Source organism: Colossoma macropomum, unplaced genomic scaffold, assembly GCF_904425465.1.
Source record: "Colossoma macropomum unplaced genomic scaffold, Colossoma_macropomum, whole genome shotgun sequence".
Taxonomy (NCBI): Eukaryota; Metazoa; Chordata; class Actinopteri; order Characiformes; family Serrasalmidae; genus Colossoma; species Colossoma macropomum.
In genome coordinates, this window is record NW_023494794.1 from 13,395,328 (window position 1) to 13,539,506 (window position 144,179).

General features: G+C 38.6%; 7 protein-coding genes across 13 annotated transcripts; 3 read left to right on the plus strand and 4 right to left on the minus strand.

Moving 5' to 3' along the window:
* Window positions 1-8,969: 8,969 nt before the first annotated feature.
* On the minus strand, window positions 8,970-45,019 carry camk4 (calcium/calmodulin-dependent protein kinase IV). Of its 2 annotated transcripts, XM_036580267.1 has the most exons (12): window positions 44,870-45,019; window positions 44,556-44,764; window positions 25,380-25,458; window positions 23,606-23,668; window positions 22,908-22,990; window positions 21,683-21,755; window positions 14,499-14,589; window positions 14,268-14,342; window positions 14,053-14,128; window positions 10,514-10,640; window positions 10,157-10,309; window positions 8,970-9,488 (listed from the first exon to the last, which is right to left on the minus strand). In XM_036580267.1, exons 2-12 carry the CDS (start codon window positions 44,669-44,671, stop codon window positions 9,327-9,329), a joined length of 1,098 nt encoding a protein of 365 aa, XP_036436160.1. In that variant the 5' UTR covers window positions 44,672-44,764; window positions 44,870-45,019; the 3' UTR covers window positions 8,970-9,326. The 2 variants fall into 2 exon arrangements, with proteins under 2 accessions (XP_036436160.1, XP_036436161.1); XM_036580268.1 differs by having other exon boundaries at window positions 25,380-25,519; window positions 44,556-45,017.
* A 2,000-nt stretch (window positions 45,020-47,019) lies between these two features.
* wdr36 (WD repeat domain 36) lies at window positions 47,020-68,305 on the minus strand. Its single transcript, XM_036580269.1, has 23 exons — window positions 68,027-68,305; window positions 63,618-63,645; window positions 63,058-63,158; window positions 62,610-62,727; window positions 62,312-62,444; window positions 62,088-62,142; window positions 61,860-61,992; window positions 60,798-60,973; window positions 60,416-60,536; window positions 60,237-60,309; window positions 59,959-60,035; window positions 59,619-59,773; window positions 59,412-59,526; window positions 53,329-53,494; window positions 52,219-52,327; window positions 51,518-51,597; window positions 50,964-51,071; window positions 49,410-49,507; window positions 49,145-49,287; window positions 48,909-49,025; window positions 48,686-48,767; window positions 48,363-48,550; window positions 47,020-47,337 (listed from the first exon to the last, which is right to left on the minus strand). The coding sequence occupies exons 1-23, from the start codon at window positions 68,180-68,182 to the stop codon at window positions 47,188-47,190; spliced, it is 2,682 nt and encodes an 893-aa protein (XP_036436162.1). The 5' UTR covers window positions 68,183-68,305; the 3' UTR covers window positions 47,020-47,187.
* Window positions 68,306-73,769: 5,464 nt separating this feature from the next.
* slc25a46 (solute carrier family 25 member 46) lies at window positions 73,770-94,848 on the minus strand. The gene is made up of 8 exons (XM_036580270.1): window positions 94,406-94,848; window positions 79,583-79,625; window positions 79,440-79,497; window positions 78,817-78,894; window positions 77,404-77,504; window positions 76,757-76,813; window positions 75,652-75,709; window positions 73,770-75,056 (listed from the first exon to the last, which is right to left on the minus strand). Exons 1-8 carry the CDS (start codon window positions 94,650-94,652, stop codon window positions 74,463-74,465), a joined length of 1,236 nt encoding a protein of 411 aa, XP_036436163.1. The 5' UTR covers window positions 94,653-94,848; the 3' UTR covers window positions 73,770-74,462.
* Window positions 94,849-95,056: 208 nt separating this feature from the next.
* tmem150ab (transmembrane protein 150Ab) lies at window positions 95,057-106,759 on the plus strand. Of its 4 annotated transcripts, none has more exons than XM_036580271.1 (8): window positions 95,057-95,178; window positions 96,023-96,106; window positions 96,444-96,491; window positions 96,590-96,676; window positions 96,890-96,957; window positions 97,294-97,421; window positions 98,673-98,850; window positions 103,704-106,759. In XM_036580271.1, exons 2-8 carry the CDS (start codon window positions 96,042-96,044, stop codon window positions 104,012-104,014), a joined length of 885 nt encoding a protein of 294 aa, XP_036436164.1. In that variant the 5' UTR covers window positions 95,057-95,178; window positions 96,023-96,041; the 3' UTR covers window positions 104,015-106,759. The 4 variants fall into 4 exon arrangements, with proteins under 4 accessions (XP_036436164.1, XP_036436166.1, XP_036436165.1 ...); XM_036580272.1 differs by having other exon boundaries at window positions 95,122-95,178; window positions 95,875-96,106; XM_036580274.1 differs by having other exon boundaries at window positions 95,154-95,178; window positions 96,425-96,491.
* A 20,493-nt stretch (window positions 106,760-127,252) lies between these two features.
* Window positions 127,253-128,576, plus strand: LOC118815033 (protein ANTAGONIST OF LIKE HETEROCHROMATIN PROTEIN 1-like). The gene is made up of 3 exons (XM_036580964.1): window positions 127,253-127,484; window positions 127,942-128,057; window positions 128,222-128,576. Exons 1-3 carry the CDS (start codon window positions 127,346-127,348, stop codon window positions 128,552-128,554), a joined length of 588 nt encoding a protein of 195 aa, XP_036436857.1. The 5' UTR covers window positions 127,253-127,345; the 3' UTR covers window positions 128,555-128,576.
* An 818-nt stretch (window positions 128,577-129,394) lies between these two features.
* On the minus strand, window positions 129,395-132,584 carry LOC118815073. Its single transcript, XM_036581006.1, has 4 exons — window positions 132,577-132,584; window positions 131,339-131,531; window positions 130,818-131,000; window positions 129,395-130,651 (listed from the first exon to the last, which is right to left on the minus strand). Exons 1-4 carry the CDS (start codon window positions 132,582-132,584, stop codon window positions 130,385-130,387), a joined length of 651 nt encoding a protein of 216 aa, XP_036436899.1. The 3' UTR covers window positions 129,395-130,384.
* Window positions 131,920-143,527, plus strand: wu:fi75a02. Of its 3 annotated transcripts, none has more exons than XM_036580276.1 (9): window positions 131,921-132,489; window positions 133,295-133,615; window positions 135,127-135,459; window positions 136,187-138,098; window positions 138,434-138,490; window positions 138,822-139,035; window positions 139,273-139,406; window positions 139,503-139,574; window positions 139,778-143,527. In XM_036580276.1, exons 2-9 carry the CDS (start codon window positions 133,303-133,305, stop codon window positions 140,046-140,048), a joined length of 3,306 nt encoding a protein of 1,101 aa, XP_036436169.1. In that variant the 5' UTR covers window positions 131,921-132,489; window positions 133,295-133,302; the 3' UTR covers window positions 140,049-143,527. The 3 variants fall into 3 exon arrangements, with proteins under 3 accessions (XP_036436170.1, XP_036436169.1, XP_036436168.1); XM_036580275.1 differs by having other exon boundaries at window positions 132,116-132,489; window positions 133,292-133,615; XM_036580277.1 differs by lacking the exon at window positions 138,434-138,490 and having other exon boundaries at window positions 131,920-132,489; window positions 133,292-133,615.
* The last annotated feature ends 652 nt before the right edge of the window (window positions 143,528-144,179 follow it).

Here is a 144,179-nt window from a genome sequence, read left to right on the forward strand (position 1 = left end):
TTCTACATTCTGACGTGGAGGCACGTCAACCAATAGAAACATGCAAGCAGAAGACGGATGAAAATCCAAGATGGAGGACAGTAGCGACGCTAAGTACTCTTTTCCTTTTCTGTATGACTTCACATTTACATTTACAGCTACAGCATTTAGAAGACGCTCTTATCCAGAGCGACTTACAAGAAGTGCTTTGTCTATCTAGAGAAAGTATCTTTGATAGTTACCAATAGGTTAGAGAGAAAGCTGGTCCTGAGCTCAGGTACTGCTAGAAACAAAAAGTCGCTGTTGATACCTAGAGAAAAAGGAACACAGTTCAACACAGAACCGTGCAATACAATACAATACATAAGTGCAGTACAATACATTAATCAATACTTAATTCAGTGCTCATTTAAGTGCTGTATAAAGAGATGTGTCTACAGTCTGCGTTTGAAGACAGCGAGAGACCCTGCTGTACAGACGGCTAGTGGGAGTTCGTTCCACCACCTGGGTGCCAGTACAGAGAAGAGTCTTGATGCTTGTCTTCCACGCGCCTGGAAGTATGGCGGGTCAAGCAGAGCTGTACTCAAAGCTCGAAGGGATCATGGTAACGATAACTGGCCATCCAGAATCACACCAAGACTTCTTGCCTCTACAGACGGAACAATCAGAGAGTTCTCATGACGTTGTTGCCTTTGTGGCTGTTGTCTGCTTGGTTCTGTATATGGCCATTGCCAAAATCTTTTTTTGATGGTCTATATTTCTTTGTTTCAGGTCAAAATGTTTTGTTTCCTGCTGGATTTCGAACTGTACAAACTGTGCATCTACCGCTCCGTCCTTGCGTTGTCAAGTGTGTAGACACAAACGCCCACTGCTCCGTCCTGCAGCTACTCACGTCTCCCTGCTGCTGCGAACCGATTTCATCCTGCAACTTTTGGAAGAAACCAATACCGTAGGGAAAGGGGGGTGACTTTTTGAGGCATGTGTGTGACTTTTAAGGCATGATCTATGGCATAATTAGAAGGATACCTTTAACTCATAATGAAGCAGAAGTACGGTGTGGTGCAGTGCGTAGCCCTGTCAAGAAGGACCTGAGTTCGGTACCCTGGCAGGGTCCTTTCTGTGTGGAGTTTGCATGTTCTCCCCATGTCTGCATGGGTTTCCTCCCCCATGTAAAGACATGCAGTCAGGCCAATTGGACATGCTAACTTGCCTCTAGGTGTGATTGTGGATGTATATGTCTGTCTGTTTGTCTGCCCTGTGACCTGTCCAGGGTGTATCCTGCCTTCTGCCCAATGTTTGCTGGGATAGCACCCCCCTGAGACCGAGGATAAGCAGTTAAGAAAGTGTGTGTGTGTGTGTATATATGTGTGTGTGTATATATGTGTGTGTGTGTGTGTGTGTGTGTGTGTGTGTGTGTGTGTGTGTGTGTGTATATATACACACAGATTTAAAAAACCTAGTGGAGCACGTGCCCCCCACTTTATCGCGCCTGATCCTGCGTTCACACCGGCAGCAACTTTTCGCCTCTCATTGCCCAAATCGCTGATCGCTCATAGCCTGTGGGTGTTTCTGAAATCAAGCGGACCGTTGGTTGCCATGGTTTCACTGACGCCAAGCACAAAGCAGATGCATTCCCGCTAAAATTAAAAATTCTGATGAGAAATCGCTTGTGTGCTTATTTTTATTTAATCCCCGAGTCTATGCAGTCAGTTTGTGAGGAAAACGCTATTTGGTCTTTGTGATTACTGTCTATTTGCGGCGAAAGCACCGCCGCCATTATTCCATCTCTAGTAGGAACAATTATATAGGAACCAAAAAAAGAGCGTACCGTTTCACAGCGGCGGAGAGTTCGCCAACGTTCGTGCCGCCTCCTGTCGCCGGAAATCGCCAGCTCTCGTTGAAAATGAGTGACCTCCGACCGCTTTGTCCCATCGCGTCGCTGCCGGTGTGAATGCAGGGTAACCCAACTGTTCCACTAAGCTGAAAGCCACCTAGAAATAAGTCATATCATCTTCCAAGGCAACCTAAAATCAAAATTGACCTTTTTTCCTTTTTACCTTGTTAGTTGGCCATGTCTCTGGTTATATTAAAGTAAAATTCCACTGATTTTTCTAAATTTTTGCATAATTCAGGGGTTTAGATGTAAACAGTTATTTAATGATTAATTGTATGTGGAGAATTGTATTGTGGAGAAACATACTGACTCTTTTACAGGGGTCACAATAACTGCAACACAAATGTAGCCGTTTTATTTACCATCCAAACCACTAGTGAGCCAACATGTCTTCTGAGTTTATATATGGAACTTTGTTATTGTCACTTTTTTCTTTTAGTACTACAAACCGGATTCCAAAAAAGTTGGGACACTAAACAAATTGTGAATAAAAACTGAATGCAATGATGTGGAGGTGCCAACATCAAATATTTTATTCAGAATAGAACACAAATCACAGATCAAAAGTTTAAACTGAGAGAATGTATCATTTTAAGGGAAAAATATGTTGTTTCAAAATTTCATGGCGTCAACAAATCCCAAAAAAGTTGGGACAAGTAGCAATAAGTGGCTGGAAAAAGGAAATTGAGCATATAACGAACAGCTGGAAGACCAGTTAACACTAATTAGGTCAATTGACAACATGATTGGGTATAAAAAGAGCTTCTCAGAGTGTCAGTGTCTCTCTGAAGCCAGGATGGTAAGAGGATCACCAATTCCACCATTGTTGCGCAGAAAGATAGTGCAGCAATACCAGAATGGTGTTACCCGGCGTAAAATAGCAAAGACTTTTAAGTTATCATCATCAACCGTGCATAACATCATCAAAAGATTCAAAGAATCTGGAACAATCGCTGTGCGTAAGGGTCAAGGCCGTAAAACTCTACTGGATGCTCGTGATCTCCGGGCCCTTAAACGTCACTGCACCTCAAACAGGAATGCCACTGTCAAGGAAATAACAGAATGGGCTCAGGAATACTTCCAGAAAGCATTGTCAGTGAACACAATCCACCGTGCCATCCGCCGTTGCCAGCTGAAACTCTACAGTGCAAAGAGGAAGCCATTTCTAAGCAAGCGCCACAAGCTCAGATGTTTGCACTGGGCCAGGGGTCTTTTAAAATGGAGTGTGGCAAAATGGAAGACTGTTCTGTGGTCAGATGAGTCACGATTTTGAAGTTCTTTATGGAACACTGGGACGCCATGTCATCCGGACCAGAGAGGACAAGGATAACCCAAGTTGTTATCAACGCTCCGTTCAGAAGCCTGCATCACTGATGGTATGGGGTTGCATGAGTGCTTGTGGCATGGGCAGCTTGCATGTCTGGAAAGGCACCATTAATGCAGAGAACTATGTTCAGGTTCTAGAACAACATATGCTCCCATCTAGACGTCATCTCTTTCAGGGAAGACCCTGCATTTTTCAACAAGATAATGCCAGACCACATTCTGCAGCAATCACAACATCATGGCTATGTAGGAGAAGGATCCGGGTACTGAAATGGCCAGTCTGCAGTCCAGATCTTTCACCTATAGAGAACATTTGGCGCATCATAAAGAGGAAGGTGCGACAAAGAAGGCCCAAGACGATTGAACAGTTAGAGGCCTGTATTAGACATGAATGGGAGAGCATTCCTATTTCTAAACTTGAGAAACTGGTCTCCTCTGTCCCCAGACGTCTGTTGAGTGTTGTAAGAAGAAGGGGGGATGCCACACAGTGGTAAAAATGGCCTTGTCCCAACTTTTTTGGGATTTGTTGACGCCATGAAATTTTGAAACAACATGTGTTTCCCTTAAAATGATACATTCTCTCAGTTCAAACTTTTGATCTGTGATTTGTGTTCTATTCTGAATAAAATATTAGATGTTGGCACCTCCACATCATTGCATTCAGTTTTTATTCACAATTTGTTTAGTGTCCCAACTTTTTTGGAATCCGGTTTGTATTTTTTTTCATATGGTGCTCTGCATGTACACTTGAATATATTCAGTATATATGTTTTAGGGCAAAACTATTGTAAAACAATGTCTCAAGTTTCAGGCAGCATAACTATTTCATGTAATAACTTTCTGTGAAGTAACTTTTAGAGGCATTTTAACCATTCGGATGTCTGGTTCCTATCACTAACACTGAAAAAATCTGTAAATTTCTGTAGATAGGAGCATTTCATATGAAACCTGCCTGAATGATCTTGTTTGCATCTGAACCTTTTAACCATGCAGAAAAGTTTTAAAAATTGGTGTAATTCCCCTATAGCATGATTCATCATATTAGTTCAAACACACAATTCTTGTTTTCCTGTGTTTTTCCATTGAAACTTTTGTTTGTCTCTAAAATGTCTTCTGATTTTTGATTATATCATAGCGCACTAGCTTAACATGTTTTATCTTTTACTACAACCATCTTCACCTATCATCAAGTGAAACGGTCAGCCTGCTCAGAGACCCTCCCTAATAGCCTATTTGAAAATATGTCACAGGACAGAAGGAAAATGTGTTATGAGTTCAGATTCACATCTTTTAGCAGATGCAGTATTCAGGGGGAAAATGAATATTAGCAAACATGTAGGTAGAAAACAAAGAAAAGTAAGTAGAAAAAAAATTTCAGTCACAGCCCAGGCATTCTCAAGGTTTGCTAAGTGACTGTAAACACAAGAGACATTATCGGTCATTAACCAGTATTGTAGCCCTTCTGAATTCCTCAAACAAGATATTTAAGCAAGGTTAAAAATTCATCATGACCTCTGTAACTGTCATTCAAATGACTTTAAAGTCAACACTGACTGGAAGATTATCCCAAAGCTGGGGGGCTTTGTATGAACCTCCCCCCTAATTTAACTTTATTAGTTCTAGGTACTAATAGTAGGCCAGCACCTTGTGATCTAAGTAGGTGTGATGGTTCATAGTATAAGAGAAGTTCACTCAGGTACTGAGGGGTGAGTCCGTTTAGAGCTTTTTATGTCAGTAAAAGAATTTTGTAATCGATGAAGAATTTAACTGGCAACCAGTGTAGGTTTGATAAAACTGGACTGATATGATCAAACTTTCTGGTTCTTGTGAGGACTCTGGCTGAAGCTTTCTGGACTAACTGAAGCTTGTTAAGGCTTTTGCTGGAACATCCAGAGAGCAGGGCATTACAGTAATCTAGCCTTGAGGTAATAAATGCATGAACTAGCTTTTCTGCATCCTGTAGAGATAATGCATTTCTTAATTTAGCACTATTGCGGAGATGCAGGAAGGCTATTCTAATAATATTTGCTATGTGCATCGAAGGACAGATCGGGATCTATCGGGATACCAAGATTTTTTTTACAGATGAACCCGACGCAACTGAGAAACTATTAAGTTTAAGTGTCAAATTACACAGTTTGCTTCTAGCAGCTTTTGGACCAAGAAGCAGAACCTCTGTTTTATCTGAGGTAAGTAGGAGAGAGTTATTCGACATCCAGTCTTTTATGTCTCTTATACAGTCCTCAATCTTGCTAAGTTGAAACGTATCATCTGGTTTGCTTGCTGTTTATAACTGTGTGTCATCAGCACAGCAGTGGAAATTGATACCATGTTTACTGATAATGATACCCAGTGGTAGTATATATAATGTGAATAACATAGGTCCTAAAACAGAGCCTTGTGGAACACTATTTTTGCAAGAACAGATTATTCACCGTTTACATTTACAAACTGATAGCGATCAGTGAGGTAAGATCTGAACCAGGAAAGAGCTATTTCTGTTACCCCTACAAAGTTTTCTAGTCTATCTAGTAGTATAGAGTGGTCTGTCATGTCAAATGCCACACTAAGATCGAGGAGGACTAGCAAAGACACTTTTCCTTGGTCAGAGAATAATAAAAGATTGTTTACAATTTTCACTAGTGCTGTCTCTGTACGATGATGTGGCCTAAAACCAGTCTAAAATTTTTCATGTACATGATTCCTATGCAATTAGGAATCATATACATAATGTATACTGTGATGTATTGCTGAGGGAAACACAGTATTAGAAAGCTAGCTGAGCTTGATGATAGGTGAGGGTGGGCATTGAAGCATGTTTTTATTGGTTAATATTATTTTCTCCTGCCCATTAGTCCATGGTGATATTTTCAGAGGTTGGGCAAATGTCATTATGTGGTGATCAAAGATTACAAGAAAGCAAGAATATTGCTTTTTGAATTATATGATGAATCATGCTCAATATGACCAAGTACATGAACTAAGGTAGATTGTTTTGATTTCAGCTTGACTTTATAGCTTTTATTGGATAACATGACCTGCATCTTTTTTTGCAAACCGCAAAAGTTTGAATATCCCCAGTCAAATGACGTGGTTTTGAGCTTCTGTAACGTGCCAACCAGAATCAGACGCTCGTGCATGGGAAACACAAATGAGGCTTTACTGTGAGATTCAGAATCCAGAGTCGTAGCCACAAAAAAGGCAGGTGTCAAACAGGCATAGCAAGTATAAACAGATGAACAACACAAGGCGAACAGTCCAAAACGGAGAGGCAAAAAGGCGTTGTGAAAAACAGGCAAAAAGGTCAAAAACAGGAATCGGTCGATATGTGCAAACAATCCAAGGGGCAGAGCAAAAGTCAGAATCGAGAGAACAAAAGGCAATGGTCAAGATGCAAACAAATACATAGGACGCTCAATGGATCACAAATGGATACAACGCCTCACAACTGTCTAATGCTAAAGCCCGGGCTTATATACTAAACGAAGTAAGTCATATGACTAATGACACAGGGGACAAATATTAGTACTTCGGCGATCCAGAGCGCTGATTGGAGCGCGAGGACCTGTTATAAGTCAGGTGATCTCCCAGAGAGTTCTGGGAGATGGAGTCCGTATGAGTATCTGAGCGTGAGCGGAGAACTTGTAGAGAGGAGAATTACCACTCTGCAATGTCTTCCGGTTTTGTCAAACGCTAGAGGGAGCTCCCAAGTGAGCCCAAAATGAATGGGTTGATATGGAGCATTCAAACAAATCATAGTTTATAAATGCTGACATTTTTAATGTAAAAGAATGCGATGACTGCCTGAAAACAGAACAACATAAAACATTTTAACACTGCTGTTATATTTTTAAGAGCTTTTAAACTCGAGTGATAGGAGTTTAAAACTGCACCTCATGTAGGTCCATGACGTCAGTGAGCGCGAACAGCCAATAAGCTGCTCCGCTCGCCAATCAATCATCACGCTCTAGCAGTAATGCCCGCCTCCTGCTGCCCAAAACCCGTTTTAACGTAATGGAAAAAAATAAAACAAAATATTTTTTTTAATTTGTCAAACTCAGCAAGTAAACATAGTAACCATGCATTAACATGTACAGGAGTGTGTTCTCTGTTAGAATGTGTGCTTATTTTGACTTAGACAATCAACAAAACATGTAATTTGACCAGGGGCACCCAAACTTGCTTATGACTGTAGATTAAATTTAGTCTAGAACTTAAAAATAAAAGAAAGAAAGTAAAAATATTGAAAGTTTGTCCAAGGCTAAGCAAATATGTTTCTGAAAATCTGCCCCTTTCTGTTATGCTCTATCCCACGTTTCTAAACATGCTCCACACATCAGTGTTTTTGATTTATTTGCATTTATTTCTGCAACTAATGTAGAGTATCACTGTTCATTTTAAAATGCATCCCTCGACGTAGAAACAGGCAGATAAACAAATTTGACACTTTCATGTCTTATATGAGGTGGCCCTCAAACAGCCTTTAAAATCATACTGTTTTAACACAGAGTATAATTCACATCAGTAAAATACAGTGCTTTTTAAAAATACAATTGCAGCAGTTAGGTTAAACACTCTACATGCAGAGCATCCCTTATACAGGATATCCAAATTACATTCCTTGCACATCTTTATCAAATAATTCTTAGACAGCATTCCCTGATACTTTACATAAAAAGCATGCTATAAAGTACATTACATTCAAACATTTTCAAACTATTTTTTGCCTGTAAACTTATTAGTCATTAAAACTTTGTGTCAGTTTTGCTAAACTATAATAGGCCATTTAGCCTAACAGTTTTTAAATACAAAAGGAAAACTTTTGAGCATGGCAGATACTGGGCATTGTGAATATAACTTAGGAAGTTTGTTTTTGGTACTGGGGACAGGACTATGAATTTGAGCATATGAATTCCCTTGCAGTTTTGTTGTATTACCCATACAGACATGTTGATTTATACAAAAGTAAAAAACAAAAACTTGCTGCTAATACAGAACAAACTTTGCTTTAAGTCCTGTTGATGCTGTTCGACTATTCCAATGCAAACCACACCATCTAATCTAATCCTTATAATACGAAATACTTCTGTCCAATAAAGAGTAAAAACCTGGTTGATAATAAGGCATTCTCCTTTGAAGCTCTGGTAAATGTTCAGTCAAGTGATCATATGGAAACTGTGCTATTTATATCCCAAACAGAATGTACTGTATATTGCATATAGAACTAATCCAATTTAAAAATGTTTGTGACAAAGCAGCTTACTGTTACTTCAACCTAAAATTAGAATTAAAAATTTGATGGTTCTGTTGGTCTATAGTCTAATCATGAGAATACTAATAAACTGAAGTGTAATAATCAGCTTTTCAAGGAAAAGCATTCACTTCACCCAGTGGTGCAACTACCCATGGTGCAGGAGGCCTGTAGCGCAGGAGGCCTATGGTGACCAGGTCCCCAGTGTTTTTGCTGGACCACTTTTATCACTTCTTACACAGTTTTTAAATGAGCCATGGTGCAAGGTACAATAACTTTCATACACTTGGTTATGACATGGCTAAAATGCATAAAGAAATTGTACAGTCATTTTTTATTGAGTCCTTCAAGGTATTTATTTATTTATTTATTGATTGGTTGGGGTGGGGTGGGGTGTTGGGGTGGGGTGGGGTGGGGTGTTGGGGTGGGGTGGGGTGGTGGGTGGGGTGTTGGGGTGGGGTGTTGGGGTGGGGTGGGGTGTTGGGGTGGGGTGTTGGGGTGGGGTTGGGTTGGGGTGGGGTGTTGCTCATAAGATCTTAGTTGAACCACTGAGTTCACCTAACAAACTGCACTTGGTTTATTAACTTGCACATACATGATAAGAGATTTTGAGACGAGTTTGTATTTTAAATGGTGTAGCTTTGTTTTTGTTTGCTTGTTTGTTTGTTTGTTTGTTTGGTTTTTTTGCAGAGTCTGCTTGGGACTTTTCTAAAGAAAATCAGCCATCCACATGCAATGCGAACCAAGAACAAAGTCCATCCTTTCAGTCCTTTAATGAGGTGGACCACATTGTCTCAGTTCAAACCCACTGTTAAAAGCAACATTTTCCTTTCTTTGAAGGATGACTTCCCTGTTCCAGTGTGGCTCCATGCGCATCTATATATCTTCATTGTGGAGCTCAGGCTGCTCTTTCTCAGGCTGCTCGCCTCCCCCCCCCTGCTGGACGGAATGGTTGCAGTTGGTCTTGTTGCCATCTGTGTTGCCATGGCCCCCGGCACTGCCCAGCCGTGAGGAGGCCACCACTGCTTTGACGGCAGCCTGACAAGAGACCAAAGCAAGATGTTTATCTGCATATAGAACCAGAAATTTGTAATTTTTTTTATTCTTGACATCTCAGAACATGCTACAGTATGCTTCAGGTGGAAAGAATATGTGCTGAGTATACCTGAGTATCCCCATGAGTAAAAAGGAGGTGACAATTTCAGTACAGTACCAGAAATTCAGATAAAATAAACATTTGAAGTGTATCGGAATTTAAAAACCTCATTCAAGAAGCTTTTAGTTAATAAGAGTAAAAATTATAATAAAATTGAACCTGTAACTTAATGCTTAATGTCAGACTCAGCATACATTCTGCAAATATTTTAATTGTGTTTTTGTGTGATATTTCAATTTCAGGGGGTTGAAAATGAGGACATGCTATAAAAGGTTACTATTTAAGATTACTATTTTGCACAAGGTTATGCTGCTTTGCATCTTTTGTTTTGAAATAAAGTTTGGATTTTTCTGAGCCAACCCAATCTGTGTAATATTCAGTTAAAGCTCTAGAAAGTCAAAATATTTTAAACGCATAAAATATCAGAAAATCAAATCTCATCCTCATAAAATCTCAAAAAATACTGAAACTCAAGTTTAAACCTAAAAATATGTAATATCATTATATACCCTTAATGAGTACGTGAGCCACTGAGTATAAATCTCCCAACCTTGAGCTTTCTCCGGGCATTGAACTCCTGGAGCTTCTTCTGAGCTGTGTCCATATGGGTGAAGTTAGCAGCCTTCCCAGTCACCCAGGGGTGCTGCAGAGCCTGCAGCGTTGTCAGACGCTTCTTTGGATCCTGGACAATCAGTTTCGTCACCTGAGGACAGGGGAAATGCTGTTGATATGAGCAATGCAAGAGTAATACAGAAAAATGCTCCACTTCCATATTTTTTTTCCTTAAATTCACATTTCTGATCCTTATCTGTGACATCCCATTCTTTCAGATCTAAAGAGCATATGGAATGAAGGTCCTTGTGCTCTTGGAATTGTCTCACAGTGAGGAAGAAACATGTTCACTCACCAGGTCCTTGGCATTGAGAGACACGTTATCCCACCAGGGGGAGACAAATTCATATTCACAGTTAAGGATGCGCTTAAACATGTACTGGTCCCCTCTGTCATCAAAGAACGGCTCAAAGCCACACAGTCTGTGAGAAGAGAAACATTCAGCGTTAAACAATCATGAATGATAAACCTCTCTCTACATTACTAAGCTGTAAGTGACAGAATATTCATGTTTAAATTGTAATACCTGTCCAATAGATAAGGCAGAAGTTAATTAACTGCACATTGTATAATTCTATTGTTTTACAAAATAAACACTTTTGACAAGCTTTCAGAACTGTATAATTTTTGCTGTAAATTAGATTTATATCATTTGTAAAATCAGATAACCAATATCCCAGAAATCAGATACTTGAGATACCTATTTACCATTTGACATACTAAATGCCATAAATGTAAAAGTAAATTTTAAGTAGAGAGTGAAATTTACCCATTTCCTAAACTAATAATACAAGATGAGAGCAAAATATTGTGGAAAACCAGATTACCAAATAAACTGGTAAAATCACATGTCTACTTAGAGGTATGTGGCTAAGTATAGCTAACTAAGCAAGCCTGGCTAACTTACGAAGTCTTCCTTCTTTCATTCCTTATTGACAACTGAGTAGAATTGTGAAACCAAAACAAACAATGGAATGAAATTAACATGAACACAACTAGAGAGCAATTGCAATCTAATATTTGTGTTTCCAGCTAAAAGTAACAAGACCCAATAAGGTACACACTAGAGATTATCCTTAAAATGTATATAATACTACACTGCAGTACAGGAGCAATGCTGTTCTTTTATTTCTGTGTCATTTATAGCAGTGTTTCTCAATGTTTTTTTTTTTCTTCTCAAGTTTATGTACTAATCTGATGACAGACATTTAATTTGGAGAAAGGACTTTTAAGTAAGAGCAGGAATCATGGGTGAATATATGTAAATTATAACTTTTTTCATTATCATACACTTTTGTGACTTTTAAAAGTGCAAATTCTCTCAATCATGACCGTTATCAAACAAAAAACTAGTTAAACATTCTGTGCTTGACTGATTAGACTGTTTATCTGTAACGCTGAACAAGCACAGAAAGACGCTTGTGGATCTTAAAAACAAAAGTTGGTTTAATGAGAGAACGAAGTCAGGGCAAATCCAAAAACAGTATTCAAAAACAGGCAAAAGTCAAAAACCAGAAAATACAAAAACACAGGCAACCAGAGCAGAAAGGGCAGATCCAAAAACAGTATCCAAAAACAGACAAAAGTCAAAAACCAGAAAATACAAAAACACAGGCAACCAGAGCAATAAGGGCAAATCCAAAAGAGAAACAATCGAGAAACAGGCAATGGGTTCAGTACACAGGTCATGAAAATAGAAGATAAACACTCAGTAACCAGTAGTGTGGCAATACCTCACAAAGAGGAGAACAAACCAGGAACCTTCCAAGGTCTAAGGCAAACGGGTACAGTGTGTTGAATTAGTGTTCAGGTGACTGAGAACGAGGCAGAGGTCTGTGATTGGTGGAAGGGATGATGTCATGAGGATTGGGATTCTGGGAAATGAAGTCCTGGAGCATGTTAGGCAGGGGAGGAGGACCTGGAGGCATGACATTATCCAAAGGATATTTGTAGAACTTTCTTGCTGCTCCACTCAGCAGTGCAAACGTGGCCCAAAACTGACCCAAAATGTGTCCAAATATAGCCTAAATATCTAAAACAGGGTTTAGTTATAGCACATTTATTAAAATAATCTCTGCATCTAACAAATCTTCTAAAAACACATACCACTTGTGAATACTGTTATCGCCCTTGTAAAATTAATCTTTTAATTGATAGTTTTGATTTACAGACATCGTTTTTTCTTGTGATATTACATGCACACTTGTCCTCCTTTAGGTTTAGAATGGACAGCGTCACTACCAGACAAGCCGTGCTCTTCTGCTGCTTCCCTTAAGGCCTGAGTACATCGATTGTATAAATATAAACAAACATGAACAAACACAAACATTTCGTTGGTGTAAGAGTTTAGAATGTTTTGTTCCCATTCACTCTAGTTCATTTTAGTTCTTTTTCAGAACATTCTATGGACAAATGCAAACATTAGAAGGTTCATGTTTGTCCTGTCAGTGTGTTCTGGCCTTTAACTATACGTACCTGTGTGTCTTTGAGTTACCAGCTATTCAACACTAGGATCGATATAAATTCATAAGATGATACATTCATAAGACAAATTCATTTTCAAACCTTTATCAGAACCTGTGAGTGAAATAAGCGCATTTGAAAACAGCAGTTTTGCTGGTTGCCATAGTGACCCCACTTAAAATCACTACTTTTAAATGCACTTTCACTGTAGCAATCAAACTCTTTTCAGACTTTTCTACACAGTTTTACCACTACTGTTTTTCTTGAGCTTTGTGCGAGGATTGGGGTGATGCTGCCCCTTTTCTTTCGTTTTGGGAAGAGACGAATGACCTAGTGGCCCACCTTTAGTTTAATAAGATATTCCCTCAGTTGTTGTTTTTATGATGGTGGTGGAGTCCACTGTCTAACATGTAAGTCCAAAATCTCAGGTGTTCAACTGAGTTAAGATCTGATAACTATGATTTACATAATTTTTGTACTCATCAAACCATTTAGTGACCCCTTGTGCCCTGTGGATAGGGGCATTTTTATCCTGGAAAAGACAGTCACATCAGGATAGAAATATTTCATCACAGGATAAAGTTGATCAGTCAGTACAATGTTGAACTGATTTGCCACCAGACCTACTGTAGGGGTCAAGCATTCAAGTCCATACTGTTCTTTTGGTGCATGCCACACATGCACTCACCCATGGCTCATCTGACTATATCACTATTTTCCACATATATGTAGACCAGTGCCTATTATTTTTGCACCACTGAGCTCTCAAATGTGCATTCTTCTTTGTAAATGAGGGGTTTATGAGTTGGCACGGAACCCTACTTCAATATCTCTCTCTATGTTGTTGTCATTGGACTGGTCTTGCTTGTCACAAATTATGTTCTGTCCATCAGCAGAATGCAGAAGAAACCTGGATTCATCTGACCAGGCAACTTTTTTCCACTATTCAACATGCTTTCTTGTTCTTCACTAACAACATTGCCATCTGACATCGTCTTCCACTGTTGCAGCCCATTCAAGACAAAGTGGTGCATTTTGAGAAAAGCTGTGGCTTGGAATTAATTGCTTGACAAACAAACAACTCAGTCTACAATTCTTATGTTATTAACACAATTGCTAATCTATCTATAAATAAGAGAGTTTACAGAGATGGTCACATGATTTTCTTTATCTCTCCAGCTTGTCCGTGGTATGTAACATGGAATTCATGCTAGTCACACAAGTGTCTCTCTGTCTTGTCAAAGTTACATTACACAGACTTTTTCATTCAAACATCTGAGGCTGTTCAGAGCAGTCTTGTTAACAGAGAGAGTCCTGACCGAGCACATCACTTATGGAAGAATAGCTTAAAATGGGGAAGTTGTCACTTACAAGATGTATGTGATAACTCCCACAGACCACATGTCAACTTCAGGCCCATAAGCACATCCCCGGAGGATCTCTGGAGCTGGAAGAGACAAACAGAACCAGAGGAGAAAGGCTGGAGAAAAGGAAAGGGAGTTGTCCATGTTTTGCTTTCTACTCTTTTGGGAGTTTGTGGAAACCAGATGGCCTACAATGAATGGGGGCCTTATTAACAAGCTCACCACAATATCCAGGGGTTCCACACACTGTCTTCATTGTCGCCTGATCATCCATGATTTTAGATAGACCAAAGTCAGCTGAAATCAAAACCACATCAGAAATGTTTACGAAAAAATGACCCTCTGCAGTCCAAGTAGGAATTCCTCAGGTTGCATCCCCACAGCCTACTTTGCTAACAAGGAATATCCCATCAAGACACAGTTCCTTGGTGAAACAGAGAGGCATATGCATACCTATTTTCAGAGGAGCATCTGGCGCTGAGGTGGAATACAGGAGATTCTCGGGTTTCAGATCCCGGTGAACAACACCGTTTTCATGCAGGTACTGAAAAAAGAGATTCGGGCGGGTGGCCTGCTGTTAATCTCCAGTACCTTGCGCTGTTTTTACAGGCACCTGCGTGACTCCAAACAACAAATTCTCACACATTTATGTGAACTAATGTGTACATCAATCTGAAGGATCAATTAAAAGAAGAATATTTGTGAACATGTGCAGTGAATAGATTTATAATAGCTGAGAGTGATACCCAACACATTTACAAAGAGAATGTTGTTCTTCTTGTTGTTTTTCTTTTGCCCACATCCTATTTTTGTTTCTAAATTTTCCTACAAGGTTCAAAATTTCTGTGGTGTTAGGTAGTCATAATTCATTTTTACATGAGCATTTTCCGACCTCTCTTCACCGCTTAGAATTAAATACTCACACAGTGCTTAAAGTAGTCTTGGGACACTCTCCGAATAGAATTTTCAAACTTGTTTATTTTTTACTTTTCAAGGTAAGGTTATTATTTAGTCTTTTGTATCCGTCAGAAAAGTTTTGACAACCTGTAAAAACAATTAGGTTTATGAAGTGAAACTCAAAATGATTCAAACATTACTCAAACTCAAACATTAGTGGGATAAACATTAGAGTCCCTTTTGTTTATGTAGGGTACTATTTAGTATTTGTCTGCATGTCCCTTCTTTATGATGACAGATTAAAGTCTTCTAGGCACAGAGTGCATGAGTTTGCACAACTGATACTCAGTCAAGCTTATTGGGTTTTCTCTTTTGAATGGCCAAAACTTGAGAACTTTTGAACACTTCTTGTCTCTTTTCAAGACTGCTTTCATGCTTGATTTTGGAATTCATATATTTGTACTCAGACATCATGTAACCAAAAAACAATGTTTTTGACAGATTCAGATATTTTATCATTTTTTAGTTGGCTTTCGTGTAGTTTGACCCAAAACATTGATTGATATGTTGTAATATAGCTGAAATTATGTACTTTTAAAAAAAGGCAAAGCACAAATTTCCGTATACATTACCGAACATTATAATTCTAAAAAAACAAGTGATAATAGAGGTGTCCCAAGACTACTTCTGAGTATGTGTAAACAACCTCTGTTGTGATTTGCTGAACTGTATTGTGCCTCATTCAAAAATAGTCCAGGCTGAAACACGCCTGGGCAAAACTGCTATAGGATATATAAGAGGTTATATGTAAGTATTTAATGGCAAAGACGATTAATTCAAAACTGACTGTTTTTTTTTCAGCTTAGTTTACATATCTGCACTGTGTGGACTGGGCAGTGAATGGTATGAATAGAATTAAAATAAAGGAATTTGAAGTAATACGTAAACATTGTTAACCCCTTAATATCCCAGGCATATTACATACTAAGGCTTATTATTCAGTTACTACAGGGACTTCAAAGCAAACTGGCTGAGCTACTTTTAGGTTATAGAAGTTTGTAATAAAACTTTGGGCCTGCTAGTGTGCCCTGGTCATTTAAGGGGTTAAAGTTTCAAAACTTATCATTCACTCCCCAGTCCATACAGTCTATGTATGGAAACTAAGTTGCTAAGACAGCCCATTTTGAATTCACTGTTTTCTTGATGTCATGAGAACCAACTCCATATATGTGCCTTTTCAACCTCTAGCAGTTTAGCCCTGTCCATTCATGCTTAAGTTACAAGGAATGGTTCAGCTCCAAGTGCTTTTGAACAAGGCACAGTTTTGAAGGATAAACAGAGGTTGGAAAGTGGTCATGTAAAAATTTAACAGGACAATTTTGGTAAATAAAGCCACACAAATATTGAAAGATGACCTCAAGGGGAAATTAAAATAAAAAAGTAGGCTATGGGCTGTTTAAACTTTCTGACTGTATTAAAGATTACACAGGCACCTTAAGATCTGATGTTTGTAAGTTCTTAAATTTTTTCAGATGTCATTGGGGTCATACTGAAGGGAGAATGCATTTGAACTAAATGTAGTATACAGTTTCTGCAAATGACTTTTAGCCACATATTAAAAGGAAACACCTAATTTTTAAAATGTTTTTGTTCCAACCATATACCTGAACAGTTAGATCTCATTACTGAAATAAGGTGGTAATATGCCTGCCTATGCATTCCTACAGATAGTGCAGCCCTTGATATTCCAAGCCCTACTACTGTAAACATAAATGAACACTCTTAAAAATAAAGATGCCAAAAAAGTTTTTTGGAGCTATGCTATAGAACCACTTTTGGTTCACTAAGGAGCTCAGTTAAAACATCTGATTAAACTCAACTCAACCATAGTTAATTACTAGGTTTTGTAGGTTTGTTAGAGCAGAGGAATCACCAGAATCTCTCTTTGCTGATCTCTGAATCTTTCCTTGCTCAGATAGCGGTCACTTCAACCTCTCTACAGCCTCATTTCCTGCTTTATATATAACCAATTTTATCTACCCACCTTGTGGTCATCCTCCTGCAAAGAGAGTCATGCACTGAATTCAAGTGCTACCTTAAACTAATGAGAATTTTATTCTCCAAAACAGTGGGTCAGAGCATTATTAAGCTGCAAATTCAAATGAAACCCATCACAGTGTTTAGTTGAGCTGTTGCACTTCTTTGAGAGCAAATCTCTAATTGTGGAAGCTGGTTTTTATTTGATGTAGCAGAAAGCCTAGGTAGATAATTGATAACGTGTCGCAATAATTTAAATAAGTACCGAAATTAAGCAAATTGTTGTTGTTTTGGTCTCTTTCACATTTTTTTCTTGCTTCACCTTAATTTATCCATTCCTTTTGTATAACCACTCTAATCCATGGTTAGTTCAAAACATATTTACAATACAAAAGACTACACTTAATTATAGGTCAAAACAAACACAGCACCAACTTATTTACTACAGACATACACACATACATACTTTGAATGCTACTTGGAAAGATTTAAATGTAGATTTCAGGTCTGGCAAAAATACTAGGGAACATGCAAATGAAACAAAGAAACCCTAGTGCATGAAATCTGCTCTCTGTTAGAGAAGAAGTGTAACAATGCTCCAGTTTGGCAATATTTTAGTTTTATATTTGGTTTTTCCAACCAACATGGAGAACCACAGGATATTAGCAGCATCGTATGACATCTTTTGTCATCAATTTTGACATCAATTGTGTTATTTTAATTAATTTGAGTTGGCAGATTTACTTCTTAAGTGTTTGTTTGATCAATGTATGCTTGTTAAGTAAAACTCGAACTCTTTCCCATTGCCTCCAGGCATCACCTATTTATATATTCTTTTACTTGTTTTACTCACCCTTATCGTGTTGTTTATTAATTTCTTCGTCTACATTATTGTTGGCTATAAGGGCAAGTTACCATGCACCCTGCTGCTGAGTGTAATTCTACATCAGCTCAGTAGCACAGTAACAGCTTAATGAATTATGCAAATCTAACTTAAACCTCACATTTTGTTTTTATTCTACTTTTATTAAAAACATATTATTCAACTAAGCATCCTAAAAGCTACTTAACACACTTTTGTGGAACCACTAAAGATGACATTTTTAAGTAAATCTGACCTTTCATTTTTGGGTAATACAAAAAATAATCAGTCCACTTAACTAGAACTTACTCAAATCACTACTGTGATTTGCTTGAGTTCATCAAATACATATTACTCAATGAAGTATCTTAAAACTACTAAAGCTAAACTAAATCTACTTAACACAGTTGTGAGGAACCACTTGGCATAACATTTTTGAGAAAATCCAACGCTTCATTTTTTTGAGTGTAAGGCTTCATAACTTCATAACTTTCATACCTTTAGATCATGATGATATTGTACAAGCTTAGTTACAGGCAAATTTTCCCAATGTTTTCTCTAATAGGACAAACAGCTTTACTGAACACTGTAATGTATTTAAAAAGTTTTACAGAAAAGTTTTAATACATAACCATTTGCATTAACACTGTAATAGTGGGAAAATTCTGAGGAAGTAGCCTAAGCGTAAACTCAACCACTCTTTTTCACAAATAAGCTCCCTGGACAATGGAAATAAATCTGCTTTCGGAAAACAATGTTATAGCGTGCTGCTTCCATACCATAAGACAAAGCATAAGGTATTAAAGGAACAATGACTAGGAGGGCCTTCATTGTGTTAACAGCAAAGGAGTACAGCAGCGACATGGTTTTATAGGGCTCTTGCCAATGTCTTGGATAAGAGTGTTACCACGGAAACTTCTTAAACACAGAAGCACGAACCAGAAGAAGTCTGCCTGTTTACAGTGGAACTGCATATGGCTGCCTACATGCTATCTGCAAGAGTTAGTGACTGAGGTATCAGGGTGCAAGGAGAATTTCAACAAAATACTTCAGTAAGAAATACTGACTGAACATAATGGAAATTATTTATGAATTACATTATTATTGCATACAACAATTATAGGTATATATTATAAATCATAAGTTCTATGAATTAATTAACTTTAATGTTTAAATCTGTGTCTGTTAAAGGAGATCAACACAGCCTGTTACTGGAGAAACATTTTTCTGGTATGAATTTTCAGGTTTATCTTAATATCTGTAAGTATAGAACACTATCCATAAAATAACCAAAAGCACACATATCCAACATACAGCCTACACCAGCTTCTGGGTATGTTAGCAGTCCAGCCACAAGCTGGGACTTTTCTGGAAATAAACAGTTCAGTGTGAGAATTACAGTATTCACACCAATTATGATGACATGCAGGAGTGTTATCTTTTTGTGCCATCCAATGGGAATTCTTCCTTCCTATGTAAAACTCAGTGGAGCTGACACACATAAGGTAACTTATTCTTTCTCTCTGTCTCTCTGTCTCTCTCTCTCTCTTTCCATCTTTTTTCCACTCTCTCTCTCTCTCTCTCTCTCTCTCTCTCTCTCTCTCAAGAGGGTCATCATATAAACTCCCCATAAGCTCCCCCTATTGTCAGGGTATGGTTCTACATTTTGCCCAAACTGCAACACTTTTTTGACTTTAAATGACAGCCTTGGGTCAATGAATGCACAGTTCACCAATACAGAGGCCTAAGAGCTGCATCTATAATGAAAAACAACTGTAAAGCGGTTTACCAAAATGAAAAATAATGACAATCTAGTTCAGTTATGATCCGACATTACAATTATTGATTCTTATAATAACTCTGTATCTCAGTATGGTTAAGTCATTTATCAGAGAAAATGTGAAAAAGCACAACCTTTTTTCATAACAACAAACATCTCAAAGCTAGAAATAAGAAACCCAGCATGTCTCTGACTTCAAACAGCGACTGTAAAGAATTTCCACTCCAAAGGTGTGGGTTTCCTATTATTCCAAGCCAACCAGATTGGCAAAATCTACACTGGGACCTCCAGATGGCTGTGGTGTAAGGATATAATGATTCTGATATCAAGAAATAAAAAAAATGTTTGCAACACTGCATCTTAATTAAAAACTGTATCACTGATATGGATCTCTAATTTTCTGTCTTTCTAGGAAACCACTGTCAGTGGTCAAAACTAGGCATCTGACTGCATTCTATTTAAGTAAAGTGGGGAGAGAGTGAGGGGGGGCTTATGCTTATGGGGCCTGTTTTGTTAAAGGGCTGGCACAGCAGGCATCAAGCAAGTTCTATTTGAGAACTGTTCAATCAAGACATTCATAAAACTGTTGAAAATCAAATCAAATCTTGACCTCAGAATCAAAAATTGAATCTATTTTGAAAATATGTGTATCATTACATCCTTACTGTGATGTAATGTGTGCAAGTACACACTCAAATACAAAGCAGAGCCAGAACCTGTGAAAAATCCCAGCACAACTACACCAGACAAAATGCAGCAAGAAATAAAAAAGATGTGTCACTTCTAAAGGGGGCGGCAGCATTAACGCCACTGTTCTGTTGCTTAGTTCTGTGTGACCCAGTAGGAGCCAGAAAGGCATTTGCTTTATTGCAGGCTGCCAACTCTCCTAGCTGAAAGCCATGCATGAGAAATATGCCCACTGTCTTACTATCTCATCTCCCTGGCAACAGAGATCCTCAGCAAAATCAGGGCCATCAAGCGAGAACGCATTTGGAAAAGGTAACATATGAAACTGTGTAAGCTATTGTACATACACGTACACACGGATATTGTTTCTGTGACCTGACATCTGTCTCTGTACGTAGGTACTTAGTATGTATGTATGTAGTCCAGCAGAAAAAGTCTTGCATGGCTATGAAGTGAAAGTGATACAACAGCATGTTGTGCAATGGAGATGAAAAGGACTATAAGGAGCCTCATTATAGTTCTGCTAGTAAACAAAAATGGGGGAGAGAGAAGGCGAGGGAGACAGACAGAGAGAGAGAGAGAGAGAGAGAGAGAGAAAGAGAAGAAAGTGTGGTAGAGGAATAAGAGATAATAGCCATCTGAGCCATCTGATCACCTCTCAGTGGGGAGTGAGTAACAGCACTTGCATTACCAACTGCTGAATTAACTCATTTTGAATCTTCATCTGAGACGCTTCAGAACAGTCCTAAAGGACTGAGTTCTTTTCAACCATCTAACAATGTAAACCTCAAAATTTACAACCCTTGAGAATTTAAAAGCATCTTCAGAGAAATCCAGTCATTTGAGTGGGTGCATATAGAGCACAAGCCACTCCCACCCCCCATTTCACTCTGCTATGACACATCCAGATGCCTAGTTTCAATCAATAGCAGTTTCCACAAAAGACAGCAAATGAGAAACTCAGAAGAGAGGCATATCGGCAATACAGTCATAAATGTATAAAGTTTCGAACATTCATTTTGTAAATTTTCAATACCCTATTAAAATCACTACACCTTTATCCAGGACTTAATTTAATACTGTAAAAGTTAAGTCAACTCATATTTTACTGTTGACAGAAGATCTAGAGACAAGCAGAAACAGCATGTCCTCTGATGGTTAACCATTATCCATTTAAAAAATATACTATACATTTTATGTAAACAACCTAAATGGAAAATAGTTATCTCATCTGACATTCATCTTAAGCTCTGGCATTTCTAATTCTTATCAGCCTTAAAGTTCTTTTGATACATTTTAGTGGTTTTAACCAAATGAGTCCATCAGAAGAGTGAACCAACTACAAAGTGCTTTAGATACACTGATGTCACTCACCGCCACGGCCTCCAGGACTTGTTTGATAGCATCTGCTGCATCTCGCTCACTGTAGTAGCCCTTCTCCACCACCCTGCAAGAAGAAAAGCCTAATTTTTTAGGCTAAAAATTATTCTATATTGAACAAGGAGTGTTAAAAAGCTGGCTGAGCCCTTTTTCCAATTTTCACGTCACCATTTTCCAGCCTCAGTGTGAGCTGGTGAGTCAGCCACGCCTCAGCATACCATGAGAAATGAACGGAGACACTTATATCAATTGTTCCTGAGAAAAAGCCTTTTGAAAAGTGACCCATGTTTGATAGATATGCATTAGCTGTGGTTTATGGATTTAGATTTGGAAAATGAAAGTAAGCTTGTGTGCAGTAGTACAGTTCAGGCGTCTGTAATCTGTGTGGCATATATTATGATGTAGGCATACAGTAAGACACAGAGCCATAATTCTGCTGAGAGAAGTGCTCTTTTATTAAACACCAGCAGAAAGGCACATACAAACGTCACCACCAGCCATAGGCATCCACCCCATTGTTGCCAAAACCCAAAACAAACTATCCATACCCTGCGGCACAAAACAACACAATGAACACATACACATACCTTCAAACCAAAAAACAGCGACATTAGCAACGTAAATGTCCCCTTTTACAGGGAACATGTGCTTCCCATAGGCCTCCTCATGTGCCCCACAGACATGCCTCCCTAGCCTCTCACTGCGACACACGGCAAGTAGCGGTACACTACAATATATGACATATTTAAGGCTTTCATAATGTCATATAGTGGATGTTGGAGAGAGAATTGCTGTGTAACTGTTCACTTGCAAGTATTTATACTGTAAATTAGTGTAAACCAGGGGTTCTCAATCTCAGTCCTGCTGACCCCATGTTCTGCACATTTTTGTGTTTTCCCTACTCTACAGATGGGACCCAGCCCACAAGGAACCTGTTAATTAGTTGATGGGCTGAATCACGTATGAGGTCAAGTGTGGGGTTGCCAGGATTAGGATTGGGAACCCTGGGGTAAATCAAGGCACTTGTATTTTATGGATAAAATCTATTTCTTAGAAAAATGATGAGAAAATGTTTGCATATTATCTATGTTATGTCAAGTGTCAAGATAAACAGCACATAATCAGACTTAGAATCGAATTAGAAGGGTTGTCAGGATATGTTTGGATATGTTATGTGGTGAGGCTCCAATGATAAATACAATGCCCTAAGAGAACTAACCTGTCAAACAACTCTCCTCCAGTGACAAGCTCCAGGACAAGATTGATCTCTGAAGGTGTCTCAAAGATCTCCTTTAGCTTGATCTGACATAAAATAAAATGAGAGAGAGTAAGTGAGTGAGTAAGAGAGAGAGAGAGAGAGAGAGAGAGAGAGAGAGAGAGAGTTAGTTTTAATAACTAAACGCCCCAAAGTAAGTGGGGAGCAGTCCATTTACCCTTCTTACAAAATCAAAACTATTAATTTTTAGTAACTTTTTATTCAGAGTCATCAAAATTGTTCTATAAATGTCATGTAAATAAAATATTTTCAGTGGAAAGTGTTTGAAACAAGGTTTACCTTTCAATGCATATGCTGTTTTTATAAAAATTGATTAATCTGGCTCAAATTTTTAAAAACAATAAAATATTTAGAAACAATAAAAAACAACCATACGTCCCCCCTATAAAACTCCGAGGTGGATAGTAGAGACCGGCTTTAACTCTGCAGATGTAATTTAATACAAGTGAGTATATAACATTTAAGAGTCTGACATTTAATCTTACTTCTTACTGTATATTTTTATGAAACTGAGACTAATACAGTTTCTATAATTCTAAATGTCATTATAGTTGCTATGATGGTGTGTGAATTCAAACAGCAAAGAACATTAGAGAACCACACAGGAGTAAGGTTAAGATGTACTTTACATTTAGACTCACTATATTTGGATGAGAAAGGCGAAGTAGCACTCCAATTTCTGTTCGTACAATCTTCTTGTCAACCTGGGAGGAGAGCAGGTGGAGTAAATTGGTTTATTGGCTGAGACATCATTTATGAGTAACAACCCCAGTTACAGCAACATTATAACAACTTTATAAACAATGAATAGTATTCCGATGACGCCATAATCACGCTACCACTATTTTGGTAGGCAAGTTTATTCAGCAGTGCTGTGGTGGTTTGTAATGAGATAACAAGCCATGACAGATCCAGCAAAGGCAGTAAAACATGTTTTTAAAAAACACTAAATATCATTTTATATAGTATTTACCAATATATTAAGTGTATTGACTAGATGTCATTTGATTTGTTTTTGTAGTGACAACAAATGAAAGCTAAAATCTAAACAGCTGAGATTTCCCCCTGCATTATTATTTCCGTGTGCCAAACCACAGACTAGCATGCAAAATAGTATACAAAAAATAGAGAGTCAAGAGTTACAGCTTGCCTAGCAGCATGGCAACGAGGTCTTCTTAATGACGTAATAGAATACTATGATTTGAGCTATGGAAATTCAGTACAGTTGAAAGATTTGCTTTCATGACGGAGGTGAGTAAATTAAATTTCATTTGCATTGCATAATTAATTTACTTAATTAACAGTAATTTCAAAAAAAATGAATCCCGGCCTCTTCTTGCTACAAGTGTTATAATGCAAATGTAATGCATTATGAATGCGAATGTTTAGGCACCCCTGGCCAAATTACAATCTTTTTGATTTTTGAAGTGAAAAAAAAAGACAATTTCTGCAGCAAACTTGTTTAAATTCAGATTTTCTATGATTTTCACATCAGGGTGAAAATTGTGTGATTGTGTTTACTGCTTTTTTTTCACTTCAAATCAACAAATGAACAAAACTTGTAATTTGGCCATGGGTGCCCAAGTTTGTGCATATAACTCTTCTTTTTACAATGTTTTCTTCGCAACAGATATTTTCTTAACCTTTGTCATAAAAATCAATTAATTAATCATTTATCTTTTCTTTCATAAAAAAGAATGTGATTGGAAAGGTGGGAGCCCTCAGGTAGGATGTCATTTATTTTCCCCTAATGTTCGGAAATGGCTCTGAATATAACTCTTTAATCCAATACTGTTATTTTTTGTTTTATTTTTTCTAATATGTTAAAGTCAGCAAATAAATAGAAATTGTGCAATAAAATAAGCAGAAAAATGTCATATTTAAGTGTGTTTTCTGTAGAGGATGTGTTTTCACTTAGAATATCAACAAAAACTTTGGATATGGCTATATGTATTTCTGAAATTTAAATACCTGACACAAAACACACTTATAAATGAAGCCAATGGGCAGGTGATTTAGCGCCTGCCCACTTCTTTATATTATTCTGTAAGTGTAAGGCAATGTTTTTTCTATTCTTTTAAGTACAGGGAAATGTATAAAATGATTGTCTGTAGTAATTGCTTATTTGATTCAAATGTGGCAGATTAGTTTGAAAAACACAGGAATATATTGTGACATGTTAAGTGTGGGAATGTATGCATACAAGCAAACTGTTCTCCAGCCATCACTGATTGACAGCAATTACCTACAAGCCATCACATGGGAGAGAAAAGCGGCAAGGTTCTTCAAGTTCTCTGCAGCTAAAGGGGGAAAACTGATGAACTGTGAGCCCTCTTTCCCGCTGGGAAGTGAGAACAAAGGCAAGGAGAAGAAAGCATTCGTGTATCATGTAGAAAAATCTGTCAGCATACTCACAGTTTTCTTCAGCATTTTCACAGCATAGGGTTTCTGCGTGCCTTTCTGCCGACATTGGAACACCACGGACGTGGCTCCCCTGGAGGTGGTAGAACATCAGCATCAGGAAAGAACAGCACAGCAGCTTTTGAATCTTCAAGCTGATTCACAAAAGACAAATGTTCAGTTGAACACAGTAGTTGTCAAGAAGGAAATAATACTATAGATCCTGTACTACAGGCATTCCCAACCCAGACCTCTGGGCCCCTCAGACAGTCCACATTTTTGCTCCAACCCAAGTCGCAACAGGAATATGGACCTTCTGGGGGTCCTGAGGACCAAGTTGGGAACCACGGGATTAGGATATCTGCTGTAGGCCACACATTAGGTTTTGTTTATAAATCAGTTCAACACATCTAGGAGCCACATGTAGTTAGGAGGCACGTTGGCCTAATTGTTGGCCAATTAGGTCTAACCGCAAGACCCTTGTAGACCCCAATTGGCCTCTTATATGTAAGTATTTTTACCAACAGCCTGGCTGTGCTAGATTTTTCATTTCTTTAGACTGAAGTCTGGGAGCACAGTTTCTTTCATTATGAAAAAAGGCCAGTATTTGGTACCCTTTCGGCCTGCTTTAATTAGGGTCCAAGCACATAGTGCTTGGGACCATATTGTTTTTGTTTGAGTTTTTCTTATTATTCTTTTCCTCCGATAAAATGAATCGCCCAGATCAATTCGTAAGTCCTAGAGACATGAAACTTGGTCAATAGGTAGTAGTCCCTCCTGCTACCGCTATTACGCAACACAATGCGTTTGGTCCTATAACTAATAATAATTACAGGCAAAATGCATTTTTTCCTGATTCCTTGGGTCCAACAAAACAACTTTGTAATTTGGACCATTTAGCTCCGCCTAATTAGATTTTGAGCTAATTTGCATAATATGCAAAAACTACGTTTGCGAACTAGTCCTACAGGTTACACCCTATCCTGGTGTCAAAAAATTCAGCATAGCAAAACAGATTTTTAATTTTCTAAACAATATGGCTGCCATATGCTAATTAATCCTTCTGGAAAAATCAAAATAATTCTTATTTAATTGAAAAATCTATAACTCAAGAATCCTTCATCCAAAAAACGTAAACTTGACAGGCTTATTCCTAAGAAGACTCCGAGGAAGCTTATCAATTTTTGTGCGCATATGTCATTAGGGGGTGTTGTAAATGCTACATAGCTGTTTCTCAGCATCCGCATATCCGATCAAGTTGAAACTTTGCAAGTACCATCTATGACAAAGACTATAAGTGAATCTTTAAGGACACTTCGATATATTGAAATTTATGGCCGTCATTGGCCAATAAGCTTTCCGCAGACATTTGACAGGCTTACCATTGGCCAAACATCATGATACTTGACACCTGTCTCTATCTCACCGCCTTCTAACAACCTGTGAAGTTTCACAATATATGGCCACTGGGGGGCGCTATTAATGACAATCAAGTATATCTTGTACAGATTTTCATTTTTGGTCAAACAACTTAGATGACCTCATGCAGTACAGTGTTCCAAACAATTTTGTCATTATAAGTGTATTTAAAAAGTGCATAGTTTTTTTTTCAATCATTAATTGTTTGAAAATAGCACTTTTCGAACTAGTCCGTGAAATTTGAAGCTAACTTCTCAAAACTGGTCTAGAAATACTCTGTAGCCTCTCTAAGTAAATAATTATCCAGCACATTTTCAATTTTTTACTCATTGTGGTCCCCCTCCAGCACTGAATTATTGCGGCCATGACGTTGCTAGCTTAAATTGCTATAATTCATCAGTCATTGGTCCGATCATCTCAAAATTGCAAAAGTGTCTATATATTCTGATGTGGCTTGCAAATTTGATCCTGATTGGCCCATAGGGGGCGATTTAGCACTCAAAACCACTTAAAATCTTTAAAAATGTTATTACAACGATAATACAAAGTCTACAGATAAATAAGAGGTGTCGTTTTGATTTAGTTCACTCATCTGAATAACTTTGTAATTACATGTTATGTCAGAAATTGGACTCCTTGTCTGGTATTTTGAATTATTCATTTAAAGACTACAGCTTATTATAGGTCAAAAGGTCAATCTGAACAAAACTTGGTGAACATCTTTGATGAAGGTCCCTGATCAATTTTCATAACATGTGGAGACCTTTGGACCAATTCTGACCTACTTTCACTGAGGTCCTTTATGCTAAAAGGGCCCTTATGAGTGCATTGGGTCTCTTATGTCATGCTTGTCAAAGCCTTTAACATGAAGAAACAAAATACTTTGCAAACACAGACAGAAATTTTACCATTACTCATGTATTTTTGACATCTATGTTGATAATCTTTTGCATGTTCTACAAACCTTTGTAGATCAGTAAATTGAAATGTAAACATATATTAGGTTTAAAGCCCCCTGCTCATTGTTCATGACAAATGAAGGCCTGTTGATAAACTCAGGAATCTTTTCAGCCTCTCTGCCTAGAAGGCCTAAAACTCAGGACACAACAATCTCTATCTGAACATTGAGAAGACAAAGGAGATTGTTGTGGGCTTCAGGAGAACGTGCAAGCAGCATGCTCCTCTGACCATCAACGGTGCTGCTGCGGAGAGGGTGAAAAGCACCAAGTTCCTGGGCGTGCACGTCACAGAGGACCTCTCCTGGGCCAGCAACACAGCATCACTGGCCAGAAGAGCTCATCTGCGCCTCTACTTCCTCCGCAAACTGAGAAGAGCCAGAGCCCCAGCCCCCATCATGTGCCATCGAGGTACCATCAGAGGATCCTGACCAGCTGCATCACTGTGTGGTACGGCACCTGCACCGTGTGCAGCTGCAAGAGACTCAAGCGCATCATGAGAGCAGCTGAGAAGATCGTTGGCACCTCCCTCCCCTCCCTCCAAGAGATATACAGCTCCTGTCTCACCCGAAAAGCCCTCTGCATGGCAGGTGATCCCACTCACCCACTACACAGCTTCTTCAGCCTGCTGCCATCAGGGAGGAGACTGACAGCTTCATCCACCAGGCTGTCAGGATGCTCAACTCTCTCCCTACTTTGCCCCCCCTTCTGCCACCCCCACACACAAAGTTTAGACCCAAACGCAGGTTCCTGACCCCCACTCCCCAATACTGAACTCTGACATTCCCAGGGACTGTTACGCACCCATCACTTTCTGTTACGCACTCATCACTTTAACTGCTCCATAAGCTCATTCTAATTTCACTACTGTTTATAACTGCACTATTTATACCCACAGACCTTAATCTGTATGTGCCTTTTGTCACTTATGTCATTTATGTCACTTTATTGTTAAATTCAGGGACCTCCTTATATTTATTTTATTATTATTATTTTTTTATTATTATTCTATTTTTCTACAATTAGTGTTTATTTTTACGATTAGTGTTTAGTGTTTATTTAGTGTCTATTTAATTCACACATTTCCTGTTTACTGTCTATTTAATGTTATTGCTACACCATGGGGTCTGAGAGTAACGCAATTTCAATACTCTGTATGTCCTGTACATATTGTACATACTGTACAGTATTGACAATAAAGCTGAATTGACTTGATTTGACTTGACTTGACTTGAAACTGCATAAGGCCTGATTAGGCCTATTTGGCTCAAAGTGCATGAGAGCTTCTTGGGCTTATGCGTGCTTGGACCTGCTCATTGCCGCTTGCGGCTATATTTAGTTCTGTTTTCATTCTGGATTACAGGCCCAAGGCTATACAATCACAACACAACTGTCCTGGACTGAATCACACATGGTTCTCTACTCCCTGTATAGCGCCCTATATAGTCCCTATACAGCACAGGAAGTCATGCAGCTTATATAAATGAATGTAAATGTTCAATATGTAGTGCACTGTTCGTGTGTAGGGGCTGTTATTTCATGACCTACCTAGTGCACTACACAGGGAGTAAGGAGCCATTTAAGATTTAGCCATGGATTCCCTGTACTGGCTCCAACCTCTCCAGTCCTCTCCAGATGTCTTCATTGTCATGTCCCTGATTCAATCTGTTTCCTCCTGAGCCTCCTCCCTAGTTCAGCCTTAGAATTAGTGTTTCCACTTGTGAACTGTTAGTCTCAGTGTAGAGGAGCTGGGGAAGGGTTGTAACAACCCCAGTTTTACCCACTATATTCTACATGCCTCCTGCCCTACTGAGGTTACAAGAGAAATTGGACAACTTATGCGAAACACTGACATATTTCCATTACAAAAAACAATTTTGAGGCAAGAAAGTAACATTTTGCATCTTGGTCTAAAACATTTGAATTTGATGTGTAAAATGTACACTAGTTTTTTGTCATGGCCAACCAAAATGGGTGGGTTGTAGTACATAACATAATGTCAAGAATGAATAAATCACAATAAGCTTACTCACATTTCTTTCTTCACAGTGTGAATTTACTGAAGTAAGGTAAAACAAGGAATTTTAACTGTCACTGAAACTGCACATCTGCTAGGGCTGAAAGATTAATCATTGTGATTTCACAACTACAACTTACTGGCAGTCTGGCACACAACTTCCAGGGCTCAAGCCTCAAGCCAGAAACGTTGATTTTCTGGTCTTCTTGGCCAAAAAACAGGCCTGAACCTTAATTTATAGGAAAATAATCGCAATTTAAATCGCAGTCAGAATATTAGTCAGAAAAATCACAATTAGATATTTTTAGAAAGGTAAAATAAATACAAATGTTCTTGATAAATGTTTTCTATTACTTTTAGTCTACCCTACCTTTTGTACCTTTTGGTTTTGTTCTTTTAGTGTTCTTTATTTATCTTAGTAAAAATCTAACCTGATTATGCCTCATCTACATTGTTTCAACGATTGATCTACATACAATCATGGTGCGGACCAGGAAGGGTTGTAACGTGAGGTATGTGGTAATACCCCCAGTTTACCAAACAGAAATAAGCTACAGGGGTGATACACACCCTCTACCATCTTGAGCTGACAGAAGCAGTTGTAAGACTGTTGTAAATTGAAATAGTTACATACTTCTCAAACAAAAAACAATTCTGGGGTTTGGATTATTTGGTTTGCATGCAGTTTAATGTTGTAACTGATATGGTCTAAATAAGCAGTAGGTTGTACCAACAGAAGTCCTTGTATTTGACACCATTCAATACTCATTTTGTGAGAAAGTAGTAGATTTCTACACTACTGTTATTTGTAACAGATGTGTACAACCCCATTTTCAAAAAAGTTGGGATGCTATGCAGAATGTAAATAAAAATAGAATGCAATGATGTGCAAATCAAGTAAACAATATTTTTTAAAGGAAAATACTACAAAGACAACATATCAAATGTTGAAACTGAGAAATTTTATTGGTTTTTGAAAAACATATGCCCATTTGAATTTGATGGCAACAACACATTCCAAAAAGGTTGGGACAGGGGCATGTTTACTACTGTGTTTCATCACCCCTTCTTTTAACAACACTCTGTAAGTGTTTGGGAACCGAGGAGACCAGTTGCTGTAGTTTTGAAAGTGAAATGTTTTCTCATTCTTGTGTGATATAGGATTTCAGCTCCTCAACATTTCAGGGTCTCATTTGCAGTATTTTTAATTTCATAATGCGCGAAATGTTTTCAGTGGGTGACAGGTCTGGATGGCAAGCAGGCCAGTTTAGCACCTGGACTCTTTTAATATGGAGCCATGCTGCTATAATACATGCAGAATGTGGTTTTACATTGTCTTCCTGAAATAAGCAAGGCCTTCCCTGAAAAAGACATTGTCTGGAGGGCAGCATATGTTGCCAAAACATGTAAATTTCATTCAGCATTAATGGTGCCTTCACAGATATGCACATCACCCATGCCATGTGCACTAATGCCCCCTATACCATCATGAATACTGGCTTTTGAACTGTGCACTGATAACAAGATGAGTGGTCTTTAGCCCAGAGGACACAGTGTCCATGATTTCCAAAAAAATGTCAAATGTTGATTTGTTGGACCACAGGACAATTTTCTACTTTGCCACAGTCCATTTTAAATGGGCTCAGGCCCAGAGAAGGCGGCGGGGTTTCTGGATCCTGTTTGTATATGGTTTCTTCTTTGCGTTTTAGAGTTTGAACTTGCATTTGTGGATGCAGTGATGAATTGTTTTCACAGATAGTGGTTTTCAGAAGTGTTCCTGAGCCCATGCAGTGATTTTGGCCCTGTCCCTTGCATACAGAAATTTGTCTTTTATCTTTTCTTTGCTATTTTACATTGAGAAACGTTATTCTTGAATTATTGCACTATTTGATTGTGCAGTTTTTCACAAGGTGAACCCCTCCTCATCTTTACTTCTGAAAGACTCAGCCTCTCTGGGATGCTCTTTTTGTACTCAGTCACGTTACTGACCTGTTGCCAATTAACCACCAGGTGTTTTTTTTAGTGTTACACAAATTTACCAGCATTTTTTTGCCCTGTCCCAACTTTTTTGGAATGTGTTGTTGGCATCTAATTCAAAATGGGCATATATTTTTCAAAAAACAACAAAATTTCTCAGTTCCAACATTTGATATGTTGTCTTTGTACTATTTTCAATGATATATCGGTTCTAAACGATGTGCATATCATTGCATTTTGTTTTTATTTGTATTTTGCACAGTGTCCCAACTTTTTTGGAAAAAGCCGGAAGGCGGGGCCCGAACATCCAGCGGCGACGAACGCCGGCGAGTACGGCGGGGAGAGAGGCGCAAGTGGGCGAGGGACGGAGCGCAAAACCCGAGCACCGAGTGACGCGAGTGACGGCGGGAGGAGGAGGAGAACGACGACGGTGCCGGCAACAAGAAGCACGAGGGCAAGGAGCGAGTCCCGAGCTCCGCAGAGAGGCCGCTCCACTACACCTCACGTTCGACCCGGGCGGCCGAGCTGCCAGCTGGGGGCGGTGACGAGGAGGCGGAGCAGCGAGCTCTCGTTCCCTCTCGGCTCGGGTGCTTTTTAAAAAGAGCTGAGAGGGAGCAGAGAGAGAGAGTGGACGAACAGCAGCAACAAAAGGACGGAGGATCAAGCTGAAAAGCTTCCTTTAAAAAAATAATAAAAAAAAAAGACTCCACCCCCAACACACACACACACATATTCAGAACATGTAAACAGACATCAGCAAGCATGACAGCCAGCTTACAGTCTCCAATCTGGTCCACATAATCACCATGTCCCCAAAAACTTGGATCACCCCCCTTAAAAAATCTGGACTTGAGCAAAGGGTTACATAACGGAAAAAGCATTTTTGAATCCAAAAATCTCCTAGTAAAAGCAGCCTAGTGGATTTTCTTTAGATTAGTGGTTCTCAGCTCTTTTCATGGAGGCCTCCTGGTCTGCACATTTTAGTGTTTTTCCTGCTCCAACAACTGATTCAACTTATGAACTAATTAACAAGCCCTTCCTGGGTGAAAGCAGACTCTTAAAAAACGTTCTACGGAACAATTTCATAGAAAAAAAAACACTTTTGGTTCCCCAACATTTCAATGCATGGATCTTTAAAAAAAACATTTTTGTAAATGAGATTTGCAATTGTGAAGAACTGTTTTCAAATTTAAATAACATTCATATAATGTACAGAGCCTACATTAAAAAATTGTTGTCCTATACAACTACATATCTAAGATACCAACCATTGTGTGCAGGACAGAGGTACTCCAGGACCATGATGGAGAACCTATGGTTTAGATGACTCCCCCACCCTGTCTCTCTATTTTGAGCCTTGCCCTGTAATTGCTAGAATGCTTTATTTCATTAGGTCATGAAAGGTTAATCAAAGGCCGGGCAGAAGGATCTGTATTAATGAAGATACTCTGCTTGCAGGGTGATGTATGAGAGGAAACGGGATGGCCAACTTCCTTTCCTCTCTGGCTCCTCTCTCTCACATGCACTAGAAGTTTAATGCTACACAAATCTCAGAATACACTATGCACTGTGCTTATTGCACTGTGATATATGGCATGTTCTATGTAGCACCAAAAAGGATTCTGTTTCAAGCTTGACATCATAACAATAGCAGAGCCCTGTCTGGTGCTACATAGAATCCTTTTCAAAAAGGTTTTATATTGAACCAGATACAACACATTCTCTGTTTCACCAAGCTAAAGGTTCTTTGAGTGTTCACTGCCATTACTAAAGATGATAAAATGAAAAAGTTTGCATCAAACTCACAGTTAACAAGCTTTTACGTAATGACATCGTTTCCTGCAAAGAAATTCTCTTTCCATATCATCAAACTTTTTTAATCATTAGTACATTAAAAAAAACTAACTTCTTCTGTCAGTATACATGTTTGAGAGTTAAACACTTGAGGTAAGATGATACATATCAGCTTGATTTCAAGAATTTGCAAGAACATAAACTGGGGTTCTTTTTCCATTGTATAGTATGTAAAAGTTGCTGGAGTCTTTACTGACGCAGGAGTGTGCAGGTCGTAAAAATGACTGACAAGGAGGATTCAGGCAAGACTAAAATCACTGAGAAACACCGGTCATAATGACATTGGCCCATCTCTCCATGTAAAATGAATCCCATCTTCAAGTATACTTTCACACAGCCTTCCGGTCTCGACTCAGGGACTCCATTTCCCATAATCCCTTGGGAGATCACGTGACTCCTCCACCTCAGCGCTCAACCAATCACCGTTCTAGCTCTCTGCAAGGTATTGCTTCTGTAGTAAAGCCACTGAGTGTTTCTCCTGTGCATATTTTGGTTGCCTTTATTGTGTTTTGGACTGTTTTCTGGATTCCTGATTTTTGCCTCTTGTCTTTGCCCCTCTGGTTATGTTTGCCCTGTCTTTGCCTGGTTAAACATAGGGGCAAAAATAGGATATCACAATATTTCAATACATAATATATATCTTAATATTTTGTTTTTCTGAGATTTGATGAGTTGGAACTTACAAAAAAACCCAAGTAATGGCACAAAATTTAAAATTATATATATATATAGGCGGCACGGTGGCTCAGTGGGTAGCGCTGTCGCCTCACAGTAAGGATGGCCTGGGTTCGATTTCCAGCCGGGCAGCCAAGGTCCTTTCTGTGTGGAGTTTGCCTGTTCTCCCCGTGTCTGTGTGGGTTTCCTCCGGGTACTCCGGTTTCCTCCCACAGTCCAAAAACATGCAGTCAGGCTCATTGGACATGCTAAATTGCCCCTAGGTTTGTGTATGTCTGTCTGTCTGCCCTGCGATGGACTGGCGACCTGTCCAGGGTGTATCCTGCCTTCCGCCCAATGACAGCTGGGATAGGCTCCAGCACCCCACCGCGGTGATGATGTATGTATGTATACATATATATACATATATATACACAGTGGTGTGAAAAAGTGTTTGCCCCTTCCTGATTTCTTATTCTTTTGCATGTTTGTCACACTTAAATGTTTCAGATCACCAAACAAATTTTAATATTAGACAAAGATAACACAAGTAAACACAAAATGCAGTTTATAAAAGAAGATCTTTATTATTAAGGAAAAAGGAAATCCAAACGTACAGGGCCCTGTGTGAAAAAGTGATTGCCCCCTAAACCTAATAACTGGTTGGGCCACCCTTAGCAGCAACAGCTGCAATCAAGCGTTTGCGATAACTGGCAGTGAGTCTTTTACAGCGCTGTGGAGGAATTTTGGCCACTCATCTTTGCAGATTTGTTGCAATTCAGCCACATTGGAGGGTTTTCAAGCATGAACTGCCTTTTTAAGGTCATGCCACATCATCTCAATCGGATTCAGGTCAGGACTTTGACTAGGCCACTCCAAAGTCTTAATTTTGTTTTTCTTAAGCCATTCAGAGGTGGACTTGCTGGTGTGTTTTGGATCATTGTCCTGCTGCAGAACCCAAGTGCGCTTCAGCTTGAGGTCACGAACAGATGGCCGGACATTCTCCTTCAGGATTTTTTGGTAGACAGCAGAATTGATGGTTCCATTTACCACAGCAAGTCTTCCAGGTCCTGAAGCAGCAAAACAGCCCCAAACCATCACACTACCACCATATTTTACTGTTGGTATGATGTTCCTTTTCTGAAATGCTGTGTTACTTTGACGCCAGATGTAATGGGACATACACCTTCCAAAAAGTTCAACTTTTGTCTCATCAGTCCACAGAGTATTCTCCCAAAAGTCTTGGGGATCATCAAGATGTTTTCTGGCAAAGCTGAGATGAGCCTTTATGTTCTTTTTGCTCAGCAGGTTTTCGTCTTGGAACTTTGCCATGCAGGCCATTTTTGCCCAGTCTCTTTCATATGGTGGAGTCATGAACACTGAGGCAAGTGAGGCCTGCAGTTCTTTGGATGTTGTTGTGGGGTCTTTTATGACCTCTTGGATGAGTCATCGCTGTGCTCTTGGGGTAATTTTGGTCAGCCGGCCACTCCCGGGAAGGTTCACCACTGTTCCATGTTTTCGCCATTTGTGGATAATGGTTCTCACTGTGGTCCCAAAGCTTTAGAAATGGCTTTATAACGAAGAAGCGACTTTGATTATAAAGATTACATTGTGCATCTCTCAATACAATGTCTACCGCAAACATTAAGTTTCTGAGCTGGAACGTACGAGGCATTTATGCACCAATAAAAAGAACTAAAATCATCAACCACCTTCACAAGTTACAAGCAGACATTTGTCTCCTACAAGAAACTCATCTTTTAGAAACTAAAAACATAAGAAACTATTAGGGAAATATTTTAACCGGATATATTCATCCTCATTCAATTCTAAAAAAAGAGGAGTTGCTATCTTGGTACACAAAAATGTTCAGTTGATCCACAAAAAAAACAATATCTGACACACAAGGACGCTATATGATAATACAAATCACAATCAATAACAAGGATATCACTATTGCAAATATATATGGACCAAACACAGATGATCCAACATTTTATCATGACTTATTTACAATATTATCAGACTTTTCAAATTCATCTTTGGTAATAGGAGGAGACTTTAACACAGTGTTAAATTTAGAGCAGGACAGATCAAACTCCAATGCAAAGATTTGGCACACTACTAAAATACTGCAACAATACATGGAGGACTTTGGACTAGGAGACATTTGGAGACTGCAACACCCATCAGTTAAAGAATATACTTATTTTTCCCAGGTTCATCATTCATTCTCGCGCATTGATTTATTTCTTGCCAGTAACTCCATCATACCACATATATCACAATCAACAATCCATCCGATAGTAATCTCTGATCATGCCCCTATTACTTTTAGTTTTAAGGACATAGAAAAAAAACTGCAACAAGGCCAAGATGGCAATTTAATACATTGCTCATCACAGACAAAGAATTTGATACCTACTTTAAAAGAAAGTGGACATCTTTTATGGAAACCAATGATCTACAGGAAATTTCTCCCATACTATTATGGGAAACATCAAAAGCAGTGATGAGAGGGAAAATCATATCATATTCAGTACACAAGAAAAAGAAGGATCAGGAAAAGCAAAGCAGCCTAGAACAACATTTAAAGCAACTCCAGAGCTCATATGCAGAAAATCCCACAGAAAAAAAATCTTAAAAACATTAACAAAATTAAAGCCCAGCTAGATACTCTTATAGATAAAAAAAACGCAATTTTTACTCTCACGACTTAGACAAAATCACTTTGAGCACAATGACAAATCAGGAAAATTCTTAGCAAACCAACTAAAACAAAACAAAGAAAAACACACAATAACCACTATACAAGACTCATCAGGGAACAGTACTCAAAACCCGAAAGTAATAAATGAAACTTTTAAAAATTACTACAAAAAATACAGTTACAAAACAATCTGATATTGACGCCTTTCTTGATGATATCACCCTTCCTAGGTTGAATAATGACCAAAGACATTCCATCAAGCACCATTAACCGAAGAAGAATTTAGGAAAGCAGTTCTATCAATGCCGAACAATAAATCACCAGGTATGGATGGATTCCCTGCTGAATTCTAACATTTCTGGCCAACCATCTTCCCCCTGTTTATAAAGATGGTCAATGAAATAAAAAGAACTTCGTCTATTCCATCCCAAATGAATACGGCACTAATTTCAGTATTACTCAAACCAAATAAAGATTCAACATTATGCTCAAGCTACCGTCCAATATCACTAATTAACACAGACTTAAAAATTATAAGTAAGGCACTTTCAACAAGACTGGAAAAAGTTATATCCAATCTCATCCATCCAGATCAAACAGGCTTTATAAAAGGGAGACAATCATCACATAACACATGTCGTCTTACCAACCTTATTAACTTTACAAAGAAAAGTAATAGGAAAACAATTATCTTATCCTTAGATGTGGAAAAAGCTTTTGATAAAGTAAACTGGGACTTTCTTTTTAGTACATTACATAAATGTGGCTTTGGTACATCATTTATACATTGGATCCAAATACTATATTCATCACCCATGGCCCCTGTTATAACTAATGACATCACCTCATCAAGCTATACACTTTCTCGTGGTACTTGACAAGGTCCACTTTCACCACTGTTATTCACAATATTCATAGAACCACTAGCCACAGCAATACGTCAGAATGATAAAATCACAGGCATTTCAACTCATAGTACTGCTCATAAAATAAGCCTCTATGCAAATGATGTGCTACTATTTCTCCAAGATCCCACTTCATCAATAAAAGAAACCATTAAACTGATTAATAGTTTCTCACATATATCAGATTACTCTGTTAACTGGAACAAATCAACAGCACTATAAATAGGTGACTGGAACTGGAATGCTGCACTCCAAAATTACCCTTCACAAATTACCACAGGAAGTATTACATATCTAGGTATAAAAGTAACCACCAAGCTTTCAGAGTTGTTCGACCTTAATTTTACTATTAAAAACAATAGAAGATGATCTAAATCGCTGGATGAATTTACCAATTTCTCTTATAGGCCGTATTGCAACAATCAAAATGACAGTCTTACCAAAAGTCAATTACCTGTTTGCAATGTTGCCAACTGAACCAACTAAAAAATGGTTCCACAATTTAGACATGTTAACATCAAAATTCTATTGGAGAAATAAGAAACCTAGGATAAAACTCACAATTTTACAAAAAGACAAAAATAAGGGGGACTAGGTGCATCGAATTTTCAGTTTTATTACTTAGCAAATCAGCTTCACTATTTAGTAAAATGGAGACATTCAGATGATTACTGTAATCCCTGGCTTGATGTTGAATGGTCATACTGCAACGAAATATCCATTGCAGATTTACCTTTTCTTAGCAAATCCATAAAATATCATGAATGTTTTAAAAGCATGACAATCTCAACAACATTGAAAGCATGGTGGAAAATTAATAAACTAACAAATTTTGAAATGACACCTAACATATACACACCCATATGGCACAATCCAGATTTTACAATTAACAGACAACCCCTTATATACAAGAAGTGGAAAGACAAAGGCATAACACATTTAAAACACCTCTTTACGAATAACACATTTAAAAGCTTTCAAGAACTAACTGAAACATTTGACTTAGAGGAAAATCAATATTTAAAATATTGTCAATTAAAAAGTATACTAAAAACCAAAATTAATATTTATCACAACAGTCTCAGTCCACCCCTCATTACTGAAAATTTAAACCAAATCATCAGCCCGAAGAAAGTTTTATGAAAGTTATATGCTCTCATAGGTACTTTAAATTCAACTTTATCAATACCAACTAATAAATGGGAAAAGGATTTAGATATTAGCACTGATACACAATTCTGGACACAAATCTGTAAAAATATCTTCATTATGAGTAAAAACACAAACATACAATTAATTCAATATAAAACTATTCATAGGACACACATTATGCAATACAAATAGTTTAAAATGGGATTCACCAATTCAAGCATATGTACACAATGTATAACTAACAAAACAGATGACTATTTTCATGCATTCTGGATTTGCACACCAGTTCACCGTTTTTGGGAAAATATAACCTCAAAATTATCTTTATATTTGGGGAGCAGCATTCCAATGTCACCCTCCCTATGCCTCCTAGGAGACCTCTCAGAAGTAGAATCATCAGTCAAAGATACAGTCCCATTACTTATAGCATTAACTATAGCAAAAAAAACAATACTGCTAAATTGGAAAGATAAAAAAATATTTCTGTAACACAGTGGACTAATCTATTAACAAAACACCTATCTTGTGAACAAGCATCAGCTGCAAGCCACAACAAAATAGATGCATTTAATCTAAACTTTTCAAACTTACTAAAACTATGTAACATGACATGAGTAGTAGTACCCCGATATTGAAAGATTTTTTTTTTCCCCTTTACATATTTGAGAGTGTGTGAATGTATGCATATATGTATACGTATGTACATACATATATACACATATTTTATAAGGACATCTTGTATAATGCAACACACCATCAGTGAGTGGTGCTGGGCAGGGGCATGGGATGCTGCGGGGTCCTTAGGGGGCTTCCCCTCCAGACCTGTTTGTCTGCTCTGCCCTACCGCCTTCCTGGCCCACCATTACCACCATCCGCCCCCCTCCCGTTACGGCAGAGCTCTGGTGCCTCTTCAGAGAGAGCAAAATCAGCAGCTTTCACTGACAAACACAGAACAAAAGAATCCTGTGCGTAGTGGCCATCTCAGTAAGGCCACATGGGCACTTCAAAGGAATCCCCCCAAAAAAAAAAAAAAAAGAAATGGCTTTATAACCTTTTCCAGACTGATAGATCTCAATCACTTTGTTTGGCATTTGTTCCTGAATTTCTTTGGATCGCAGCATGATGTCTAGCTTTTGAGGATGTTTTGGTCTACTTCACTTTGTCAGGCAGGTCCTATTTAAGTGATTTCTTGATTGAGAACAGGTGTGGCAATAATCAGGCCTGGGTGTGGCTAGGGAAATTGAACTCAGCTTTCCAAAGAAGTGATGAACCACAGTTAATTTTAACTGCATTTTGTGTTTACTTGTGTTATCTTTGTCTAATATTTAAATTTGTTTGGTGGTCTGAAACATTTAAGTGTGACAAACATGCAAAAGAATAAGAAATCAGGAAGGAGGCAAACACTTTTTCACACCACTATATATATACATATATATACATATATATAAATATATATATATATATATATATATATATATATCAAAAACTTAAGATTTTTGTACAGCATTTCACATACTGAACTACAGCAAATCCAATTTAACAGGCCTTTTTTGTAATGTAACATGTAACATGCAATTGGTCAGTGTTCTTTAAGTAGGCTACTGATGATATCCACAATATGCTCAGAAAAGCATATTGTGATGTAGTTTATCACAACAATAACATCATTAAAGATAGCATATTGGTATTGATATCAGACTAATATCAGCAGAAAATGCTGAATCAGAGGGAAGAAAAAAGAAATCTGATCCTATAACATATCTATTCAGAAATAGCACACAGTCACAGTGTGTTCTGTAATGATGTTTGCTGTGTATTTCTTTCTTTAGGGTAGTAGAGTGTTTAAATTGTATGCCTATTTCAAAGCTTAATTGTATTTTTAAAAAGACATACCAGATCTGTACTGTTATACTCAAAGTTTGAATATTGGTATTGGTACCAGAAAAAAGTGGTATCATGCCATCTCTAGATATTGTCATATTGCCCCCTAGTTAAATATTTCTTGTCTATGGTGAAGTACCTGTTGTAAATGGATCTCTATAGCACCAAAAAGGTCCTGGTATTTGTGCAAGTTATTATAAAGAACGCTTTTTGTTAAGAAAGGACCTCAAATCCAATCAGAGAACCAAGAATAATATCCTTAAAAGTCAACTTTGAATCACTGATCTGATGGCCACTATATCAAATCAAAATGTATGTCCATTGCACTTTTTTACAATGGACGTCATGACGAAGCAGGCCTAGACTCAAAACCCATCCTGCTCTGGTCAACATTAGACAGCAAACAATAACAATGAGATTAAACAAGTTGGGCCTAAACATTAAACAGATGCATTCAGATTAACCAATGAAAACCAGTGACTAAAGTCTATCAATGGTTTTCTAAAAAGACAGACTGGTGGACAGAATTAAATCTGGTGGAATAGCAGTTGATTTAGATAGACTGAGGCAGCTCAAACACAGACCATATCAGACGACTATAAAAGAAGGTTTAACACTCAAACTCCTGTGAATGAGCTGAACAGTAGCTGAACTGAGCCATAGTAGCTAGATGATACGAAAAAAGAACATAAACCAATATATATTGGGTTTCATAGCGAGGTACACTGGATACAGATGGGTGCATCATCAAAGCCAGACCACACAGCCCTACTCATCACAGCCCTCGTCACCAGTAATTCACCAGTAATGACCCAAATCCAATCAGTATTCATCACCCTAATAATATTATATTTCAAAGAGGGAATCACACAGACACACACATACACTCACACACATACCCCAATGGCTAAATCCCACAAAGGCAAATAAGCAATAAAAGTACACAAAATGAGACAATAATGTTCTCTAATGGCACTTAGGAGGCCTCCATTAGTGAATTTGACAATGTCCAGCTTATTGGTCTGACCACTGAAATCACATAACATAAATATGAGTTACATGAGCTGCAAAAAACGTTCTGCAAAGATAAACAGAAGATTCATCTCCCCTAAATGTGTTCCCTTATCAGAATAAAATCTTCATATGTGAAGTCAGTGTACAACAAAACTAATTTTTAACAGGAATGCATTTGCGCAACTACTTTCAATAGCAAAACTGATGACAGAGAGTGCCATGATTTGTGAGTAATGAAAATAGACCATGGTTTTTGGAAGCAATCAACAAGCCAGACTCAACAGGGAAAACTGCATACACTAATTCAATGTAATTATACATGAGGTGATATTTAAATAATGATGCCATGCAACTGCTAATGGATCAGAGCTTCACCTATTTATACATGCATATGGACAATTAGATCCAAGTAGCAAACAATGACCAGTGGCTTTAGATCTGTAGGTCTGCCTTTTAAATACATTTGATTTGATGAAGGAAATTTATGAACTGTGTAGACAAACGCAGGTAAAATACTCACAGAGAACTCTTACTGTAGTTATTCAATGGTTCATGTCAAATTGTATCAGGATTGATTCCCTTGATTTCAAAGCAGTGGTTATAGGAGATGATACAATAGATTTAAAAAAAAATTCTTATTCCCAAATTATCAATTTTGTTTGTCATTGAATTCATTCAAGTGACCTCATTTTGGGAACAGTTTGCATTATTTCCGAACACATATTCCAAACAGAAAGAGACATCTTCTCATTTGTATATTCAGTGACCTCATTACAAGAATAAGGAACCAGGATAAGAGACTTATTTAATTCATTTAGCTTTTAATCATATCCTCAAGTGATATAGGTGACACAGAGCCTTAAAGGCAAAACCTATCCCAAAACTGTTCAAAAGAAAGATCCTGCGACAATTATGAGAGAGTTATTTGCTAAACTTGTGAACATTATGGTTCTTCCTTTATCAGGTACTCAACCTCACTTTTAATGATTCTACTACATATGCGGTGGCTTAGGGCAGTTGCTAACTTAATGAGACTCTCTGAAAGCAGCCGCTCAGTGATAATGGATTTCCCAGTTTCTGTGTTTTAATGCACAGCTGACAGGGGTGTGTGCAGAAGTGTATGTTACACAAGCTGCTCCCGTTTGTATTTGTACTTGGCCAGCATTATATAAGGGGGGGCAGCTCTCCGAGGAGCGAGAGAAGTTTTATTATAGATTCAGCTTGCTTTGCCTCTTTCTTCAGGGCCCAAGTGCTTTACATTTTGGCACTGCTGGCGAAAGCTCAATGATTTATCAGCCAATGCTTGTTAATATATCAAATGTTGCTGTGTTTCTGACAAAATCTGAAAAATGGAGCCAGAACATTGGGTTGTATACAGTGTGGCTAACAACGGATATGGTATATCAGGTTAGAAACGTGCACTCCACTTTTATCTGAGATGAATGACATGAATTAATTGAAGCTCTAAATGGACTGAAGTTCCACAAAGTATAAATCGCCTCCAGCTGTACTTACTGCAAGCTCAACTTTTGCAGATTTCTGCAGCCTGTAGCTACCGGCTCCATATGGGAGCGTTTTGTTCTAATTTCTGACGATTCAGAACTCAGATCTGCCATCAGACCTCCCTAAACCATTTCAGTTTACTACAAAGCCTTAAACGTCATCTGGACGACATCAATGAATCAAAGCAGTCATGAAAACGTCTCCACCAAAAAAAAATCAATGAATTCAATTCAGCCACGTTCAACAGTGTTTTGTTGCTTTGAACACACAGTGTCTAATGATTATGGAGAGTAACAATTTCTCTCAGCAACGATTTGTTGCTGTCAGCAACAAATCATAGCCCCCTGTCAGCCTCTGATCAATATCTGTTATCCCCAGACATGCTCTGGGCAGCGCTCAGACTAGGCAGTGTGAAGGTCTCGTTGCATCTGATTATCAGCAAGACATTTGAGTCACATGCTCAACATTAGTACTTATTTGCGAAGCATGTCACCGAGAACACGTTTGGAGTGCTGACCACTGAACAATTAGGAAGACTTGTATTCTGGCAGGGAGAAGATTTAGTGCTCGTTTTGGCAGCCATTGAAGCTTCTGTTCTGGTGGTGTCTGCTCAAGTTACAGAGTTACTGCCCCGGTGAGAGATTGTTAGGTGCCAACACAAACAGTGCCTCTATTTATCACACTGATTTACTGGTGTCTGGGAGTCCCTGACAAATATCTCAACTCTCTCTGCCAGAATGATCTGAGAGAGAGAGAGAGAGAGAGAGAGAGAGAGAGAGAGAGAGAGAGAGAGAGAGAGAGAAAGAGAGAGAGAGAGAGAGCAGACTTGATAGACTGCCTTTGCTTTAAAAAAAATCAGTTAACATAGTAACTGTCAAATTTGTTTGATTTCTGATTTGCAGTTAATCAGATCAATGCAAATACATACATAAAGTAAACGATACGATAGAAAAAAATACCCCTATATTTTCTCATATTAATATAAAAGTGTTTACTGTAGAAGGACTGACGTGGACATTCTCTTCACCAAGTATATCAATAAACCTTTTTTAAAATGAATGAATGGAAAGTATGTTACTATCCATTTTATACTACACTGAAACCCCGACGTGGAGCACAACCACGAAGTGGACGATCACCAGCACTCACCGTCCCAATTCGGACTCGAGCTCGTAGAAGTCCGCCAGCGTCTCTTTCTTCGAGCCGTCGATCCAGTATTCTGGAGCTGTCCCTGGTCTAGATGTGATCATAGTGACTTTGAGCATGTCAAGCGTCTCGGCTGTATCCGATTGCTTCCTGTTGGGGCTTTGCTACACGGTTTGATTCAGATTCGAGATATGGAGCTGCGACTTGCCTGCCTAAAGATGGGGTACAGAAAACACTGGCTCTAAAGGCAGCCCCCAACCGATAAGCGCTACAGAGGTCTTTGCAGCGTGGGTTTGGTCTGACAGCGATCAAGTTACCTGTAAACGCGAGTCCCTGAGTTGAGCTGCGCTGCTACACACCTCCTAGGTGGACGTTTGTGTGTGAAGTTAGCTTCATTATTCACTGTTCGCGTCGCTCTCCCTCGGAAAGCGAATGTACGGAGCCAGATCAACTCGGCCGCGTTACCAGATTGCCTTCCACTGGGTCTTACTGTCGCCAATGTAACGCGAATTCAAGGGACGTCACATACCACAATTAAACAACTCTTTCTCCATCGCATTAACAGTAGGCTAGCACTCCCATTTTAGCGTCAATAATAATCTTACATTGTGACAAGATGCATGAGATCATTCTCGCCATGTTGCACTAGCAGACCATCCCTCGTTAACTAAATTATTTTATGAGAATTCATTCTTCAAGCATTTTTTCCTCCGAACGTCAAAGAATCAGTACCTTTACTTGACTGGAAACCACAAGGAATTGTGACGTCGCTTTTATGCTTCACTTACATGTCAAAAAGCAAGAAACCTCTTCTAATTAGCAAATTCAGCTACTTTAATTTGGACCCATTCCTGACACTGGCCTTCCACTGCCAACATATTATTTGAATATGATCCATAAAAAGGCTTTGTTAACAGAATGAGCTTTGAAGCAGTTGCACATGAGCTAAGGTCACATGTGCAATGTCAAGCGTCAGATAGAGGGGTATTAAGCTCTAGAGCAGAGGTGTCAAACTCAACCACTAAAGGGGCCACATTAAAAAATCTCAACAAATCTGTAGGCCAGAGAAAAAATGTTCTTATTTTTACTTCATGTTGTGCTGTAGGCCAAACTGGCCATTGTTTATTCAAAATATGCAAACACTTAAGCAGTAAAATACAGGCAGTTGTACACCTTAAAATATTACATGAATACTTGAAATATTCAGAATTTAAATGTCCCCTGGAGCTTGGCCTTTTAAACTTACCTATCTGCTTGAACTAGACACCTGGCATCCTTTCTTTGCTGTAAGTTCATTAAGACTTGGGTTCAGTTTCTGAGCTGATGTTAAGTGTTTATGTTGGTTGAACTGCAGCTAAAATGCAGTTAGTGTGTTTGGTAATATGACTGGTGTAGAATTGTGTAGAACTGTGGTGAAACCACTGTCCCAAAAATTGCTGTTGGGGTAGGAGAGTCAGAGTGCACGTTACATTGCAGTGCATGCTGGGGACTGTAGTGCAGTGCACTGTGAAACGGGCTAATAGTAGTACTGGGCCTTGTGTTTGACACATGGGCTCTAGAGCGTTGGGCTGTGTTGCAGTGGAATTGCGTTCTCTGGAGTGATGGAGCACCATGGAATACCTAGAATGGAGTGGCATTTGTGATCCAGAACTAATCATCCAACATTAGTATCTGACTGCACTAATGCTCTTGTGGATGTATGCCACCAAACCATAGTAACACAGTAACATTCTAACATCCAGTGTAATGCCTTCCAATTAGTGTATAGTCAATATGGAACAAACTCAAATTTACTAATTTAAAAAGAGACATGGGAAAAACAGGTGACTATGCATTTCGGTCATTTGGTCAATTCTTTTTTTCAATTGTTTGTTTTTAAAAATTCAAAATTAAAAAGTGCATCATTGCTTTCCATAGCAGTTTGAGTAAACACCACCAAAAGCAGGTTTAAAGAACAATCCCCCATTTGGAGTCCTAATCCATCCTGGCCTGCATGACTGGACATTCTTTAAGACTCAAGCAGAGCATGACTGCTCCGGAGCTCTCCCACACAGGGAGGCCCATCTGTTCCAAACCTGCTCAGCATCAAATACAAGCTTCATGTTTCCTCAAACACATACACTGCCAGTCCTGAGCTTATCCATCTACTTTCTCACACCTGAGTCAGTCACAGTGACAAGATCTTTTTAATTAAACAAAAAAATAAAAATGACAGTTTAGTTTGGAACATGCCACTGCTGTTGTAAAGACATAGATGTGTCACCTTGTGGTGTGATTTAGTATTCTGTTAAAATTTGCTCTGTGCAGAACAGATGTTTGGGGAATTGACAATACAGATTCCACTTTTGCTCATTCTGATGTGTTACTGAGGCTGGTTAGCTCCTTGAAGTTAAACCATTTATACAATCGATCAATAATTAACAGAGCTGAGAAAAAAAGAAATGTTCATAAATTTATATGACACTGGTGAATTAAGTCTTTCTTTAATAACTATAAACCACCAAAGCTTTTTGTTGTTCTATATATTTTTAGCCATTATAGGATCATGGAAGAAAAATGTAAAACACTGCATATGTAATTTAACTTCGCATATTACAAAAAAGTCAAAAAAAGGCAGTGGGTGCATAAGTGTTTTCTACAGCAAAGCACTCTTGATGTAGGAGAGAAGGCACATGCTCTGGTTGAGGATGGTCTGCATGGAAGTCCATGTCTCCTCCAACAGCTCCAAAACGCTCTCTGCCTCCTCCATGAGAAGAGGCTGCTCAGCAATTAACTGCAGGTGCACCTAAAGTGAAATAAAACAGTTGTCAATAACCACAAGATAAGAACACCTGAATGCATACATAGCTCTATAGTGTTTTAGCACAATATTTTAGAAGAGAAATCTGTTATGTGGCTTTCAAAAACCTATTTTGCCAAATCAAAATATAGGCCCAATATTTAAGGTATATGCATTTATCTATCTGTAATAACAATAAAATTGCAGCTTATTCAAATGATGTTTTGTTGCCACCTACTACCACGTATCACTTATTTTTTTACTAATTTCCTTATCATAAACAGTAGTCACATATAACAAGAACATGGTGATCAGAGGCCATATAGCCTACAAATTTAATTTTTTTGTTTTGTTTGGCAAAAAGCAAATACAGAAAAACCACATAACTTCTGCATAAAAACTCTGTATAATGAAGTTGTTAAAATCTAAATGAACAAGTTTAAATATAAACAAAGTTATTAAGAGTGTGTGGATATGAAATTATATGAAACTAGATGCCTGAAGCATTTATTGTCTCTGATATCTACATCATAAAGTTATTACATGAAACGGTAACAAATATTTTGCCTGACACTTAAAACATTGTTGTGTACAATAATTTTAGACAGGCTTTTGACCTAAAAGCTATTTTTAAACGGTATATGCAGAGTGTTGTAAGGCAAAACAGTACCCAAAAAAAATACTTTTTTTGGTTTTACCACTGTTTTACTATTATCAATACTACTAATAAAAACTCAGAGGACACCAAGTCCATTGGTCATTTTGAACAGAAAATAAAATAACTATATCTGACATCTCAACCCCTAGTTCCCATCACCACCATTGTAAAAAATATTGCTGAGTTGCTAAGTTTCTCTACAATGCACTACTGATTTCACATTAAACCACCCAAAGACTGTTTACATCTCAACAACTGAATTAAGTGAAATTTTGAAGAATTTGTGGGAGGCCTCTTTACATAATCACTAACAAATTGTGATCAATCTTATTTATTACAGGGCCACTGGACATGAAAATCTGGTAGGACTGACCTTGAGGAAGAGTGCAAGGTAGGCCTGAGCCAGGTCAAAGTCTTGCTTCAAAAGCAGCATGCTGCCAATCATCTTGAGGAAGCTCTGCATGACACAAATGTCTCCGCCCATACCTGGTGCCAGGCCTCGCAGCTCTGTGTCAATAGCAGACGGGCCCAACTCCTTCAAGAGCTGCACTGGGCCCTCATCTAGAATACAGAATTTCATCAGGTGAATAGACCATTTACAATATTACAATATTAACATTTTGTGTTTATGGCACCATATATTTTAGCAACAATGGTCCAAAATGTGCATGCAGTACTGTAATTTATACGCCTTACAGAAATTAGTATCTAGCGCTTCTTCAAGCTGGAGGTAGAAACTTGACTTCTGTGCTAATGCTCCCAGGTTAATCACTTTTGACTGTGAAAAAGAAAATAGTGAATTTAGGCTAATGGTAGTAAGTAATGATCAACCCACAAAGCAAGTTCAGACTGACTAACAGTTCTTCAAATTCATTAGAACAAATAAGTCCAAGAAAAAACTGAACAGAAGTGTGTTTACTTGCACTTCTGAGGATGTGTCAGGGAGGGCGAACTGAGGTATGAGCCCTGGAATGGTGGGGATAAAAAAGGGGGCTGCTTTAGGCACATTAGGGGCTTCCTTTGGCTTGTTTTTTGTCTGTTAAAAGAAAGTTCTGTGTTAGTAATTGTGAGAGAATCAAGGCAAGGTAATGAAGCAACAAAGTATACAAATGTTGCTTTACACACAGGAAAAAAACATTCCTTATATACACATACCCTGATGATGTCCAGGTGAAGAAGGTTTTTCCACCGAGAGTCAGACAGCAGAGACAAAGTGACCAGCTGTTCGTCAAGCTGTGCAGGAGACACATACTCTGCCATGTTCAAGGTCTCAGCATCTGTATCCTCCTCTTCATCATCTGCTCAAACATGCCATTAAAACAGATCCCAGCATGTATGATTACAACACTGACTTTGCTGTTGTGTATGAAAGTTAGAATGGAAAATTCCAAATGTAAGAATTGCTGTTGGAATTCCTTGCCTTTACTTGGGCAGGAGCCAGGCAGGATCGCCACAGAAGGTTCATAGTCTGCAGGTAGAGGGCGCAGTGACACCAAACTACACAGTGTGTTGTTGGACCTGGAACATGGAGTTCAGAATGATGCTCAGTCAAACTTGACAGCACAGCTGGTGACACTCTCATTTTCACAACCACAAAGTATCTCTCTGAATCCTAGTTAGTACAATGTTTCAAAAGCACTAAAAGACTTTGGTGACGATTGCACATGCTTAGCCCATCCAAATACCACTATAAAGCAACAAGGTTGAACTATCCATATTCTTCTCATTCATGTGCTAGTTTGCAATATTTGCAATATCATTGCTGGGATCAAGGCCACAAAAGTCAGTTTTGGCCTCAGATTTGGAGGCTTCCTGAATCCATATTAATTCATCAGCAATTTCAGAAATTAAATAGAATGACAAGTTGCAGCCTCTCATAACTGTTAAAAAGTCCCTGGTAAGATAAACACAAAATTTTCAAGCTCCCTATGTACAGTCGATGAAGGTTTTTAGTGCGTTTACTTCCATTTTCCCTTGCATACTGCACTAATGCACACCATCATGGTCACTGATGTGCGCTTTCAACCATGATTTCCAACCCTATTTACTGATGTATTCCGTTTCATAGATCAAAATGCAAAATGTCACTTTAGTCATTGTTCCTACTGAAATACTCGCCAGATGGAGCAGTCGTGTGATTAAAGCTCCTGCCCAATAGAGAACCCTCTTTCAAAGTCACATCTTGTCATTCCTCTTGCCATTTTCAGCCAAAACCCAGGCCAACTGGTCTTGCTCAGAATTTTTATACATGCCACATAGCATGGAAGACTGTGAATTGCATAATTACATCAAGCAGCACGCCTGAGTGGGAGCAAGGGAACTTGTGTTTCTCCACTCATTTACCCAGGTTTTTCCTTAAATTTTTAACTGCCTCATATTCTGCCAAGTATACTTAATTGACATGACAAACCACAAAATGTACAGCAGTAAAAGGGATGAGCAATATGACTACTTATTTTTATCATGATAAATTACAGCACATTACATCCCAATATGCTTACCTGAGCTTGTCAGTACTTCAAGAAAAGTGACTGACTGCAAGTTTCATTACAAAGAGAGCAAAATTAGGCCTGGTTATTTTAAGTGCTAGGCAGTATGCAAAAAACTGAATATAAATGTCTTTCAAGTGTATTTTTTTTTAAAGTTGTGCTACTGTGTGTGTTTTTTTTTTTAGGATATTTCTACCTCTTCATCACAAAAGTGAACACAATGAAATGTATTGTCTATCATGAAAATGTCTTGAAGTATCCTGACATTATATTTTTGCCATGTTGACCACCCCTACTTAATATGGACCACATAAGGAACTGTCGAGCCAACATAAGCAGTACAGAAACTATGGAAAACTTAAAAAGAAATCTATTTGTGTAGGAGTCACTTGCCTCCTTCTCTCCTGATTCCTATCTATACCATGTATAAATATACAAAAGTGCATTCACTGATGATGAAATTACAAACTACTAAGATATCTTACCATAAGTAAATACCCAGACAGTCAACATGGGAGGAGGCAAGGAAGTTCCCCGTGGGAGAGAAACTGACGCTGATGGCTGCTGAATCTACCAGGAAACAGTCGACCAAACTGTGCCGGCGAGACAGACAGTGAGAGTGAGAGCAAGACTAAGAAAGAGAGAGCAAGAGCAAACAGGGGAAGGCGTGCTTATCACAAGGTTTTAGAGGGGATTTAGTAGCCATAAAACACTCCACAGACAAAGATAAACCATCATATTAGGTGTCACAGTGAACCTAAACAAGATAAAGCTTTATCTCTTGCAACAGTTTCATAGGTTGCTTTTTGTCAAAAGCAACCTGGGATGACTCGACAAAAGGTCATCACACAAAATCAAGCAGAGTAAATAATTCAGAAAGCGAAACAAGTGCAAAGAAAGCCTGGTCTTCCCCTCCTACAGAGGCTGGTGAAGTGTTGTGCTAATGAGCAGTCATAAGGTCACCTACAAGCTAACCACAGGTCATCGCTCAGCTCAAGGAAATGACCAAAGCATGAGAAAGCATCCATGACGGTCTTACCTGCCAGAGGGAAGGTCCCATGTTCTAATGGTGCAGTCCATGGAGGCTATTATCAACCATCGTCCATCCGGGCTGAAAGTCTATACAAAATAAAAAAGAGGAACATATTTTCACCCAATCTTATCTAACTTCCTGTTGGTGGTACACTCAGAAACTTTAGCAAAGTCCCCTTTAACTCATTCAAATCTGCCCACAGAGTAGTGTGTGCTACCGTGTTTTTGATTGCTACAAGAAGCACAATGCTGGCTTTAATGTGGAATGCACTGCAATTGCGTTCTGAGTGAGCATTCAAAATGCGATTTTAGATCGCATACTGCTTCAGGCATTATTATTGGTTTCATCAAAGGCAATTGAAATGTAAAGTAGTTTATGACACAAAATCTACTAATTCTTAGCTTGTTACATCATGTTATTTTCATATCCAAATAAATACAATAACTACATTGAGAATTTACATTATTAACAAATAAGAGTACATTATGGGCCAGAAATACATGCTTTTGTGCCTCTACATTAAAGGGTCAAAAACATACATCAGGAGCTGCGGTTCATGAAAAAGTGCTGCCTTCTTTTCCTCAGGTGTAAATGGTACAAATAAAAGCTTTGAAAAACACTGGCAATTAAAACAAATTGTATCTTGAGCTGGGCTAACTCTTGAAATGGCAAGATCTTGCCATGGAGAACAAAATGTTCATGCTCACCATATCGTTAACCTGTCCACGCTGTCCAGAGAAACACCGTACAATCCTCTTTGTTTCCATGTCCAAGATACTGATAGTGAAGTCATCCAGAGCAATGGCAAGCATTCCACTATGGAGCAGTCAGCAAGGCAGAAAACTTTCCATATGGAGTTACACAATATTAAGCCCCTGATTACATTGACATAATATGAGCACTTTACTACATATAATAAAAAAAAATATTTGTGGATCCTTGTGGAAGCTAATGCATTTTACTAGCTGTTAAGAGAAAAGAAAGTAATTTTCATTGTATGTAGCCCCACGTTCCTGATATACTTACTAAGGATGGGCATGGTTATTCAGTATACATATATGAAAGTTTTTCGTACTGATTTACTTAAGCGCGTTAAGTGGGATAAAGGCATGTGTAGTTTGCAGTTAGAAAAAAAAATTTAAAACTGTGGGGAATGCAACCCATGTTAAGCTCTAGCTACATATGAATACTTCAAAGCAAACTTTGACAAATCTGTGCAGTGCAATCTGAGCACCGCAGAGTTATCATTCTGTAAGATAACTTTTTTTTTTTCCTAATAAAAAAAAAAAAAAATTCTCTTCAGGATATTGGATACTACTCCTTTTAAGGGCCAATGGAAAACTGAATTTCTCTCTTTTTTAATAAAACAATTTTGATATACATTGTAAACACAGTTAAACTTTCAAAATGTACTGTCAGTACCCAGTCCATATGCTCCATACATGGAAACAAAGCTGAAAAAAACCCTGTTTTGAATTCACTGTTTCTGTGTTGTCACAGACACCAGCACACTTCCATATATCTCTCTGCTCAGCCCAATACAGGACAGCCAATCAGAACAGTGATCATTAGCCTATATCAGTGCTAATTGCATAGTAAAACAGCTAGTTCATTCTGAGGGACAAAAGGTGGTTGGGAAAGTAGTCATATAAAATCAAATTATGACCTTTTTGATACATAAACTCAAATTTAGTGGAAAAAATGGTCGAATTACACTCATGGTAAAATTATGTTATGTTTTTTGATTTTTAAAGTGACAATAACTACAGACTTCGGTCATTTTATGTAATCGGCACCTGTCATCTGAGAACTCTGACCTGTCTCTGTGCAAGAGTGTGGAAGCAGGGGATGCAGCCAGGCTGACTGTGTGTAAAAGCTCTTTGGATTTGAACTTCCAGATCTTCAGCAGCCTATCAGCTCCAGTGCTGACTGTGAGCTCGTTGAGGGCATCAACAGCAACACCTCTCACTGGCCCCGAGTGCGCTGTAAAATACATAACACTAGATAAGTAGGGTGTTCTGTAGAGTAACTTCAACTGTTGAAGGATCCAAGAGTTAGTAATTGCCTATTAGGGGTGGAGGAATATATACAGCAAAAGGAAACAAGTATTCAGACACTTCAAAATTTACACAAATAGTCTTTTAACTTTGTACTTGTAAATCTGAACAAAAAAGTATGTATTCATAAGCATAAACAATTAAAAAAATAAAACTGATAGGGTGAAAAAGTATTCAGACACCACAACTTAACATTAGTTGCAATGCCATTATTGATTTTGCTTTCAGACATCTACAGTAAGAAGTAATCAGCTTTTTGAAGCGCTGTGGTTAAATTTTAGCCCATTCCTCATCGCAAACCACGTTTCATTTCTCAAGATTACAAGGATCCCTCTGATTTACTCACACAAAATCAGCATAAATTTACATAAATTTCCAATGGGATTCAAGGCAGGAGATTTGCTAGGCCACGCAAGCACCTTCACTTTCTTTTCAGAAACCAGTCTTGACTTATTTTGGCGGTGTCTTGTTTAAACATCCATCTTCTCCCCAGATTCAGTTTCTTGGACGATGAGATTGAAGTCTCATCTAGAACATCCTAGTACATCGCACCTTTCATGTTTCCTGACAAGCAATGTCCCAGTACTGTTTTCAGAGAAGCAGCATCATGATTACAAGCTTAATTATTGGCAGAGAGCTCTATTTTTATTTCATCCGACCAGAGTACACTGTTTTTAGGTATGTCTAAACGCTTGTGTGCAGATTTTATATATGCATCAGAGGATTTTTGTATGGGGTATAGCAAGTGAGTTGACTGCACTGCAGTTCACTGCTGTTTTCTGTATAAGTGTTGTTCCTGCTGCTTTTCAGGTTATCCTGCAACTTTTTAAGATGGACTACTGGCTCCTGTTTTGCCTTCATTACTTTTAGTTTAGTTTATTCAACACAGATTTACAGGTACAATGCACATTAAACATTTTTGCAAATGTGCCAGTTTAGTCAATCTGGCAAATTTTAACTGTAGTCCCTGGGCAGCAACAAAAGGACAAAGACACTCATAAAATTACATAAAACACTAAATGATATATACAATACCCAATTCTAAAAAAAAAGTTGGGACAGTATGTGAAGTGTAAAAACAGAAAGACTTGTAAGACTATTTTGACCTATATTTAAACAATAATTTCAACATACTCATTGTTTTTTATTATCATTGTTTTGAAAATGTACACTTATTTTGGAATTTATGTCTGCAATACATTACTGGGAAATATATAGAAAACATTTTAAAAGATATGATGTAATCATGTGTGGAGCATTATTAAGTGCAAAATATAATTTGTGCAACTTAAGACTTGTTTACTGAGTCATTGTTAACTGAGCAATGGTAAAAACATACTGCTCCCAAAACTGGATAAACTGGTGTCTTTAGACCCCAAACATTTAATAAATGCTGTTGAAAGAAAAGGTAATGTAACACCTGTGTTAAAGAAATGGTAAATATGCTCCTGTCCCAACGCTTCTGAAATGTGTTGCAAGCATCAATTTTGGAATAAGCATACATTTACCAAAAACAACCAAGTTTATATAGAAAAACATCAAATATCATGTTTCTGTACTGTTTTCAGTTTAACACAGGTCAAACAAAATTTACTAATGACTGCTTCCTGTTTTCATTAGCACTGCAAATAATGTCTCAACTTTGGAATCATGTTTGTACAACAATACAACATACAAAATAAAACAAAGTATGATGCCATTTGTTAAAACGATTTACATACTATGATGAAATTACTGATTGATTTTAGCTATGATTGTAAATTAGCCAAAGAAGAGCCAAATGTAATGCAATCTCTTATATGTACAGGCAGCTTATTACAAGCATAGAGCTGCTCTTGCTGAAAAAGCTGAGTGCCCAACAGACTTTTTCATAGGAACATCTCCTTTTGTCACTGCTCTGATGGACCTGTTTTCTGCTTAATAAAAGTAGTGAAGCGCACAGTGCATCTTGCATGCTAAATGTGTCTAATGAACTGTTACTTGCAACTGGAAAGTTACCTTGAACTTCCCAATTGCATATTATCAAACAAATTGTACTGACTGGGATGTTGAAGTCTTTAGGTTGTTGTTTAATAATGCTGTATGTGAGAACTTTCAGCAGATTCTTTACCTTCAACATGACTTCTATTTGCTGCATGAAAATCCAGCCAATGACTTCTCTAATGACGTGCAATTGAAGGAACAACATTTCTTTGAAGCATTTATTTATAGAATTATGTAACCTCTACTCACACACACACACACACACACACACACACACACACACACACACACACACACACACACACAGAGAGAGAGTGTGAAAATGCAAGATTTCACAGTGCTGCTTGAAAGTTTGTGCACCCTTTAGTATTAGGTAAATTTCTACATAAATGGCATCTAAAATATGACCAGACTTTCAGTTAGGTCATAACAGTAGATAAACCCAACTGAACAAAACAAAATCACACAAATCACATATATAATTTATATAGTTTTTCATTCATTTATTGAAAAAAGTGATCCAATATTAAATGTCTTTGTTGGCAAAAGTATGTAAAACTCAGATTTCAGTAACTGGTGTGACCTTCTTGAGCAGCAATGACTTCAACCAAACAGTTCCTGTAACTGTTGATCAGCCCTGTACACTTGTGACTTGGAGGAATCTTCGCCCATTCTTCTTTATAGAACTGCTTCAACTTCATACCTTAAGTTCTGCCACAACATTTCTATTGGATCGAGGTCTGGAGTTTGACACAGCCATTCCAAAATGTAACACTTCTTCTGCTTCAACTCATCTTTGTAGACTTACTGGTGTTTTAGGGTCACAGTCTTTCTGCAGGATTCAACTTCTTTTGAGGTTCAGTTCAGGGACTGATGCCCTAGCATTCTCCTGTGGAATTTCCAGAACTCAAAAGTTCATCAAATGATGACAAGCTGTCCTGGTCCAACAGCAGCGAAACAGTCCCAAGCCACAACACTGCCAACTTATTTTAAAGTTAAGATGAAGTTCTAATGCTGAAATGCAGTGTTCGGTTTTAAAGTATATTTTTGCCTTATCATCCACATAACGTAATTTCAGTAGTCTACTGGTTCATTCAGGTGATCTTTAGGAAACTTTAAACAGGCAACAATGTTCCTCCTGGACAGTATTGGCTTTGCCCACGCTATCATTCCATATGCATTACTCTTGGTCAGTGGTTTGTCTGATAGTGGACTCATAAGCAATGACATTAGCCAGTGTAAGATAGGCCTGCAGATCCTTAAATTTTACCCTGTTTTCTTTTTTTTGTTTTTTCCCCAGAATACTATACACCTTACTCTTCGAGTTATTTTTGCAGGATGGATAATCACTCCTGAGAAGGGTAACAGTGGTGTTAAACTTCTTCCAATTGTATGCTACCTGCCTGACAGTGGATTGGAAATAGCTTTGGAACATCCACCTTCCAGCCTTGAAAGCGTTGGTAAATGTTTTGTCTGAGGTTCTTAGAAATGTCATTTAACTGAGATATGGCACGTACTAACAGAAGTGTGTGGTAAAGACCAGATTGTATAACAGTTTTTTTTTTTTTAATAGGGTGTGGCCAGCCACACTTATAGCTGATTATCATCCAATCGAATGACTGATCCTGACCCTAAAGACAACTTACACGAAATAGATAATTGTAGATGTTCACATACCTTTGTTAACTAAAGTGTATAATATCAGATCACTTTTTCAATAAATGAAAGAAAAACTATATAATTGTTTGTGTTTGTTTTATTGGGTTCTCTTTTTCCTACTGTTATAACTTAAATGAAGATCAACATATTTTAAAAATTCACATAATGCTAAAGGGTTCACAAACATACATACACCGATCAGGCATAACATTATGACCACCTCCTTGTTTCTACACTCATTGTCCATTTTATCAGCTCCACTTACTATACAGGTGCATTTTGTAGTTCTACAATTACAGACTGTAGTCCATCTGTTTCTCTGCATACTTTGTTAGCCCCCTTTTACCTTGTTCTTCAGTGGTCAGGACCCCATGGACCCTCACAGAGCAGGTACTATTTGGGTGGTGGATCATTCTCAGCACTGTAGTAACATAGATGTGGTGGTGGTGTGTGTTAGTGTGTGTTGCGCTGGTCTGAGTGAATCAGACGCAGCAGTGCTGCTGCAGTTTTTAAACATCCCAGCGTCACTGCTGGACTGAGAATAGTCCACCAACCAAAAACATCCAGCTAACAGTGTCCTGTGGGCAGCGTCCTGTGACCACTGATGAAGGAATAGAGGATGACCAACACAACCTGTGCAGCAGCAGATGAGCTATCGTCTCTGACTTTACATCTACAAGGTGGACTGACAAGGTAGGAGTGTCTAATAGAGTGGACAGTGAGTGGACACAGTGTTTAAAAACTCCAGCAGCACTGCTGTATCTGATCCACTCATACCGGCACAACACACACTAACACACCACCACCACGTCAGTGTTACTGCAGTACTGAGAATGATCCACCACCCAAATAGTACCTGCTCTGTGAGGGTCCATGGGGGTCCTGACCACTGAAGAACAGGGTAAAAGGGGGCTAACAAATTATTCAGAGAAACAGATGGACTACAGTCTGTAATCGTAGAACTACAAAGTGCACCTATATAGTAAGTGGAGCTGATAAAATGGACAATGAGTGCAGAAACAAGGAGGTGGTCATAATGTTATGCCTGATCAGTGTACATACACAGACACACTTTGATATTTGTTTATTTATTTACACACACATGCATACACTATATGGACAAAAATGTTGGGACACCTACAGGAGCTTTTATGACATCCCATTTTAAATCCAAAGGCATTAATATGGAGTTGGTCCCCCTTTGCAGATATAACTGCTTCCAAATTTCTGGGAGGGCTTTCTACAAAATTTTGGAGAGTGTCTTTAGGAATTTTAGCCCATTCATCCAGAAGAGCATTTGTGAGGTCAGACACTGATGTTGGATGAGAGGGCTTGGCTTGCAATCACCATTTTAGTTCATTCCAAAGGTAGTTGATGGGGTTGAGGTCAGGGCTCTGTGCGGGCCATTTGAGTTCTTCCACACCAAACTAACCCGACCATGCCTTTATGGACTTTGCTTTGTGCACTGGGGCACAGTCATGCTGGAAAAGTGGGAAGCATATAATAGCATACAATAAAATAGTCCAAAATGTCTTAGTATGCTGAAACACTGAAATTTTCCTAAGGGAACTAAGGGGCCTAGCCCAACCCCAGAAAAACAACTTCATAGCATTACCCTCCAACACTTGCCATTGTGCATTTTGATCTTAAGCTTGTGTGTAGCTGCTTGGCCATGAAAATCCATTTCGTGAAGCTCTTAACGCACAGTTCTTTTGCTGATATTGCTTCCAAAGGCAATTTGGAATTATTTAGTGAGTGATTCAACAGAGGATAGGCACTGTACGCTTCAGCATGTGGCGGGCCCCTTGCGCGGCCTACTGCTTAGTGGCTAAGCTATTGTTGCTCCTTGGTGCTTCCATTTCACAAAAATAGCACTTACAGTTGACAAGGACAGAAATTTCACAAACTGACTTGTGGCAGAGGTGGCATTCTATGACAGTGCCATGTTTAAAGGCATGTTTGTCTATCGAGATTGCAAGGCTATGTGCATAATTTTATCCACCTGTTAGCAAAGGGTGTGGCTGAAACATCTGAGCTCAATAATTAGTAGGGGTGTCCCAATACTTTTGTCTACTTTGTCATATATATATATATATATATATATATATATATATATATATATATATAATATATATATATATAATATATATTTATACACACACACACATATATACACACACACGTTGTTTACAAGACCTCACCTTTATCTTTTCCATACTGTCCTCTGTGGAGGCCTGACTGCAAGTTGTACACATCTATGTGTCCTGAAGACAGGGCGATCACTGCAAAGTTCCCACAGGAACTGATGTCTACAGCCTGCAAGGCACAAAATTTGTAACTTGTAGCGTAGCTAACAAAAACAAGAAACTCAGAGATGTATTGTACATGTAGGAATAGTGCAACATTACCGTGGCATGAACGGTGAGGGCACGGTTCTTGTTAAAACGTTCTGGTTCCAGTTTGTATGCCCCCATGGAGCCTTTTTGATAGTTCCATGTGGTGGTGACAAGAAAACCTTGATGACAGGCCACAATGCTATCCCAGTCGCTCTGACGAGCGCTCTCTATGTAGGGTCACACACACACACACACACACACACACACACACACACACACACACACACACGTAACAATACCTACTGTATAAAACTGCAAACTCAAAAACAAAATATTACTTGACAAATTCAATATATACAAAAACATAAATATAAAATACATGAAATCAAAGTATTACTTTAAAGAGTCATACCTAATGCAAAAGTGGTGATGGGTGGCAGTTTCGCAGTGTCGCATATCACACTCTTCTTTTTGGCTTTCGCCTTGTTTTAGAGAGCCTGAACAATGAATCAGTATATCACTACTCCAAATACCGCTGAGTATGTATGGATGTCTTTAGTTACATTATTTTGAGAAGTTAATACTAAAAATTGGAAATCACAGTGATTCCAGATTTTTAATTGAAAGTTTTTGATGCTTGCTTTTCTGGTGTGCTCAATTTGAGGCAGTACTTTGATGATTCAGCAAGAAAAGTTACCATGTCCCAAACTCTTATTGAAGCGCTCATGAACAGTAGAAAATGACTGCAGGGTACCATCTTGTCCTGATAAGGTAACATATACATATCTTGTTATTTAAGTGCATTATTCTCACAATGAGTTTCAATGTATGAACAGTGAGCACAATAAGAAAGAACCAAAGAGGAATACCAGCACTTAGAATGTGCTGGCCACTCTGGTCATAGTGTTGGATCTTGGTGGGCGGTGCGCTGTGCCCCAGGCGAAATCTCAGCAGACGTCCTTCTCCTCCCGCCACATCAAAAATCCACACCTACACCATACAGCACAGCCATCAGACTATCAAAAACACCTTATATTAAGGAGCACACAGCTAAAAACTCCAGTGTTTTTCACTCCTCATAAGACATCTTACTTTTTTCAATTCTTCTTAAATGTGAGTGATAAAGATACAATAACTGCCTTACTAATATTTTCTGGAAAAAAATAAACAATAATGAGTCTGGAACAGACATATAGCATATGACATTTAACTGTACTTTTTAAGGTAAAAGATAAGATGATAAAGGCAAACCCTAATGGCATTGTCAGCCCCGTTGGTGATCAGGAGTGGCTCGCTGTGTAGAAAAGTGAGACCAGCAATGGCTGTGGTGTGTGCATCTCTCATCTGACCAACCAGTTTCTTCTCCTCCAAATCCCACAATCCTATGTGCCCAACAGGACTACCAGCAGCCATTATTGGATGACCGTCTACATAAGCACAAATAAAAATAATGTGTGTGAACTTAGTGGAAACATATTTTACTCTTTTTCTATTGCGAATTACTCTGTCACTGTCGCCTGTGAAGAAAAGGTCATTTGTATGCTAATGACCATTGATCTATTCAAAAATAGAGTGAAGCTATGCATGTTCGAATAAGACATTAGGAAAGCCAGACCTTGATCGAGGTGCTGAATCTCTCAGTGCTACTTTTGCTTTTCAAAACAGTATGTAGCCCACCCAGAATAATTCTGTGAGGATATCTTTTTAAAGACACTTTCTCCAAGAATACATCTTTGTAGACGTTGTCCGTTTTGTTTGCTCCAAGTGTCAGGAAGATTTATTCTCTTTATTCTCTGATTTCAATTTCACTGATTTAGATTAACATATCTCAATATGTTTCTTTGTTTTTTCCTGATGTCCTCTGATACACATTTGTGTGGGTTTATGTACCAACAACAGTCATAATCCATTTTCAAGCTATTTTTTCCTCAATTAAACAATTTAACAATTAAACAAATGTGTTGTTACTGTGCCTTTAAGACTGACACGGCAGGATACCATATTCCTTTCATTCCAATAACTGCTGCAGAATGTTTGCAGTAACAACAATCCTTATCACTTCACTGTGAATGACCAGGTTAAACTATCATAAGCTGAATAAGCAGTCATATGAATTTGCATTCATAGTTGTGACATTGCAATCATGAAGAACTCAAAATGGGCTGTTGTTACAACTTAGTTTACATTTGTGTACTGTATGGAGTTTAACAGGGCTTACACAGTACATCAAACTCTTTTTACAAGAAACAAAGAAACTACCACTTTAATAAGAACAAGACTGAACCACTGGAATAATTGATTTGTGAAAATTACCTGTCCGGAAGGATAAGGCAGTGATTGGACCCCAGTCTTGTTGAAACTTCATTAGAGTTTCATTAAATTTGATGTTGTGTATAATGATCTGTCCAGAAGCCAAACCTACACCAACCACACCCACAGCTGGAGTCTAGTTTATTGAGAGAAGAGAAAAGCTGTTCTAACCAACAGTTAAATAAAGAAGCCAAAAGTAAAGCATGTTTAGAGTGGAGCAACAAAACTGACCTGCTGAAGAACCGTCACTGCTGACTCCCATCCAGGAAAGATGAACAGAAGTTTGCTGAAGGGAAAAAGTTGTTTGTTGAAAAATATAGCCATACATAAACTCTAATGAGCAGCACCAATCATCAGAATAAGTTTACTAATAATAAAAATGAATAAATAATAATAATTATTATTATAATAATAATGCAGTCGGTTTGTTAAGAACGTTTCAAAGAACAACATACTTTGCCTTGATATTCCATAACTGAAGACTTCCTTGACTGCTTCCAAACAGGATTTTATTCAGGTACGTGCTTGGATGCATAACAGCACTAACCTCAAATGATGCTTTATCAAATGAAATCTGCAAGTACATATCTGGACAACACAGATGAGAAGGTCAGGAAAAAACACAAAACATTACAATAAACTGTAAATCAATAAATATGTGAATTTAGACTTCCATTTTAATCATGTTATACAACTTGTTTCTAATTCAGGAACTGTGAAAAGAGATGTTAATAACAAGACAAAAAAATTAACCTTCTGACTCCACGCCCCAAATGATGACAGCACTTTCCTTGTCTACTGTTATGAGATGGTCTCCAAATGGCAGTATCAAATGGACATCAGCTTCGTGGCCTTCATAAGTGTGGACAACCTGAAAAGCGAGATTTACTGCTATTTTAGCATACAGCTCAAACAGAGCTGTCTTTTGATCAGCAGTCAGTTTTAACCTTGTCTGTCTCAATCAATACTCTCTGGGAAGATATATAAGGAAGGTACATCACAGACCTTTCATAATTTCTTCCTTATTTATTTTTGCTGCTGCCAAGGCACTGTACTATAAAAGTTAATTTAGTTAGTGAACAAATTTACTAACTGCTCTTACAATGCTCTGTTAAACTGATATAGTAAGATGATTAGGCAATAAACCTAGCTTAACAACACATCCAACATGTCTCATAACTACGGTCAGTCTACACTTTACCTCTCTGTTCTTTGCAAAAGCTGAGATAACTTTTCCATGTGCAGCATAAACAAGCATGCGGTCAGCAGCAAGGTACGAAATGTCCGCAGGAAGGGCATTACCTGGGCAACAAACAATAGAATATGGCAAAAAAATAACATCATAATACTTGAAGACACTGTCACGATACACATCACCACAATATTTCATTTTTCTGAGGTTTGATCAACTGAAATAGGAAAAAAGCACCAGCAACATTACAAAAATACCATCCAAAACTATGAGCACAATAATACTCTTAGGTCATTTATTTCTAATATTATTTTACATACTGCACTACACTACATTCTGTTGAAAAGGACTAATTCTATTTTTAATTAACCATGCAGCTGGTCAGTGTTTTTAGCTACTGTCAACACCTATGATATTCTCAGAAAAACATAATATTACAATATTTTATCATCCTTGTGATTACAGTTGATGCTTATATTTAAATACAGGCAAAATACATTGGTGGCTAATTAAACACAGACATTGTGATCTACAGTCCAAAATGCAAAAAATACATTTGCATCACTTACTGACAGCAACAATTCCAAGTTTCTTTACCTGCAGAAACAGACAAAAAAGGTCAGAAGCACTCTATGAAAAACAATACTAACAAAAAAATTGGGTGCATCTTGAAAACAATTTTAAAAACAAGCGTGAAATAAGCATTGATTTTCTTTTTCCTATATAGTGTGTATATATATTCATTTTCCAGCTTTGCCTCATATTTAGTATTTAGCACTTAACATCCTTGTTATTCTGGTCATTTATTTCTAATTAACCTGTGCCACCATTAATGGCAGGGGTAAACCACGCTTAGCTATGAAAGTGATGAATATGATATAATCTGTCAGAGAGGTCAGATCATGATTCAGTCCTTGCTGAAGCTAGTTTTATAAGAAAGGATGACAAAAATTAGGTGGCCAACAAATCATGAGCTAATGAACAAAGCATTTTGTGTTTCTTCAGACGAAGAAATTATGAAACATTTTACACAGAGCTCCGCTCTTGCTAGCGCTAAGATCATCACCTAAAGGTGGTTCGTCTTGTGTTCACCTGAACATTGGGATAAGATCATAGAAAAGCTGATCCATCATTTCTTAGTACACCATGATATTGAAATCATACATTATTGGTAGCTGCAGGTAACTGAATAAAATTCTCACACACACACACACATATGCGTGCACACACACATCCAGATAAGCAGCATTTATGCTGCATTGGGCTACTGTACTAAAATGTCTCCATTTTATTCATTTTGTTGCATTGGTAACCCTCTGCTGTTACATTTCTCAGCTATGGTATTCCAGGTGGATCTAGTCCCAATTTCTGTGTTTTGTAAATGTCTCTGTATGGCATAAACATGTGCATCTGTAAAATGTAGATGTTCACGCTGATACATTTAAGCAATAGAACACGAGAGGGAGTGTGTCATCGCAAAATAACATCACGGCTGTGATTTGGCCGTAGATCATCAGTCGTCATGTTATTTGCGATAACACATGACCTCAAGTGTTCTATTGCTTTTATACAACAGTTTAATAAATAAAGTAAGAAATAAATAAACTGGGCAGTGAATGCTGCATTTAATATGTTTTAATGTTAGCAGTTCCTCCCGCCAAACTATAGTTCCTTAACAAGCAGCTTGATGCTACGTCAGAGTAATGGACTCCGCTCACTCGCTGCACAGCCGGCAGCTCGTTTTCCAGCTCCTTACACAGACCAAGAGATAGTTTGGGGAATTTAGTGTAGTCTCATCTTCATGACCAAATCAGCTGTAGGTCAAATGTAATCTTAAAAGTATCCATTTTCTGTTTGTGCGCAAAGTACGAAGTAAAAACGGTCAAATGGCTTGAGCGTCTCCTACAGCTGTCAAAGTCGTTGCTTAGCAACGGCGTCTCAGCAGAGTGATACAGTGTTCGTGAAAAAAACGTGATGTTATCACAGAACTTGTAGAGATGAGAATTACCACTCTGCAATGTCTTCCGGTTTTCTCAAACGCAAGAGGGCGCTCCTGAGTCCAAAATTAATGGGTTAATATGGAGCATTTGAGCAAAATCATAGTTTATTAATACTTAAACATTTTTAATGTAAAAGAATGCAATCATTTCCTGAACACTGAATATCATAAAACATTTTAACACTGCTGTTATATTTTTAAGAGCTTTTAAACTTGAGTTATAGGAGTTTAAAACGGCACCACATGTATGTTCATGACGTCTGTGAGCGCGAACAGCCAATGAGCTGCTCCGCTCGCCAATCAATCATCACCCTCTAGCACTAATGCCTGCCTTTTGCAGCCCAAAACCCATTTGCTGTAGAAAAAAGGAAATATATAGGTAAGACTTCTTTTAGTGAAATTCTTCCCCAGTACAGTTCATATATAAAAACTAACCAATTTTAAATTTGTTGCTTTTGAGATGTGATGAAAACTTTTTTTCCATATATCAACTCCTCTGGCTAGAGTAGTTTAGCCCCACCCTTTCAGGCTGATGTTATAAGCAGTGTGTCCCAATTCAGGGGCTGGATCTTTCGAAGGCTGCTTAGACTAGCATAGGTTGTACTGAAATGAGACTGTCTGCTCTGCTCGGCTGATTTCCTGTTTGTGTCACAGCACCGCTGTTCCTGCCCTTACTGTTGCGCCACAAAACACCGCTCTTGTCAAGTTATTCTTTAAAGATGAAGCCAGAAACTTTGATTTTAGTTGTTTATTTTTTCCTATGTTTTTTCATATGTTCGCGTCTCTGTTTATGCCGCCATGTTCTCGAATCCTCTCTGGCACGCAACGAACCTCGGAAAATGTTGGCTGGCGAAGGACGCACCCGATGGATCCTTCGTTGCCATAGACCACTGGAGTCGTGCGTCATTCTGTAGTCCTCGTTATGCCCATATTAGGAACTCCGGGTCTAAGCGTTATTTCTCTATGGCCAGAATGAATAGGGTTTTCGAAAAATTGCCTCTATCGCACCCTGTGTTAAATAAAAATGTTCAGAACCTGATACGTTTTGTCCTGTATAAATTTTTTTTCCAGAATACCACTGGATCCTCCGAATTACGAGGTCGTAAAGAGCTATAATACTAATATTGCTACATGCCAGCTAAAGCTACTGCGCATCAATTTGATGTCACTAAGCTACATGAAACTAAGGCAGGCTGTGCCGGTACTCAGACGAGCTGTGCTACCTTATCAAAATGTTCTACCGTAGCGCATAATTACAGATATAGCCGTAAATAAAACCTCTGGGTGGGATATATTGATAGGCTAAAACTCCTTATCAAAAATACTACCCGTGTTAAAAATACAAGGCTGAATTTAGCTTATTTTTGTCGCCAGTTTCTTGTTTGAATGTTCCCGTTCCACCTTAAATGGTGCAGCAGCTGTGACTAGCTATCACAAACGTTAGTAATCAAGACAAAATACTGACCTGTTAGTTCGGTTACAGCAAAAATAATTTAATGTTACTCAGCTGTTAAGCATAAATAGTGAAACCTCCCTATATCATGCCTTTCAACCGTCCATGAAGCTGAAGTCAGCTTCTTTTTCGCCGGCTGCTTGTTGGAATTTTCCCGTTCCACCTTAAATGGCGCAGCAGTTCAGAACGTGACTGCTGCACCATTTAAGGTGGAACAGGAAAAGTCAAACAAAAAGCTGGCGAATGTCCTGAGAAAATTCAGAAAAATGTTACCAGCATAAAAATTATAATTAGAATATTCTGATAGCCTAAATCAGTTTATCAGGGGTGAGCAGTGATATTAAGCTGAGTCTGTACGGGATTAGCCCGAGTGCAGGTACGTTTGTACTGTCTGATCTTTTCAAATCAATCTATCGTGTTTCAGTGAGCATCAGATGAAGAACAGAGAACTGCGACAAAACCTGCTGATTTTGTTCTGGCTTCTTTTCATCTGCCTTCAGTCTGTAAATGGAAATGTACGCTGCCAAAATTCACTTAAGGAGGCTGCCAATGACGTGAATTCAGTGGAAAGTAGCATTAGCTCACATGTAGCAATATTCATATTTCAACTCTTTAACGACCTCGTAATTCAGAGGATCCAGTGGTATTCGAGAGAAGAATGTTCATAGGACAAAACGTATCAGGTTCTGAACATTTTTATTTAACACAGGGTGCGATAGAGGCGATTTTTCGAAAACCCTATTCATTCTGGCCATAGAGAAATGGAGCTTAGAACCGGAGTTCCTAATATGGGCATAAGAACATGGAGCCGACTACAAAATGACGACATGACTCCAGTGGTCTATGGAAGAGAAGAACACATTTCTCGGCCGCATATGAAGGAGCTTTCGAAATGGGACAGCCTAGTCGCGCCGCTGTGACGCAATCGGCCTTCAAACGCAGCCTCCGAAGGACGCAGCCCCTAAAATGGGACACACCGGAGGAGTGTTTCAGCCCAGATTGATTTTGAATAAGGCGCAACAGAATCAGAACAGAGCTAGTTTACATATATATTTATCTTAAAAGCACAATAAGAAAAACAGCCCGTTGAATTCTAAGGGATACAGAAAGGTTCGGTTTATTTGTGATACCCACACAGACGTAATAAGTAGAGCTCAGAGTAAAAAATATATATGCAAGAACACGAAATAAAAGCATCCTAAAAGCGAAGTTTTGCTAACGTTCTGAAGTACATTTAACAGTAACAAGGGTTTTCGGATGAAAAGTACGGTGACAATATACTTTTGTTAAGTGACCTGGAAAAAGTGTTTCATTTGAGTACAGCTCGATCTGTGAAACTATGCTCTTTAGGTTATATGCTGAATACCGCATGCAGATAGCCGAGTGGGTAGGCAGACTGACCATTTCATTTAAAATTACAAAATAATAAGATTTGTTGTAGCTGTAATGCCCAAGATACAAACAGTATATCAGACAAAACGCCAATGAATCCTTTGAAATCAGCCACTGTTATTCCAGTAACTTACATTGTACGTATGGAAGCACCGACCCACCGCTGTCACCACATAGAACTCCCGGTGTTTCTTATGAAAACGGACCACGTGTGGTAGGTGGCTGGAGTAAAGTCCAAGCGCCCTAAATCCACAGAATATCAAGCTTCCCCTTTTCTCTCCAACAGACATTGTTTATTTAACTGAAGTCCTATTCTTCTGTGCCTACATGAAATAATAATCAAACCACATTCCTGAAATGTGATGTAGCTATGCTCTTCGCTACCACAACCACCGTTGTGACACTAAAATCATTCCGTCTAGTATTTCTTCCACGTTCTTAATCAGTTCCTAGTCAGTGGCGCCTGAGTACTACAGACTGCACATCAATTTTTGGCTACATGAATTTTAAAAAGTGCTTTTATTTTAAGTCTTTCGAAGAAATACAGGAAATGACATACTCTGTATATTTGAAAGCCATCGTTTTTAATTGTTTTCTACTTGTTCTGTATAAATAAATTCAAAAGGGCAACATCAAACATGAAACAGAAAAGAGAACAAACAGCAAAGTTTACATTCATTGTTCAAAAAAACTACAAAATAACATACTATAACTATTTTGTACCGTGCAGAGAGAAAGATAAATAGAGATTACAAATACATTAAAACTGAGCTTCCCATTTCCAGTTTTGGGAAACCAATGCGCAATGTTCAAATCAAGAATCTTAGAGCAAAGACAACAAGGATTTGTCCAGGGCAGTAAATTAAGTCACGAGGACCAGAACTGGGAACCACAAGTCTCATGATCAGCATGTCAGTGACAGCTCTAATGTTATTTTAATTCAATATTTTGAGAGATAAAATAACACCAACATTTCAAGAAATTTTTTCCAGATCTTTTTTTACTTGGTCTTCGAAGTTTTAGTGCTCCAAGTGTTCCGCAATTCCGCTTCTGCAATTACAAACAAACATGATTGTTTGACATTAACTTTTTTTTTTCAAACAGTCAAAAGGTCCACCACAGAAAGATGATTACTTTTAAAATACATTATTGAGTGCTGGTTCTTACCACACTGTCTCTTAATAGACCATGTATTTTGTTCAGTATAGACGTCTCAGAACTTGCACTCTCAGAACTTGTATTTTCAGATTGAGAGTGATGTAGAATGCACATAGCATTTGTACTGTACTGAGAATTTTAAAAAGCAAAGACAATGCAAACATGAACATTCATCAGACATATGTGTCAAGTAATCAGTTGTACATAGCTTCTAACATTATAGAAGTAGCATTAAAAGAAAATACAATAAAAAATTATATTTGAAATGTTAGCCTGTGGTACAAATGAGCTTTCAGGCCTACCTGTCCGGGTGAGATGTCATTACATGTAAGGTTAAGCCCCTGTGGGGAAAATCGAAACTTGTGAACAACATATTAAAAATTCACCTTTTTACATTTACGTCATGTACTAATCCAGATACACAGATCCAATACACTAATCCAGATCCAGATCCAGATAGTACACACTACAAGTTAAAAGTTTGGACACACCTAACAAAATAAGAATTTTTCATGATTTTAAAGACATTATGATGTAAATGATTATGCCTAAATACAAATGGAAAGGAAATAGGGCAAATACGAATAGAGGAATTGATGTTGATGAAGGAAACTGTTTTCAAAACAAAATTGTAAAATTTAAATTTAAAACATTAATGCCCCCAACAAGTGTTTTTCAGCAACAAAAGGGCCCCAGAATTTGTGCATCTTCTTCAGTCCTGTTGGAAAAGCATTCTACAGGACTGAAGCATCCTCATGAAATTGTGCGAGAGAATGATCAAGAGTGTATAAAGCTGCATCAAGGCAAGGGGGCTAAAAAATCTAAAATCTGATTTGTTTGACAGTTGTTTTTTTCTCTATGTAATTCCTTATGTTATTTCAAGTTCACTATTATTTTAAAATATGGAAAACAGTATAAATGAGCAAAACCTTTCTATGATTATAAGAGTACACTATTTGACTGATAATGTATAACAGTCTCAGCACATCAACAAAATCAAAATATCCAGCTAAATTGTACAAACAAGCAAGAAGAAAGCTGTTAAGAACTACTGATGAAATTGTTTGGGCAATGCTAAGCAACTGTCTGGAGCAGCTCTGTAGAGAAACTCACTTGCACATGTTTAATGATTATGTTATAGGAATCATTCTGAACATCCAGAAGACATGGGAGGGGTACATTGATTTTCTTCAGATGGATCACATCTGACTTGATGGTGAGGAATACAAAGGCCAGGAATAATAGATCTGTTGGCAAAAGAAAAAAAGGTTAAGGTAAGATTCAAATGTAAGCATCCAATAGCCCTTGCTTCAAAACAGGAGTTATCACTTACCAGTAAGCTTTCGTGTATTCATCTTGAGCCATTTGTGAAGGTCACTGCTGGAGGTCCTTTTATACCAAACTCAGTTCATATTGAGCACTACGCTTTATCGGCTTGATGTATCTTTCTTTCTTTCTTTCTTTCTTTATGGGGCACCACACCGGTGATTACACATAACAGACTCGCAATATGTGAGTCAAAATGAGAAAATCCCAAGTGTTCTGTGCAATTGACTTAATGTACCACTATTTCCATAACTATTTTAAAACACATTCATAGAACTAATCTAGTTGGACAGATGGATTACAAGTTATATTAGTAAAGTAGAGGTAGTGAGTCAGAAATCATCAAAAGACTTGCTCACCACAGGCTGCCCACATCAAAGAGACTGAAACTATTCTAATCTCTCTTGAAAATTTTCTTTGAAAAGCATTCAAAAAACTTCATCTATTAATTTTATCTTTCATCTTTACATTTTACCTTTTACCTGTATACATTTTTGTTACACATAAACGCATCAGAAAAATTCCACTGTGTAAAACAAAATCAAATGTCGACTCTATCAAATATATGAGAAACAGACACTCTTTATGTTGGCTATGACAGATGTCAACCTGATGAGTGAAACATTAAGTTTTTAAAAATGGACTACAGCCAACCTGTTAAAAGTTATTGTAACACTGTGTTACAGTAACAAATCACAATTATGAAGTAGCCATATTCATAATTCACAGGTGACATGACAAACAAACTGATATAGTGTATGGAGATTCAGATGCAGGCAGAAAATGAATTCAACCAAAAGAGGTATATATATTATTCAGAATCACTAACCATAGTCAAATGAGTTACACACAAATAGCTACAGATTTAAAAGAGCAACAGTGCCCATAATTTCACTTTGCTATTGTCAATTACAAAAGCTAAACATCTTATGAGCAAATGTTTGCAATTGTAACCTCTTTTTAACATCTATAACATCATATTTGGAATGTTATTTGAGAGCTACAGTATATTGTAGCTTTTAGGACAAAACTTTACATCTCTATTTTTGTCATTTTTTAATTTTTTAAATAATTTGAAAATGCTCCTCTCTACATTGTGTAAAAAAGCCATGATGATTGGGAATTTTTAAGTTTTTACCCAACAGCAACATAGCCAACAAAGGCACTGGACATGATGACCTTAGACTAACGTGTAGCTACTTCAGAGCGTCCTATTCTATTAGCAATGCTTTCCTATGTAGAACATACAAGCTGTATGTGCTACCTGAACACCTCTGTTAGAGACAGGGGCATCTGAAAGTAACTAAATTCACAAGTAAGAAGGGGTGCCATGATACCTTTGGACATCATAAAGCTGATTAGCAAACAAAATGAGCCATGGAGATATGTTCATAATGCTCATTTAGTGTTACAATGAAAATGGAAATGGATTTAACATCTAAAAAAAATAACATTTTTTATTAGCCCATAATTAAAGCAGGATCCACTAATGCTTAAAATCCACTAGGCCTATTCAGTGTAGAATACCTAATTAAAGTATTGATTAGTACAGTACATTACATTCAAAGTTGGCATGTTTTCTTATACCATTCAATGACAAAATAGAATTGTTCATACATACAAAAACTTTGGTAAAGAATGTTTTATTAGAGTTCTACTATTGTATATCTTGGCAATATAACAAAATGAGCCATTATTTTGGGATATCATCTTGATGTTGCAGTTTATTGTCGCATAACCTCAACAATGGCTGTCCTTGAATGTAAAAATGTCCTACTGACCTAAGCTCCAGTTTCATAGTGCTTAATTCTGTTTGTCTCAAGATTCATCTGATTTTGACAGGCTTCAAAGTGCTCGCCAGTAATCTACGATATTACAGTTACAGTTTACAGTTAGTAGAGGTATGAGAAAGCATAATGCTAAGACTTCTGCCTGTCATCTAAGACTCAAAACAGGATAGGTCATGCAACATAAATGTGAGACACAGAAGTAAAACAACAATAGAACAATAGATCCAAATACAGGAGATTGTGTTTTTTAATGTTTGGTGCAGGACTGATCAGCAGCTAGATGAAACATTTGGTTGATTCTAAAAAACGTTCTATTAATGACTTAATACTACTTTTCCCATCAGTCACTTTGATTACAGAGGTGAAAAAATGTAGCACACTACTGTACTGTGCTAAGGTATAGAGCATCTGCATCAAAAAATACAAACATAATGTATTGCAGTATTGTAAAAGGAGCCAGTGCTATTTCTTATTCATGGCCTTGCGTCTTTCTCATTTGTGATTATTTTTTGATCAAGTTAAGGTTCAACGGGAAATAACCCAATTTTAAAAACACTTTAGAAATGCCCTTTTAGGAGGAGTTTATACTTTTGTATTTTACACTGAGTAAGGAATTTGTATACTTCTACCACCTCTGCTTAATTGATGATTAAACTACATTACACAACCAAAAGAATGCAGACACCTCTTGTACACACCTCTTTAACTCCTGGAGTTTTGCTGGAGTAATTAATGTTCAGCACCTGGCAGTCTGATGGATCTAATGATTTGGCAGATGCCAGGAGAATGCTATTTGCCTGAATGCAGTCCTATTTGTGTGGAGAAGAAATAACTATCTGCGAGTGTTTTTCATAGTTTGGGCTGGGCCTCTTAGTTCCAGTGAAGCAAAATCATAATGCTACAGCACACAGAGACATTCTAGAGAATTGTGTGCTTCCAACGTTGTGGCAGCAGCTTGGGGAAGGCCCTTTCCTGTTTCAGTATGACAATGGCCTTGTGCACAAAGTGATATCCATAAAGAAATGGTTTGCAAAATTTGGTCGTGAAAAACTTGACTGGCATGCACAAAACCCTATCTTTAACCCCACTGAACAGCTTTGGTATGAAATTAAATGCAGACTGGGCCTTATCTCCCATTATCAGTGCCCAACATCATTATGCTCATTGCTGAATGAAAGCAAATCCAAGCTGTTCCAAAATCTTCCCAGAAGAGTGGTGGCTGCCAAGCAGCAAAGGGGAGACCGACTATATATTTATGCCCAGGTTTTGGATTGTGATGTTCAGGTGGCCACTTTTGCCAATATAGTGAACTGGTTCAACTAAGATACAATGCTGGAAACTGTTTGCTTGTTAAATAAGCCTGTCTATATTTATTATCGTAACTAAAAGATTTTATTTTAGGAGCTATTTTAGGAAGACTCCAGATAATTCACAAATTATGGATTAAACATAAATTCAGTATGAAGTAGATATAAAGTTGGTTGAGCACTACATGAAGCCGAGCTTATGCATGCAGCTTGGTGAAATCACTTTATCAGTGTACTCTTATACCCTACTGTTCTCACAGATAACACATCACTGTCAAAAAACAATACCACACAACAATGATTACATACATTTATTTCAGTCTCAGTACTCAATCTTAGAATTTTCAACACAGAGCAGCTAAAACGTGCTTACAAAAGAGATGCTGCTGACAAGTGTCTGACACACTAACAACTGTGCATTAGAACAGCTATTGCTATATGGTGCTTTATATTTTATTCATATTTGTTTGTAAAATTTTTGTTTGCAGTGAAAACAGTGGCTGGAAACATTTTCACAAATTGACATTACTGCAAATATACAAATACTCAACAAGGTTCAAATAACAATGACATTTTACAATTTGCATATATTTGTTATGTACAGTAAATATCTAGACAGTCTTATTCCATGTGTGTTGTCAAACAAGAAAGTGCTGCAATAATACTACAGTTTGAGACTGTGTCTAGTAAGAGCAGAGACTGAGTTAACAAAAGAAGACAGCACATTATACAGCGCAAGACCATATTGGTATGGGGCTAGCTTGGCAAACGAGGTGGGGCTACTAAGAAACTCTAAATGCGCTAATCTTCACTCTTTCATTACTACTGATGATGCATCGGTGTATCATGCAAGTCAAGACTATAAGTGCTTCAAGAAACAATAACAAAGGATATTGATTAGGTCACATTTCCTTGGAATGAGCTCATTAGCTAGCCCAAGCACAACAAAAAAATAAAAAAAAATAAGGATCCTGTCAATCAAACTTCCGTCAGGCATTTTGCAACAGAGTCGAGTAGATCATCTTTGTGATCTGCAGCACTGCTGCGTGTAGCAAGTACTGTATCACCACCGTGCCAAAGCCCTTGTAGAAGCCCATTGTGCCCTCTTCCCGGAATATAACATTTATACAGTCCCTCATACCTTCATACTGTGTGTTAATTGGAAGCACCTCAAAGCCTAGGTCAGTGTTATCGATGATGGTGCGGGTTCCTTGAATGTGTAGCCTATGTAACACTGTTTCTAAAGGAAAGAGAAGCACGTCAGCACAGAGGCTAGCAGCAAAGCTAGCGATCAGCTCAGGGAAGTAGGCATCCAGCATGTTCTGGACAGTCTCTGAACCAGAGTCACGGCCCACGCGCTTGGGAGAGGTGTCACTCCTGTTGCGGCAGTGCAGGAAATACAGCACCAGCTTCTGCACACTGGAGCTTATGATGTAATGTAACACACCATGGAGAACAGTAGGAAATACCAGCCTCCACAGAGGCAGGAGGCGCTTGCTGTGGGGCACACCCAAGCCCATCACACGGCCCACGCCCTCTTTCACACAGTCCAGGATGCCAGGATTGTCCCGAATGATCTCGCTCTAGGGAGGGCATGGAGAAGAGCAAATAAAGAGCATGTTGTATTGTCTAAAAGAACAAATATAGGAGTAGAAAAAAAGTGTAAAAGGAAAACAAACATGCTGCTAGAAGTATTTACAGGCTGACTCATTCATTTGAACTTAAAACTTTCTGTATCTGTTCCTCCAAAATGTCAAGTACACTTAACTAACACTGAATTTCTGCAGTCACTAAGTTTGTTTAACTACGCTCCTATGCTGTATGGTGTTTGGTCTCTAGTTCCATTGGCCTTGTACTGCCACACTTCTCTGTATAAGAAACAATTTGCATATGCATTTGCATCCAGAGATGATTATTGTCAATTTTAGTTAAAGAGGTCACTGTTAAAAGTTACACTGTAAACCTCCAGCATTTAAAAAACATCAGCCTTTATAAGTCAATAAATTGCTTAAGTATATTAAGCTTAAAACTGGATAAAAATAAGCCTTATGTTTGTGTGTAATGCAACTCAATTAGCAAATGCAAATCAGTGTAATTTTATGTATGTACCTTCCTGTAATTTGCTGCATCTAAATTACTGTAATTTTGTGTATCTAGATCAAAATATCAAAGACTGACCTGGACAGTTTCAATGAGGCTTGCTGAGTAAAACGGCATTGCAACCACATACGTTAAACTGGGAAAGAGAAAAATGAAATCTGAAGACTCTTGCTCAAAACGTTAAACAGAATGAGATAAGAGGATGATAGACTATTAAAATGTCAAGTGCTAGAAATTCCCTGTCCACTAAATCAACACCTGACTAAATCACAAAACAACTGTGACCAAGCAAGTTTTCTTCAGAATATCACAGCCTAAACACAAGGTTGGATTCATAGTAAAACAAAAATAAAGAATAACATGTGTTTTTCTAATCAGAGAAAAAGGACAGAATTTCATGTTATTTTCACAGAGACAAATATATATATATATTGTTATTGTAATTTTTTTTGTGGGGTTTGTAATATCACACTTGTGCTATAATCTGAACATCTGACTGTTGAGTTTTGATACTAAACTAGATCCTTATGAGTGTATAGGTGTGAGTGTATAACTGGCTATACAAACAGTAAATATAAGAGGTGGATAGACTAACCAAAAACAACATTAAAATTACTGTTCTCAAGTAGAAAGAAATAAAAAGGATCAACTCAAAAAGTATAAGCACTGAGTTACATGTAGGGACTTAAGTTTGTTAAGTGCTGTTCTTCTCTTTTTGTCATACTTTTTCTAAATTGATAAAGCTTGAACATCAGAGGTTAAAGCACTACAAAGCAATCTCTCAACAACTAAGGACTGAGGAGGATTAAAAGGATTAAGAAGTAGATTCCATTATAAATTTACGCAAGCATTATTATTTCGAAATATTCCCAAAAGTACAAATCCATACGGATAAATGAGAAGGTAAATAGGTGCATTTATTGAGTACCTAGTTGACGGACTACTTAAAATCTATCTCCACTAACTCTTTGAGGGTTCATGATTAAGACAAAACCATAAAATGTGGAGGTTTTGCTCCTCTTCTGAAATGTTTGCTTTGTAGATACAAAACAGTTCCTCAAAATAGCCACAATATACAGCGTCAGAATCTTGCAAACATTCTCTTTCACACTATTTCACTAGAAAGACAATACCATCAGAATATTATGTATCTGAGGAGTTTGAGGAACTTGTCTCAACTTACCCTTTCAGTACAAGGTGACCCACAATTTGCTTTGGATTCCATTTATGTGATAATTCCCTGCAAATAATCATAAAACACAATTGTATGGAATCTTCCTCCACAGTGGAAAGCACTGTTAAAGGCTGAATAAGTACTGCATTCAGATTTCTCTTGATCTGGATATTAAAACACAGAACTGTGTGTTAAATGTCTCTGTCAATAACTTGTTAATAAGGAGAGAAGGTTTAAAGCCATGAGATGGGACAAGGTTATAGGATCTGGCGCAAATACTCATGTGAAAGACAATCAGCAGCATAATTCAATATGAATTTTAACCATCTAATATGATGAATATGAATTTATTCTAAACGTCGAGGCATTTGTTTCATGGGCTTCCAAGTCAGTCAGTTTATTCATATTGCATTAAATGGTTCTATATTCAGTTAATTCATGGATGGTCATAAATCAGCATCCATTTTTCTAGCGAAGAAGCTGTGAAATTCAGAGGCTAGCTCCCAGATGAGCTGCTGACTCACATACTTCCATTTGACTCACTATCAGATAGCCACCACCCCAGCCTCAAACCAAGGGGGATTCCAAAGGTGACTGCTTTTGAACAGAGCCTGGCTCACTGAACCAAAGCAAACAGTAGTTGAATTCACTCTTGCCTTGGCAATGGGGTGCATTCACTAATGATGCCCTCAGTTCCAAGAGTCACTCCCTGGACCACAAAAGTGCTGCCCATTCCTTTCCAAAGGGCCTTTGGACCCTGAGTGAGTGAGAGAGAGAGAGAGAGAGAGAGAGAGAGAGAGAGAGAGAGAGAAAGAGAGAAAGAGAGAAAGAGAGAGAGAGAGAGAGAGATGCTTATATAACTTACTCAAGCCCATTTCACTACTAGATATTCAGATCTCTACAAGAGTGTATTTTGTACATTATCTTAGATAGAAGGGGCAAAAACTTCTGTGGAAAAGTGACACAGCATTATCGTCAAAGCACAATATTTGTGTGACACATTAGTTTTTTTTTCCAGTCAAGTTTTTGAGAGACAAAAAGTCAACAGTGTATTTTTATACAATTTTGGTATGAGCTGAGGTCGCTATGTCCTGTTTACTGGGAATTTCAGGGCAAGCATGAAAGCGTGCAACAAGGTTTATTACAGTCTAAGGGCTACATTCATAGTTACACTCTTAAAATATAAAGGTGCCAGAAAAGCTTCTTTACACAATGCAATAAAAGAACCACTTTTGGTTCCCAAAGGAAAGGTTAAAGAACCTCTAAATAATGTAAAGGTTCTAGAAAGTATCCTCAAATGGTCAAAAGCTTTATATTATGAGATTCTTTAAGCCTTTAAAAGGTACTTCACATTCATAAATCTCTTTTTTCAAACAATGGAGCTCCTTCTTCAACTGTTCTTAAGAGGAATTTCTTCTAAAAACCCACTTATGCAGTTTTCAAGATGACTCTGACATTCACCAATGTTTTCTTATTTGGGATTTGTTCTTGGGTAATAACAGAATCTATGCAAACTCAAGAGCAAAAAGGTGCAAATAATTTTGTGGTTGAAGAACACGTCATGGATCTGACATAAGACTTTTTCTTAGGCCCTTTCTCAAGAACAAATTTACTTAAAAAGACATTGCTAAATGAGGCTCAATGTTCTTAAGACAACCAAAAGTGGTTCTTCTATTGTACTGCTTATAGAAACATCTGCGGCAATTCTTTTAAGAGTGTATGGTACGGACAGGTTTTGGGCATAAAATGAAGCACTTTATTGTAGCATACTGGTCATAAGGCTTTCTGACACCTATCTAAGCTGGTCATAACAACTGACCTAACCCTATACAAATGTTTATAAACGCTTATTCCAATAGGCATAATTCGCTATAAAGGTTACATTTGCCAGTTTTGATCAAAGTGAGCTAAAGTAGTCTTTATGACAGATGACACCCATTGGAATAGGCATTAATAAACATTTATTTAGGGTTAGGTCAGTCAGATGACAAGCTTATGTAGGTGTCATGTAGCCTTATGAACAGCACCCTACAGTAAAGTTTTACCAATGAAGCTAGGAGGTGACATACCTGAGTTTTAGTGACGTTGTACATCACACTGAGAGCAGTCATAGGAGACAGGTGATAGCACCTTGCATGGTAATTAACCTGAAATAATAAGCAAAGCTGTGATCACTGAGCTCTGAATTCATTTCTTTGTTTCTTTTAAACTCTTTAATCAAGATCTAAAGAATTTTTACATTGTAGCAATTTTAGTACTGGTATTTTAAATTCTTAAATGAAAAAACAGTTACCAGTCATAAAACTATAACACAGATAGGCCAAAATACAAATTATAATTTATCCAATGTCAGATTGTGTGCTTGGACAAAAACCTGATTATTTCTGATAGTCATAATCTAATAGTGCATAGATTTAGATCCCAAAGCATGTGTTGATCTTGGAGATTTGATATTAGGATATATAGAGGAGCTTTAATTGTTTGAACCAATATACTTAGTCTCCTTATCTACCACAATTAAGATGCTCCATGAGTGTACATTTTTAACGTAAACATGATTACATTTTGTTTAAAAAAATTAAATCGCATTAATCACAAACAAATGAAAGTTTGTCTGAATCTTTTGATGAATGAAAGCATTTCCCAAAATGTTAGCATCATTCAACATACATTTTTCTTTTTTCAGGCTTACCTGGCATTGCCGTCGAAATACAATACATGGGTGGGCTAGGACATTTTCTGTAAACAGGCTAAACAAAACCGAAAAATTCTTAATAACTGTTCAATCTTTTAATTGATTTAATAAGTAAGATACGGGTATTAGGCATGAATTACCTTGCAAGGCCTATCCCAAAGCCAGCAAATCTGTTCAATTGATCTGAAAGTTAAAGAAGATTGTCAAACTACTACAGCTTTATCTTAAAACTGGACAAGAAAAACACATGCAATTACAAATAAATAAAGACTAAATATCTAACCAAAATTAATGTAGCCTGGTAAACTTTTGAACATCTACAAGGAAAGTCTGTGTCAACCATTCATATACAGCTTTGTTTACACAAACTCAATTGTTTAGAGTATTCCATCAAGATGCTTCCCACTGTAACTGCTAATGTAAGCACACATGGTTGTACCGAAACATTCAGCCAGGCTTTGGTAAATAACTAAGATTAATAAGCAGAATTATAGAAAAAGCTTAGATTAAGCTTAGATTCACATAAAAAGTGATACATGTGTTTAGTGCTGTGTTATACAAGGTGTCCCACAAAAATTGACATCATCTGAGATGTGAATATCTGAGTAACTACTTGTCCTAGGCAAATGAAATTAAATAGGCTTCATGTTGATCGATACAAGATTTTTTTTATCAAAATTTGAACAAGAAATTCAGAGGGATGTAGATTTTATAACCGATTTCACAAAGCTTCACAAATGTAATATCTTCTGATACTGGTGGTCCCTTTGCCCTGCGCAGACAGCCTTCCTCTTTGAATTTGTGCCATGTCCAAATCTGCTTTCCAGTTGGTGCATTTTTATTGAATTTTCTTGAAAATGCACACTGCACACTCCTGTTTGACTGTGTTCGAATATATTCTAACACACAAAATGCCTTTTCATTTCAGGTGAACACCATTCTTCAACCTGAACAAAAAACATTAAAAATTTAATTTGGTTAGTTTTTACACATTTTATTAAAATTTGAGATCATTTGAGGGAGAATTGGCTATGTTATTAAACTTAAATGATCTCAATTTTTTGGGACACCTTGTACATTATTATATGCTGTATTGTGTGTGTATGCGCTGAAGTTGTATTTTAGGCTGCCTATTTTTGTTTTTCCTTACATGGTCATGTCTGTCACACCTGTCATTTGTCATGTATAAGCTGGGTCTAATCTTGGCATCAGTCCAGCTATAAAACTGTGTCAGTCCATTGTTTCACGGGCTGGCTAGTTTCCTGGTACCTGTGTGCAACGAATAAACTTCACTTCTCCAGACATATGGCTGGTCCCCTGGTTCAGTTGGGGTTTGGATTCTTCATATGACAAATAGCTTTTTGCCAAATAAATGATGCATGACACCCAGGTAGCATCTGAATTTACTTTGTGATAGACACAGGCGATACCTATAATTTTCTCACTGTCAATAAACTGCCACATAAGCTGACTTAAACTGTTTATTGGAGTCCATTAGAGCACTGACTCAATGTTATGTGGCTGACTGTGCTTGTATGTGTATGAAAATTGGCAGGGAATCCTGTTTACTGCTTGGAGAAACACTTAGTAAAAATATTTGTATTTGAGTCGATTAAGGATTAATATCAGAAAGAAACATCATCATAGAAACTACCCATACTTCAGTACTGACTCGACCAACTATAGCGCGTGGACCTCTCTCAATGTGTACATAATTAAAACGTCTGTGTATTGCATGCAAATAATGTGAAACCAATGGTCGAATACAGTTTAATGCAGATTAACCGTTTTGTATGATTTTCTAGTCAGATTTTTTCGTGTTAAACCAAACACAAAGTGCACAACGCAATGACTTTTTCAACACAAACATTACGCAACATTTAAACTACAGGTGAATTGCTCTGTGTTTGTCTGTCCTCTCTGGGCGTGTCTGCAGTGATGTCTCTCTAAAATACACTCGTGTATCCTCTGCTGGAAGCCGCTTATCTCGTCTCCTCCGTTAGTCAGAGAGCCGGTCAGATGGCGTTACGAAAATGCCTTCCGGATCACGGAGGAGAGAAGGAAGATCGCTAGGAAAAGCAGTTATTTTTAGCATTTCTGGATGCAGCCAAGTTGTATGCAGTACTTCTGGGAAATGAAAAAACCATTAACCTCTGTGTGCCGGGCGACGGCCGGAAATGGCGGCTCTTGTGACGGTAGGAACAGCAGAGCCGGTTTATGAGGAGCCTGGCCACTTCCTATTCCCACACCTCCCCACTCATTTAGGACTTGCTCGGGAGCTCCCTCTAGCGTTTGAGAAACCTGGAAGTCATTACAGAGTGGTAATTCTCCTCTACAATTTCTCTGAGAACAGCCACTTCACTGTCACTTTTATCAGCAACAGTCACTGCACCACCACTTTTATTAGGCACTGCACCGCCACTTCACCAGCATATACATTAGCGACCGGCTCCGCACCGGCACCTTACCGTTACTTTACAGTCACTGCACCGCCACTCCACCATCACTTCACTGCCACTTTACCTCACTTTTATTAGCTACCGGCACTGCACCACCACTTCACCGCCACTTGTATTAGCGACCGGCACTCCACTGCCACGTTTATTATTGCCCAGCACTCACACAGTCACTCCACTCTCACCTTTATCAGCGACCGGCACCTGCACCGTCACTTCACTGTCACTTTTATCAGCGACCAATGTTCTAACAACTTGTCCTACCCATTAAGCGGTCCGAACATGCACATATCATTGCTACAGCATAGTAACTTCTATTTTTCATGTTAATTCAGGCTTACTTCAAGTCTATCATACAGCCCGCATGGAAAAAATATATGAACATATTTTTATATATTTGAAATACATTTCAAATAAATTGCAATCCATGCCAAAATACACTTCAGACACTAAAATGTATTTCAGAATATACTGCCATATTAACCAAATATATATTAAAATGCATTCATTTTAAAATGTATGGGGAAATGTTACACATATAAATGTACCACACAAAAATACATGTATATAAATATAATTATCAATTACATTTGAAAATGTATGAAAATAGCCAAAACTACTGTGTCTAATGAACTTTAGTGTTTGGAATACCTTTTGAAATGAATTTGTATTCCAGTATCTTAATTGTAAATAATAGTAAATTAACCTTTAAAATGGCAAAAAGCAAGTGTTGTATACAGATACACTGTGACGCAGTTTGGTGATTTGTTTATTTGATAAACATTTTGTGTGAGCACTGTCTTACTTGAATACGTACAGTTTATGTAAAGTACAATGCAAAGTCAGTACGTTCGTGTCTGTACTGATAACTTTAACCTTTAGTAAAATTACATACAATTTAAATACGATACGTACAAATACATGCATTTTCAATATGTATTTAATAAATACATTTTGTTGGCCGTTTTCACACATCGCAAAAATATATTTGATAAATAAACTTGAAAAATGCATTCAAAAATATATTTCACAAGTTTTCTTTGGCCATTTTCATATATTGCAAAAATATGTTCAATGAATACATTTGGAATATATATATATATATATATATATATATATATATATATATATGTATATTTATTTCCATATGGGAGACTAATCTTAATATTGCTATAACTCCCTGATAAGCTGATTTAGGCTATCCTAATTATTCTTTTAATGTTGGTAACATTTTCTAATAAGAGGGTTTAGGCTATCAAACTACTCTACCTGTAGTTGTAATGCTGGCAGCATTTTTCGGATACGGTGATTTAAGCTATTGCAATATCCTACTCTATTTTTAAGTAAGAAATAACATTTTGCTATAACCTAAAGTGGCCATTGTTTATTCAAAAAATGGCAAAACGTCAACAGCAAAATATATAGCCACTTTTAGTAGACCTTGAAATATTACATGAAAACTTGCAATATTAAAAATAATGTCACCAATGTCACCACTTGAATTAGACTGGCATCTTTGCTGCAAGTACATTCATTCTTGCTATCAACTTCTGAGCTGCTAAGCTAAATGTTAATATTGGTTGAACTGCAGGCGAAACGCAGCATGTGTGTTTGGTGATGTAACTTGTGTGACAGAATTGAGGTGTAATTGCTGTCCCACAGATTGTTGTTGAGGTAGGGGAGTGGGAGCTACACATTACATTGCATCGCATGCTGGAGATTGTTGGGGAGGGCATTGTGAAAGAAGCTAATATTAATAGAAAACTAAAATAATTTCACAAGTTGGGTAGGATTGTGCTGTTGTCTTGTTTATATCTTTGGATTTATTCATTTGTCAATGACTGAATACAACTGTATATACTCAATATTTACTATTTCATCTAACATTTAATGTTTAAAAACTACAATACAAATTCAAAATTTCTTTATAATGTCTTTTCACAGTTATCGTAATGTATTTTTTCATGGCTTGAAATCTCTCACTTCATTCTCAGTGTACAAGTTCAAGCAGAACCAAGCAGTAGCCTTATTAGAATGGGGCTTCTGACTGGTACCCCATACCAATTTACTGAACTTCTTAGGTGGCTGAGCAATTCTGTGAATAGGACAGAACAAACGCACCTGAAAAAATAAAAATAAAAATATTGTAGTGCTAGATAATTTACTAATGAGTCAAATGAAACATGATGGAAAAAGGGAAAAAAAAAAAAAATTTTAAGGTTTCTTCCCATCTACTGAACAACTATCACAGGACGATGTAAATTTAAATTGCCACATCGATAAATATATTCTGTACAAAACCACAACACCATAGCTAACATATAATACATAGCATTTTAGTTAGGCAAGATAAATTCATCTATGATGGGTTACTATTTACTAAGACATTTTTCTTCCTTTTTACTTAAAAGTTACGGCATACGATGCTTATGTAATGTAACGTATTAAGGAATGAAGCGGGTTACAATAATTCCTTATCTCCTAAAAATCCCCAAACACTAAATGCCACAAATTGCAGCCCATGTCAAGTCCCTTTAGATAGTGGTGGCTCGTGTGACTTCTCACCGTAACTGTGGCAGATGGTGTAACAGCTACCAAGAAATATGCTCCAGGTAAAATGGCTAATAAACGTGTCAGGTGAACTGCCAGCCACTAATAACACTGCCGGTGAAGTGAGGGTGTCAGTCGCTAATAAAAGCGATGAAGTGGTGGTGAAGTGATGTTCACTGACAAAAGTGAAGGCGAAGTGACGCTGAAGTGGCATTGGAGTGGCGATCGCTAATAAAAGTGGCACTCACTAATAAAGTTGGCAGTGAAGTGAGGGTCGTTACTAAAAGTGACTTGGTGGCTTTTTCCTGCCATCGCAAGAGACCCTGTTGTGCCAAATTTGGCACCCCCACCAGGAGGTAATCTGCTTTTACTTTACTTAAATCGACTAGAAGAACGTGCAAAGGATCGAATTCATTTCAATCAATAAAGTAAATCAGCTTTACACAGGGCACCCCTGCTTGCTTGTCCTACAATGCTGTAGTCTGCACTTACCTAGATAAACTGGTATTGCTGCCATGTAACTTGCACAGGTACATGCTGTTTGCAAATATATATTCCTAAAATCATTTCATAATCAACTCAAAAAACGAAAGTGATAGGAGAATGCTTTATATCCCTGCTGAAAAAGGACCATTAGAAACCATTAGGTTTAAAACCTGAATGGTTTCCAATAGAGACCACTAGTTTCCTGTAGAACACCTTTAGATCTCCTAAGGAAAACCATCACATGCATTTAGAATCACCCGTTAAACCATTAGGATCGTTAACATGGTGATGTCAACCCATTAAAAAAAAAGCCAAAACACATTACAAAACCATCACTTATGGGTTTCTAATGACTTTTTTTTAGCAGGGATAGCAGACTGCTTGCCAGGAAATACACCCCTTCACAGTTTTTGATAAACTGTTGTTATAGCCATGGAAATTTATGAAAACACTGACACCAAGTGTATGTTACTCAAATATTTATAAATTTTGTAGAAAGTTACAAAAGGCTTTTTTCAAGCAGTCTATCTGCCAGGAAATGCACCCTCTCTCAGATCTGGCTTCAGCATTGCTGCATTTATGCAACTTGCATAGGTATTACATATTGGACACAAATTATTATACAAAGTATTATAGTTGTGCAAACAGAAAGATGTCTTCTAAGGCAATCCACCTGTCAGAAAATGCACCCCTTCTTAAATCTAGCTACGTTATTATTACATTCATGATATTTATACAGGTAACACATATTGGTCCCAAATATGCGTGACGACAAACATTTCAGAATTGTGTCAACAGAAATAAAATTACAGAGGGATGCCTTTTAAGGCAGTCCACCTGCCAGGAAATGCACCCCCACTTAAATCTGGCTACATGGTTATTGCATCCATGAAACTTGCACAGGTATCACGAGTTGTTCTCAAATATGTGACACTAAAAACACGTCATGCTTGGATCACTAAATAGTAAGTTATAGAAGGTAGGTTTAAAGGTAATTTAAATTAAATTAGATTTTTTTTATATGTGTGTGTATTTATAATGCATTATTATTATTATTATTATTATTCTCCAAGATGGCGCCGAGTATGGCTGCCGTGTTGCGAGCTCCCTTCACTCCTGTCCGTTTTTTGTTAATTTTGTTTTTATTTGTAACTACTTTTGCATTAAATGTTGCCAGCACCTTCGTTTACGATAGACAAACACTTTTGGAAATCAGATCGACGATCAGTCACCGAAAACCGGACTTTGAGTTCCTGAACGCAAATCCATTGTTTGGGAACCTCAAAGAGGCCCCATTCATCTGGGCCGACCGGCCGAGGAAACGCCGCAGACACCGGAAAAGGGGCAGGAGAGCCGGCGTTCTGGTCAGGCTGAGACGGCGTGCTAAGTACCCCCCACTCCCCAGCATACTACTGGCAAACGTACAGTCCCTGGACAACAAAATCAGCGAACTCCGGGCACGAAACTCTTTCCAGCGAGAGACACAGAACTGAAATCACACACGCTGGATCACTGCTACTACCCCACTTCCGTGAGGCGTACAAAGCCCTCCCCCGACCTCCGTTTGGCAAATCGGATCATCTCTCCATTCTGCTCCTGAAGCTGAAAAGGGTACCGCCCACCATCAGAGAGGTGTACGGCTGGTCGGACCAATCGGATTCTGCGCTCCAGAACTGTTTTGAAGAGGCAGACTGGGATATGTGCCGCGAGGCGTCATACAATAACATTGACGAATATGCAGAGTGTGTTACCGGATTCATCAAAAAGTGTATATGGTGTATAATAAGTGTATTTTTGTGCCCACAAAAAGAGTTTGTGTTTACCCCAATGAGAAACCATGGCTTAACTGTAACGTCCGTGCAGCTCTGAACGCATGTACCGCTGTTTTTTTAAATCAGGAGACACAGATGAGTATAAAAAGCCAGCTATGCCCTCCATAAGTCCATAAAGCCAGACATACACTTCGATTTTAGCCCGATTTGGTCGGAGCCAACTGAATTTCATGATCGGGCCGAATTTCAGCTTCATCGGCCATCGTTTGCCGTGCAATATAAGAGGGGAAACAATGCCCGATTAACAGCCCAAATGAGCTCCGATTGAGCAGTTGGATGGATTTCTGACATGTCAGAAATTTTGGTCGCTTGTCTCACAGTGTGAGCAGCCTCACGAACTGATTTCTAAAAGTCGCACCCAAAACCACACAATCACAACCACTGCTCCTACACGGAGATAAAACAAGTCCACATTTGCGGCACCAGCATCCATATATGACGACTTTGCTGCGCTTGAGTTGAATTAAGAGGTATAAATAAATAGTGATTTTTTTGTCTTCGTAGAGCTGTCTGTGGACCGCCTGTTCTTCAGCTTCAGTGCACAGTGTGGGACAAGTTAGCAAAGCTGCTGTAGCAGTTTGTCAATGACTGAATCTCAAATGGCCCACTACTTCCTATGTAGTGCGCTAAGTTCTGGCTTCTACACCAAAATAGTGCACTGTTTGTCCAGTATGCAGCTGTGCACACATGGCTGAATCTCAGAAGGCTATTTATTAGACATGTGATCCACTTTATGGGTGCAGGAGCCACTATTTTAATATGTGGTGCACTATGTAGGGAGCAGGGAGCAATTTGAGATTCAGCCAGTGTCTTGATCAGGACATCGGAGGCGCAGCGTGTTGTTTTGAATGAAACAGCTTTTTTGTACACAGAGCTGTCTCTAGAGGCTGCGTTTCACGTGTAGTGTGAGCACCCGTGTCGCGTCAGGTCAGTTGGACAGAGTGTTTTCGTACAGTGTGAGCACATAAATCGCAAGCTTTGGCCATACACGAGGGGCGATTCAAACGTACAGTGTGAGCTGCCACCAAAGAACAAGATTTCTAAAATCGCACAGTGTATTCCTGGCTTAAGAGCAGCCAAACGTGAGTACAAGGCTTAAGTGGGATCACAGTTCAACACCACCAACACGAGAAGCCTGTGAGAGGGGTTACACACAATAACGGACTTTAAGAGGGAAACTCGTTCTGTGAATAACATCAGCGCTGCGCTTCCCACGAGCTGAACACTTTATACACCCGTTTTGAGGCAAATCACACCGCGCTCGTGGAAAGAGTCCCCGCCCCCGCCGAGTCAACGCCCTCTCCGTCTCCGCGGCTGACGTGTACAGAGCCTTCAAGTGTGTTAACATCCGCAAGGTGGCCGGACCCGACAGCATACCTGCATGTGCTCTCAAAGCTTGTGCACATCAGCTGGCAGGAGTGTTTACAGACATTTTTATCTCTCTGCACCTTGGCCACCATTGTGCCAGTTCCAAAGTCAGCCAGGGTAAATACTCTAAATGACTGGTGCCCGGTTGCTCTGACCTCATCATAAGCAAGTGCTTTGAGAAGCTGGCTAGAGACTTTATCTGCTCCTCACTACCTTCCACTCTGGACCCTCTGCAGTTTGCTTACAGACAGAACAGATCCACTGATGATGCAATATCCCTGACTCTGCACACTGCCCTCTCCCATCTGGACAAAAAGAACATGCATGTGAGAATGCTGTTTGTGGACTATAGCTCAGCATTCAACACCATCGTGCCCTCAAGGCTCGACATTAATCTTCAGGATCTTGGGCCTGAACAATTCTCTGTGCAGCTGGATCCTGAACTTCCTGACGGGCCGACGCCAGGTGGTAAGGATGGTAGTGGTGGGAATCTCTAGGCACCTCATGATATGATTACGATTCAGAGGGCTGCGATTCTAAAACAATTATCAATGCATCTTGATACATCTTTTTTTCTATACAGGATTTCTTTTTTTCTCACTGTGTGAGGACTTGATACTTTTAAAGCAAAGTATTTGTAATGATCCAAAATGAATTTACTTCCAACATCTTTTATTAATAAAATAAATGGAAATGATGTGGCAAGTCAACTGGAAGGCTCTCATTCACTGCTCTTGTTTGGAGTACGTGAGACACTGGCTGCCACTCATCTGCGATAAAAAAACGCTGTTCCGGTGACATAAGATCCAGTGGCAATGGATGTCCATGCAGCACATGTTACAGCTGTCCTACCTGTTTTTTTCAGTGATTCTATAACTTCGGTTTTGGTCTCCGAAGTCGGGGATCGCTCTGTCAGTAATATAACTTCGGGACAGGGCGGTATCTTGGCTCCAAAGTGTGCAACATAGCGCGAAAGCTTTTGTTCTCACGGACGCAAATCCTTGGCAATAAAAGTTGCAACAAAGTTTGTAATTCGCTTCCGAGTTGGTTGGAAGCTTCGACATCGCTTGCATGATGGTCCTCTGGTTGGCAGCAAGTACAACCAGACGGAAAACAGGTGGAAACATATAATATGGTTTCTCATATTTGTCGTTTCCAAAATATCTTAGTTTAGTGTGACACAACTTGCATATAGTGTGGCTCTTATCTAGGTCCCTTTTCTCCTGGCGTGCAGGCTGCAGGTCACGTAGCAACTCAGCCAGTCTCGCCTAGCTAGTAGCTAACGGAAAGGCAAAGAGAAAGATTTAAGACGAACATTTGGAGTCGAACAAGCACTGCAGTTGGTTTCCTGGTACGTTAAATCTGCAACGAAAGACTGTCAAACACTAAAAAGTTGCAAAGATGAAGTCAGCTTCTCTTTCGAATTTTCCCGTCCCACATTTTTTAATTTAAGGTGGAATGGGAAAATTCGAACAAGAAGCTGGTGAATAAGAAGCTGACTTCAGCCTCGTAAAACAGTTGAACGCTGAGAGACAGGAAACTGTTCTACTTTTGAAGAAAAGTTTTCTGACAGAGATGGGAGGAAAGTGGCTATAGCTAAAGCTTAAAGCACAGCAAAATAAGTCTGTGTTTTTGTTTATATTATATATACTCTCTGTAGACCCACGACTGCTCAGCCAGACATGACACCACGAGTGTGGGCCTGATCTCCAATGACAACAAGGAGGCCTACAGAGAGGAGGTCAGCTTCCTGACACACTGGTGCCAGGAGAACAACCTCTCTCTCAATATCGACAAGACCAAGGAGCTAATAGTGGACTATAGGAAGCAAGAAAACAATAAAATTTCTCATTTTGAATAGCATCCCAACTTTTTTGGAAAATGGGTTGTAAAAGTAGAATAAATTATAAATTTAGTAAGAAAAATGTTTTTCAGATTTACCAGAACAAAAGAGGAAAACATAAATAAAAGAACGGACAAAAATAGAGAAAAAATAATCTCAACAGGTTATCATGTTCACACAAACACATGACCTCAAGAGGCTTAACTAAAGAAAAGCTTTAAGAAAATCAGCAAGCTAAAAGAATCGAGAAAGCGAGAGAGAGAGAGAGAGAGAAAACGAAAGTGGTGGGGGTGAGAGCACTTGCAGGTATCATGTCTGGTAGGATAGACTGGAGATGGGCATAAACAAGTCCTTATCTCATGTCACAGTGTCCTTTTCAAGGAACTGATTACTAGCCTCATAAAGACATAAAAGCCAAAAAACTATTATGAAGAGGTGAATGAAATATGTTCAAAACATATTGAGATACATTTTGAGTTTGCTCTGCACAAGAAGGATACACGTATGTGAGCCATGCCTCGCCAAAGAGTTTTCAGAGGATCTACGATCAAAAATTGCTGATTTACATAAAGCTGGAAAGGGTTACAAAGTGATTTCAAAGACTTTAGAAATTCACCAGTCTACAGTAAGGCAAACAATCTACAAATGGAGACAATTTGGGACTGTGGCTACTCTGCCAAGAAGTGGGCGCCCAGTCAAAATGACCCCAAGAGCACAACGGAGACTCATCAATGAGGTAAAGAAACAACCCCGAGTGACAGCCAAAGATTTGAAGGCGTCACTGGTACAGGCTAACATCTGTGTTCCTGAGTCTACAGTCCGTAAAACCTTGAACAAGCAGGGTGTCTATGGCAGGACACCACGAAGGAAGCCGCTGCTTACTAAAAAGAACATTGCTGCACGCCTGAAGTTTGCAAAAGAGCACATTGACACTCCACAACGGTACTGGCAAAATGTTTTGTGGACAGATGAAACTAAGGCTACGTTTACACAGCAGGTAAAAGTGGCCCAAATCTGATTTTCTCACCAAATCCGATTTTTTTGTTTGGCTGTCTTTTAAATGTGACCTATATGCGACATCAGTCTGAACAGATCACGCTCCTAAACCGACCCTGCAAGCGCAAAAGAACAATGGTTCACGTGGCGGCTCGTCCAGAGGTAAATAGTCATGCCAGCCAGTGAACGCCAGTCTCTCCCGCAGCTTTCAGTTTCATCTTCGCCAGCATCACAGGAGCGAGTATAAAGTTCCAGTGGTTGACAGCTGGACTCATCACCCACAGTGTGTTCGAGTTCGCCGTACAAAGGGCGCGGCCACTTCTTTGGTTCGTGTCCTCGGATTCTTTTAACTGTTCTCTGACGCTGCAGCCTCGGTCTCCTCCGGCCGCGTTCGGCCATTTCGTTCAAAACCTCTTCAAACACGGAGCGGTTTGATGAGTCTCTTCTATTTTTTGGGTACAGAAACATCAGACTAAATATTTGAGTCTCAGCAGCACGAAATTATGACGAATGTCGAGTTGGACTGACATAAAAGTCGCATTAATTCCGATCTGGCTGTTCAGACAGAGTCGCACTGCCGCAGATCGGATACAGGTCGGATACAGATCGGATTTCAGTACCACATATGAAAGTGTCTCAAATCGGAATTGAAAATGTCAGATTCAATGCGTTTTTTGCTGTTCACACAGCCACACAAATGACACATCTGTGTCACATTTGAGGAAAAAGATCGGATTAGGGCCACTTTTACCTGCTGTGTAAACGTAGCCTAAGACTGAACTATTTGGAAAGAACATGTAGCACTACATCTGGTGTAAAAAAGGCACTGCACATCACCATGAAAATATCATCCCAACCGTAAAGTATGGTGGAGGGAACAACATGATTTGGGCCTGCTTTGCTGCATCAGGGCCTGGCCAGTTTACAATCATTGAGGGGAAGATGAATTCCCAAGTGTATCAAAAAATTCTACAGGATAATGTGAGAGTGTCTGTACATCAGCTGAAACTCTGTAGAAGTTGGGTGATGCAACAGTACAATGACCCAAAACACTGGAGCAAGCCCACAACAGAATGGCTTATGAAAAACAAAATCCGACTTTTGGAGTGGCCAAGTCAGAGCCCAGATCTCAACCCTATAGAAATGCTATGGATTGACTTGAAGAGAGCCGTACACATGAGGCGTCCAAGGAACATGACAGAGCTAAAGCAGTTCTGCCAGGAAGAATGGGCTAAAATTCCTCCTGAACAATGTGCAGGTCTGATCCACAGCTACAGGAAGCGCCTGGTTGAGGTTATTGCTGCCAAGGGGGTCAACCAGCTATTAATTTCAAGGGTTCACTTTTTTCACTATCACTTTGAATCTTGAATGAGTGTGTGCAATAAAGACCTGCAAGATCATATTTTTTTGTGTTGTTATTATTATAGGCATGTACATATTTGGGACCAATATGTGATATCTGCATGAGTGATACCAATATAAGGTTTTTTTTTTTTTAATGGGTTGATATCACAATGTAAAGGATCATAATGGTTTAACAGGTGACAAATGACTGATTCTAAATGCATTTGATGGAGCCAGATTTAAGAGGGGGTGCTTTTTCTGGCAGGTGGACTGCCTTAAATGGCACACTTCTATAACTTTCTTTTTATTGACGCAAACATGAAATGCTTTTAGTCCCACATATTTGGGACCAACATGTGATACCTGTGCAAGTTTCATGGATGCAATAACCATGTAGCTAGATATAAGTGGGGGTGCATTTCCTGGCAGGTAGACCACCTTAAAAGGCATCCCTCTGTAAGTTTCTTTCAGCTGACACAACTACGAAATGTTTGTTGTCACACATATTTGGAACCAATATGTGTTACCTGTATAAATATCATGAATGTAATAACAACGTAGCAATATATTAAGAAGGGGTGCATTTTCTGACAGGTGGATTGCCTTAAATGGCATCCCCCTGTAACTTTCTTTCTGTGTACACAACTATAATACATTTTAGTAATACATATATATGACCAATATGTAATACCTATGCAAGTGTCATAGATACAACAACACCATGGACAGATCTGAGAGAGGGTGCAGATTGACGGTCTTAAAAAGCATCCATTTGTAACTTTCTTTCTATGTACATAATTTTGAAATATTTTAGTGATAATATACTTTGCGCCAGTGTATGTTTTCTGCAATACATTTTCATGGCTGTAACAACAATTTAGCAAAACATGGGATGCATTTCCTGGCAAGCCATCCCTGCTGAAAAAACCCATAGAAACCCTTAAGTGTTTCCGTTGGTTCCTGATGGTTTTGTAATGTGTTGTGGCTTTTTAAAAGGGTTGATATCACAATGTTAAGTATCATAATGGTTTAACAGGTGACCAATGGCTGATTCTAAATGCATTTAATGGTTTCCGAATGGGATCTAAAGGAGTTCTACAGGAAACTAGTGGTCTATATTGGAAACCATTAAGCCAATTCCCATTTGAAAGCAAAACCATTAGGTTTTAACACTAATGGTTTCTAATGGTCCTTTTTAGTGGGGATATAAAGCATTCCCCTATAACTTTCTTTCTTTTGAGTCGATTATGAAATGATTTAGCAGCATATATTTGCAACCAGTATGTATCTATTCAAGTTACATGGCAGCAATACCAGTGTATCCAGATTTATAATGGGTTGCGTTAGAGAGCTTTTTCTTTGCAAGTCACTGCCTTTTTGGCAAGATTTCTATCACGATTTCTCAGTTATAAGAGTGTAAAGTGTAAAGAACTTAAAACAGATTGGTGAGAAACGCAACATGAGTGCGCGAGATACGTATATTTCATTGTCAAGGAATAGCAACGTGCAAGTTCTGTTCCATACGAGGTCAATGTACACTACAACGTTGTAAAACAAGCAAGCAGCGGTGTATGCAGACAACACTATCCTTTTTTTATTATTATTTTCGAGTCACTGTAATTAAGAGGAACACCTGGGCTGTGTACACTGTGTAAAACACCGATTTACTTCATTGTTGACTGAAATTAACGTGATCCTTCTTCTAGTCGATATAAGTAAAGTAAAAGCGGACTACCGCTTTCGATTAAAAGACGTTGGCGCGCGCTCCCGAGAGGGGTTCTTCTCCTGGCGGGGGTGCCGAATTTGGCACAACACGGCCACTTCCGCACGTCACCCGGCACGCAGAGAAGTTCTCAGATCCAACTCCGACAGTACAAGAACGCACCCAATAGGTCGGCAGCCGAATTGTCTGACCTTAACAACAACTTTACGAACAAATGAGCGTAAAGCAGAAGCCAAATTTGGACCGCCTATAACAGGAGGCCTGATATGGGTATTATAAAACACTACACTGGTATGCTCAGGCTTTGTCAGGTCACTGTGCTGCCTTGCTGTCAATAAAGTCAAATGTTCTTTATCCAAACCTACCAGGCGGTGGAGCAGCTGATTGAACGTCGTCTCCGGCTCCAGCCAGGGCCGTTTCAAACTGTGGCGTGCTATCGCCAAAATGCAGATTTCTGCTGCCAGGGATATCTGGAGGTGTGGTGACCCAGTGCTGAAGATCAATACTGGAAGAATTATTAAACGACCTTCCCGAGTAGCCACCAGCATACGACGGGTCCTCCCTACCCCTGTAACCTAAGCCGTCAAAGCTGTCTGGTCGTCGGGAACTCATGCTGGGAAAACAGAGGAGACACTGAACGGGGGATAGTAGCTAGTTATATTTCTCCTCTTTGAGAGCTATATGGTCCAGCGCAAAATTACTGAAAATGAAACATATCGAAATCGAAAACTTGCAGCCGCCTTAGACTGTAAGCACAGCTCACCGACCTGTAGCAAAACAACACAGCCTCTGATTTCGCTAGTGAACTCTAAACTTTGACCTCCCATCACTGCTTCCGTTCACGTCGTGGCCTTCTGGGACATGTTGTCCGTACGCGGCCCACACCGTACCACATGAATTTTTTATTTTACGCGCAGTTCAAAAAATATACACACACATGGGGACACATAATCAGCATATTTTGAGCTTGTTCGCTTGTCTTAAGATAAATGTAGCTTCTTGTCACAAAGATCCGTATTTGCTTTATCATTTCCTCATACGCCCTCTGATGTCTGAAAGATGCACCGCACATTCATCGAGACTGCTTGGTAACATGCGGCAGAAGCATCCGCTGATGGGCGAAAGGGCCTGCGGCAAGGTAGTGTTTTCTCATTTTATGTTACGTTACACAGTAATAACAGACATGCGATAAATGATATACCTTTAACAATTATTTTTCGCGTAAAGGTAATATAAATGTCTGTTTTAATGATGAATCTTTACGCAAGCTGTTTACAATTGCAGCGACAAGCAGATTAGCTTTCGGCTCACTAGCTAACGCAGCAGTAAAGTACAACATAGTCTGTGCCATTCCTCTCAGTATTTTGTTGCCTGTTCATTATCTTGTAATTGAAATTTATCCATCTAACGGTTGAAGCACACATTAAGCATGCACAGAATGCCTGTTAGTTAGCTAGTAGGTAGGAGCACATTATTTAAGTTTAAATGGTCTGTTGACATTTGTCTTGTGTTGCGTTTATGTTCAAGCACAAGTCAGACCCCAATTTAATATCAACCTGTCATACGTCGATGAAGGATCATTCTAAGATGATGTTTAATTTATGTCCTTGTAACTCAGGGGTTTCCAATCCCAGTCCTGGGGGCCCCATACTATGCATGTATTTGTGCATTATTTAGCACGTCTAAATCATCCTATTAAATAATAAGCACACTCATCATGAGTGGGGAAGTAGAGGAAACAGAAAAAAATATACAGAGCATGGGGTTCTCAGGACGGACTTTGGGAACCGATATTGTCACTCATTGGTGCAAACCGTCAAGTTTCTCTCAACAGCCTTTTTAGGCTTACAAATGTAGTTAAAGGAGCTGCGCTATCCCCCAAGTCCTCTTAAATCCACTGCACTGCATGGCTTCATCTGGTTCCGGCTAACATCATATCACCGTACCCCTGATCCCACACCCCCTTAATGATTTTGACACAGGCTTCACAAAAGCTACCTAATGACCGCCTGGATCGTCTTGCCAGTCAGCCTGTCTGCCTTCTCGATCACAGGGATATGGATAGTGTAAGTCTGTAAAATGATTATATATCTACTTTTTGAAAGATGACAGGATGCATAGTTGCTAGCCCAATCTGTAGTATTACTGCAGGAATTTCTGCAGGATTCCTATAAGACTGTTATAATAAATTAGAGTGATTACTATAGTTTACTGTGGGGCACTACACAGGTCTTATATTTTCCTATAGTCTTTTTCTTTGTAAGGGAAAGGTTTTCCTATGATGTTGTTTACTTAAATTATGCAGGTTTTGTCACTGGTAAATGTTTGTCATATGTAAACCAGCAAAGCTTTAATCATAAATGTTGCAATGTGACAACGTGAAGATAAAACCTTTTAATTCAGATATGCCATGGCAGTGATGAACCACCATGTCTGTCCAGTAGAAAATTGGTAAGTCATCAACTTTCATATGCCTTCAAATAGCTCAAATTGAACAGTAGTTAATAGTGTAGGTCAGGTTCTATCACTAATTCATGCATGCTTTGCAGGACATATAATGTAACATGTAGCAAGGAGACAGCTAAGAGGGGCTTCCCTAAGACATGCTGTGCTCCACAGGACATTCCTCTCATCAGGTTCGTTCTTCTTTTTGAGCCTAGTTATGTGCTTTGAAACACACTAAATCTCCAGTTAAGTCTCAGATTTTTGTCAGATTTAGTAAGATTCTGTTTAGATCCTTAATGGATGGCCTAATTCTTAAGTTGTTTTAACTTGCAATTTGTTTCCTTTTGTGTATAATAGTGTCAGAACAGTCCACCACTAATTTTTTAATTTCTTGTTTTTTACAGCAAGTGTGGTTGCTACCCACCTGAGAGCTGTCTTTTCAGTCTTATTGGCAATGTTGGGGCCTTTATGGGTAAGTGCAGATAAAGCAACTTGAATTCAACAAGGGCATCGCAATACTAGAAATAAATTTGTGCTGTTTTCTTTCAGCATTTTATAGAAAAAACTTAATACTGCCTCCTGTTTGAGTTCAATCAAGTTTCTACAAATCTGTTCAAATCTTAATAAGACACCTCTCAGACGTGGCATCTAAGTAATAGTGTCCAATGAGAGTATTAGCTATTCTCAGTCATTTGTATAATGCCATTTAAATGTCCTTTTCTTTTTCTTTGATCATGTTTTCACAATATTATGATTTCCACAGATTTATCATTTCTCTCTTTCTGTCTCTTTCTCTTTCTCTCTAAAGTGGTGATGGTGTGTATATTGCGCTATGCTCAGGTGATTGAGCACAGCCACCAGTGCTGGGTCAACACAAGTGCTATGGTGTCTGGCTGCATAAATGCCCTGGGGCTTATTATGGTGGGCAACTTCCAGGTGAGTGCATGAAATGTGAAAAGAACTTTTCATTGTGAATAGAGTAGAATTCATTCCTGACTCCCAATCCCTGACTGAACTTTGTTTTAACTTGGGATGCACCAATAATAATTATACTAAGTAAATTATTTTTAAAGTATATAGATATATTAAATGGATTAATCCATACATTCTGTAACAGAAATAATTGCTTTAGTGGTACACTTCACTTACTCTTATTTAGACCTCAAGATCAGAAATAACTGGGACAAAGTGTAAAACTTCCCACGTATTCAAAACAAAAAATGACAATATAAATGTAATAAAATGGCATACAAGCATTTTAAAATTTTATAACAGACATCATTTAACTTAATGTATTCTGATTAGCTAAAATGTTTGGTGTGTTTTGCAGGACTTTCATTTGTATATAAAATGCCCTTGAATTTCAATCAGTAAGGGGAAGAATTGCCCATTAAAAATTTCTGTATGTCAATATTTTACATAGTTAGGAGACCTTTTTTATTTTGTTACCTGGACAAACCTTACCCCTGCTCCAGCCATATAAACACCTTTCAGATGGACAAGGTCTGCATGCATGCAGTTGTATGCAAATGTTTCGGTGCCCCTGGTCAAATATGTGTTTTGTTAATTTTCAAAGTGAAAATAAATAAACATCCTGTACATAGATCACACTACGTTGTAGGACTTGGGGATTTGGAGACCTTTCTGGTGGAAATTCGTTAATTCATAAAGACATGATGTGGTCCGAAAAACTCCAGCAGTGGCACACGCACACCATATTTCAGTGTGTTCCTTTTTTCTCAATACTCAGTGATGCTACTTCTTTCAGTCTTAAGAAAAATATCACATAGTGCTATACTTATTGCATAATGCATATGCTTATATACATAATGCGTACTTATTGTTTATTTGCTGTATTCAACATGTTTATATTTAAGTAACATATTTAAGTTTGTTCCCTGTAGAGGACGTGTTAACGTTTCACTTAGAAAATCAAAAAATATGTATTTTCCGTCCTTGCACCACCATCACCAGTGAGAAAATGTGCTTCACTGCATGCACAAGCTAAAAACAGGTTAAACAGCTATTGTAATTATCAGCTGTAATTTCAGCATCAGTAATTAGTACGTTTTCCCATTTATCAGCAAATAATATACTGGCTGCCAATATGTTGTGCACCCCTAATTTTAGTTTATGTCTTAGAGTGTTTACAGTCTGTTTTATCCTCTTTCTCTCTCTATCTCTCAGGTTGACCATGCTAGGACTCTGCACTATGTGGGGGCTGGTGTGGCATTTCCTGCAGGCCTGATGTTCGTGTGTCTACAGTGCGTGCTGACATACCGCATTGCTGAGACAGCACTGGACTACTGGATGGCCCACGTGCGAGCGGGTGTGTCAGCTGGAGCGCTGGTGTCCCTCGTTCTCAGTATCCTTACACAAATCGCTCAGTTTAGACTCATTGCTTTTCAGTTCATTGTAAGCTGCAAGATGTTTGTGTAAAACAGCAGTTGACAAACTGCTTTGTCTACTTAGCAGTTGGCCATGTTCCAGCCCACTCAATCTGGTTCAACATGCTAAGTTTGGCAGGTAGTTTTATTTAATAATTATTTATATAGGAGCACAGGTTGAGACCAATGTCTCATTCATACTCAAGGCTTGTGTGCATAACTTTCATTAGAAAAGAACATAACTTAAAGTCAGCCTAGGCTTGGAAATAAAAACGTGTAATACATGTAGAGCCAATATATATAGTGCCAATAAATGCTTGAGTCACACTGCAGTCTTCCTCCAGAGGCTGGTCTTTTTTCACAGACTTTTCTCACGAGGACTGCCCCAGCTGCAGCCTGTACTCAGGGACAGAACTGGCAGTGCTAGGCCATTTGACGCAGCAGCACAGACATTGTAGAAACAGCGAGCAAAAGGGCTGTCTAAGAAAACCTGCTTAAGAGCAGCCTGAGGTTCGTAGGGCATGTGACAATGCAGCACCAAGGGGAGGTCCCAAGTGATTGAGATGAATGCAATCTCTCCACCCCCTTTAGGAAAGGTGGTCACCACCTTATGGGAGCCCAAAAAGGAGCCTTTTCATAAGGCCAAGTAGCTTGCCAGGGCTGCCACGTAAATTTTTGTGGTAGAGGTCGTCCTTCACTTGTCAAGCAGGGACTGCAAAAGGAAAGCACTCCTTCGATGGAGACAAGAATGGGTCTGAACACCAGTCTGTAAATGCCCTCCCTCTACCCTCATACAGAGCACGAGTAGATTTTGTGACTGTCCAGGCACTGCACCTCCGCGCTTCCAAGTTCTGCCTTTTGCATCCCGTCAACATTACATTATCAATTAAAATTTAGAAAATCAATTTTTGTGAATCGATTCAGAATCGTCCACGTCTGCATCGCGATGCATCTAAGAATCGATTTTTCCTCCTACTCCTAGCGCACAGAGATTTTCCACAGAACACCCCTGCACCAGAGGCAGTAGCAGAAGGGACCATGGCTGATATGGCCAGCATGGGGCTACTAGGAGGACATGATGTCTCTCCCATCAAACTTTTTTCAACAGTGCAAGAATGAGGGGTAGCAGAGGGAAGGCATACAGCAGTGCCTTCAGCCACTCGCGCACCAGAGCGTCCTCACCCAAATGGCTATCTTGGGCTTGCTCTGAAAACCAGAATTGGCAGTGGACGTGTTCGGTGAAGTAACTATGTCCCATGCCTCCCAGAACAGCAGCCAAATCAACCCAGCCATGTTCTTTGCAGTTTCCAGTGGTTGGAGTTCCAAGTGTGACGTGAGGGGGCATCTCCCATCTCGTACCTGCTAGTTCTGTTGCTCTCAAGGAGAAGTCTAGGGTGAGTACCTGTCCACAGGTGTCATGTGAGGTTCAGCAGCGTGCATAACCTGGTGCCATTTTAATGGTTCATATGATAAACTGTAGACAGGTTTTCTGAGCAGACTAAAGGCATTTCCCTTGCAGAGCTGGGAGAAATATTCTATGGCTAGCTAGACTGCCTGCATCTTAAGAGCGTTAATATGGTGACTGGCATCTTCTCTGGACCACCTGTCTTGCACCCATCAGAAGAACCCCTGTAAAAGAACAACCCATTGGTCTGATGCTTTACTTCCAATATTCTAGGTGTTGGGTTGACATAAGTAGCGGAACCAGCCAAGATCCATCAGTGGTGAGTGCCTTTAGCTGTCTCACCGTGACTCTTCGATGGTTGAACGTCAATCGAAAGCCTGCTTAACAGCCAGGCTAAACACGTTGTAAGGCACAAGCAACAGAGTTCGAAGTGTGGCCCTGCATGAGTCAAATAGAAATGTTTGTGCTAGCCAAACCTGCCATCAGCCATGCACAGGGCTGGTTACCAAGTGGTTTGAGTTAATTAGCCCATTATCAAATGGGCCGTATTCAGGTGCTGTTCTGTAGTCCTGTCAGTCCTCTGTAGCATGCTCTTCAGGGCGAGGAGCATAAGGGACAACGAGTTAGTCAGTCTTCGTAACTGTATCATGAGATCATGGGCTCTCACAAAGGTGCTTGTTGGTGGGTCTGCACCCATTGCTGAGGGCAGTGTGGGTTGGGGCACAGCACTTCATTTGGTGAAACCATTTTAAAGGCAATATAGGCATCCACCACGGGCATGGAGGCAAGGCCATGGGCCTCCGCGTCCACACCAGAAGAAGGTCCTGCCATGTTCATTCTGGGCATATGCAGGCCAAGTTGAAAGGCAGCTGTAAACTCAGCAATAAAATCCTGACACACAGGCATCGGGAATTTCTACTCAGTGGCTGTGCATTCGAAAAAAGGTGCTGTTTTTTTGCATCTGGGCCACGAAGGTGTCCAGCATTAGCTTAGTCAAGGCAACCTTCACAGCATTGTAAACCTGTTCTGCTGGCGTTCTTGCTGGAGTCCTGTGATAGAAAGGCAGATTGAGGCCCTGAAGTGTCTAGAATCAAGCAATATTCGGGTGTTTGACACCGCTGTGGAGACAACATCGAACATAGCAGGCAAAGTGTGTTCTGTGGGTTCCAGCAGGGCTACAGGGCTGTCCTGGCTGGCCTCTTAAGGCCCTTAGCAATTACTTTTGCTTGATTTGGACCATGCCTGAGAAGAGTGAGTCCACCTGCTCAACCAAACTGCAGATGGACTTCCCTTTCTTTCATGTCTGACCCAGCTGTGGATCTGCCTTTATTCCACAGCACCATTGGCTTGTTCTCTAGGCTGCGTTTTGCATGCTTGCTCTTGGCAGAAGCAGGGAGCATTGCATCGTTTTCAGCCTCCAGCCCTGCTAATCTCTCCTATACTGAGTCAGCAGTATAATGGCGCAGTTCATTCAAGAGTAGACCAGCACTTCGTGGAGGTTGATCCAATCCAAGCTAAGATGGGCAAACAGTGTGACATGTAGCTGTGAGCCCTTTTATGCAGCTTGGACACTGACTGCAAATCAAGCACTGTTTGAGGAGAGCCAGCGAGTCGTGGGAGTCAGTATAGTGGCAAAACTCTGTGGAAGGTCCTCCATTTCCAAGCAGCTAATAGCACTATAGCTTAGTTGTAGTGGCAAAGCTGGGGCTGTTTGAGGAGGACTGGCAAGCCGTAACACAGTGCCATAGCTTACCTGAAGTAAGCGAAGCAAGTGCTGTTTTGGGAGGACAGGTGAGCAGTAATGAGAACTAGAGCATGCAGTACACTGTTAGAAATAAAGGTGTTGTACTTTTTTTTTCATTAAGGTACAAACAATGTAAATGTTCCTCAAAGGTACAATAATGGTTTTAAGGTCCAATTGTGAACCTTAAATATGTTTTTGCAGGTGAGAAGTACGTATGTGTACCTTTTCATAACCTAATGTTTTAAAACAGAAAAATAAAATAAAAAACTTGGAGACGAGATGGGGTGTGTGGAGTAAACGTTTGTACCTTTTCATAACCTAATGTTTTAAAACAGAACAATAAAAAAGGCCTGGAGACGAGACAGGATGTGAGTAAATACAACTTAGAAAATATAATTTCAATGGATTATGGTACAATTATGTTTCCTGACTAAAAGTACTGAGATGTAGCCTTATGGGTCCCACCCCATTGACAAGAGGGATACTGCCCGAGTGGAAGTTGACTACCTTTATTTCTGAGAGTGTATAGCAGCAAAAATCTGTGGAAGGTCCTCCGTTTCCCAGTGAAATGTAGCCAATGGGCACTGACCTAGCTCAAGCGCTGCACAAAAGCAGGCTGGCCATTAAGCTTCTGCTGCGACACTGAGCACTGCTGATGGAGTGCTGATGAAGCTCCAACAAAGTCACTGGGCTGCACCGAGTTAACAAATTACTCAGTCTGGTAAGTGAGAAGCAAGAAGACTGCAGTGTGTCTCAAGCATATATAGGTTTGACTACATCACATGCTGGTGTAACAAGGTGACTGTTTGGCATACTTTCTAGGCCTGCAGCTAGGAGCTACGAAACATAACCAAAAATAATGCAGATAAAATGTAATTACTGTGACACAGAGAATCACTTGTAATTAACAGAGCTCAATTAAAACATTTCAATATTGTATCGGCTCATACAATGAACATTGAACATTGAACAATTGAACATTGTGTAACACTTCGCCTCAGTCCATCTTAATGAACTTGGCCCCAGAGAATGCGGCAGCATTTTTGGGTCCTTTTTTATACGTTTTTTTCTTTGCATGTTACAGTTTTAACTTGCATTTGTGGATGCAGCAGTTTTCAATTAAATATGTTGTTTAAAATTCTTTGCACATCATTGCATTCTGTTTATATTTACATTTTGCACAGCGTCCCAACTTTTTGGAATGGGCTTGTAAAATATTGTATATACACACAAACCACTGCATCATATGCTGCTTTAAAGCTCAGTCATATATTATTGCACCTTGTTTTTGACATTTGAAAAAAGCAGTAAGACACCAGAGGCTGTGCAGAGTACAAGTAAACAGCCAGTTTATTGCAGTTTTGCTTGTAAGCAGAAGTGCAAATAATAGTAATGTCACATATAATCCTGGTAGGAGGTTGAGTCTTGCATTGTGCACATGCTGCCATTGCTGCCCACAAAAATGCAACAATATATTAGTTTCTGCTTTTGTCTGGAACAAGGGAACTGAACTACAAATGTAAACACAAACTTATTTTTAGTCTTTAAATATAAATTGCTAGTCTATGTAAAACACTTGTTAAGTTAATGAAGACATGATAAAAGAAAATGAAACAACGATTCAGTCTTTCGTTATTGCTTTTACGTTGGGCTCTTTAACATCACCTCTCTTTTTCTTCAAGGTGGTATTTTCTTTATTCATGAGAGCTTTGTGTTGCAACATGCTGCTGCAATCTGTGAGTGGGTTTTCACAATCCTGATCCTGGTCTACTATGGCACCTTCACCTATGAGTTTGGCACTGTCAACAACGACACCATGATGGCCGCCCTTGTCAGACGCATTCCACACAATCGTCCAGGCTCAGGAGGCATTGTGGGGGGCATCAGCAAGGGTGTGGCCATGGGTTGCAGTGCCCGCAGCCTGAAGTCTCCTGGAGGTAGCAGCACCTCTGCACACCTGAACTGCACCCCAGAGAGTGTTGCCATGATATAGCAAATGACCAGTATATTACAGTCCTGGTAAACCCCAGATTCACTTTTCACTCAACTATGATGTAATACAGCATTAGAATGGCAATATCTACTGTACTTTTTAGTAGACTGGTTACTGCTGTGAAAGAATTTCTACCATGAAATGTAGATATAAGGTTCTCAACAAACTAAGATCCAGCAACCAGCACACAAATAGTCTTTACCCCTATATCTTTGATAACACATTTTTTTAAAAAAAGCAGCACCACAAATGGAATGGTATTGATTCTAAATGTATACTTGGCCTGGCAATAACACTGAAACAAGTGGAAGGGGAATTCCAGTTTGTCAAAATTTCTACAGAACTCGATGGCTAAGATGTAAACATAGTTGTTTGGAGTGGTTGTACATTGTAGAGAATTTTTCTGACACAGATTTCTTTACATTGGTGGTGAAAGGAACCAAGGGTGTGATGTCTATTACACAGTTATGGCTATTTTATTTATTAGCCTCAACACCAGTGAAGCTACATGTGTTTGAGTTTTTATATCTATGGTTGAGAATGGTAAAATAGTGGTAAATCTTAAAAAATATGTTTTATTTTGGGACTTTTTTGCCTTACATGTATCTCTCTTGCATGAATGGGTTTAAAAATATGTTTTAGTCTATAATCCTATTTCAAGTGCACCACAGAACAATGTGTCATGTATATGAAACAATGTTTTAACAGATGTTTCATATACATAGTGTATTTGTAACCACTTCATGTTAAAACTATCTGTAAGGTAGCTTTTAGAGGCATTCAACTCCAGATGTCTGGTTCAGCAACGCTGTGAAAGATTCTGAGTTGTAAAGTTTCTTTAGAATCGATCATTTCACATTAAATCTTAATAACTTTGTGTACATCTTAACCATTTAATCATGCAGAAATTTTGGGAAGATTAAGGGGAGAGTAAAGCTCACTAAATCCATTCTTCCCCTTCATCCTTACTTTCTAAGTAACCTATGCTTGTAATACGGGTCAGTGAAGCGAGGACAAGCTATTAGCGCAGCAGTGGTCTCACTTCATTTGGTTGCACTGATTTTCCACTATTGCTTTTATGATCAGGTTCTGTGTATGTACATATTGTTTACTGCGATTACTTTTGTCTAAGTCTAATCTTCACTAAGTATTTTCAAGGCAGTATAATACTCAGTGATGTATGTTTATCAAGAGATCCCGCTATTCTTATTTTAAATCATAGGACGACATATTATATATGCTATGTACAATGGACAGAAAAAGTCACGCTATTGTAAAATGAAAGAATTTTCTATTGTCTCTGCCTTGATGCCTTTCATAACATTTGACCAGAATTCATGAAAAGTTATATTAAGCTATATGTTGTACATTTCATCTTTAGAAAGCAAAAGCAATTCAATCACTGTGATAAACACTAATTGTTCGATTTAATTTTATACTTCAGTATCCTCTGTCTCAGACAGAAATCCCAGTAAGATTTCTAGAAAGTGTGAACTATGGTGGCTTTGTAAAAATGTAACCAGATGTTTTGCCATGCTTTTGTGTAACTGAACTACATAGATTGTGAGAATTTGAAGAGTCAGCCAGGTATGTATTTGTAGATTTTATGTGTAGGTTGCTTTTGCACATAGGCCATCAAGGAGAATTGAAGCTAATTTTCTAAAACAGAAGATTATTGAAAGAAATATTAGGTAATTGTATTTTTTTGTGTTCAACCATCATAATTTTTCTTTGCTAATTTAGCTAGTCAGGCATTGTTTAATTATTTGTTTGTTTTAGCAAAAACCAGTTCATAATCTTTGGCCATGTTTTCTTGTTTTATTTTTTTTTGGTGTTTTTATATGTCTTAAAAACAGTATTACATATTCTTATTCCTCTGCTAGAACTGCCAGCTAACCTGCTCGTAAATAAATGCACTTGCTTTATGGTTTTCCATTTTACCTCACTGAGCATACATTACATGTCAGAGTAGGGTTTAAAACTATTTATAAAACTAAAAGTGCTTCCTTGTGAGCCTTACAATATTGCAGGTATTCCTGACAGAAGGAAAAGTTCATTACTGCCACATCACATGCTTAGAATAATATTCTGAAACACAATTGGAAACCTGAATACAGTTTCGAAAGTAATGGACCTGCTAATGTGAGGCTCCAGTAGGTCGTGATTTCATACAGTCTTTTTAGCAGTTTGTCAATAATTTAATGTAATTTAAATAATGTTAAATAAGTTGATGATTGATGATAATAATAGCAACCAATATGTTTTGTATTCAAGTTCAGTTGTTTATTTATTTGTTTTTTGTTTGTTTCCCAATTTTGACACTGAATGCAGTTTTTAGCTGTGTCAGGCTGTTTGCAGCTCTGTGAGAATTTGTGTGATAGAAGATAAAGAACTTAGAATTGTAAAATTGCCAGCCCACCACAACCCTCCATAAATACACATACATAAAATGTTAAACTGAGCACTTAATTTTGATTTATACTCAAAGACTAGAATTTATGTAGGGATCTATGAGTAGTCACAATGAACAGTATTGTGAAAATCCAACATGGGTTCACACTTTGGTAAACAGGTATCAAATGATTGTGAGAAATTTTTGAACTGTTTGGTTGAATTTTGTTATAACAGTAGTATTTTCTTATTACAGTTCATTTGATTAGGGCCCAAACAATAACTTTGTTGTATTATAAATACATCAACTTGAAAAAATGAAAAAATGAATAAATAAATGACAATTAAGAATAAGAATGGAGTTTTTGGAGTTATTTAGAATATTTGCTCTTTCCTTGTTGGATACAAATAAGCTGACTGTGATCTGTAATTGATTTCTCCTGCTAAGTACTCCTGCGCCTGTACAGATGAAAGGGAGGAGACCAGCAAAATGATTTTGGGTTGGCACAAGAAATAGAATATGTACAAGGTTGACAATGAGATAGGAGGCATGTCAGATACTGCAATACTGTCTTTTACTGACTTAGCAGTGTACAATATGTATAGTGCCTCTTCACAAATAGTGGGACCCTTGGTAAATATGAGCAAAACAGAAAAACAAAATTCTAACCTTTATTTGAAGTGCAATTATTAAAAGACGAAACCTAAGAGTTATCATAAATATGTTTCTGAAATGTATGTGCCACAATTATTTGCATCTCTAGAATTTTTAATTAAATCTACCTGAAGTATATTCCCATTCATGTTTTTATGTTTTAAAGTTCACTTGAGTGATTAGGAATACTTAAATGGTCAGCCGCGACTTCCTGTTTCACCGGGGTATAAATATGTGGTAGCACATAGGCCAAGTTCCCATAATCATCCATCACTATGAGAAAGACCAGAGAATATAGCAGTGATGTGCAACAAACGGTTGTTGAGATGCACAAGTTAAGAAATGGCTACAAGAATATAGCTAAAAAGTTGTAAATAGATTTCCACCATCAGGGCAATAATTAAGAATTTTAAAGCAACTGGAGATGTTTAGAATCCGCCAGCAAGTGGACATGGGACTATATTGACCCTCTGCACAGTGAAGAGGATAGTTTGCATGACAAAAAAATCTCCATCACAGCTGGTGAATTGCAGACACTATTTGGGAACAGAACATCTCCCAAACTACGATTGGACAGCACATACGTAACCACAAGTTGTTGGGAGGGATCCAGAAGAAAGCCTTTGCTGTCAAAGAACCATATTCTGTGGTCAGATGAGATTTAAATAGAGCTTTTGTCAGCAAATATCAGACGTACTTAAGGTTTGGCGTATGGACAACATGCAGAAAACACCTCATCCCCGCTGTGAAGTATGGTGTTGGATCTGTGATATTATGGGGCTGTTTTTCTTGGACACCTTGTTCACATATCATGGACTCCATCAAGTACCAGCGGATATTAAAATCTGATTGCTTCAGCCAGGATGCTTAAACTGGGTCAGGGTTGGATCTTCCTGCAGGGCAATGATTCAAAACAAACCTCAAAATCAACACAAAAATGGTTCGCTGACCATAGAATCAAGGTTTTTCCTGGCCATCCCAATCCCCTGAACTAATCCCCAGAGATAACCTAGGGGTTTGAGCTGAAGAGGAGAGTCCACAAGAGTGGACCTCAGAGTTTTTGCTCATGTTTACCAGGGGTGCCAGTACTTGTGGAGGGTGCTATATTTGATGCACTCAATCACATTAAAGATATTGAGACGGACTTCAGTTTGGACGTAGTCGATGATGGCGGCGTAAAGGACTAGCTCCCGCTCACTAAAAGAAAAAAGATTCCCTGAATTCACATTTAATTAAAAGAAAACACTTTAAACCTGTAATGGAACGGGGAGGGAGAACAAGAAGACGCAGAAAGACCAAAAACTCTGAAAAACAAACTGAAGCGACGGATAAAGAAGACGAGGGCAACATGTCGGAGGCGGACGATAGCGGTACTGAGGGTGAGCACATGGAAACTGAAACGACTGCTGTTCTCCGCTCAGGTCTGAAAGATGTTGTCAGAGAAATTCACGACTTGAAAACTGAATTAAGGTCTGACCTGGATGCATTCAAAAAGGAATTCAAAAAAGAAATGAGAGAAGAACTCGAAAATTTCAAAATAGGTATCAACCAGAGGCTCACAGAGACGGCCACAGAGCTAGCATCACAAGCTACAAGAATTGAGGAAATGGAGCATAGAATGGGCGAAACTGAAATGTGGAATATGGAGGTCAGGGACGCTCTTCTTCAAACGCTGAAACAGCAGAGGACCATACAGGAGAAGCTCACAGACCAAGAGGGTAGAAGCAGACGCAATAATATTCGCATTTTCGGCCTGGCGGAGAGCGTAGAGGGAAGCTCCATGCCTCAGTTCGTTGAACAGCTATTGAGAACCGAGCTCTCCATACCCGCCGAAATTGATCTGCAAATCCAGCGGGCACACAGAGCATTAGCACCGAAGCCAAGCCCAGACCAACCCCCAAGATCTACTGTCGTGAATTTCCTCCAGTACAAGGTAAAGGAGATGGTTTTGAGAAAAGCCTGGCAGAAAAAGATGCACTATCAGGGTCGGACGCTGTCTTTCGATCATGACTATGCCACAGAAGTAAACCAGAAACGCAGGGAATACATCGGAATAAAGAAAGTCTTGAAAGAAAAAGGAATTCGCTTCCAGACCCCCCTGACCAAGATGAGAATCCATTGGGACTCCGGCCCGCGGACGTACGGGAGCGCACAAGAAGGTGCACAGGACCTGAGGAGGAAAGGGTTCGATGTCCAAATTCCCGACAACACCACTTCCATGGTGGGGATGAACGAGCGGCTTCAGCGCGCGCTGCAGTGGCAGCGAGCTGGAAACTCTGGTGATCGATCAACGTCCGAGCGAGCTAAGCAAAAACTACAAGAATTTCAAAGGAAATAATAGATATGCTTGGTATATGCTGACTGGCTAGTAAAGGCTAGGTAAGCTATAAATATCAAAGTAGAGACGAGGAGACGTAAGTGATATACATGCTCGACTGGTGTAATTATATTAATATGTTCAGTTTAACGTAACGCTAAAGTTAAATAGTTCAAGTTAGACGGTCTTTGCTGTCAGTTCAAGTTTGATCGGGACTTTTCTTAGACAAGTTGAGCTGGACTTTGCTAGAATGTGTGAGAGTTTGAGACTAGTAAAACCGTCTCTCGCTGCTAGAGAGGGGCCCCCACATCTCGTGAGATATTCCCCTCGACCCACGAAAACAGCGTGGGAGGTGCGCAGTAGATGCACCCACCTTTGGAAGTCACCCTATTTTTTTTCCTTTATTGAGTCGCCAGACGTTCTCATGGCTTATGTTATTGTTAACGGTTGTCACGGATACAGAATGAGTCGCAAATGTTTGATAGGAATAACATGAATGTTATTAAAATGGTGTCATTGAATGTCAATGGAATGAATAACCCAATCAAAAGAAGCAAAGTAATTCTTAAAATGAGGAAGCTTAAAGCACATATAATATTTATTCAAGAAACTCATTTAGCTAAGGGGGAACATGAGAAGCTGAAAAAATTTGGATTTAGAAACACATTCTATAGTACACACAGGCAGAGCCATAAGAGGGGGGTAGCAATTCTTATTCAAAATTCTGTCGCTTTTGAATGCTCTAAGGAAATCAGTGACAAGGAAGGCAGATATGTTATTGTTAAGGGAAAACTAGAACATGAAAAAGTAACATTGGTTAATATATATGCCCCACCAGATAGTGATAAACATTTTTTTAAATCCCTATTTAAAATAATTGACTCCGAATCAGAAGGCATTGTGATTTGTGGGGGAGATTTTAATGTAATATTAGATTACAGTCTAGACACAAGTCTTAAAAGGAATAAGATACACATGAGGAAATTTATGAATACTTCTTTAAAGGAACAAGGAATGATAGATGTCTGGAGGGAACTCCACCCATCAGGAAAAGACTATACACATTATTCCATCCCACATAACACTCACTCAAGAATTGACTATATATTCATTAATAGCTGGGAATTACATAGGGTAACAGATTGTAAAATTGGGGCGGCCGATATATCAGACCATAATGCTATCTGTCTAGATATACGTTTGGGCAATACACAGAAAAACACCACCTGGAGACTTAATGTAAGTATTTTGAACAATAAAACAATAATTGAACAGATTAAAACAGAAGTTAGGAGATATATTGAGGAAAATGATACAGAAGAAATTAACCCTACTATTTTATGGGATGCCCTGAAAGCTGTTATACGGGGAAAGTTGATAGCACTTACCTCTCTTCAAAAGAAGTTAAAACAAGCTACATATTCTGAACTGACTGAGAAATTAAGAAGCTTAGAAATACAATATCAAAATACCAAACAAACACATATCTTACAGCAAATGAAGACCACTCAAGGAGAAATAGATAATATTTTAAGAGGGGAGGTAGAGAAAAAACTAAGATTTTTAAAGCAGGCATATTATGAGACAGGGGCCAAGGCTACTAGATTACTAGCAAGACAGATACGTAAACTACAGGCTTCAACCACAATACACAAGGTCAGGGATCCCTGTTCTGACCGACAACTGCATAATCCAAAAGAAATTGAGAGAGTGTTTAAGAATTACTATAAAAATCTATATACACAACCTCCTGCTTCAGACGAGATAACAATTAGACATTTCCTCAACTCTCTTGACCTACCATCTATCGGAGAATCACAGAACAAAAATCTCAAAGCTACTATTACACCTGAAGAAGTATCTGAAGCCATATCCAGACTTAAGGCTAATAAGTCTCCAGGTGTTGATGGTTTTCCAGCAGAATGGTATAGGACTTTTAGAAAAGAATTAACCCCCCTACTTACTTCATCTTTTAACTGGACCCTTAAAGAAGGACAGTTGCCACCTTCATGGAAAGATACAATAATATCATTAATTCCCAAAGATGGGAAAGATCCAGAGTACTGTAGCAATTTTCGTCCTATATCTCTTCTCAATGTAGACTACAAGATATATACCTCTGTTATTACTAAAAGATATAGGACATTTATGCCAGATCTAATTGATGAAGATCAAACAGGCTTTATCATAGGTCGTCAAACGCAAGACAACATCAGAAGAACTCTGCATGTTATAAATTCAATACAAAAGAAAGGAATGAGTGCTATGCTGATAAGTCTTGATGCTGAAAAGGCTTTTGATAGTGTGAATTGGAATTTCTTATATTTAGTGTTAGAGCGATTTGGTTTTAGCAAAGATTCAATTCAGTGTATCAAAACTATATATCAAAACCCAACAGCTAGGATAAAAATTAACGGTAGCCTAACAGATAGGATAATCCTCGAAAGGGGTACTCGCCAAGGGTGTGGTTTATCTCCTCTTCTTTTCGCCCTATATATGGAACCTTTAGCACAAGCAATACGTCAAAGTACAGAACTGAAAGGAATCACTATAAAGGGACAAACACACATCATCAGTTTATTCGCAGATGATGTTATAATTTATTTAGACAGTCCTAATACAGGTTTCCCATGCCTGATGAAAATCTTGAACATATATGGCAAACACTCAGGATATAAAGTGAATGTTAACAAAACACAGATCTTGGCCTTTAACTATTCTCCCTCTCCAGAAATCAGGAAGTTATTCCAACTGAAATGGGATGCAAAAACTATAAAATATCTGGGTGTGACCTTAACAAAACAAATATCTCAACTTTTTAAAACAAATTTCAATCATATCCATTTACAGATTAAAAGAGACATGGAGAACTGGTCCACCCTGTCACTAGATTTTAGCTCTAAAATTGAAATAATTAAAATGAATGTTGTTCCTAGACTCCTATACTTATTTCAATCTCTTCCTATTAAAATACCTCAAGAAAGTTTTCAAATGTGGGATAAGATGATTTCCAGATTCATATGGAATGGTAGGAAGCCAAGAATAAAGTACTCCACATTACAGTTGTCTAAAGAAAAGGGTGGGTTGATGCTACCAAATCTTAAAGACTATTTTCAGGCAGCACAACTTGGACCATTAATTAAATGGTGTGATGAAAGCTATAGTGCAAGGTGGAAAGACATTGAGAAGACAGTAGAACAATTACCTGTCCAATCCCTCATTGGAAATAGGAAACCTAAAAAGACATTACAAGACTCACTAGATCCAATAAGCTCCCATACATTAGATATTTGGTTCGATTTAATTAAACGGTATAAGTTTGAAAGGCAAATAATACTTATAAGTTGGTTTGCTTATGATGAGAAATTTAAACCAAGCTTGACTGACCAGAGTTTTAGAAAATGGGGAACCAAGGGGATCACTGCAGTATGTAGAATCATTAAGAATGGAAATGTGATGAGTTTTCAGGAACTGAAAGAGAATTACGGATTAGAAGATAAAGACTTTTTTAGATATTTACAGCTAAGGGATTATCTTACAACCGAAATACAAAATGCCCAAATTTTCAAGTCTTTAAATGCAGTGTTAGGTGTAGTAGTGAAGATATACAGTGGGACAAAATTAAAGGTGACGTCCGAGCTTTACCGCAGCCTGAGACAATGTCAGGCTTCCTCAACTCTATACATAAAAGCTAAATGGGAGAGAGAGTTAAGCACTGATATTACAGAGGAGGAGTGGACTAAAATGTGTATAACACAGCATGTGACCACTAACTCAAGGATATGGAAAGAATTTGGATGGAAGAATTTGACCCGTTATTTTATAACTCCTGAAATACACAGTAAACAAACTGGTTATCAACAGCCATGTTGGAGGATGTGTGGGAATAAAGAGGCCAATCATACACAAATTTTTTGGAAATGCTATATACTGTACTCTTTTTGGGAAAACGTATACAATGTGGTTAAAGACATTTTGGGTTATTCAGTCCCTAAAGAATTCAGAGTAATGTATCTTGGACATATAGATGAACATGTTATGGATAATGATAAATATTTGACAAGAATACTTCTGACAGCCAGCAAAAAAGCAATAACACGAAATTGGTATAAAATTGAACCCCCCTCAACAGAACAGTGGGTGGAAATTGTAAGACAAATCTATATACTAGAAAAAATGACTTACCAACTTCGATTGAGGGAAAACGTATTTGCAAACAAGTGGCGTAAATGGACAGCATATGACACCATAAGGGATAAATAGACATGAATGCAAGGATATAGTATTTTTAAACATGATCATTTGATAAGAGTTTTGTAACCATAAGACAACCCCTTTCTCTCTTTCATCCCCCCCCCTTTGTCCCCCCTTTTTTTTGGTGTTGTCCTGTCTGTGATGTTTCATCATTGTGTGCATCTTACATCTATGTCTACTTGTGTAAAAAAACTCAATAAACACTTAAGTGTAAAGATGTTGAGACATGTTAGGCCAGTGGTTAAAAATGGGTCATTGATGAAAGATGAAAGGAGGTTGGCACATTTTTTTTCAGAGCAACGGGTGGTCAGCATTTAGCCAAATGATAGTCCACTACTGGCACAACATTGTTACAGAAAGACTTAAAAAATAATATACAGCTTTTTATCTTTTTCAAGCAGTAGTGTACATTTTTAAGCAATACTTTTAGTATATCAAAAAGAAATCATTTTTGTGTTGGCAAGGCTACTGATCTAACATTTTAGGCTAAAATATTTTTAGAACTTTTCTCAGTCAGCATATTTGTAAACATTTCACATAACTTTCTGTGATGTAGCTTTTAGAGATGTCGAACATGGATATCTGATTCCTATCACCACTGTTGTGAACAACTTTGACTCAGTAAGTTTCTCTAGAATTGCGCAGTCTATATCAAACCCCTCTGAATGACTTTGTTTTGATCTTAACAATGTAATTCTGCAGAAATCTTGAAAGATTTGTGGAATTCCCAGATTCTGTCCTGAAAGCTATATAATATATATGATTTAGAATTCTTTTTGTTGCCTGTTGCCTTAACAGTGGTTAATCATATGCATATTTACTTTTGCTTTTCTTTATTCATTCATGCAGACTTCACATATAAGGCTATGGCACATCATTTAATGTGTCTAGTTTTTTCAAAATTCAGTATTTCTGTAAAATTCAGTTTTTCATTGACAAGCCTAGCGTACACATATACAGTATATGGACAAAAGTATTGGGACACCTACACATTACACCTACAGTAGCTTTTATGTCATCCCATTCTAAATCAAAAGGCATTAGTGTGGACCCCTCCAACCCTCCCCACCCCACCCCTTTGCAGCTGTAACGCCTTCCACTCTTCTGGGAAGGCATTCCTGGATTTTGGAGTGTGTCTGTGAGAATTTTTGCCTATTCATTCAGAAGAATTTGTGAGGTCACTCACTGATGTTGGATGAAAGGATCTGGTTCGCAATCTCCATTCCAGTTCATCCCAAAGGTGATTGATGGGGATGAGGTCAGGGCTCTGTGCAGGCCAGTCAAGATCTTCCACACTAAACTCACCCAACCATGACTTTATGGACCATGTTTTGTGCACTGGGATACAATCATACTGGAACAAAAAATCTTCCTCAGACTGTTACCACAAAGTTGGAAGCATACAATTGTCCAAAATGTCTTGGTATGCTGAAGCATTAAGATTTCCCTTCACTGGAACTAAGGGGCCTAGGCCAACCCCTGAAAAACAACCTCATAGCATTGTCCTTCCTCCACCAATCTTTACATTTGGAACAATGCTGTCAGGCAAGTAATGTTCTCCTGGCATTCGCCAGACCTAGACTTGTCCATCAGTCTGCCTGTTCAAGAAGTGTGATTCGTCACTTCATAGAATATGTTTCCACTGCTTCAGAGTCCATCGGCAGCGTGCTTTACACCATTTCACAATAATAGCACTTACAGTTGACGGGCAGATATAGCAGGACAGACATTTCACAAACTGACTTTTGGCAGAGGTGGCATCCTATGACAGTGTCCTGTTTAAAGTCACTAAGCTCATCAGTACGACCCATTCTGTTGCCAGTGTTTGTCTATCGACACTGCAAGGCTATGTGCCAAATTTTATCTGCCTGTTAGGGATGGATGTAGCTGAAACATCTGAATTTAATAATTAGAAGGGGTATCACAATACAGTGTATGTCTATATATTGTGTGAATAATCACTATGACTATTGTTCATGTTATTTAACTTATTTGTATCAAACAACTAAATTTAATATGAAAATGCCACACAACTTGTTGGTCTAGAAAAGTGGCCACCAGCTCTGCTCTTGGAGATCTACCTTCCTGCAGACTTGGGTCTAACCCTAATTGACTCAACCTGATCCAACTAATTGTTGTCTTCAGAAGTCCTTGGTTAGGTGGATTAGATGTGTTGTTAGGTGAAACCTGCAGGAAGGTAGATCTCCAGAAGCAAGGGTTAGTGACCCCTGGTCTAAACATAAATGTTAAAAAGATTCATTCTGTTCTTTCTACAAAAATCAAACTAACTTGGGAGCCACAACATTTTAAATCCATTTTACCTTCTTCGCTGTAAATATGTCTCAGTATGTGCTAATGTTCTAGTATAGGCTAAAAAATATGTAAAAATGCAGACTTGCTTTGCTCTGCTTTAAGCTTTAGCTCAGCTATAGCCGCTTTTCTCGCATTTTCCCGTTCCACCTTAAATGGTGCCTGAGGTGCCAGAACATAGCTAACTGATGCACCATTTAAGGTGGAATGGGAAAATTTAAACAAGCTGGCGAATGAGAAGCTGCAATTTTTTAGTGTTTGACAGTTTCTCATTGCAAATTACACATCTCAGAAAACCAGCTGTGGTTATGAATGCTTATGAGTGCTTATGAACACAAATAAGTCCATTTGTCTCCAAATTATCAATGTTCATCTTAAATCTTGCTCTTTGCCTTTTCCTTAGCTGCTAGCTAGGCAAGACTGTTGTCTGCATTGCTTTGTGACCAGCAGTCTGTGCGCCAACCTTCAGGGTTAAAGGTTGATGAATTAGCAGTTAATTCCAGCGTTAAGACTATTTATTGTTAAAACTATGTTAAAATGATAGGCAATGCTTTATTTTGCTGAAAAAGAGGATTATTTTATTTTTATCTAAATATCTTATTCTGCTGTGCAGCAGCAACAGAGCTCTAGAGCTACATGTTACCGACCCCTGGTCTAAATTGACTGATTAGATTTTGTGGTTGTATATCATATGATATTATTTATCATCAGTGTCCATTTGAATCTTTCATGACATAATTTTCATACTGTTATACACATTCAAATGAAGAATTTTGGAAAATTAGTGGGGGAAAAAGTTAAGATGTTTTAATTATGTATTTGTGCATTAAAGAATATGCAGCATGTATGTGTATATCTTTGATCTACAACTTGATCCATAGAAAATGTAGAAAATAAGCAGTATAGAGATTTTTATGGGTTAACTTTTTTACTTATATAGCATTTTTTTGTCTGTTTCATTTTCTCAGTAACAGCTGTTTGACAGTTACACATTCTTTCAGACACATAGCATTGAATTGTCTTCTCACACTTGAAAGATGGACAGAAACATGTGGAGTTTTTCAGATCTGAGGCAAGAGTGGAGCTGTTAGGAGTCTCATTTTCTAAACACCCTTTAATAATTTTTGAAGTCAAGTTTTGGAAACTGTTTTTTCCCTTATTTCCTTTGACTATCCCTTCCTATATGCAACTGGATTATCTTACGTCTCCTCAGAAATATCCTGAAAAATGAATAACTTGTACTTAATGTCCTTTTAAACTGGACATATGTATAAATAAATAAATGAAGGGTGGCCTCTGATTTTTGCACTCTTACTGGTCACTTAGACCTACCTTATTGATACACTTTATAGATGTACAGTTAGATTTTTTTTTGTTTTGTTATATCATTTCATTAATTTCCACATTGTTGGCTAAATATTTTTGGTTGGTGAACTTTTTTCAACCAATTCCACTACATTTTGGTGCCACTGCTGTGTTAAGAATGGCCCACCCTTCAAATAATATCTTATCAGTAGTGGTCCTATAAAAGTCCCTTATTTATCTAACACAGAGGTATCCAAACTTTTTCAAAGCGGGGTCAGATTGGACCCGAGGGCCAGTCATTCTGTGCCCAAACATTGTTAATAAATGATTCAAAATATTAAGTATTCATATTATGGAAAACACAAACATATATATACAGTGCCTCCAAGTGGTATTCAACCCCCTGCAGATTTTGCAAATTCAACAAGTTGCAAATAAGTTAGAGCCTTCAAACTTTGAACAAGAGTAGCATTTATTAACAGATGCCTAAATATTACAAACAAAAAATATTAGTTGCTCAATTAAATTATAATACATTTTAAACATAAAAATTAGGATCAATTATTATTCAACCCCTAGGTTTAATATTTTGTGGAATAACCCTTGTTTGCAATTACAGCTATTAATCGTTTTTTCTAAGATCTTTTCCCTCTGAAACCAGGCCTTGGTTTTCTTGGCCGTGTGCTTGGGGTCGTTGTCCTGTTGGAAGATAAAATGACGACCCATCTTAAGATCCTCGATGGAGGAGCGGAGGTTTTTGGCCAAAATCTCCAGGTGTGCTGTGCTATCCATCTTCCTGTGGATGCGGACCAGATGGCCAGGCCCCTTGGCTGAGAAGCAGCCCCACAGCATGATGCTGCCACCACCATGCTTGACTGTAGGGATGGTATTCTTGGGATCGTATGCAGTGCCATCCTCTCGCCAAACGCCCCGGGTGTGTCACAAGGTAGCTATCCCTGTGGTTTGAATTACTAATGCCAACCTGACAACTAGTATTTGCATGGTGTTGCAATTAAAGCACAATAATAAGGCTTTGATAACACTAATTAATGTTTATTTTGTAGGCTTTTGATCAACTTATTTTTTTGGGGGTATTGAATTGCTGCATGGCCAGTGCAGACTTGGCCATCTGTGTACTACCTATTGAATCCTCCCAACATGGGTGCACAATTACAACTTCCATCCATTCCCATAATCCCAGAAACTACACAGAATTCAGAACTGCAACCACTATCTCTGTGTCTAATGTCTGTGCAGCAGCTACTTGGTCATCTTACATATTCTCAGTGTTTCCTCAGCAATATTACCTAGGTCTTTCTCAGCTTTGATCTGGGCAGGTGTCGTTCCTTGCAACTCATTGGTATTCATCTATTGTGCTTCTCACTATCTCTGGCATCAGTAGAAACCAGATAGAATGCTAGTTATAATTGTAGCAATGTTTGTGTGAGTTCTGGATGACTGCCAGAGTTACTCTAAATCTGCACAAAGATTCTTGGAGGATAACATTTATATGAGCAAGGCACTTGTATTTCTGGCTGGATCACACACCATGTCACTGCATGACTTTGTGCATCATTACCTGTGAAGTTTACACAGTTTAAAAAGCTTATCACCTGTTTATCTCACTTTGCACTGTGTCCTCCCTGTCACAATTTTCAAAATGATTAGGATTCGCATTTACATGAACATGCCTTTATAAGTACATATGTTTTGAAATGTATGTCTTAAAATAAGAGGTAACTGTGCCTTGCCAAACACACATTAATGAAAACATGAAAAAATAAACGAAAAAAAATCCAACAAATTTAATTGAACTTGAGTTTTAATCACAATGTAATTGTTTACATAATAGTTCACTTTACTGGCCATTTAAATGATTGCAAAATTGCATCAAAATGTTATTTTCACATCAGGGTGGTACAGTGGAAGTTTTCCAGCCCATTTACTTTGTAGACCATTTTGCATCTTTTAGCACACATGTTGCAGTTACCCCCTCTAAAGAGAAAACAATATATACTACATATACATATTGTCTTGTACTTTATACAGCATGATCTGTGGATGCTTGGCTAATTCAAGAAATTATAGTAATTTACCATGCTCTGCCCACAAATCCAATCACCCTATGAGAAACTGTAACTCATAACTCATTTTTTGGCAAAATATGTATATTATTTTCACTGGCATTTATTTGATACCAGTTATTGGTAATGGGCTGATAACAGCAGAAAACAGTACAATGATTTTCTGTGGGGAGAAACAGCAGAAAACCTGACAGCCACCACAGGCTCTACTAGACATTTGGAAAGTGAGGGGTGAGGGGAGGGGTGTTCGGTTAGTGGCGATCTGCAACCTCACCGTTAGATGCCATTAAATTTTACACACTGCTCCTTTAAAGCTAGAAGTTTTTAATGAGGAAATATCAGCTCATTTATAATATTAGTAGTATATTTGTTCTGATAAAAAAAATGTTTGCGCTACAGTTAACATTACATTGAAAGGGATTTTTGTCATTGTTCTATAAATCTTGACCAACCTTGCAACAGTTGCTACAAAAGAACACATTTGCTGGCAGAGCATGGATGGGACAATTAAACCACCTCACAACAACTTGATGAGCAATGAGTACCAAACCCAAACACTGTCCCACAACCCTGTTCTGTACTCCATCTGAACCATAACCATTGTCAGAAAGAGCTTTTTTTGTCCTTTATAAATTCCTCCAGCACTGAGTGCTATGGTTGTCCTGATATGTGTGGTTTAGGGGTAACAACAGCCTTGTGACTGTGTGTGTCACTGGAACTTTTGCTACTAAGCATGATAGCCACCACAGTGATGATCACCAGTGCCAGTAGTGTCACCAGAGCTATTAGTACTGCCTTGCTTTTCAGATACTCCTTCCGTTTCTTCTGTGTCACCCGCTTTGTAGACTTTCGGAATGAGTGTGCCTAAAGTTAAAAATTAATTGCATAATTCCAAAAATATACCAGGTTCATTCTGTATTTTTAGCTCAAATGTTCACATTTCAAATTCAACGAATAAAAGGGAAAAATGGTTTTGCATCCATATATTTCATATATTTTCATTTCCATATATTTTTATGAAGTAGCAATTAATTGCAGTTTTTTATATATTATTTAGGTAGATTTTAATATATAATTGAGATGAACATACAAGCTGAGATGAACATACATAGTGTTCTAAATTATCTAATCTACATTATAGATTTCATACGTTACTCTTCTGCATGCTCACTTTATTCAGTAACTGTTCAGCCCGCTGATCAAGATCCTCCAGTTTTTCTTTTCGTTCCTCTGCTTTATTCAGATTGTCCAGCATGATGTCCTTCACCTCCTCCACCTCCCTCTGAGCAGCCATCAGCTTGCTGTCCTGATAGATGACAGATAATGATAGGTGTAAGCAATGATTGGAAAGCATATGATGTAAAATATAAATTGATTTTACTGCTAATATGCTTCTATAAAGTTCCACTTTTCCTTTTACGTTTAACATATTGATATAAAACGCTGTTAATAACAGCATAACAGCTTGCACTTGTGCCTGTAGTCTCTGCAGTCAAAACATGTATATTTACAGTCAACAAAGGATTTTGACCCCAGAGGGAAATGTAAGTCAATCACAGGTATTTAATTTAAGATTTCTACAATACAAAATGCTCTATTCTTTTGCAGTGTATTTGGTATTATATAAACTATTAACATTAATCCTATACTGGCTAATAATAGGTTTTCCACAAGTGTATACACGACCGTCGGAAAACTCCCAACGCGACGTTAATGACCTTCAGAGGTCATGAACGTCAGATTATAACATAAAAACATTAGTTTATGGGTGACTCACGTGGTTTGAGAGATCTATCTGCTATTTTCAACCTAATGTTTGCAAAATCTAAATCAAGCTGTAACTGTCAACGTTTAGAAGAAACCAAAGTACCATTCACAATTCAGTATAACAAGACTACTCAACTATCGACAATTAGGCTGAACGCCACAAATAAACTTACCATCGCTGTTCGGTATTGGTGTGAATATATGGTTCCGATCAAAAAAGATAAAGTTTGTAGAAATCAGCCGGACAAAGTCCGTGTCCCACGCTCGGAGTTGATCAAGATTGCGCTTCCTTGTTTGCGCTTTCGTCCCCTAGAGGGAGTTTGATGTTGAAGCACGATTACACCATAGACAGTTGGAATTTGGAAATGAGTTCCTTTCGCTTTAAACACTGCAAAACGGTGATTGCCGTCTTATTTACCTCTTGCATTTATTTACAAGTTAAATTACAGGCTACATTCAGGTCCTGTTGGTGTTTTGCAAAATAAGATCATAGAACAGACCTATAATGCGTGTGTAAGTCCAAGACTGGACGAGGCTCCTGCAAATGTGTCTCTCGCACACACTTTGACTGACTTTCTTGTGTGCATGACAATGATACATTTACAGTTCAAATTCTGTTTAATTCACCTCTAATTCTGCTTTAATTTTACGAATATGTGGGTTTTGCTTTCTGTCATCTGCTCACAGGTTACAAATGTGGTCTAAACCGAAATATAAAAGATTTAGTGAATTTAGAGCATCAAAAAACTATCAGACGTGGTCTAAATGCACCAGATTCATACTGAATTTCGTAAATTTAAGGGTCATATCTTTACCTTCACTTTTTAGAAATAAAAAATCTTGGTGTAATATGTAAACATTGTTTACATGCACTAGATTCACAATACCCTTCATTCCACATTTTATATGATCAATTATATATCAAGTCAAGTCAAAGTTTATTTATATAGCGCTTTTTATAACAGGTGTTGTCACAAAGCAGCTTTACAGAAAAATCTGGGTCCAAGCCCCCCTGAGCAAGCCAATGGCAACAGTGGCAAGGAAAAACTCCCTAAGAGCAAGAGGAAGAAACCTTGAGAGGAACCAAGACTCAAAAGGGGAACCTATCCACCTCTGGTCAACACTGGATAGCAAATAGCATTAGTATAACTATAGAAGCATCAGTTCATGCAGCTGAGGTCTGCACAGCGTTGTACAGCGAGAAGTTCCATTCCAGTCAAACCGGTCCAGAAGGCTGGCAAGCAGAGGGCACCTGATCAAGGCAAAAGAAGCAACAGCATCAGACCACATAGGATGGGTAGCTGTTCAACTCAGCAAAGAAAAAGAACACACACAGAGAGTTAGTTCTATAACAGCAGAGACTCCGGCGAGCCAGAAGGTAACAGAGACATGAGGGCTCCCTGAGACGTCAGCACCTCTCCGCTCCACTGTCAGCAAACCTGAGAGAATGTGTGAGAGCAGCGGGACGACAACACCAACACTCCAAGTTTATCATAATACTCTATGTCCATGAACCCCCAGATCTGCTCCTTTCATCTACAACCCCATTTCCATAAAAGTTGGGACGCTGTGCAAAATGTAAATAAAAATAAAAGGCAATGATGTGCAAATCATTTAAACCCTATATTCATTGAAAATAGTACAAAGACAACAAATCAAATGTCAAAACTCAGAAATTTTATTGTTTTTTGAAAAATATATGCCCATTTTGAATTTGATGCTAACAACACGTTCCAAGAAAGTTGGAACGGGGGCAACAAAAGGCTGGTAAAGTTGTGTAATGCTAAAGTAACACCTGGTGGTTAATTGGCAACAGGTCCATTACATGATTGGGTATAAAAAGAGCACCCCAGAGAGATTGAGTCTTTCAGAAGTAAAGATGAGGAGGGGTCCACCACTCTGTGAAAGACTGCATGAGCAAACAGTGCAACAATTCAAGAATAACGTTTCTCAACGTAAAACAGGAAAGAACTTTTGCTTTTCATCGTCTACGGTACATAATATTATTAAAAGATTCAGAGAATCTGGAGAAATCTCTGTATGCAAGGAACAAGGCCAAAAACCAGTATTTGCTGGCCATGGCCCTCAGGCGGCATTGCATTAAAAACAGACATGATTCTGTAGTGGAAATCACTGCATGGGCTCAGGAACACTTCTGAAAACCACTGTCTGTGAAAACAGTTCATCGCTGCATCCAAAAATGCAAGTTAAAACTCTAAAACGCAAAAAAAAAGAAACAATATATAAACAGGATCCAAGAAGAAGAATACTGCCACCTTCTCTGGGCCCAAGCTCATTCAAAATGAACTGAGGTGAAGTGGAAATGTGTTCTGTGGTCCGACGAATCAACATTTGAAATTGATTTTTGGAAATCATGGACACTGTGTCCTCTGAGATAAAGACCACTCGGCTTATTATCAGCATACTGTTTAAAAGCCAGTATTCATGACATTAGTGCACATGGCATGGATGACATGCACATCTGTAAAGGCGCCATTAATGCTGAATGATATATACATGTTTTGGCAACATATGCTGCCATCCAGACAACATCTTTTTCAGAAAAGGCCTTGCTTATTTCAGGAAGACAGTGTCAAACCACATTCTGCACGTATTACAACAGCATTGCTCCATATTAAAAGAGTCCGAGTGCTAAACTGGCCTGCCTGTAGTACAGACCTGTCACCCACTGAAAACATTTGGCACATTATGAAATGAAAAATACGACAAAGGAGACCCTGAACTGTTGAGCAGCTGAAATCCCATATAAAACAAGAATGAGAAAGCATTGCACTTTCAAAACTACAGCAGTCGGTCTGTTGTTTAAAGACGAGGTGATGAAACACTCCAACATGCCAACTTTTTGGGAATGTGTTGTTGGCATTAAATTAAAAATGGGCATATTTTTCAATAACTTTTTTCAGTTTTAACATTTGATTTGTTGTCTTTGTAGTATTTTCCTTTAAAAATATGGTTGAAAAATATGATTTGTACATCATTGCATCCAATTTTAATTTATATCCTACACAGCATCCCAACTTTTTTGGAAATGGGGTTGTAACAGGAAAAACTAATTACCAAAGGCTTGACTAAACAAGTGGGTTTTTAGCCTAGACTTAACGACTGAGGAAGTGTCTGAGTCCTGAACGTTGACTGGAAGATTATTCCAAAGTTGGGGGGCTTTGTATGAGAAGGCCTGATGCACCTTGTAATCTAAGTAGGCGTGATGGTTCATACTAAGAGATAAGTTCACTTGGATACTGAGGGGTGAGGCCATTTAAAGAATTTTGTAATCAATGTGAAATTTCACTGGCAACCAGTGTAGGGTTGATAAAACTGGACTGATATGGTCAAACTTTCTGGTTCTTGTGAGGACTCTAGCTGCAGTGTTCTGGACTAACTGAAGCTTGTCAAGGCTTTTGCTGGAACATCCAGACAGCAGGGCATTACAGTAATCCAGCCTTGAGGTAATAAATGCATGAACTAGCTTTTCTGCGTCCTGTAGAGACAATGCATTTCTTAATTTAGCAATGTTGCGGAGATGCAGGATCTATCACGACACCAAGATTTAAGTGTTTAAGTGTTAAATTACATAGTTTGTTTCTAGCTGCTTTTGGACCAAGAAGAAGAACCTCCATTTATCTGAGTTGAGTAGGAGAAAGTTACTCGACATCCAGTCTTTTACGTCTTTTATACAGTCCTCAATCTTGTTAAGTTGAAGTTTATCATCTGGTTTGGCTGATATATATGTGTGTATGTGTGTGTGTGTCATTGGCGTAGCAATGGAAACTGATGCCGTGTTTACTGATGATGGTACCCAGTGGTAACATATATAATGTGAATAATATAGGTCCTAAAACAGAGCCTTGTGGAACACCATACTTTATTTTTGCAAGAACAGACGATTCGCTGTTTACATTTACAAACTGACAGCGATCAGTGAGGTAAGATCTGAACCAGGAAAGAGCTCCTCCTGTTACTCCTACAAGGTTTTCTAGTCTATCTAGTAAGATAGAGTGGTCTATTGTATCAAATGCTGCACTAAGATCAAGGAGGACTAGCAAAGATATATTTCCTTGGTCAGAGAATAGGAGATTGTTTACAATTTTCACTAGTGCTGTCTCTGTACTATGATGTGGCCTAAAACCAGACTGAAATTTTTCATGTATTTTTATCTTGTGAAAATGTAATTTTTATCTTATGTAAATAGGAACTTAAATATATGGAAATTAAGCTGCAAAAACTTTCCATTTTTGCAATGTCATGAAAAGCAACACAATTACATATATCCTTCTATTCAACAGTTTAGCTCACATAAGGAGTACTGCCTGCTAAGTACTACTGTTTTGGTACACAAAGTCACACAAATGTTATGAATAGACCTTCTGAGAGAGAAAAAAAAATACAACACAAAAAATATACTATTAACCAAACAAAATCAAATTCTCTCTGTTGACATCACCCTGCCAACACAGTTGGGTCATTGTACAGAAACGTCCAGTTTTCTGTCTATCCAAAGGTGTCACTGGTGTTACTGATTCTCATTGGTGTTACACATAAGAAAGGTAGCACCAGTGACAGTAACACCAGTGACATTTTTAATGAAAAATGTATTTTACAAAATACCTGCTACAGAGCATCAAACCACATGTTGTCAATCATGGAATATCCACTAAAATATGTAATTATATCCATTTGGATTCTATTTTTTCACAATTACCTAAGAATAAAGTAGGTCATACCAGTGACTTCAACTAAAAGCTTCATATGAAATCATGAGCTAAATAAGAATATTTCTGAAAAGTGAACACAGTGGACTTACCTTATGCTTTTACATAGTTCCTCAGACAATAGGTAAAAAAAAAGGTCAAGTGATGTCATCAGTGTGATTTTTATTTCAAAGTAAGAGATTTTTTCTTACGTGGTAACACCAATGATGCGACTCCTGGGGACCACAACTTTCATTATATATTTTATATTTATTTGGCATTTGTTTTCTTTATGTCATTTAATTCATCTATTCCATTGCACTTTTTGCAGTTTAAATTTATTGCAGATTAATGATTATTGCAGTTAAAGTTGCAGAAAAACATGTTTTTTTACTTCAAAATACGGCACTCACCCTTTACACATGTCTGTGGGGACAAACACTTCTGTGGTGCTTGGAATTCTAGATAATTGATTTTAAAAACTATTGCTAAATTGATGGTTCAAGAAGGTGTAATTGTTAAAATAATGTATTGTTTTGTTTTAAAATGTAAATAAATTGTAACCCTAACATGTTTTTCAAGTGTAATATATGTGTAAACACTAGGGACACAAAAATGGACGTTTCTGTAGAATGACAGTTACATTGTGACATCGTTATGACAACCTACTGTTTTGATGCCCACAACATTGTCACAACGTAGTGGCAACATTGTCAGAGCATTGTCACAACCTCCTAGATTCCTCATAAGTTCCATTATGTTGTGGAATTTTGCTAATGCTAACCATACACTAGAAGACTTTGAAAAAACTCTGAAAAGACTTTTAATAGACACCCTCTCACATCTAAAGACAAGTCACAGACTTTTTAGTCACAGACTAGTCACAGGCTATGATTTTGCAAAGACTGTGGATCTTGCAGGGTCACTATTTGCAAGACTGCAACTAGATTCCTTTTGAAATTATTTCCCATCATGCTCCTGGTGGAATTTTACAGGAAGAGAAACTGTTGAACAATGGAGCAGAAACAGAAGCACCTTTTGGCCACAGCTGCCTTTGTGTGTGCAGTGATTTGTTCAAAAAAAACTGCCAAAAAGAAAAAGACAAGACATCGCAGAATGTGGACACGACCCTGGTTGTGTGAACGGAGACAGCAAGGTCTGTCCATCCTACAAAAAGAATTGGAGGTGAGTTATGACATTTAGCACACTGATTCATAGTATTCTCACAGTGTTCTGCCATACATAGTGTATGACTCAATGCCACAGCTCATTGTCCAAGATTGTCATTTAATCATGATCACCAACTCTCACCTAGTGTTTTGCTTACCAGCATGTCTGTGATTGAATACTATGAATAGATAGTTGTTTGTAACATCATCTATTCATAATATTTGATCAAGTGATGGTCATTAAATAACAATGGTGGCCAAAACCATAAAGCTGACATTATATTCAATTTATTGTAATACTATGAGTTAGCAGAAAATATATACACTCTTGGCATTTTAACAGGCAAATGACAGGACCAGCTTTAAGGAAATGCTCCGCATGACAGCGGAGGAATTTGACTTCCTACTAGAACGGGTGGCACCACTCATTACCAAGGAAGACACCAGGTTTTGGAAGGCCATCAGTGCAAGGGAACGGTTGTCTGTGACACTACGATTTCTGGCCACAGGTGTGTATCAACATGGGAGGAATTAACACTCCTATTGTATTCAGGTCAACACCTCCTTCCTTGGCTTTCAGTCCCCCCCTTCTTCACTCACTCACAGTTTACATGGTAAATTTGACCCAGTGGTTCTGAATGCTCCGATTGCAGGACCATAATGTAGGTCATGTTTATACCCTAACTCCCCACATTCACACAGACAAATATATGATTTGCCACAGTCAGTAATAACACAGTAAAGCAGCCTTTTATTGTGAAACGTGGTGCATGATATTGCCAGTTAGAAATCCTAGGTTTTTGCTCTCCAGCCAGCCTCAGATATTGGTATCTACAGAAAAATGGCATGATAAAAAATATACAGTACAAATCATTAGTAATGCCTCCATTCTTCCCTTCATCCCTCACTCTCAGAGAAGTGTGAAATGGTGAATCTAATCACATCTCTATATTTTTCATTTTGAAGGTGAAACCTTTCAACCCCTGGGGTTCCAGTACCGCATCGGCAGCACAACAGTCTCCCAAATTGTTCTCTCAACATGTGAAGCTCTCTATGAAGTGATGAAAGATGACTACCTTAAGGTAAAACACTAAAAATTAAACTAAAAACAAAAACACTGACAGAAAGGTTTATTCTACCAGAACATTTGTAATCTTACATCAGACTAGTGATGTACCAGTATGGGACTGAGAACATTGTTATTAATCAATTGTACTGCATATTATTATCATGATATTTTTTGTAGACACCAACATCTGAGGCCAGCTGGAGAGCTATAGCCAAGGATTTCTATGAGAAGTGGCAGTATCCAAATTGCCTGGGTGCCCTGGATGGAAAGCATATATACATACAGCCCCCTGGTCATTCAAGCAGCACCTTCTGCAATTACAAAGGCTGCTTTTCTGTGGTGTTAATGGCTGTTGTGGATGCAAATTATAAATTTATTTATGTGAATGTGGGGAGCCAGGGCAGGCTTTCAGACAGCGGTCTGTTTGCCCACTCTGACCTTTGTACAGCCATGCATGGAGGCCTTCTTAATGTTCCCAAACCAGAACCCCTGCCTAAAGCAACATTGTGATGCCTTACATGTTTATTGGGGATGATGCTTTCCCTCTACGGATTAACATGCAAAAGCCATACTCACCCAGACAGCTGGATCCTGACCAGAGGGTCTTTAACTATCGCCTCCCAAGAGTTCGGCAGGTAGTTGAAAATGCTTTTGGCATTTTGGCAAACAGGCTCCGGGTCTTCAGAACCATTATCTGTCTGGATCCAGATAAGGTGGTGAAGATAACCCTAGCATCATGTGTGATCCATAATTACTTGAGAGAATGCAGGTCAGAAGCCTACACACCACCCACATTGGCTAACTGGGAGAGTGCAGACCATGAGATGGTCCCAGGAGTGTGGAGGAAAGATGGCCAAGAGGCATTTCAAAATGTGGCAGCCTGCAGGGCACGCAATGCCACACAAAGGTCCAAAGAGCTAAGGGACATTATGAAAGACTACTTCGTCTCACCTCAAGGCCAAGTTTCATGGCAGGAAAGCCACATATAGTGTGTATATCAGTATGATGATTTATCAGAGGTTCCCAACTTTTGTCCCCATTCAACAGTGACCACCTGTGGACATTTTTTTTTCTGTCACACTGTAAGTTCTTGATAAGTTTTTTTTTAATAGAATACATTGTGTTCTAGTCTGCCTTTATGCTTCTTTTTTTCCTTTTTGCTGCACCCTTGTACTGCAAAGCATGTTTCACTGCTGTACATTTGCTTTTGTTTTACATAGAATTAAGGCAATAAAGAGCATAATTCTTGCAAAATGTGTATTTATTCAACTTTTCTTTGTATCAAAAATAACACTGCACAATAAGACAAAGTAGTGCAAAATAAAATAACTTAATATAGTAACTTTAAAGTGCAGTGCTACCCGTGTTCGAAATACTGTACCTATTACAGTAGGAACCATATAAAAGGCATATTAACTGCAAAATGTGTTATTTTTCAAATCTTTTGTAAACACATATCTAAAATATTCAACAAATAAAAACAGCATAGTCAGCCACACAGGCTGTAAAATAAACAAAGTGGCTTCTTCAGTACTGTAATGGTATCTTAAGATCAAAAAATGGAAACACCACATTTCATTTTCTTTTACATATTACATTGTTATTTCAATGCTTAAATTTTACATGATGTGGTTTTTACTATTTCCTTTACACTTTGGAGTGCAGTTTTTTTTGCACAGAACTCTGACAAATATACAAAAGAGTAAATAGCCCAAATACATTTAGAAATAAATGTAAAAGCACAATAAACTGTAGTGTTTCCATTATTTGCTCAGATACCTGTAGATCTACACCTACTGAACTGTACTAATCAACTTTACCTGTGCCATCCAGACACACATTTAATTTACAAAACAAATGTCACATTAGACCATTTTCAAACTTCACTCTAATGAACATAATGCCATCTTTTCTGAACATAAAGGGCACATTATGCGTTTCTATTTTAAAATTAGACATCTACCTCTGCCTCACTGTCCTCAAGCAGTTGCCGAAAACTTGGCTTGTGCTGTGGAACTTGAGGTGGAATATATGCGTGGTGGTAGGGTAATGGTGGTGGTTGAATTTGCATTTGAGGGTGTACTTGAAACACACCTTGGGGTGTGTATAGTACTCCTGCTTCTTTGTGTGCATGGCGGGTCATATTCTGATCTTGCTCTTGTATGTCATACAAGATAGTCATTATATTTTTCTTTGCTCTTGTTTTCAATGTTGGATCATTAATTTGTCTCACCTCAGCTGCTACCTGTTGTCCAAAGGTAGACTCTGTATCCTCAGGATTCTTGAAGCCAGACTGAACAGTTTTAGACATCTCTATAAGCATCACAAGCTTCTGGAGCTCTATGTCAGTCTCAGCAGATTTGGTGTTTTTCTGAGCTTTTTTGAAAGGCTGCCGACTGACACTGGGCTCAGATGCATTGATGGTAGGGGATGGGCTTGAAGATCTGGATGTGCTTGGTGTACTTGGTCTTGATCCAGGCTGGACAACTGTACTTTCAAGTGTTGAAAAGGGGATCCAGTGTTAGACAGGGATAGACGCAACACTTCATCACTATCATCCATGGATTCCTGGTCCTGTGTGTCTGCATGCTGCTCATTTTCTTCAAGCTGTTGGGGAAAACAATAAGTTTTAAGATTTCATATATCTGCTATATGATTATAAGCATCTAATTTCATCAGCATTATTCACAAAAGCTATCAAAGTTCAACAATCACATATAGAGAGAATCTACATAAATACGTGCAGTGAGAATGAGCCTGGAGAGGTACTTACAACAAGGCTGCTCCCACTGTGGCGTGGAACAAAAAATGGTTTCAGAAAGTCAAGGTTTCTCTTTAGCCACTGTTGCTTTGAAGAGAGGGGCTTGTCTCCACTTCCACTTGGAAGAGGTTTCAGCAGACGGGAATACTGTGTCCTCAAAGACAAACTCCGGGTTTTCTCCGGGTTCCTCTTCAACTGAAATAACAGCATAACATATACACTGGTTGTAGTAAAAGACTAATCCCTGAACTTTATCTTTCTGTTTTAAATAACGTGAATAATTGGAGGGCTATCCCTACTAACACTACAGTGTTTTCCAATAGATTCAAAACATGAACTAACTTGTGGGCACCTCTACAAATTAAAACCCCTTCCCACACACAAACACACGCCAGATTTATATGATTGAAGCCAACAATCTTCAGCTGACATGTACGGTTCCCTAGTAGGCTAATTGTAAACACTGCAACTATCGTTAAGTAGCCCCGTTCGGTACAGTGTTTAGCTAGTTAGTTTTAGCATAGCATACTCACCGGGGATTTCGAGGGCTTCAGCAATTTCTGTCCACCTTTTTTCCTTTTCCACTCTGTCGTGGTATAAATGGGAAGACACGTCAAAGAGACACTCTTGCTCACTCCACAGCTCCACCAGTTTCTCCTCCTTTTGTACAGTCCAGGAGAACCGCGGTTTCCGAGGCCTCGTCGGACTCCCCTCCATGTCTCATTTCTTTAACTTTACCCGCCAGACATTCCTGTGCTTGCCTTGCGGCTTCCCGTTTGACGCTGAAAAGAGCTCTCCTATTGGTTGTCGACAATGTTCACGTCACTATTTGCGTGAGCCAAGACTTAAGACTTACGATAATATTAAACACGGTTGATTTTATCGGAACGCCAGGACAAGAAAAAGACTGACTTAAGACTGCAATCCTGACCACCTTACACTAAACGATGGAGATGACGCGAGCGCGACGCAACTCTAGCAAGACTCTCATGATTTTATTCCGACATTGGAAATTTCTCTGCGACAGTGAAATCGCTTGAAAAGTCGTTTGGTGTAAGGTCGGCATAAGTTGCCAACAGGTTGTCATAACACCATACGGCAACGTTACTGAATTATGAAGTTGTGACAATGTTGTGACAACCTTGTTCAGACAACGTAAACAGCACCACCTTTTGACAACGTTTTTCACAATATATCTATTCCCTATCTTGTTTTGTATACTTTCCTTTTAATAAAAATAATAATAATAACCTGTCACCGAGCATCCAATAAACTGCGAGTAACCAACCACCTCCAACCAATGGCGCGCAGCTACACGCAGACAGGACGCTGGACGGAAGTAGATGCAGCATATTATTTGGCGTCACTCATATGTGCAGCGGCCTAACCTTGGATGAAAATTCAAATGTATTCTATTCACATATGGCTAAATAATTAACGACAAAAAGATAAATAGTAATACCGTTACGGGAGAAGCAAGGATTTGTGATTTTAGCGTAGTAAAATACCCATTCATCGCTCGTGAATCCCTTAGCTTACCGGAAACTATTATTGGAAGCTTTTAGGATTCGTATCCAGCCAAACACAGGGATGGAACAAGAAGTAACGAAATTAAGAAAACTCTCCTTTTGTTGTTGCTAGACGTCTCATTAGTACGGAAACTCGTTTACGTATTGGTAGCACGGTAAGCTATATTATTACTCACTTACATTTGTTTTGCTGCCCTTCATGAAGGCAGCCATGTCTTAGTCTACTATCGTTACAGTCTTACCTATTCATCTCACGTTTTTAGCTGTACATGACTTCTTTCATGTACCGTTCTTGTTGAAGTACTTTTGAGAAAAAATGGCTTGATGACAGGGCACTTAATCTATCGTCAAAAAGCCTCTGCACCTTTATGTTATTTCGGAATCGAGTTAATGTCAACAATATCAACTAATTACTTTGAAAAGCCCGTTTTAAAAGGTTGAGCTAACGCCAATCCTACAATGCCTATATAGGCGCTCACTGACATTTGTAGTACTTGTAGCCTTTTGCAGAACTCATACAACTCATAGAAGAGCCAAAAAAGGCTATGTATAACCTTTTTTAAAAAAATAACTATTCATTCTCTGCTGCATCATCGCTCTGAAGGGGCCGCCTTTCTTTGCTTTCATCATCAGTTCCGCTTTTTTGTGAGGAATGACCAGAGTACTGTTAAAAAAAACACACCTGGAATTCAAATGTATACAAAGGCGAGGTACGGGAATAGCACCGATATAGCAAAAAAGGTTGAATCGTCGTTGATTCATCGTTACTTCGCTATCTGCGCAGCTACTTTCTTAGTCCCACTGGTTAGCAGTTATTATATGTACCGTCTCCAACTTGAGATGGTGTTTATTATCAGTTTATCTGTTTTGATTCAGCAATGGTACTTTACAATATTCTAGACAGTTGTTTTATGGGTGGTGATTAACCAAAACGCAACCCTAATGTTCCTTATCCAGCAGTTCTTGTGATGATGCTGTCCAATCCCCTGACTGACCCAAAAGGCACACAGCAGGTGCCTACATCTGGAACTGGTCCACACCCACAGCCCACACTCTATCAAGACCTATTACTTAGGAATTGCAGAGACACTAGAAGGAGAAACTGTGGATCAGATGAGAAAATGCTGTACTCAATTCCAGAAGATCAAACACAAGATAAGGACCCTCTTTTCCTGGACACTGATGGAAAGCGTACACAGATGTCTTCAGAGCTGAAAGGAAGTGCCTTGGGAATCAGTCCTGGACAGAGCAACACCTATTTTCAAGCTGCCCCAGAGGAAGGTAAAGTATGCAGATAATTTCCTTACAGTGAAATTGCTCTGGCTTTTTAGCCAATTGTCAACTGGGTCATCAACTCATGTCACTTCACTCTCACTTCATGTCATGGATTTTCTTGAAAAAAAATAATGTGAAAACTTTTAAAAATCCTATAGCTCCACTCCAAGTGCTTTTTTTTTGTTATGATTTTTTTAAGTTTGGCCCTTTTCATCGTTTTTTGTGATTCTTTGTGTGTGCTATCTAAGCCTCACCAATTGCTTATTTTTACAGGATTGGGTTTAAACTTGTACTAAACATCCAAGAAACACTAAGAATAGTTTGCAACATGTATTCATATAAATAGTTTTTGCTGAATGTTTCACAGTAATCAAGTTATACAAATAAACATTTTTTACCTGAAAGAAGAATTAAAGTCCTATCAAATCTAGAAGTTATTTGGTCCTGCATAAAAAATTAAGTGTAAGATATTGCAAAGTATAGCTTCAGAGCTGGAAACCCACTTTTTAGGATATTTTGACTGTTTATTTTCCCAAAAAGGGTTATTTGAATTAGCTTGAAACCTTTTTTTTATAGGAAAGTGTTTATATTCATTTTGGATATATAAAAAATAGAAAGATGTTATAGAACTCCTTCACCATTTAATCATTTGTTGAAAATGGCTAATTTGTCATGCTTTCACTGGTGGTAATATTACATTCAGGTTCTTCAGTAAAGAAAATGGTTCTATATAGAACCATAAACACTCAAAGAACTCTTTGAATGATTAAAGGGTTCTTTGCATTGTGAAAGCGTTCTTCAGATTGTTGGAGAATGTATATCTTTTAAAGGGTTCTGTATAGCACCAAAAAGGGTTGTGATGATATCCAGCTTGTAACAATAGCAGAACCCTTTTTGGTTTTGTTAAAATTACTAATACAAATCTAGTAACATACAATTTCTTGTGTAATCCTTAGTTACTAAGGTAAATATAGTTAAAATCAGTTAAATTGGGTAACTGCTACAGACAGAAGAGTTTTGTGTCCAAAAGCTTTCCAGCATTCTTAGCAGTTTTGTTGGTTTCTGTTAATTCTTTTTTTTTCTAATTTATACATATAATTCTCTTTGCAAAGTGTTATTTTTGTGTCATAGCATACTCTCCTGTTAAATGTGAAGTGATGATTGTGTTTTTTCAGTTCAGCCTATCACCATGAACGCTAACAGAATGGAAAATATGCATTAAGCTATTAGAAGTCCTCAGAAAGGGGTGATTCTTGTCTTATCTAAGCCATTTATTTGTTATTGTACAAAACAGTCCATTTAAAATAATGGAGTTGTTTTAATTGTTGGCAATACATTACACAAAGAAGAATATTTGATTCAAGTTAACCTAATTAATTCAAGAGTAAGAAGAAAACATAGAGTATTGTTATATCTTTAGTCAAAATATTCTATATTGAAAAGATTTTGGTTTTATTTTGGGAGATAATCTACATCCCTTCACAATTATGACCTATTTTTATTGCTCTAAATTACAGTGGGCATTTTCAAAGCTAGAGGATGGGAACCACCTCCCACCTTCCCACCTGCTCCTCCTGCAGGCCCAACAGGAGAACAACTGGGTGCTCTGGAGAGGTTCCTCGTGGCCCATCAAACAGAGATGAAGCGCTTGTTGGCAGGTGCCCTGGGTTCCCTGACCCAGAGGTTAGAAGGAGTTGAGCGCAGGATGGAGCAGCTGCATGCTCAGAGCAGTGCACATGGAAACAGCCTAGCTGTGCTTCACAGCAAAGTTAACCATCTCAGAAAAGATATCTCTATTGGATATTCAAGTACACTGTCAACACACAATGTGGTCCCTGCCTGTGCTTATGGTGAGTTATTTTTATTTATTTATTTATGCTGGGGGGGCTCAGAAGTGTTAAGAAATGGTATAGTCTTCACTTTAAGAAGTGTCTCTGCATAAAAGCATCTGCATCTAAATATGTAAATGTAACTGTAGATCACATGTGTCAAGCTCCAGTCCTTGTGGGCCAAAACACTGCAGACTTCAGCATGTTGCCTTACATCTGATTCAGCTCATTAGATAATTAGCAAGGCCTTAATGAACTGAATTTAGACCGCCCTTTAGACCGCCTTATCTCCACCGCACTTTGACCCAGAAGGTCCCCAGTTTGACATGCCTGCTGTAGATCATGGATGGGAATTAATTGCTGAGTAGAATTATAAGTTCAATCACCAAACTTTGTAGGACTTTTCTTCTTTCAGGACCTAAGTTGCTCATCCCCATGCAGGTGGTAGGTTATGGTTAAGAGCTTTTTTGCAGCTCCAGCAGCCCTCAGAAAAGAAAAGATTTTAAAAAAGTATTTTTATTGTTTAATTGCGATTTTGGAACACTGAATGAAATTATGAGTTAATTTAAACAGAAACGGTTCTGCTTGAGCACTGCACCAGTTGCAAAGCATTGAAATAGCACCAGTGGGTACAGGAGACCAGAGAACGGGTTAGAAGAGTACTCAAAAAGAACAAGCAGTCAGTGTGTCCATTGACAATGTTGCAACACATCAAGGATATTACTTATGATAGTGTTTGTGTTTACAGAAAAAGGCTCAGATAAGTCAAAGGAAGACAGGGAAACGTCTACAGTCTCCTCACAGAGATCCAACTGTGTTACCTGTACAACTGCTCCTAAAGGAAGTAAGAACATTGTGCGTTCACAGACAGCAATGGTCTCTTCTACATACAGTTCTGATCCTGATTGTAACACTCAGGGGCTGAACTCCTTAGGCCTCAGTGGAAGCTCATCCCAACAGGAGGAAAAATCCTCAAGTCAGAGTGAGCGTTTGCAGGGTAACTACTCTCCTGTTTCAGATTTTCAGGACCTGGAGATGGAATTGGAAAACAAGGGCTCAGATGAGAGAAAGAAAGACACTGAAATTTCTACACTCTTCTCACAGAAATCAAGGTCTGTTACCTGTACAGTTGCCCCTGAAGGAAATAAGGACATTGTGTCATATAGTCCTGATCATAAAACCCAGTGTTTGAGCTCCTTAGGGCTCAGTGGAACCTCGCCTGGACAGATGGAAACATCTTCAGGACAGAGTGGAAGCTTCCAGGATAACTACTCACTTACTTCAGACTTTCAAGACCTGCAAGATGAGAAGAGACAGGTTGCTTTGACATTAAACAATTCTGTGCTAAGTAAGTCAAACAAAAGTGTGCCAGCGTGTTTTCTAAAGCTTCACTTCCCTGAAGGCTCAGAGCCAGGGCCACCATGTCAGTGTGATGAACGGTATGTTGCATCCAGTCAGTGTTCATGGACAGTGGCACAACCTGAGTTACCGTCCTTGACTGCTGTGGTTGGATGTTCAAAATGTGAGCCAGCCAGTCACCTTGTCCTGTTGACACATTCCATGAGAAACTCGGATGAAAATTGGTCCCATTGCATTGCCCGGACTACTGTCTCCCCGGCAGAGCAGCTAGTGGCACAGCCTACTAATGAAAAACCAAAGGTTTGTTCTCTTCCCCTGGTCACTTCTCTGCCTATTGGAGAACAGGATACCAGATCGGGTCCATCCTTGTTCTTGAACAGCCTGTCAGTCTTAAAAGACATGCCAATAACAGGTGAGGGATTGCTTGCTTGTGTTGAATATAAACCAACAGGAGACACTAAAAAACATGATAAGAGATTGGGAGAACAGAACCTGTCTAAGGACATGAGTTTTCAGCACTCCTCAAAGAATGGTACAATGCCCTATGTAAGGTTAAAACACCCTGTCCACAGTAAATTACCAGCTCTTCTATCAAAATCTCATTGCATGGTAATCAACTCGTTGGTGCCACATGTGAACTCTTATAAGGCTTGCTATATATTACCTGATTTAAAACTGGCTGCTCCAAAAAATGGACTGTCAAAGCTACTTCAACTGGAAATATCTAAGTGCAATACGAGTGAACTTCTGAATCAACTGTCTGACACTGCCTGCCGCTTGATGCCCCTTAGCCTCTCTACCAACATTGTCTTATCCCAAAGTGGTTACAGGATAATTAGTTCCAAGCTCAAACACCACCAGGGTCAGGCCAGTTCCACTTGTAGCTGGCCTTTACTGAAAGCTGGCAAAGTCCTGCCTCTGGTGTTGCTTGGAGATCGTCATCATTCTGTTTTGTCAGAGAGTACAGCTCTGATCCAGACTTCTCATACTCCTTCTCTCCATAAGCTGTTGGATAGAGGCGCTCGTTTGACACAACTGCTTCGGACTGCTGCACATTTCCCCATGTTCGTTTTAAGTAAAGGCAACATCTCTGGAGCTGGGCTCGGCACAGTGTTGGCTATGTCCTCTCCTACCTCCTTCAGACTCTGGTTTCGCCACAGACGCCTCAGCTGCCCCTTCCCATTCTTGTCATCATCTTCTGTCGATAAAGTCATGAGACAGATAGTAGAGGAGAGCAGGTGTCATCCTTTTCGACCATTGGTTGACTACACTGGCACACCAGGTCTTGATAATGATCACTGGTGAGTAAGTTTGTGTCCTCACTTCTGTGTTTTATATGAAAGATATAAATTTATGATGTGCAATAAAATGCAATATTATGTTGGCTATTGCATTCTTGCCATATTGGCCCGATGTTATGTTAAAGAGTTCCTAAAACTGAAAGCATGCCTGGCTAAATGCGTCGCTACTAAAATTAAAATGATTGACTTGAGCTTAACTGAATCTTGCTAAACGAAAGTTTATGTATTTAGCACTTAGAGTAATTTGACTCATCACAGCATAGTGCTTGCATGCTGCTTGGGCTCTGAAATCAAAATTTGAGCTGTTCTGATCCTCGTTTCTGTTGCATTGGTAGCTATGCCCGGCGATCCAGTCAAGAGGCTTCTCCCAGCAGGAAAAGGGCTTCAGCACGGTGGGCAAACCTCCCAGCTGCATATTAGACTGATGCAAATGAATATCTGGGCTTGTTTGTACCGTGGTTTTTGAGAAGTACAAATTTCAATATAGATGGGCTTCGCTGTGTTTCAGTCTAATAATCATTTGTGCTTTAGTGAAAGTGCAAGGAGCAATGATTAACATATTTGCTAACCATGTTGCACTTGTAATTAAAATCCTGCCTACAGTGTTAAATGAATTTTCAGTACACACAGATTTTGTTATTTCAACTTAATCATTCGGTATGTATATGGTTGTCTTTTGTCGTTTTATACAGCTCAATTTGTTTCTTGTTTCAATCGGTACAGGAAGATGTCCTCACCTCCATCCCCATATCGGCTCACAAAGATTCATCTCACCTCAGAGAGGAACTCTGTTTACCCTGCACAGCATAGCTCCAGTCCCAAATGCGTGGGGTTGGATAGGTGCTCAGTTGAACCACTGCAGAACTTTGCCATCATTGGTGCAAATGTTAAGTACCCCTGCCTCCACAACCATGGTTCCTCCAGGGAGAGCAGCCAGGTATTTTCTCTTTTAGCAACAACCTTTGCTGTCCAGCAGTAATGTTTAGTATAAGTTCATTTGCCTTACAGATCAGTTTTAGCTGTTGGACAGTAAATAGTATAAATGATGAATCTAAAAAACATCACAGTTAGTTACTTATCATTTCTAATTTGAGAGATTGAGCAAAAGTGATGAGGATTGTAAGTACAGCTTATTTTTCCAGTTAGGCACACCTGTGATGTGTTTTTGCTTTAGGTGGGGCTTTATGATTCAGATTCTTCTACACAGCCAGGACAGCGGTCTAAAAGAGTTTCCCAGATTCGCATCCGCAAGACTGTGCCCAAAGCAGATAACAACCTTACACCAATGGGGCTCCCCAAACCAAAGAGGTCAGTAACTGGCAGGCCTGACTCCTGCTTCCTTTGTACGTTCTCTAATTTATTTGTAAATTAGGTGTTGAATAATAGTTTTATGATATTCTTCAGATTAAAGAAGAAAGTGTTTAGTCTGGAGGAAATTTACACCAACAAGAATTACAGATCTCCAACACCAAACAGGTTAGAGCTCTCCTTCTTGATTAAGGCGTTTGCTCGTTTCTTTCAAGTGTTCTCAACTCTACATCATCTGAATATATTTTGAAAAACAAAAGTAGCCTTTTACATTTTTTTAGTAATTGAATTTTATTTATTTGCAAAGGGATTTACATGTTGTTGTTTTTTTTTTTTTAAACTATTAATGGGTCTTGTTTACATTCTCACAGAAGCCTGGAAACAATCTTTGAAGAACCAAAGGAGAAGAATGGGACATTGGTGTGTATTGGCCATCAGAAAAGAAAGCGTGTTTTAGACTTCCCAGATTTCACATTGCCACGAAAACGCAAAGCGAAGGCCAACCTGGGTTCCCTGCGCATGAAAATCCCTCGGGGACGGGCTCGTAGGGGTAAAAACGAAGATGCAGACCTGGACATCATGCTAATTGAACGACTTAGCGAACTGGAGGACTTCTTCTCCCGCCAAGGACTGGAGGGCTAATGCCAGTCCTTTCAGTCTTCACAAATCAACACAAATGGCCTGGTGAATTCTGATTTTTGCTAGCATTCATTTTGTTTATCACTTCATTGATTTTTGTCTGACATTAAACGAGTAGTGCTTGTGCAGATTTGTGCCAATCCCATTTGGGAAAAGAGAAGATATTATTTCTCTGGAGAAAAGCTTCAGTGCAGCTTTTTCAGTCATGTATTTGATCAAAATGTAACCAAAAATAATACTGCATCACCAGTCCTAATACATATCCATTATTATAGATTCTTATTTGATTTCTGTGTCCCTTATGTGAAATATTAGAAACAGTCAAACCATTACTCAACAGTTTGGTCCTGCTATAAATGACAAAAAAATTTTTTTTTTCTTAATGCCAGACTTAATCCTTAGAAAACACGACGACAAATATTCTTCATTTCCAATTGTGAAAATATTGCTTGTGGCTATTAATTACATGATTTCTCGGTTCAAAGACTGACAAAGATGTAGACTCTGCATTACTGTTGAAAGGAAGGTTACTGTGTTTCCACCAGCAACTGTGAAATAGGGGTACTGAGCACAAGTCTGATCCACAGTTATAGAGCTGCGTTTGAAAGCGGGTTATAGTCACCCATCACACCTGAGCACTTTCCACCTCCAATCTCACCTTGCTTTGAGCAGCATGTCTGGCATTTCTCCTTATCCACAAAATGCATACATAGGACAGCTTCAATAAAAATCAAGCCTGTTTTTCATTCTTGAAGCATTGATTCAGTAGCCTACAATAGCTTATGCTTTGGACAGTTGGATAAAATTTTAAAGGGACTGAGCAGAAGGTGCTTTTCATTGGCTTCAATGCTACTCTGGGATCAATGCCATAGCTACCTTACCACTGTCATTACAAAAAAAAATATATATATACACACACACACACACATAAGCTCACCGGACAAAAAAATGTGTCACCTGTGACTGAAAAGTACCTAATAGCGTGTAATACCTCCACTAGCACGAATAACAGCTGCGATTCGATTTGCCATGGACTGGACAAGTTTCTGGATGTAGGCGACATCAACGTTCAGCCACTCTTTCATCAAAGAATTGTGTGGATCCCTTCCCTGGCATCTTACTCGTTGTTCCATCCACTCCCACAGATTTTCAAGAGGATTCAAATTTGGGATTTTGCAAGCCAGTCCAGATGTGTGAATGCTCCTGAATGTTCATCATGCCAGTCAGTCACATTTGCAGCTTTGTGAAAGCTAGAATTTTCATCTGGGAATACAACGATAGGAATGTTGTGTTCCTTGGTAAGATGATGAGCAAAAGGTAAAACCTGGTTGTACAGCAGCTCAGTGTAGGCACTGTGGGTCAAATTTACCGTCACCTCAACCAAAGGACCCGTTTCCACGTAACTAAAACACCTGCAAAACATCACAGAGCCTCCTCCAGCTTCAACCACACCTTGCACGCAGTCCTCATTGAAAGCTTCCAGAGTTCTATGATGGACACGATGCCTCGCGTCATTTACATACAGGTTGAAACAAGATTAATCTGACCAGATAACATGTTTGCAGTTATGAGCAATCCAATTTTTGTGTCTCTTCACCCACTGTAACCGGGCAACTTTGTGAGCAGAAGTGAGCATGCCACTCTGCTCGATAATGTTCATGGTATGCATTTTCATGTGGTGTTCTTTCAGAAATTGATTGTGAAGGACCTGTGTCAACTTCTAGACGCAATTCTTGCCTGGAATCGAAGCAATTTTTATTCACAAGCCGTGAAACATGATGGCAGTCCCTGTCCATCAGTTTCATCTTTCGGCCACAATACAGGAAATTCTTGTCAGAAGACTGGGATTTTTGCCACTGCTGGTAGTTTGACCGTATGCTTCAGTACACCTACAAAGTCAACTGCTTCCTTAACACTTTGGCCTTTGGCACACCCAAATGCAGTCACTTCTTTTTGACAATCATTAACATCTGCTTTGCGACCCATTTTCCACACATCGAACGAGACATTTACTGCACTGTACCACCTCTTCTCAATCCATGAATCCTGTCGCACACCCCACAGGTATTTGTAGCCTGACCTTCTATGTGCAACGGAAGGTGACTAATTTTTTGTCCAGGGAGTTTATACATACACACACTTATAGCCACATGCAGCAATCTGCAGGTTCAAGCACAAATTGGCACAATGAGGCATTCTGCCATTCTGCCCAGTGAGGCTTAACAAAGGCGTAATGCAGTTTGGGCATTATTTACAGAGAGAGGATGAAAAAAATGCAATTAAGTCAGAGTTTATCAAAAGGTCTTTATTTGCCATAATTGTTGAGCGGTGGTTTTTAAACATGATACATTCTTAATTTCATATATACTGACGCATGCCATAATGAGGCCATTGCACCCATAAGGGGCCTTTTTGGCATAGAGGAGCTAAGTGAAAGTAAGTCAGAATTTGTCAAAAGGTCTCCATATATTATGATTATTGATCCGGGTCCTTCAAAAAAGATGTTCACAGAGTTTTGACCTTTTGACCTTAGTATAATAAGCTGCAGTCTTTCAATGAATAAGCCAAAATACCACAGAAGGGGTCCAATGTCTGACATTAAATGTAATTGCAGAGTTATTCAGATCAGGGAACTGAATCAAATGGCACAAATAGTTTATCTGTAGAGTGCATAATTTTATTTTTAATAGAGTTTTTAATGATTTGGTGTTTTTGTGCACGAAAGTGCCCCTTAAGGCCAATCTGGACTAACTTTGCACACCTCATCAGAGTCTCAATTTATAAGCGTGTTTTCAATTTTGAGATAAGAAGGCCAGCTGCTGATGAGTTATAGCAATTTAAGCTAGCAATGCCATAGCCGCAATGATTAATTGATAGAGGGAGACTATAATAAATAAAAAAGTCAACATTTTTAGCAATTTTTACCTAAAGAGGCCACAGAGTATTTCAAGACCAGTTTTGAAAAGTTCAGATCAAAATCCCGGGACTAGTTTGAAATGTATCATTTTCGAACAGTTGACAATTGCAAAATAATGATGTATTTTTTATACACAGGTAATTGCAAAGTTGTTTGGCACACTGATAGGTGATCTCAAATCAGCTATCTGACAGTAAGTAGAAATTTGTATAAAAAACACTTAAATTTTATGCAAAGCACCCTCTAGTGGCTCTGGTTGTTAGAAAGTGCCTACCTAGACACAGCATTCAAGTTCCATGATGATTGGGCAAAGTTAAGCCTTTTAAATGCCTGCTGACAGCTAATTGGCTGCTGGCAGCCATACATTTTGATGTATTAAGTCGTCATTGAGAAATCTCTTATAATTAGTCTACAAGATGCAGCAAACAAAATTTCAGCTTCATCAGATGTATGGATGCTGAGAAAGTTGTTTAGCAGTTACAGTACCCCCTGAGCATGTACATGCACCACAACTGACAGACTACATCAGAACTGACTCTTGAATAAACATGTGAAGTTGCAAAAAGCATGCTTGACTTTTTTTTCCAAAATGGTTAATTAGCATATGGTAGCCATATTTCTTACAAAGTCAACAAGTTTTTGATGATTATTGAGGTTCAGACTGAATTTTGAGCCAAGAAATCTGGGAAAAAATGCAGTTTGTCTCTAAATATTTTGGGTTAAGTGTTAGGAGGCAAAATGCATTTGGCGGCGCTATTGCACCCCCTTTTGGTTAGTTGGTTTAGTTAGTTGGTGTCTGGCTAGATGCATATAAACTACACCTGCACTCCAAGTTTGGTGTCTGTATGACTTATGGTCTATTCTGCACAACATGTTTTAGGAGAAAAAGAATAATAATAAAAAGAATAAGAAGAAAAATCTAACAATTCCAAAAGGATTCTATGCACTGCGTGCTTGAACCCAAAAATAAAGGAATCTGGCCAGAGAATATCCTTTGAGAGTTTACCCAATAACACAGAGAGACTAACTGTTCCAAAGTGTACTAATGTTTACTGTGAGTAGGTACTAGAACTTTATTTTGTTTGTATTTAGCAAGTATTGATTTCCATTTTGTATTTTGGTTGTTTGTGGATGTTTTACTGTGAGAAATTGTGCCATTTATTTTAGCTTCTTGAACAGGGGTGTCAAATTAAACAGCCATGCAGTGTTTAGTGTTT

Bases quoted from the DNA above. Each gene is read 5' to 3' on its own strand.
- camk4 (XM_036580267.1), bottom strand. From the start codon at position 44,671: ATGCTCAAAGTCACTATGATCACATCTAGACCAGGGACAGCTCCAGAA. The intron at 14,129-14,267 runs GTGAGCTTGTTA...TGTCTCTTCCAG, and splicing joins TGGAACCCCTGGATATTGTG to CTCCAGAGATCCTCCGGGGA. The intron at 10,310-10,513 runs GTGAGTGAACAT...CCCTGTCCTCAG, and splicing joins CTCTCAATGCCAAGGACCTG to GTGACGAAACTGATTGTCCA.
- wdr36 (XM_036580269.1), bottom strand. From the start codon at position 68,182: ATGTCTGTTGGAGAGAAAAGGGGAAGCTTGATATTCTGTGGATTTAGG. The intron at 61,993-62,087 runs GTCAGTTTTGTT...TCAATAAACTAG, and splicing joins CAGTGACGGTTCTTCAGCAG to ACTCCAGCTGTGGGTGTGGT. The intron at 60,036-60,236 runs TTCTTGCTGAAT...TCAGGCTCTCTA, and splicing joins AGTTTGGGACATGGTAACTT to AAACAAGGCGAAAGCCAAAA.
- slc25a46 (XM_036580270.1), bottom strand. From the start codon at position 94,652: ATGAGTTCCCGACGACCAGACAGCTTTGACGGCTTAGGTTACAGGGGT. The intron at 79,498-79,582 runs GTAATTCATGCC...GGTTTTGTTTAG, and splicing joins TTTGGGATAGGCCTTGCAAG to CCTGTTTACAGAAAATGTCC. The intron at 75,710-76,756 runs GTAAGTTGAGAC...TCTCTTTCCCAG, and splicing joins GGTCACCTTGTACTGAAAGG to TTTAACGTATGTGGTTGCAA.
- tmem150ab (XM_036580271.1), top strand. From the start codon at position 96,042: ATGACCGCCTGGATCGTCTTGCCAGTCAGCCTGTCTGCCTTCTCGATC. The intron at 96,677-96,889 runs GTTCGTTCTTCT...TGTTTTTTACAG, and splicing joins CAGGACATTCCTCTCATCAG to CAAGTGTGGTTGCTACCCAC. The intron at 97,422-98,672 runs GTGAGTGCATGA...TCTATCTCTCAG, and splicing joins TTATGGTGGGCAACTTCCAG to GTTGACCATGCTAGGACTCT.
- LOC118815033 (XM_036580964.1), top strand. From the start codon at position 127,346: ATGCTCCGCATGACAGCGGAGGAATTTGACTTCCTACTAGAACGGGTG. The intron at 127,485-127,941 runs GTGTGTATCAAC...TTCATTTTGAAG, and splicing joins ACTACGATTTCTGGCCACAG to GTGAAACCTTTCAACCCCTG. The intron at 128,058-128,221 runs GTAAAACACTAA...TATTTTTTGTAG, and splicing joins TGAAAGATGACTACCTTAAG to ACACCAACATCTGAGGCCAG.
- LOC118815073 (XM_036581006.1), bottom strand. The intron at 131,001-131,338 runs GTGAGTATGCTA...CTGTTATTTCAG, and splicing joins TGAAGCCCTCGAAATCCCCG to TTGAAGAGGAACCCGGAGAA. The intron at 130,652-130,817 runs GTAAGTACCTCT...TTTCCCCAACAG, and splicing joins ACAGTGGGAGCAGCCTTGTT to CTTGAAGAAAATGAGCAGCA.
- wu:fi75a02 (XM_036580276.1), top strand. From the start codon at position 133,303: ATGATGCTGTCCAATCCCCTGACTGACCCAAAAGGCACACAGCAGGTG. The intron at 138,491-138,821 runs GTGGGCAAACCT...CAATCGGTACAG, and splicing joins AGGAAAAGGGCTTCAGCACG to GAAGATGTCCTCACCTCCAT. The intron at 139,036-139,272 runs GTATTTTCTCTT...TTTTTGCTTTAG, and splicing joins CCTCCAGGGAGAGCAGCCAG to GTGGGGCTTTATGATTCAGA.